At 44.4% G+C, this 144179-nt stretch overlaps 2 protein-coding genes and 1 non-coding gene across 4 annotated transcripts in view; 2 read left to right on the top strand and 1 right to left on the bottom strand.

Moving 5' to 3' along the window:
- Nucleotides 1–15587, bottom strand: part of gpr157 (G protein-coupled receptor 157) — a 161064-nt gene extending 145477 nt beyond the window's left edge. The window contains exon 1 of the mRNA XM_059638026.1: nucleotides 15487–15587. The gene's annotated coding sequence lies outside the window, so the exon portion shown is untranslated. The remainder of the gene's footprint in view (nucleotides 1–15486) is intronic.
- A 16907-nt stretch (nucleotides 15588–32494) lies between these two features.
- Nucleotides 32495–101234, top strand: h6pd (hexose-6-phosphate dehydrogenase (glucose 1-dehydrogenase)). 2 transcript variants are annotated; one of them, XM_048561481.2, is made up of 6 exons: nucleotides 32496–32542; nucleotides 32817–32988; nucleotides 52619–53279; nucleotides 66544–66661; nucleotides 90566–90835; nucleotides 97403–101234. In XM_048561481.2, exons 3-6 carry the CDS (start codon nucleotides 52650–52652, stop codon nucleotides 98764–98766), a joined length of 2382 nt encoding a protein of 793 aa, XP_048417438.1. In that variant the 5' UTR covers nucleotides 32496–32542; nucleotides 32817–32988; nucleotides 52619–52649; the 3' UTR covers nucleotides 98767–101234. The 2 variants fall into 2 exon arrangements, with proteins under 2 accessions (XP_048417437.1, XP_048417438.1); XM_048561480.2 differs by lacking the exon at nucleotides 32817–32988 and having other exon boundaries at nucleotides 32495–32542.
- A 20954-nt stretch (nucleotides 101235–122188) lies between these two features.
- Nucleotides 122189–144179, top strand: part of LOC125466759 (uncharacterized) — a 59108-nt gene continuing 37117 nt past the window's right edge. Inside the window, exon 1 of the transcript XR_009442752.1 lies at nucleotides 122189–122359. This is a non-coding gene — a transcript (uncharacterized LOC125466759). The remainder of the gene's footprint in view (nucleotides 122360–144179) is intronic.

Here is a 144179-nt window from a genome sequence, read left to right as displayed (position 1 = left end):
TATGTGAGGCGTTGCGTTTTGGCAAGACAAACTAGGGCACTTAATTGTAATGAACAAAGAGACCTAGGGGTGCGGGTACATAGTTCCTCGAAAGTGGCGTTGCAGGTAAAGAGGGTGAAGGCTGTGGTATTTGGCACACTTGCCTTCATTGGTCAGTGTACTGGCTATAGGAGTTGGGACGTTATGTTGCGGCTGTACAAGATATTGGTGAGGCCACATTTGGAATACTGCGTTCAATTCTAATCTCCCTGCTATAGGAAAGATGTTGTTAAACTTGAAGGGGTGAATAAAAGGTTAACGAGGAGTTGGTACTATACCAGCCACCCTTTGATGTCACTGGGACAAGATCCCTGAATTCCCCCTCTACAGCATTCCGTATGTTCTTACGGGGGACAGCAGCATCGCTCAACAACACCTTCTCTGGGGCCCCAGCCACTGATGATCACATCCTAGGAATACATATGGAAACATGATCATGGTTCTGTAGGCTTCTGCAATGAATATTACTAAGACCAAGGTAGTCCCCTAAAATCAATGCCGATGCAATCTAAGGAAGTGGCACTTAAAGTTGTCACTATCGTTGGCGAGAGGAAGACAAACAAATAAATCAGTGAGTTGCTTTCCCTGTCACTGCAGTTCTGTGAGCCCCAGAGCAATGTGCATATGACCTGAAGAGCAGGGACTACTGCATCACAATCCTTAAAAACAATGTTTCTGGTTGTTCTTTTGCATTCTTTGAGTGCGTGAGTGTTCACAATATGCTTTCAAATTGTAGAGGGGATACTGGAGACCGCTTGCGGGGGCAGAATTAAATAGGGCTATCAGAATGGCTAATCATTCAGAGCAATTGTGTTAGCACTGCATAGCTCCTGCAATTAATTCATCTTTCATACATTGCCATTTTCAGGAACTGCTCCATACTGGTTCCTATTAGAACACTGGAGTTTGCGTTTCAAAAAGAAAATCACCTCCATAGGACTGAGAACAGAAAAGAGAAGTAAAGTTTAACTTAATCGCCCCTCCTATTTCTCTGATTTTGTATATTTCCTGATTGTCACTTACTGCCTGCAATATTTGCTCTGACATTTTGTTGACAATCATCATAAAATTGTTGAATCCAAATGTAACGAGCACAGAATAGAAACCGTAAGAACTGCAGATGCTGTACATCAGAAGTAAAAGCAGAGATTGCTGGAAAAGCTCAGCAGCATCTGTGGAGAGAAATCAGAGTTATTTTCCAGGTCAAGTAATCCTTCCTCAGAACTGACGGTGGCTGGGAACATGTCGGTTTATATAGAGAAGATAGAGTGAAGTGAGGGGGGGGGGGGGGAACAGAGCACGAGAGACAGCGCGAGAGAACAACAGCAGGAGTGGATAATGATCTGGCTAGGAGGGTCAAAGACTGTTAAAGCAGACAGATGATTGGTTAGCCACTAACAACCATTTACTCTACATAAAAACCAACATTTTCCTTGGTACCATCTGTTCTGAGGAAGGGTCACCAGATCCAAAACTTTAACTTTGATTTCTCTCCACAGATGCTGCCAGACCTGCTGAGCTTTTCCAGCAACCGCTGTTTTGCTTGCTGCTTTTGTGGCTAATGAGCAGAGACTGGGGAATCTGCTAGCAAACATGTAAAACACAGTCTGCAGTTAACAAAGTCCATTTGATCCGGTTAACCCACACCAATCGGTATCTACACTAATAGCCTGCTTATCAATACTGTTTGGTTCCTTCCCCTTTATCTTCAAAAGTATATCAACTGCTGTTGTAATATCAGGATTTTAAAAAAACTTCTCAATCATCTACCCTCCCTCAGATGGAGATCTTTAAGAGAGAAAAATGTTCTTTACCATTCATTAACTTCCCTTTGGACCTGTGAATTTTTTTTCTGGAATAGAATCCCTACAATGGGGCCTGCTTCCACATTGAAGAACATCCTAGCCCTCTATCCTATCCCAGTAACCCTGCATTTCCCATGGCCCATCCACCTAGGCTGCACATCTTTGGAAAGTGGGAGGAAACCGGAGCACCTGGAGGAAACCCACACAGACAGTCACCCAAAGGTGGAATCAAACACAGGTCCCTGGGGCTGTGAGGCAGGAGGGCTGACCACTGAGCTACAGAACCGTCCACTTTCATACACGTGCTTTTCAATGAACAATTAAGTGAACAAGATATTTAGGCATGGGTTGCTAGTGCTTAAACTACCTACAAAACAAGTGGACAGTTGTCAGATTCAAAACTCAAGAGTAACAGTAACTCCACTGTGCCCAAGTCAACTAAGCTCATTCAGTGCAGCTCATCTTGCGTCTTGCAGATAGGAGGAAGCAAAATTCACATGAGACTTTATTACAATGCAGAAAGATTTAAAGATGCCCCACTGACAATTTCAACACTTAACGAAGGTCAACATCCCAGCATCGCGCACTCAGCTTGCAGGCCACAAGGGCAAATTCAATGAGAAAGGGCTTCAATTGTAAGGCAGATTTGAAATAATGCACCTCACAGCCAGAAAGCTGTGGGTTCAGGTCGCAGACGAAAAGAACCAAACAACAGACTGCAGCTGGCCTTCCAGTGCATTACTGAGGGAGCTTGACTGTGTGGGGAGGCGCTGTCTTTCAAACAATATGTGACACAGAGGTTCTGTCTCTTTCGAAGCTGCCACCATGTTGAAGTGATGTCCTCACCATTACTTATCTCCCAAATCACAACACAAAAGCTAAATGTTTGTGGGAGTTTGCCGTGCACATTTTGGGTGGCTGCAATTCCTACATAATAAAACAATGTACACTAGGTCGAAAACGCTTTAGCACACATGGTGGTAATGAAATGTACTACGCAAAGGGAGAGTCTTTTTCACATAATGGCTTTGAACTCCATGTAACTCCTCTCTACCTATCTTCTCCTCTATCCATCTTTGGCCTGCCTCCCCCTCTCTCCCTATTTATTCCAGAACCCTCAGCCCATCCCCCTCTCTGATGAAGGGTCTAGGCCCAAAACGTCAGCTTTTGTGCTCCTGAGATGCTGCTTGGCCTGCTGTGTTCATCCAGCTCCACACTTTGTTATCTTGGATTCTCCAGCATCTGCAGTTCCCATTATCTCTGATCACAGCTGTGAAACGTTTCTGGGAGTAGATTCAATTCTAATGCGTAGGGGCGAGGCCGTGGTGAAGTCACTAGCAAAATCAATAGAACCCCGGGTTAATGTTCTGGGGATGTCTGTTCAAATCCCATCACGGCAGGTGGCAAAATCTGAATTCAGGAATAAATAGAACAATAAATCCCAAAGCGGGCATTCGGGACATGATGTGCACAATGGTGAAATGGACCCAGTTCCCCACCGTTACAGTAATCTTCAAAATGAACACCATTTCTGAAGAAGGGTCCAGGCCCAAAACGTCAGCTTTCCTGCTCCTCTGATGCTGCTTGGCCTGATGTGTTCATCCAGCTCTATACTGTGTTACCTCAGATTCTCCAGCATCTGCAGTTCCTACTATCTCAGGAATAAAACACAGTGTGGTTTCTTTTTAAACAAAGCCAGCCGATAGTCATGAAAATCCATTTGGTTCATAAATGTTATTTGGAGAAGCAAATCTCCCTGAATCTGGACTATGCGTGACTCCAGGCCCATAGTAATGTTCGGTCTCCTAGCTGCCCTGTAGGCAATAAATGCTGGCCTACCCAGTGACCCCACATGCCATGAGTGAATAAAAAAAACAATTCTAAAGAGGAATTGAATAAATACTGAAAAAAGGAAACATTTTGAAAATTTCTGTAACTGTGGGGAACTGGGTCCATTTCAACATTGTGCACATCATGTCCTGAATGCCTCCTTTGGGGTTTACTGTTCTATTTATTTATCAATTGTCAGAAACTCATGCCTCAAGATTTCTGCTTCCTCACAACTGCGGCTTTCAAAAAACCCAAAAAGGATGCAGAACCTTCCAGCTCGAATTTTAATCGGTCGGCAAATTGGAGTTCAGAACAAGTGAAAACTGCCAACTGCTTCTCCATTTTCTTGCACCGACTTTTAAAACAACAAAAAAAAGGTAGAGATTTAAGTAGTTTCCTTCCAACTTATCACACTCCTGCAGTTTTTAGGTGTTCATTCAAAGAGCCAATGCATGCAGAATGGGTCAAATCTCTCCTCCTATATTGTATTCTTCTCTGCAGCCTGTTCAACTGAGTTGAAATTTTGCAGGGATGCCTTTTTATAGCAGCACCCCGGAACGTTATGTTAATAGAATGTGCTTGCTTAGTTAGATTTTGCCTGTGAGTCAGACGGGGACTCTGCTACATGCTAAAGTTTCGGTGCAGGTCTGCAGGAGTGCTACGAGATCATCTCAAAATTTACAACCACGTCTTGTCCACCTACTCAGCTGGAAGTCAAATACACAAACACACAAATTAGGAGCACAAGTAGCCCGTTCAATAAGATCACAACAGGATGGGCTGAATGGCCTCTTTCTGCACTGTAGAACTTCAGTGATTCAATGATCCAATTGTGGCCTCAACTCCACATTCCTATCTGTTTCCGATAACCTCCGACTCCCTACCTCAGTAACGTGGGATTTTATTTTGTAGCAGAGCAAAGACATCTTATTGGCTAACATTCTTCCCTCAACTTCACCCCCACCCCCAAAGGAAAAATAACCAGCCATTCAGCTAATGCTACACCCAAGATCACAGTGCAGTGCTTATCCACAAACTGAACGCTTTATTAATAATCATTATTAATAATAAGGGGTTAAGCCACAACAGAAACACAAGATGGAGATTTAGAGCATAGAACAATACAGCGCAGAACAGGCCCTTCGGTCCTCAATGTTGTGCCAACCTGTGCACTAATCTAAGCCCCTCCCCCTGCACTATCCCATCATTATCCATATGCTTATCCAAGGACTGTTTAAATGCCCCTCATGTAGCTGAGTTAACTACATTGGCAGGCAGGGCGTTCCATGCCCTTACCACTCTGAGTAAAGAAACTGCCCTGACATCTGTCTTAAATCTATCACCCCTCAATTTGTAGCTATGCCCCCTTGTACAAGCTGATGTCATCATCCTCTTCATCATCCACCCTATCTAATCCTCTGATCATCTTATATGTCTCTATTAAAACCCCTCTTCGCCTTCTTCTTTCCAATGAGAACAGACCCAAGTCCCTCAGCCTTTCTTCATAGGGCCTTTGCTCCAGACCAGGCAACATCCTGGTAAATCTCCTCTGCAACTTTTCCAATGCTTCCAATTCCTTCCTGTAACGGGACGACCAGGGCTGCACGCAATATTCCAAGTGAGGCCGCACTAGTGTTTTGTACAGTTGCAGCATGACATCACAGCGCCGGAACTCAATCCCTCTATCAATAAGACTGAACACACCATAAGCCTTCTTAACAGCACTATCAACCTGGGTGGCAACTTTCAGGGATCTATGTACATGGACACCAAGATCCCTCTGCACATCTACACTACCAAGAATCTTTCCATTGATCCGGTATTCTGCCTTCCTATTATTCCTCCCAAAGTGAATCACCTCACATTTATCCGTATTAAATGCCATTTGCGTCCTTTCAGCCCAATTCTGCAGTTTATCCAAGTCTCCCTGCAGCCTGCAACATTCTTCCACACTGTCCACTACTCCACCGACTTTAGTGTCATCTGCAAACTTACTAACCCATCCACCTATGCCTGCATCCAAGTCATTTATAAAAATGACAAACAGCAGTGGTCTTAAAACAGATCCTTGAGGCACACCACGAGTAATCGGACTCCAGGCTGAATATTTTCCATCAACCACCACTCGTTGCCTTCTTACAGAAGGCCAGTTTCTAATCCAAACTGCTAAAACTCCCTCAATCCCATGCCTCTGTATTTTCTCCAATAACCTACCATGTGGAACCTTATCAAAGGCTTTACTGAAGTCCATGTACACCATGTCAACTGCTATACCCTCATCCACATGCTTGGTCACCTTCTTCAAAAACCCAATGAGGTTTGAGAGACATGACCTCCCCTTGACGAATCCATGCTGACTATCTCCAATCAAATTGTTGCTTGCTAGATGATTATAAATCTTACAATCCTTTCCAAAAAACTTTTCCTGCAACAGACGTAAGGCTCACTGGTCTATAATTACCTGGGTCATGTCTATTGCCCTTCTTGAACAAGGGCACAACATCTGCAATCCTCCAGTCCTCTGGTACTAAACCAGTCGACAATGATGACTCAAAAATCAAGGCCAAAGGCTCTGCCATCTCCTCCCTAGCCTCCCAGAGAATCCTCAGTAAAATGCCATCCGGCCCAGGGGATTTATCTACCTTCACACCTTGTAGAATTGATAACACCTCCTCCTTACTAACCTCAATCCTTTCAATTCTAGAAGCCCGTAGTTCAGTCTTCTCCTCTACAATATTCTCCTTTTCCTGAGTGAAAACAGATGAGAAATCAAGATTTCAACACCTCCCCTTCACTATAGCCCACCCCAGCTTTGCTGAATGTTCACACTTCTATAAAGAAACACAGTGAGACCGTGCCTGCAGTTATGGTCTCCTCATTTTAAAAAGGAGGGCAGACTTAATTTGGCAGCAGCTCAGAAAAGGTTCACTTGGCCAATTCCTGGGATGGGAAGGGTTATCTTGAGAACGTGTTGGGCTGACACACAATGGAGTTTAGAAGAATAGGAGGTAATCTTACTGCAACACTTGAGGGCCACTGAAAGAACATTTCCTTTTATGGGGGAAATCTGAAACTGGGGATCACAGTCTTGAAACAAGAAATCTTGACAGAAATGAGGAGGAATTTATTCTCTTGGTCAGTCACTAATCTTTGGAGCTCTCTTCCACAGAAGCAGCAGAGGCCCAGTCATTGAGCATGCTCAGGCCGAGTTGGGCAGATTCTGGGTTGATAAGAGTTGATGCTTATTGGAGTTAAACTCAAAAAACAGACAGCCAGGATCCTACTGAATGGAACCCAAGGTAAAAAATGCAGCACACACTGTTACACAGGGAGGATATGTCACTTACAGAGGTTCATCACAATTCAAGAATGGAGAAAGCCAAACTGCAATTAAGAATTGACCAGGAGGGATGGTGTCAGTGGAAGATGAAGGCTAACTTTTAATTTCTGCACCTCAGTTGGTTTGAGGCCTCTGCAGACATGGGCAGGAATGGGCCCAGGCATAACTTCACTCTGCTAAGTCTAAAAAAGGCACATAATACTGTTCACAAAGCCGTCTTATACCAGATAGTGACCAGTTCCTCAAAAAAAATTAGATAAAGGGCAGTCCTATCCCCAAAACAAAAGAGAAAAAAACCCACTTACTTCCATAGTGATCTTGGTCTCGAAAGCTCCATATCTTCAAAATCCACATTGTATTGTGGGAGAAAATTAACGACATGTTAGTACTGAGCTACTCAGTCACAAATTGATTGTAATCTTTCCCAAAGAGGCCAGTAAAGTGGGTTAATCCCGCTGTTAATTACTGTACCTATCCTTGGCTGGGAATGAAGCCACAAGGAAGAATTTTATAACTAACGTGCACGTTCGCAAGTTTTCAACACAGAGTCAGTGCAAAGGAATACAAAGCAGGCTTTCTGTGACACAGGAGCTACCAGGAGCATTTCACAATGACTTCCTGAACAGATTTTGCAATAGCATCGCACCATATATAGGGCAGAACCTACCCATGGGTGGGCAATCTTATCGAGTTAGAGTGCCCTGTGGAGAAAAACAAATGTCATTTTTGTCCAGTTTCGGTGGGGGCGGGGGGGGGGGGGGGGGGGGGGAAGAGGTTGCATCATTCTCAACAGCTGACTTTATGGCATGGTGTTGAGATTCTGGGAGAAAGATGCCTCATTAAAAAGACTGATCCGTACTATTCTACATCTAGCAATTCCTGACGTTACTGTCTTGCAGCAAATAAATGTGGAATGATATTCCTGATTTCAGCCATAGCTGTTACTTTGAGACGAATAAAAGCTCCAAAAACTACCCAGAGTGAGCTAGTAATTGTATTACAGTAGAATTTGTTTCATAAACAATATTTACCCCAATGAAAATAGAACCTGAAGTGACACAAAAGCTATTCGAAAAGGAGATGTTTGAATTATTAATTCAATACGCACTCAACTTAAATGGGTTCGAGGCTGTGCTAAGGTGAGATGTTGGAAATGTGACAGGATGTAAACAGTAAACTGTTTAACTAGCAAATGCTGCCCGCTATTGTCTGCATGGTGTATCAGCCCAGTTTTGGAACGAATAGATGACTGCAGCACAGGTTAGCAGGGGACCTTTTCTCAAAAAAAAAATTGTGTCACTCTTCCTCTCTAACTGTCTCTGCTTGAATACCACTCTCTTTCACACCATTTTCTGTTGGTTTTCTAAGCTTCATGGTCTGATTCACTCTTTTTTTAAAAAGCACTTTTCTCCAAGTATTCCTTCTACAGAACTATTACAGTCTCTCTCCTCTCTAACACACACAAAAAAAAACAACTCTTGGTACGTCTCCCCGAGTTCAGGTGATTTTCAGAAGCAATGCAACATCCCTCTTGGGTGATGCAAAAGATCTCATGGTACTGTTCTGAAAAAAGGTAAGGAAGTTATCCCTGGTGTCCTCTCTAACCTTTACCACTAGACCAATGGTAGGAAAAGAAATGATCGTGACTATGTGCTCTTTAAGGCATTTTGCTGTACACAATTTGGCTGCCGCGTTCCCAATATTACAAAATGGCTATATTTAAAAAAACCTAGTTTGGTTCATGTTATGAAAGGTGCGATGTAAGTTACTTCTCTGCTCTATTTCTCCTCCATATGCATTTTTGTGTCCCCACCCCCTACGTCTCTTACAACGTCCCTTGCATATGTCTGTCTTAGTCTTTATTGGTTTCTCACTGCTCCACACTCTCTCTGCCGGTCTTGTTCTCCCTTTCTTCCTATAGATCTCACACTATTCATATTCTCTCTGATCCCACACAGAGTCAGACACGAGATAGATTTTACAATCTTTTATGGACAAAATAGAGAAAAACTGTAAATTGTAACAAAATACGCTTGTAACAGAACAAGGCCAGCAAAAACACACAATTTGTTGACTTTGCAAATTGTGTCCACAATGGAATTCATTAATCAGCGACCTTACACTTTATCCTGGACTTATCTCTGGGGTCAGACTGGTCTGTACTGACGCACATTCCAAACATTATAAATAATTTAAGAAAGTTTTCTTGAACACTTTCAACTTTTGTTGCTTATTTAATTTGGGGAGATGGTTCGGTCAATTTTGAAAGCTATCTTATATAGTCACCTTGTTCTGAACCGTACTGTACTTGTCCTTTAGATATCAAAGTACACCAGTGCTCTTGTCACATGCATGGAAATGGACTATTTCTTTGTCAGGATGCCCAGGCTGCAAAGCAAGCTTCCTAATATGTAACCTTAGACTAAAAGTATTATGTAAGTCCTTCACCTAACAAACAAGGGGGAACAGCAACAGCAGCGACCATTCACATCTTTGCTCATCAATGTTGCTGCATCACTGTCAAATGACTGGGCCCCTTTCTACATGCACTGAATACTCACATCCTTCCTTTGAGAGCGAAATCTGCAAAATGGGGTCATGCGGGAGACATGACTTCTCTGTACTAGCCATCAACGCTCCCACAGAGAAGCAAGGCGACAACCAAAATGGGATTGACCCTAGGAGGAGAGATTAAGCTGTCTTTAATTTGCTGGGATTTAGAAGAATGAGAGTTTATTGAATTGAAGCATATCACTTCATCTAAGTGTCTGGACAGGATAGATATGGAGGAAATGTTTTCACCAGCTGAAGGATTGAGGATACAACGTAGGTCTCTAAATTAAGAATCAGCTGTTAATTTGATTTGATTTAGGACTGAAATGAGGAACTTCTCCACCTACAGAATTGTTCATCTTCGCCATTCACCGTTCCCGAGCTGCGGAGACGCCAACTTGTAAAGTCAAGACGCATGTCAATAGATCTTTGGTCTCTGAAGGGATTAAAGGATATGGGAAAGTGGAGTTAAGGCAGAGGGTGAGTCATGATCTTGCTGAGTGGTGAAGGTTTGGTAGGGTCAAAAAGCCTACTCCTGATGCCAAACAAAAATAAAGCCAAATACTGCTGATGGTGGTAATCTGAAAGAAAAACAAAAAGACTGGTGAAACCAAGTGGATCTCGCAGCATCTGTCAAGTCAAAATTCAACCGCTCTGAACAGGAGTCACATCAGACTTAACATTAACATGGTTACTCTCTCCATAGATGCTGCGACATCTGCTGAGTTTCTCCAGCACTTTCTTGTCTTTATTTCAACTCCTGGTTCTGTTCCTTTTCGTCTAATGCTCTCACATCATATCAGTTTATCGTCCCCATTACAAATGAATCCATTGATGCTGGCCTCCAAATCTCCAACTCAGGAGGAGAAGTGGCACACTGACCTTTCCTGAATCTGTCAGGAAAGGTTCCAAGTGCTTTGCATATCACCACGGTAACTTCTTGCTGCTCGTTTTCATCGCCTTTGTAACTCTTACCTTATGATAGTCAGCATCACTGGCTGGTCCAACATTGATTGCCCTGCCCCAGAGGGCAGTTAAGAATAAACCACATTTCTCTGGATAGTCCAGACAAAGATGGCAGATTTGCTTCCCAAAAAGAGCTTCAGTGAGTCCAGAGATAATGGGAACTGCAGGTGCTGGAGAATCCAAGATAACAAAGTCTGAAGCTGGATGAACACAGCAGGCCAAGCAGCATCTCAGGAGCACAAAAGCTGATGTTTTGGGCCTAGACCCTTCAGAGAGCTCTCTGATGAAGGGTCTAGGCCCGAAACGTCAGCTTTTGTGCTCCCGAGATGCTACTTGGCCTGCTGTGTTCATCCAGCTTCAGACTTTGTTATTTCACTGAGTCCAATTGGTTACTGACAATCAGTACTGAATATGTGCCCAACAGACTAATTTTTCAATTCCAGATGTTATATCAGATTCAAAACTTCAAATCCCCACCATGCCAGATGATGAATCCACATCCCCTGATCGTTAGCCTGGGATTATTCATGATATGATCACTACACCAACACCTCCCCATATCTATCTTGCTCAAGTTAAATACACAGAGAAAATGAAAAGGTTTTGCCACAGCCATTTAGCTTACAGGGCTTCTGTTGCAAGTCAAAACTCAAGGCAAAACACACACCCTGACTATTTTCCACTGTATGTACAAAATGGGCCAGTTTTGACATCAGTCCAATTGCTCATCCTAACACAAGTAATGAAGTCCGTTTGCCGAGTCACATCACTGGAGTACTAGAACTCACCAATACAAACAGCCATATGTGGACGCCAGCACAGTATTACATTTCAAGGCTCCTGATCTGTGCCTACAACACTGCCTAGATCAGGTGGAGAGATTGTTTCACTCAGAGGGTAATGCACAAAACAGAACACCATCTTCAACAAACCCTTCCCTGCTTCCCAATGACAACCCCTTCCAAAGCTGAATATGGGAATTACAGTAACTTGGCAAGGCTTGCAATCCAGTCAGGTCTCCTTGAAAAGGGATTTACGCAGCGCCTTTAAGGATACAGTCGCATTGCACAAAATAATTGTCCTTATACTTAATTACATTCAGAACTAAAAGGTGGGCAACTGACTTCAAGTAATCTAATCTCAATTGAACAGACAGCACTCAACATATTTTCTACCACTGCATCTGCAAAACTGCAGCCCACTTACATCATTGAAACAGAGCATGCATGGTTTTTGAAGAAAAGAAAATGTATGATGTATCTGCCTTCCTTTCCTGTTTCTGCATTGTGGCTCCAAATTTGGGAATGCAAAACCCTGCACAGGCTCCTCTGCAGCATAAGCCAATGCTGCTTTGCAGTCAGATACCATGAACACGCACCTCCCTCCCTCCCCCCTCAGCCAGCTCTCGACTTTGCTGCATTTCCAAAGAAAAACTGTCAATGCAGCATGCAGTGGTGCTCCTGGTCACCATCCTCTTCCAGACTGCAGCACACACTTTCCTGTGACTCCTGATGTCCTGCAACATGTTAACCAAACAACTGAAAGCTTTCCTTGTGCACGTAATTTCTCCAATGAAATAGGTGTAAGCATTTGGAGAGATTCAGTTAATTGTCCAGAATTGCATGCACCTATTAATCACTTAATACTGGACCACGGCTGTGTGACAAAATACAATATTACAAAACAAATAGTATAAGTGTAGTGCACTCTCCCCCCTTCAAGGGATATTAACAAGGTATAACAAATTGAGGTCTTTCGGAAAGGTGCATGCTGAGGGTGTCAGTTACAGTAAATTCTGAGCTACACTTCCTTTTCATCATAAAGCTTTCTTGAAAAATAAAGGTCACACGGCATATTCAATCTGTCTCACCTTGTGCATGGTCTCTTCTCAGCGAGCCAAGTCTCTCACTACAACTTTACCAGGCGTTGCTGGCCCATTTAGGGAGCAGGCTGCTTTAGCAACAAATCAAAAAGCGCCACAAACATCGATATTCCACTGTCACAGATTACATCTGCTGGACGCTAGATTGCGGTATACACCCTGTATATTAACATCATAGGAGATCTAAGGTGGAGGATGACCTACTGTAGGCCAAAAGGTGACATGGCCACAGCACATGTTTGGGACCTACTTCTGCAGATGAAATCTATTACTTACAAAGGGGCACCTGTACTCTTCCAACCGTATTAAACGATTTACTAGCACATTAAACGTAAACTAAGGCAATTCATTGTATAAAGTGCAACATTGGCATGGATTTTAAAATAAATTTCAAAAATGGTTACCTTTTATTTTCCTTTATAAATCATTAATGCATTGAAAAAAATTGAGGAAGTGGAACTTCGCAGAGACTGATTCTAAAATGTTCATCTTTTGGATCTTGCTTTTAAGATCGGGCAGTTTATTTTTAAAAGTCACTGTCTTTTTTACCCGCTTGATTACAATAAGGATTGAGAATCATTTCCATTTGTTAGAATGTAAAAAGGTATCAATTGTTTTTATAAAAAGTGCTCAGCAAGGTCAAGGCTGCTTGAAGATCGGAAGCTCAAAGGCATCATCTTCATGCAGCATTACTGACCTTCCTTCGACACAACAATCATTTCCCATCACACAATTTTGAAAAAAATAGGACATAAATGTTTAAAATGTCTCTGGTTGCCACTCTTCACACTAACAAAACCAGTTCTTTTGTTTTTAGATGGATACCTGAAATGAAATGTCTCGATATAACAAATTGCAAATTGATCCCGAGTACCCCCTTACACTTTAAGTGGGCAAATTAGGATAAATTCCCCACACTTGATAGATTTCCATAATGACAGGGATTTTCTCTGCCTTCATTTTCCCCGGCTTTATAGACCTGCATCCAAGGATAATGCAGCGTGATTGCTCTGGTCAAGAACAGGCAGTGGGGTGGCCAAGGTGCAACTGCCTTCTCAGCTGTATTCCCCACCCCCCCCCCCACCGGGGAATTCCCCCTCTCCCCCCACAGCACTAAGAATTGCCACTCAATATCGAATGGTGTCACAAGGTCAACTTCAGAAAAGGAACCACATGACACTTGAGGCCACTTCTGCTGGAGGATGGGCTCGTTTTAAAACAGCAACATTGGCAACATTGAGATGCTCGACCCACCCTTTCTTCCAAACCATTTCAGCAACTCCTTTTCACAGTACAACAAAAATGCATTAAATTCTGTTGTCCTCCAAGACGTGCCATGATCCATTATGTTGAGAGTTTGGGAGTGGCAAGGTGCCACTGTGCCATCTGCTGCAGCACTCCAGCATTTAGACACAGTACCTCCAAAAAAAAAAGTACCAATCCAAGGTTAGTGATGGCACGAAGAATGCTGTGCACCCACAGACTAGCACAGCAACAAAACAGATCTCATCAACTTTACAGGTCTGGCAAGCCTTCCTCAGACCTGCTGCGTTAACTCTGACTTCTCTCCACAGATGCTGCCAGACCTGCTGAGCTTTTCCAACAACTTCTGTTTTTGTTTCTAATTTCCAGCATCTGCAGTTCTTTTGGTTTTTTTAAAAATCAGAGATCTTGTTCTGTTTAAGAGTCCCTCGACATCTCTAACATCCTGTGAAGATGTTGGACAGCAAAAATGCACTTCAAACCATCTGGGGTGGAGATGACCTATTTAATGTTGAAAAATAAATTTTGAATCTAGCATTTGAGAGTTTGGTAAAACCAAAGGGGGCCCTCTCTGCACAACCGCTGGAATACATGCTTTCCAGAGCGCAGTCACCCATTGACCACTTGAAAATATTGCAATATCTTTCACACCTACACTATGCTGATAACAGTTAATGTTCTCAATGCATTTGTAGACATTTTCTCCCTATATTCTCCACTGAAAAGTTATTTTTAAAATTGTAAAAAAGGTGGAAGACACACAACTGCACACGTTTGAAAGACACTAGAACACTGTGCAGAATTAACCAAGTAACTTTGACTCCGAACCTTGCTGGGGCTGTAAGTCCATAAATGGGGCTGGGTCTCAGAGTGGGCATTACACAAACGTGTCAAACCCACAGTAGGCATACATACTTCTAACTAAAGAGGCCATTGTCTGCTGTGACCCTGAGATGGTACAATACCCACCGTGACTTCTCTAAAGCCTTTATAGAGTATGACCATATGTGCACAGACATGCTGACACACACACACACACAAAGAATGGAAACTTTGTAACTTCAAAATACCCAGTTTACACAGAGCAACAAGAGGTCAACTCTGCACCAAAGCATTTAGAGCCATCCTTTTTACTTCATGTGCTGACATTAGAGATTGTTTAATCAATGGCAATTTAAAGAAAAGACTTTGCTCAAAATGCAAAATTAAGAAGCTCGATAATGGAGATCCACCTTCGAATCGATACTTGAGGTTTCCTTGAATCTGAAACTTTGTACATCGACAGGGGACCCTGATTAAGAAAAAAAACAAGGGCATCAGCCCCCAGTCCCTATTACAATCCCTACCTCAATTGTTCAGCTGAACACTCCGAAACAAACCCCTAAAATAGAAAGCGTACCAATCTTTGATTTTTAATGCTAGCTAATTGCATCGGAAGCTAAAACCGTGTTAAGGTTAAGCGAAACATCAGGGGCAGTGGGGAGGTTAAAAAAAACTGTTATAAATGGATTAAGAGGGCTGCGTTGCTGCAAAGTTGTACGTTGAATATAGCTGAAGGATTTTCGAGATGCAGTATTAACAACAGTTGAATATTATCGCAGATACCACTGCCAATGGCAAAATTTAACCCGAATATTACAAAGAACGAGTGACAACATTAAAAAAGAATTTTTAGAAAAGAATAATCTTACATGAACGTCTGCATACACACTGTACAAGTAGGGAATTGGTTTTCAGGCAGTGCGATCCTTTGAAGGTCATTTGCAATAAAAGCATTTTAAGGTGTCCCAGAGAATAACGGTACTTACACATTCCCCTTAAGGCATCTTCACCATGCGCAGCTTTCAGGCTAGATGTGACCAAATCTGCACAGTTACCGCCAGCTCAGGCAACAAGCGCTCTGCTAACTTTTCTCCTTCAGACCAGGGGAAGCAGGTCCCACTGTCTGCAATGACTGGAGCCCTACAATATCAACCAGCCTCTCTTAAAGGGGCGGGCCACCAGCGAGAGAGCTGGAGGTTGACTTTTATTTTTGGTTTGGCCGAAATAAAAAAAAAAGAAACGAGCTGCAACTATCACCACTGGAGGGCAGAGGTGCCCTCTACAGCTGGAGCAATTATAATAGTTAAAAAGGAACATGTCAAGGCAATAATGCTGCACTCTCCTGTTTATAACCAGGCTTAACTGCAGCATTTTGTCTCTTTTTTTGTCCAAACAGCAGCCGTTTAAGTTTGGCATTGGGAGCAGAAGAGAACTTTACCTTTAACAAGGTCCCTTCAGGTAAAATGTGTTGAGGGGAGGAGAAAAAACCCTGACGTTGAGCAGTCACTGGAGACCAGGAAGAGTCTTAAAATGAAAATTTGCACGAATCTTTTGTAAGAAAAAAAATCACTGATAAAGAGTCGACGCTGCAGAAATATATTAAACAGACCCGTTTAGTTACGGTGAGGAATAAAAGAGCAGAAGAGGAAGTTGCCTGTGGTAGGAGCTCTGTTGCAGTTTGCTGGCGGTGAGACAGCGAAAATCCAGTTGCTGCTGTGCGGACGCCTGAAGGAGAACGATTTCGCAGTATGACAGAACCTTTCCTCTATTCTAGCCCTCACACACAATTACACACGGCGTGGCGAGGGGATAAAAAGTTACATTCCACAAAGTACAATGCATTCTAATAGACACATACACATAGTCTTTCATTATAATCCTCTAAGTGAAGATTTTTACACATTATCAACTTCTGCTAAATTAAACCCGCAGTTTTCGTTTATTTTTGCACAACATACTTCTGAATTAAATGTTAAATGCAACACCTCTCCCACGTACCCCCCACAATAAGCATTAATTTTTGAACAGTTGCATGGATTGTTACTCAATTGTGAATGCTTACACTGCAATTCTTCCAGAACTGTTACCTTCGTGTTCCCAGTTCCTGTTGTTGGTGAGTGGATACATTGTGTGAACATGACAACAAGCCACAACCTCTTCATTATTGACACAGATTGGAGCTAGTTCCTGATGCCGTACCTGAACCAGAAAGGAGTACGTTCGCCTATTGGTAGCTGCGAAGTTTTTATTTGTTTTGGGGCCAGGAGTAAATACTTGAATGAAGCCTGAATTCCTTGCCGTTCAGTTAAAACATTCTCTCTTCCCAGTGTTCATTCATGTTGTCTCAACTACCAAACTCCAAATGAATCAATCAGATGTTGCCTTTTTTGTTTTCTTCCAGCTGCTGGGGCAAGTTGGGGCATGTCATGAAGTTTGAGCTGTGGGTGTGAGGAGGGAGGGAGCTTCATTTCGACTCAGGGTTGGATTGTTTGACCCCTCAGATATTGAGAGGAATGAGAATTTGATAAACTCGCTGCGGTGCCTTCTTCCCCCAAATATTTAAGTCTGATTTCACTCAGGAGGGGCAGTGATGTTCCTGAGAAGTAAGTGGAGAAAGTTTTGCTTCATTTGGGGGTTGGGGGCGGGCTTTATAAAGGAAGGAGGTGCAGGTTGCAGAGGAAGTAAATATCATTTGAACTCAATCATGCAGTGCAGAAGAGGCCGTTTGGCCCATGGAACCTGCACCTACCATGAGAAACACCTGACATTCAACCTGATCCCATTTACCAGCATCTGGGCCATTGCCTCGAATGTAATGATGCGTCAAAAGCTCATCCAAGTACATTGTGAATGATGAGCTACTGTGGGCTTTAGAACAAATTGCTTCACCTGGACACCATTAATTTTTACCCGTTGAGTCTAGTTTGAGGCCGGCTTTACCTTTTTGCCCAGTTCTGTACTGTTCTGGGTGACTGTCCACACCGGTGTTCATAGACCCGTGCGCATAGATGGTTATCTGACCAATTGGGTCAGTGTCCTTTCAGGTGCCCACCTCACCCACCCTTACTGCATAGCTCTACAAATTTCTCAATGTCATGTTTTTTTTAAACCTAGTGTGCACCCCCCCCCCCCTCCCAACCAACCAAAAACTAATGAACAGAGCTCTGTTTTGAACTTTCAGTCGCTACAATAAGCTGGTGGTCTGATTCCCCGTGGTCAGTGGCTCACACAGGAGCAATAGTTGAGGTGATGTAATCAGCTACAATGACCCTGAACCAGCCTCTGGCCCCTGCTGGGATAGTGCATTTAACATAATCAAACATCTCAAAGCTTGGGTCAGGAGGATTTGATCTTAGGTTGCAATGCCCAGCTCATTCTCACTGACAAGGCTGACACAATGGGCACTTTTGTGAAGTGATGGGTGCCTGGATTCTGTGACCTGTTGGCACCAGACTGATGAGGAAAGGAACAGAGAGTTTATTCAAACAGCTCCTTCCTGTCTCCTGATGTCTTGTGCCTGTGCCTGTCTATTGTGGATTTGAAATCCCTGATCATCTACTTGAGGCATGCCGTTTTAACAGAAGAACAATCTGCAGATCACATTCATGCCAGGTCTTAGACTTGGCAAATTGTGGTACAGGAATTCAATCCAGCTCAAAAAATAATATTGTGAGTGATCTCTGGAGTTTCATCAAATTTCCCTCATCCTCTAGTTTCAAACTTTGTGAGTATGCGCTGTTTGATTTTCAAATATATAAAATTAATGTGGTTGAGGTCTTTCCTTTTTGATACTGCGATGATCTGCTGACATAATTAAATTGCTATCCTAACATAGAAGTAAATTCTCCATGGTCCTACCAGATCATAGGGCTGCTCCCTCTCATCAGAGAGAGATAATGAGTGGTGAGATTAACCTGAGGGTCACTATGCCTCAAGGTGAGGGGGGAGCACAGGAAGGAGACTACTTCCTGGTAATCTCAGCCGGCAATGGGAATTGAATCCACACTGTTGGTATCACCTGTGCATTGCTAGGCGCTACAAAATACAAGTTGTTGTTGAAGCATTCAACTTCTGTGACAAGAGGAAGGTAGGGTCGCTGTTTCAGGTTTCAGATCACATGGCCGATCCAAAGGGTCATCAGACTTGAAACATAAAACCTGATCTAACTCTGACTGCAGACACTGCCTGACCTGCTAAATATTGCCAGCATTTTCTCATTTAATTCCAGTCAGTTCCACTGGGGAAAACCAGCCACTTTTGATATAACATTTAATTTGCGAGTGAAGCTTGTGGGCCAAAGCCCAATGTTTAACAAGAAAGCATTAGCAATTTGGGAGGTAGCATTGCTCTTCAGATTTAAGGCTGTTTGTTCACTGTGCACAAAAGTGAAACTTGTACTCTGTGAATCATAGAATCCCTACAGTGTGGAAACAGGCCCTTCAGCCCAAATCCACACTGACCCTCTCATAGCATTCTACCCAGACCCATCCCTCTATATCCCACCTAATGTACAAATCCCTGAACACTACAGGCAACGTAGCATGGCCAGTCCATCTAACCTGCACATCTTTGGACTGTGGGAGGAAACCCACACAGACAGAAGTGAGAATATGCAAACTCTGCACAGTCGCTCAAGGGTGGAATTGAACCCAGGTCCTAGGTGCTGTGAGGCAGCAATACTAACCACTGAGCCATCGTGCTGCCCTAAGGGCTTCAGGCAACTTTATTCTGCTTTCAATGTACTTTTCAGGTCATTACAGTTGTAGCATGATTTGTCGGTGCTTATATTTATATGAACAGTTGCATGGATTTATATGAAATATTTGTGGCCAGTATTGCAACATAACAGTCAGAATTGTTTAAGTCACACGAAGCATATTTAGAAATATTCTGAAGAACATACTGGATGCTGATTCATTAACTCAGTTTCATTCTCCACAGATGCTAGCAGACCTGCTGAGCTTTTCCAGCAACAAATATTTTGGTCCTGTTAGAATTCCTTCTGCTTATCCATTCCTTCTGCTGAACATTCATGTGTCTTAAAATGCTAAATAAACGATGTCATCAATTCAGAAGCGTTGATACTGTTTTTAATGAAAGCGTGTTTCTCTTTATATTTTAAATTCTTTGTCTGTACTGATCCATAGGAGTATTCAGCTGAATAAAACACACTGGGTCGAAAAAGAGGAAAATCAGTCACTGTTTCTTCTCTCTGTTAACAATTCCCATGCTTGCTGCTAATTACTGACCCGCAAATGTTTAATTTCACTGTCTTCCCACATTTTTCTTCCAAAATTATTCTTTCCTGTAAGGTATTTTGTACACTGTTAGCTGTCCTAGGTCTCAATAACGGAAGGTTACACTACTGACTGACCGCTGGACTTGATATCTGCAAGAGTCCTGATTTGTCATGAAAACTTAGACTCACTGGGCCTAAAATTCCAATCTCTTTCTTTGCCAAATGGCACAGCAGAATTATGATTTGCATGAGCATAAGCCTGAGGTCTTCATTTCCAAGCCATGTGGCATTGCATTATTTCCTTGGTCAGGGCATGAAGGGTCTAGGCCCGAAATGTCAGCTTTTGTGCTCCTGAGGTGCTGCTTGGCCTGCTGTGTTCATCCAGATTCACGTTCTTTTACAAACAGCGTTACACGATCACACCTGCTGCCTCCTTCTCCAACCTCCTCCAGCACTATAACCCTCTGAGATTTCTATGCTCTTCCGATTCTGTGCACTCTAAATGTGCGTCTGCAATTAATGGACCTACATTCAGTTGCCTAGTTGCTGGAGCCTGCTGTTCTCTCCCTCTCCCTCCCTATTTAAAAAGCTGCTTAAAAACCTAACTCTTTGATCAGGATGTTGTTCAGCTATCATAACACCTCATTATGTGGCTCACATCAGAATTTATTGGAATATTTTGTTATTAATTGCCCCGAGACACTTTACTGAATTAAAGATCATGGCTGATCAGCTGCAACTCCAAAGCCAACTTCCAGCCTCTTTCTGGAAAACTTTCACATCTTTCCTTAAATGTGCAAGGATTCTACTTCAAATACCTTTTCAGGAGCGCAGGTTCTGTAAAACTCAAGTTGTGAGGCATAATGGGCTGAAGTCTGATGTGGCTTGAGTCTAAATGTTCTTCAATCATAGACTAAAGCAAATTGATACTGCATGTTGTCTTTTGCCCCTCAGTTCACCAGTCTGCTTCGCCTGGTGGAGATTGGGCACTGGGAGCAGATATTTTCTAATCAGCCTAATCAAATGTGTTGTTACACGTCTCTTGAGGAGGTAAGACTTCAACCCAGGTCACCTAGCTCAGAGGTAGGGCCACTACCATGAGACCTGTCTTGCTGTGGATAAAGCAAATCTTTCAGTTGGGAGTAGCAGAAGTCACTATGTAAGGACCTTGGAAATTCTGCCAGAGCCTCCCCTGTGCTCATGCCTCACTGGTGAGAAGAGAATAATTGATGGATCAATCTCTCCATCACTGGAATTTATCAATTCAGTAAAGAATGGTTCAACCTCAGATTCCATCCCAAATTCTGGTTGCTGAAGGACTGGAATTTATCTTGGCTCCTGGGTTCTGTAACTGTGCCCATAGAAAATTTGGAGGTAAGTGCCAGATACTGGCTGCAGGAGTGTACCTCAGTAGTTTATACAAAAAGCAAAGTTCTGCAGATGCCGGAGATCTGAAATGAAAACAAATTGCTGGTGAAACTCAGCTGCTCCTGCAGCATCAGTGGAGGCAGAAACAGGGTTAGTGTTTCAACTCAAATATGACTCTTCCTCAGAATGGTGCAGAGGAGTTTCACCAGGATGTTGCCTGAATGGAACAGTTTAGCTATGAAGAGAGGCTTGATGAGCTTGGGTGGTTTTGTTTGGAGTTGAGAAATGGATGAGATCTGAGCAATGTATAAGATTATGAAGGGCGTGGACAGGGGTGACGGGGCTATTCCAAGAGTTGAAGGATCAGTCACAAGGGGCATAATATTAAGGGGAAGGGAAGGAAGTTCTGAGTGGATTTGAGGAAAGCTTTTCTCATTCAGAGAATGGTGGAATGTAGAATACACTGCCTGGGCAGGTAGTTCAGACAGGAAACCTCACAATCTTTAAATGGTTGCAGGGTTTGAGCTCTAGAGAGAGGCTAAATAAGCTGGAGCTATTTTCCTTTGGAGACCTTACAGAAATGTATAAAATCATGAGGGGCATGGATAGGGTGAATAGTCAAGGTCTTTCCCTCAGGTAGATGAGTCCAAAACTAGAGGGCATAGCATTAAAGTGAGAAAGGAAAGATTTAAAAGGGACCTAAGGGACAACTTCTTCACATAGAGTATGGTATGTGCAGGTAATGAGCTGCCAGAGGAAGTAGTGGAGGCTGGTACAATTACAACACTTAAAAGGCATCTGGATGGATACATGAATAGGAAGGGTTTAGGGGGATATGGGCCAAATGCTGGCAAATGGGACTAGATTAATTTAGGAAATCTGGTCAGCGTGGACAAGTTGAACTGAAGGGTCTGTTTCCGTGCTGTACATCTCTATGACTCTGTAACTTGATAAGTAAGTGGATGAGTACTTGAAATATCATTACATTCAAGGCTATGGGCCAAGTGCTGGAAATTGGGATTCGTGCAGATAGATTGGTGCAGCCCTCATTGGTTGAAGGGTCTCTTCCGTGCTACATGATTCTATGACTGAAGAGTTCTGGAAAGGTTGACAGAAGATGCTGCCTGGCCAGCTGAGTTTCACCAGCGATTTGTGGGTTGCAAGTTGGTGACCTCTGTGTAACCTTGCTCCAACAATTGCAGGAGGAGGCAAATGAATGCGAGATTAGTGCATGCATACCGATATGGGCAGTGAGAGCACACCATCTCTAGGCATAGCCTATTCAATGTCAGCTGCACACGTGTTAACAGATTTCCACAGATTGAGTCGGACTGGAGACTGGGAGGTAGCCAATCCAGATGAAGAATCCGGTCCGTACACATGCTTTAAGTAATGATCCTGGAACAATGGTGAGGTGACTGTTCACAGCAAATCCTCCTGTTGCAGTATCATTTTGCAGATAATGGAATTCAACCACAGAGCCAGAGAGCATTGGCCAAAGGTTAGTTTCATGATTATAACTGCAGCATGAGCCATGCTTGCATATGTTGCTGATGCAGTGTAAAAACACTAATTTAAGCATGAAGATTGTCTCTAAAGATGGTTTGCAGTACAGAATAGTACTGCACTGTCTTCTCAAATCTGGGAGTTGAGCTTGAAACCACAACCTTATTACTCAGAGGCACAAGTTCCACCAGTGAAGTTTTCCAATCGATTGCTCTCACTGATACGCATGGTCCAATGTAATTGCTCAGTGGGCTACAGTGAGTGTACAAACAGATAGACATCCCTCTGGAGTATAACTCTACAAATTTTGTTTCTTGATATACCTGCTGTGGTAATGCAGATTCCAGTTTATTAAACCCACTAAATATCAGTTCAGAATAAAATAGTTCTCTGTTAGAGGAAAACTGGGCAGCATATTCCTTCAGTGATAATGGGAACTGCAGATGCTGGAGAATCCAAGATAATGAAATGTGAGGCTGGATGAACACAGCAGGCCCAGCAGCATCTCAGGAGCACAAAAGCTGACGTTTCGGGCCTAGACCCTTCATCAGAGAGGGGGATGAGGTGAGGGTTCTGGAATAAATAGGGAGAGAGGGGGAGGCGGACCGAAGATGGAGAGAAAAGAAGATAGGTGGAGAGGAGAGTATAGGTGGGGAGGTAGGGAGGGGGTAGGTCAGTCCAGGGAAGACATACAGGTCAAGGAGGTGGGATGACGTTAGTAGGTAGGAGATGGAGGTGCGGCTTGGGGTGGGAGGAAGGGATGGGTGAGAGGAAGAACAGGTTAGGGAGGCACAGACAGGTTGGACTGGTTTTGATTAACTTTAGTGAGGAAGTATTATATAAAGAAACCAACCCAGAGAATGCGGGCGATACTCAGCAGCATCTGTGGAGAGAGAAACAGAGTTAACATTTTGAATCTAGAATGATTCTTCAGAACTCAAACCCAAGTGAGACCAAAATTTTCAGTCTGTTTCTGTCTCTGCAGATTCTGTCCAGCAAAACTTCTGAGATAGTGGGAACTGCAGATGCTGGAGAATTCCAAGATAATAAAATGTGAGGCTGGATGAACACAGCAGGCCAAGCAGCATCTCAGGAGCACAAAAGCTGATGTTTCGGGCCTAGACCCTTCATCAGAGAGGGGGATGGGGAGAGGGAACTGGAATAAATAGGGAGAGAGGGGGAGGCGGACCGAAGATGGAGAGTAAAGAAAATAGGTGGAGAGAGTATAGGTGGGGAGGTAGGGAGGGGATAGGTCAGTCCAGGGAAGACGGACAGGTCAAGGAGGTGGGATGAGGTTAGTAGGTAGCTGGGGGTGCGGCTTGGGGTGGGAGGAAGGGATGGGTGAGAGGAAGAACCGGTTAGGGAGGCAGAGACAGGTTGGACTGGTTTTGGATGCAGTGGGTGGGGGGGAAGAGCTGGGCTGGTTGTGTGGTGCAGTGGGGGGAGGGGACGAACTGGGCTGGTTTAGGGATGCAGTAGGGGAAGGGGAGATTTTGAAACTGGTGAAGTCCACATTGATACCATTAGGCTGCAGGGTTCCCAGGCGGAATATGAGTTGCTGTTCCTGCAACCTTCGGGTGGCATCATTGTGGCAGTGCAGGAGGCCCATGATGGACATGTCATCTAGAGAATGGGAGGGGGAGTGGAAATGGTTTGCGACTGGGAGGTGCAGTTGTTTGTTGCGAACTGAGCGGAGGTGTTCTGCAAAGCGGTCTCCAAGCCTCCGCTTGGTTTCCCCAATGTAGAGGAAGCCACACCGGGTACAATGGATGCAGTATACCACATTGGCAGATGTGCAGGTGAACCTCTGCTTAATGTGGAATGTCATCTTGGGGCCTGGGATAGGGGTGAGGGAGGAGGTGTGGGGGCAAGTGTAGCATTTCCTGCGGTTGCAGGGGAAGGTGCCGGGTGTGGTGGGGTTGGAGGGCAGTGTATAGCGAACAAGGGAGTCACGGAGAGAGTGGTCTCTCCGGAAAGCAGACAGGGGAGGGGATGGAAAAATGTCCTGGGTGGTGGGGTCGGATTGTAAATGGCGGAAGTGTCGGAGGGTGATGCGTTGTATCCGGAGGTTGGTAGGGTGGTGTGTGAGAACGAGGGGGATCCTCTTAGGGCGGTTGTGGCGGAGGCGGGGTGTGAGGGATGTGTGCGTCTCCCGTATTTCCCGCAACACATCCCTCACACCCCGCCCCCGCCACAACCGCCCTAAGAGGATCCCCCTCGTTCTCACACACCACCCTACCAACCTCCGGATACAACGCATTATCCTCCGACACTTCCGCCATTTACAATCCGACCCCACCACCCAAGACATTTTTCCATCCCCACCCCTGTCTGCTTTCCGGAGAGACCACTCTCTCCGTGACTCCCTTGTTCGCTCCACACTGCCCTCCAACCCCACCACACCCGGCACCTTCCCCTGCAACCGCAGGAAATGCTACACTTGCCCCCACACCTCCTCCCTCACCCCTATCCCAGGTCCCAAGATGACATTCCACATTAAGCAGAGGTTCACCTGCACATCTGCCAATGTGGTATACTGTATCCATTGTACCTGGTGCGGCTTCCTCTACATTGGGGAAACCAAGCGGAGGCTTGGAGACCGCTTTGCAGAACACCTCCGCTCAGTTTGCAACAAACAACTGCACCTCCCAGTCGCAAACCATTTCCACTCCCCCTCCCATTCTCTAGATGACATGTCCATCATGGGCCTACTGCACTGCCACAATGATGCCACCCGAAGGTTGCAGGAACAGCAACTCATATTCCGCCTGGGAACCCTGCAGCCTAATGGTATCAATATGGACTTCACCAGTTTCAAAATCTCCCCTTCCCCTACTGCATCCCTAAACCAGCCCAGTTCGCCCCCTCCCCCCACTGCACCACACAGCCAGCCCAGCTCTTCCCCCCCAGCCACTGCATCCCAAAACCAGTCCAACCTGTCTCTGCCTCCCTAACCGGTTCTTCCTCTCACCCATCCCTTCCTCCCACCCCAAGCCGCACCCCCATCTACCTACTAACCTCACCCCACCTCCTTGACCTGTCCGTCTTCCCTGGACTGACCTATCCCCTCCCTACCTCCCCACCTATACTCTCTCCACCTACCTTCTTTACTCTCCATCTTCGGTCCGCCTCTCCCTCTCTCCCTATTTATTCCAGTTCCCTGTCCCCATCCCCCTCTCTGATGAAGGGTCTAGGCCCGAAACGTCAGCTTTTGTGCTCCTGAGATGCTGCTTGGCCTGCTGTGTTCATCCAGCCTCACATTTTATTATCCAGCAAAACTTCTGGTTTTGTTTCAGATTTCCGGCATCCGCAGTAGTTTATTTTCATTTTGATATATAAAGTACAGTTATGAATGGGACAGCTATGAGATTTGTAACTGTGATATGTCTTATTAAATAGACACAAAAAGCCTTAAAAAAAGCTGCTTGAGATCACTTGACCTTTTAGAATTGTCAAGTTCCTGGTAGGATCCAAGTGGATTACAAACAGAGAAACCATGATATTGTACAGATCTTTGAAATTTCATGTGTGTTTCCACAGGGGTAAACAGAAGCACATTGACAGTGCTTCCTTGGGGTTGTGAATAGCTGTCTTCACCAAATCTGGAAAAATGAGAACCATCCAAATCAATGGCAGAAAGATTCAAAAATTGATCACCCAAACAAAGAGATAATGAATGGGTCTGTCACGTAATACAGAATCATGATGTGACACTATTCGGATAACACCCAGTTAAGGTTTCGATCTCTGTATGAGAGGCTATGCCAACCCATTTCTTCAGAACTCCCCAGGAAGTACACTGAGGGACATCCTCAGAGAGAGAGAGAGAGTTCTTCACCAAAAGCAGCAGAAGGAGATAGGCTTCCAGAAATCAACTACTCATTGTTGAAAGAGTTCAAGCAATCTGCAAGTGCTGGAGTTACACAATTAATGATGAACAATAAATCTTCTCTCTTCCCAAATGTCTGCTGTACCTACTGAGCCCACCTGTATAAGCAACGTCCAATGATTTAGCTACAGATCTATCATGACTGTAGAATTTGGGAACCCATTAGAATATTGAAGCAAATAACAGGCCTGCAACAATAATAGATTGATGTTTACTTCCAACTTCTTCAGGACCTACTGATAATCCTGGACATCTGTGCTTCTTTGTTCATAAACACATCTCCCTTTACTTTGTAACTTTCAGCAACAGTTGTGTGTCATTAGTAATAAACTGACCATTGATCTTGTTTAAACCCAAAGCAGCTTAAAACTACTAGTTATTCTTAAACAGGAACGCTGAGAAATCTGTAAGAGGGCCAAATGAGCAACACAAACTTGCAGACCGTTCCACAAAGGTGTCTGGTGTGTTCATTATATTGGCATTTTCACCAAAATTCATGAACGAGATAGTCTTTCTACCTTAAGAATTCATTGTCAAATTGATTGATTTTTGATATTTTACTAATGCCATTCAGCCACATTCAGAAAGGTGGGAATTCTGAGAGCTTACAAATCATGTGCCGCCCAGATCCAGTCCCCCACTAGTACTGTTACTTTTTCACTCCGTTCTCATTAATTTCAGCCTCCATACATTTTGTATAATTTATTTCTTTCTTATGTGACTTTCTTCTGATATTTACAGCTCTTGCAGACCTTAATATTATTTATCAGCTGTTCTGCCTGGGCAGTTGTACATCGAGTCGTATAGCAAGGAAATGGACACTTTGATCCAACTCGTTCTTGTTGAACAGATTTCCTAAATAAATCTAGTCCCATTTACCAGTATCTGGCCCATATCCCTCTAAACACTCCCTATTCATGTAACCATCCAGATGCCTTTTAAATGTTGTAATTGTACCAGGGCCCACCACTTCCTCTGGCAGCTTATTCCATACACACACACACACACACACACACACACACACACACACACACACACACACACACCCTCTGCATGAAAAGCTCGCTCCTTAGGTTTCTTTTAATTCTTTACCCGCTCATGTTAAACCAATGCCCTCTACTTTTGGACTCCCTGACTCTGGGCAAAAGGCTTTGGCTATTCACCCTACCCATAGCCCTCGTGATTTTAGAAACATCTATAATGTCACTTCTCAGCCTCTGACTCTCCAGGGAAAGTAGTCCCAGTCTATTCACCCTGTCCCTGTAACTCAAACCCTCCAATCCTGCAACCTCCTTGTAAATTTTTCCTGCAAAATACGAAACACTTCACAAATTTGCATGTCAAGTGTGCGAGCTATTTGTTTTAAAAGTAGCTCAAATTCAGAACTGTTCTGAAAAAAAGTACCTTCAACCCAAAACATTAACTCTGTGTTTCTCTTTCACATCAGGTGCTGACCAGTCCTGCTGAGAATTTCTAGTATTTTCTGTTTTTATTTTTTGTCTCTTTCTATTTTTTTCCAAAAAAATCAAAAACTTTATAGAAGCCCATTATGTAAAAGTTCAAACTGAATATGACATAATTATGGTACATGAGATGCCTGACCATACTAACAATTACAGCTTCTATTTACAATTTACTTTTCACGTCTCAGGGATTTTACAAAGCTCCAAGTTTTAGTGACTCCCTTAAAACGTACACCTGTTCTTTACTTTGTACCAGTCTGCAATACTTGGTCTTGGATGGCTCTTTGTCCTGGAAGACCAGCAAGATTTGAACAGAAGAAAAGAATCACTTCATAGAACACAGAACAGTACAGCACAGCACAGGCCCTTCAGCCCATGATGTTGTGCCAAACTTTTACCCTAATCCTAAGGTCTATCTAACCTCCACCCTACCTTATACTATCATCCATATGCCTATCTAATAGCTGCTTAAATGCCCCTAATGAGGCCGACTTCACTGCCCTCTCTAGCAATGCATTCCATGCCCCTACCACTCTCTGAGTAAAGAACCTACCTCTCACGTCACCTCCACTCACTTTAAACATCTGTTTTTACTCTGTACCTGTATCAGCAACATATCTGTTAGTACTGCAGCCAATTTATGAGTCAGCATTAGGTCCCCTCTCTAACATGTTAAGCTGACTCTTCATCCTAGTTACAACTTATTTTGAGAAATAATTTGTTTCCAATTCACAACCGATTTTTGTTTTTGTTACAGGTCCAGTAATGAACGATTTAAAATAATTTCCTGTACCTTTGGCTGAAACTAATTGTATTGACGTTAGCTTACACCCAAATCTTGAAATCACCCTTGACTATTCAAGAGTTAACACAGTGGTATTTACATTACTAAAGCAATTTGCCAACTCAAGGCAGTTGTAAACGTGTAAATCTGTGACAAACATTAATCGGATTGCTCCCTTTCGTTACCTAGAAGTGTAAATCTGCAAAGTGGCTCAACTCAATTTGGCTGGTTCTGAAGAGATTAGCTTTGATAATTTATCAAGGTATTACCATGGAAACTAAACAGCCTAATTTCTATTCCCTCAAGAACTGAATGAGTAACCTAAAATCTAATCATTTAAAGTTTGCACATTTAGGCTTGCAGCAATTTAAAGTCATTTTACACAGAATGCCAGACGTAATGTTCGATTTACCATATCAAATCACAACTTCCTGACAGTAGGTAATAATTAGTTAAATACTGTGTCAAGAAGTTCACTAATTGTACTTCCACCTGACACATCAAACACACTCACAAACTGCACTAACTTAATCATTAATCAGATGCAACAAAAGTAAACCTATTCTTCACAGATCGAATAATTGCAGAAAAATGTTTAGGTGCATCAGGTTTAGTGGCTGACTTTGTCCAGGTCAATCCGGGAGCTATAAAGAATGCCTTGTGTTTACATAACATCTTTCGCAATCATCAGATATCTCAAAGCACATTACAGACAATTTTTGGAAGTGCAGACACTGTCATAAGAAACACAGCAGCCAATATCCACATAGCAAGCTCTTACACACAGCAATGGGGCCATGACTATATAATCCATTTTTGTGATGTTGATTGGAGATAAGTATCAGCAACATGCTTGAAATCTGCAACACAAACAGAAAATACTGCAAACATTCAGGTGGTCTGACAGTTTCTGTGAAGAGAGAAACTAAGTTAACCTTTTCAGGTGAGTGACCCTTGATTAGAACACTACAAAAATGTTCAAAGCCTAATTCTGGATACAGCTCCATCAACATCTGGTCTGTCAGATTTTGGGATTTTGCCTGTCAAAACTAATTTTCTCCATGCATTAAATAAATTGCAGTCCTCAATATTGTCTGGCAAACACTTTTCACATTGTGTTATTTTTGCACGCTGATATCACATGTAAGTGGCACAACAATTATAAAAATTGTGGAAGTTTATATAATGGTGACAAGCTCTATAAATAAGAAACTTTTAAAAAATTTAAAGATCTTATTCTTTTCAAAGTGATACCTTTCCAGAAATCTCAGGAACATGTAGATTTCTCAGATTTAGTGCAGGAAACCTGCTTTGCTATTCCCTGGGTGCCGTTAATAACCAGAATTGGTTAACAACATCACCAGGAATTTGGAAGGTCCCTGTGATTGAATACAAAGCATAGATCAAATACAACCATATTTCACCCCTGCTCCAGAATAGTTCCAAATGGTTTAGTGCATTACCCATGGTTTTGCTTTATTGGCATTATTTCTGTAACTTTGTCTCTTTATCAGAGGTGTGGCCCTTCAGACAGTGACTTCCAGATTTACGCCATCCTCTGGGTGAAATATGTCTTCCTTAGATTTGGTTGAGCTGTCTCTGTGTGTGACATAAAAATGACTAGGGTGGGACAAGGTCTTCTTTCCCAGAGCCTATATAGAGTATAAAGCCTCCACGACTCACCATCCACATTTCAATGCAATTAGATGGTTGAGGTTATAGGACAGCATGTGTTACCCTGAATCTGTAGGCAGCAAGGAAGAAGCATTTTCTATATCTATTGTATGGGAATATATAGGACAGCACGGTGTCTCAGTGGTTAGCCTCACTGAGTTCACTTCCACCTTCCGGCAACTGTCTGTGTGGAGTCTGCATGTCCTTGCTGTTTCTATGTGGACCTCCTCTGGGTGCTCTGGTTTCCTTCCATAGTCCAAGGTTAGATTGGCCATGCTAAACTGCTGACAGTGTCCATAGGTGTGCAGGCTAGCTGGGTTAACCATGGGAAAAGCAGGGTTACAAAGATAAGGTGAGTCTGGGTGGGATGCTCTCTATGGGGTGGGTGTGGATGCAATGGGTTGAATGGTGTGCTCCCACATTGTCGGGATTCTATGATCCTGTACAATAGTAACTACACTTAATAACTACTTCATCAGATGTGAAGTGGTTCGGATCTTCCTAAAGCTGTGAGAGGTGCTATAAAAAAGCAAGTCTTCCTCTATAAGAAATTGGATTAAGTGAAAGCATTAAAACGTGCTATATATATATATATTGTTGGTCCTTGTCTCAGATTGCTTTGCTTGCATTTCAGTCCTGACAATCACAAGACAAAATGGTTCATGCTCCAAATTCTCTGAGTTTTGTAACAGCAAGCAGCGAAAATTTGGGTTGCTCATGGAAGGACCAAGGGGGAGGTACTAACTCAAGAAAATGCAACACTTTGTTTTATTTTGCTAAAGACAAAGGATCTTATGGCATTGATGCACAGAGATAGGACTTCATCCCATACATTTCCTGTTGGTGAGATATTGCTATGCACAAACTGGTGTGACATCAATGCTTGTGAAGAATTTTGGAGCACCTTGAGGATTTTTATCAGGGATTGAATAAGACCTTGTGTTGCAAGACTGGATGGGGTAGATTGCAGGGAGATTGCTTCCCCTGTCCTGGGGTTGAGAGGTGGGGGCTCTAGCAATAGGGGACACAAACTCAGAATATGAGGTAGGACTGAGATGAGGAGCAATTTCTTCACTTGGAGGATGGTGAATGCTTGCAATTTTCTCCCCACCTGTGAATACACAGTCATTGCGTATGTATCAAATCTTTCTGTTTAGAAATGGCATCCAGGCAAATCAGGATAGTGCTGGAAAATAGAGTTCAGGTAACAGGGTTTCCCAAAGCGGGAACTGAAAGAATGCAGATGCTGGACATTAGAATCATCTCAAAACATTAACTCTGATTTCTCTCCATAGCTGCTGCCAGACCCACTGAGCTTTTCCAGCAACATGTTTTTGCTCCCAGAGTGGGAGGTGGGACCCCAAGCCATTTAGTGCATTTAAGACAGAGATAGATAAGTTGTTCATTGGTAAGAGGTTCAAGGGTTATAGGAGAATGGGGTTGAGAAACATATTGGCCATGATTGAATGGTGGAGAGAGTCGATGGGCTGAATGGCCTAATTCTGCTCCTACACCTTATGGTCCAATGGAGTTGCAAACTAAGGTGTCCTGAGCTACTGTGAGGCTCTGACACGGGATCTAAGTCAGGCTCAAGGAGCCAAATAGCCTACTCCCCTCCTGGACCACTAGGTGAATTTTATTACGTTTCTAAAACTGTACACTGTTCCGACTATTTCTAATCTTGGGAAGAAAGACAGAGGAATGCTGAATTTATTCGGCTGGAATAAAGGAAACAGAATGTAGGAAAACGTGGAAGAGAGCCTCTAATTCTGAAGAAGACATGCCGTGTTCTTCTTTCTGACCACAGATGCTGCCAGACGTGCTGAGATTCCCCAGCAAGTTTCTGTTTCCATTTCTCAGCTCCAGAACCTGCTGTGTTTTCTATTTGAACCAGAGAATGTAACTGGGCCAGGCTACATCGCACAGAGGCTATTAGTATAAACACTGCACCCAATCGGCATGTGAAAGAGGAAAAGAAAACTTCCGACACATGGAATACTTCATCAAAGACAGGGAAACTATTTCCTCCTGATGGCCGGAAGCAGTCGTCAGATTATATTTAGTTGTTGCACCAATCTCAGGCGGTGCGGCGAGAATACGGAAGTGCGGGACTTGGCAGGTTCGTGCTAAATTTTTAGCTTTCATTCCAGCTCTCCCCCTGTGTTTTGGGAGGTCGGTTCTGTGGGATTGGGAGGCTGAGGCTTGCATGTTTTGACGCTAAAACGAGGTCTCAGCGCTAGCTGCAAATCAGATGAGAAACACTTCGAGTTCTTGCTGATGGAAACCAATAGGATTTTGGATACAAATTGTGAACAATTAGGACACTGTAGCCTCTTGCTGTGATCATCACTCATGTCCCGATTAAAGTCTAGCCCCTTGCACTTTTTTTACAGGATAGGGATGCCACTCAGATCAATGATGCACAGGTTTGAAACTGGAACAGAACGTCCCTAAAGCTTGCTTCCAGGGATGGGTAACAGAGAAGAGGTGTTTACCTTACAGGCGTGACCCTTTCAACAGAACAGGATACATCTGAAATGTTCAACGTGTCTTTTCTCTCTGTGGGTGTGTGAAAGCTTCCAGCATTGTCTATGTTTTAGCTTTGTCTTTTTACCAAAATTAATGCAGAAGGAACGGTGGCTCATGAGTCTGTTTTAAACACGTGGATGCGATTAAAATTGACAAGCTGTTCCCGATGCACTTTCAAAGAGTGAGCTTGTGTGATGTCCCTGTTAGTAAAGAGACTTTTTGACTGTCAAAACTCCTAAGCCCAGGATCCTATCAATCTCCTTGGTCACTACTTGTGAAGGGGAAGCGATGGCCTGGTGGTATTTTGGCTAGACTGTTAATCCAGAGACCCAGATAACATTCTGGAGATCCTGGATTCGAATCCCACCACAGCAGGTGGAATTTGAATTCAATAAATATCTGGAATGAAGAATCTCATAATGACTCCATGAATCCATTGCTGATTGTCAGAGAGGAAAAATACATCCGGTTCACAAATGTCCTTTAGGGAAGGGAAACAGCTAGCTTTCCCTGGTCTACATGTGACTGAAGACCCACAGCAATGTGGTTGACTCTCAGTTGTGCTGTCTAGCCAGTGACAGCCTCAGCCCATTAATGAATAATGTTCTGGCAGATCAGGAACTCTCCCACTCCTATCTGCCATTGCCAGATCGGAAGGTTGGGCTCTGTGGCTATAAATATCACCCACTGCAATGCAAGACCTCCCATCCCTGACTCACTAAGCCCCCTTGCTGAACTTCTCATCTGCATCATTTCACTTACCCAAAATACTCACTGGCTGCTGCAAACTCTAGCCTGAACACCTAGACCAGTGTGAGGACCTGGGCAAGAGGTCAAGGGAGTAATAATCAGACTCATTTCTGCATCAACATTGATGGTTCTCCTACACCTGCCCATTTGTCACCACCACACCCCTCAATTCTAATAACCCCTGTTATTGTCTGCAGCCACCCACCCCATCTCTCCCTTATTACCACCTTGCCAGGCAGCACCGGTCCCTTACCAATCAAATCAATTTCAGGATGCCCAAGTCAGTGTATCCCTTCCCCTCTCCAACTTCCATTGTGTCCATGGTTCATCCCCCTGTGCAATAGATTCAAGGCATCCATTAATAAATCCTGTCCCTGGTTTTACCTTCTGTTTCTCCCTCACCACCCCTTTTTATTGCTGACCATAAGTGAACAATAGTGAACATAAACCAGTCTTTCCACTCCATCATTATCTTTGGCCATTGTGTTCTCTGGATCACGTTCTCGAAGTTAGTTATGGGTATTAGTTATGGAAATAGTTATGGAAAACATGGAAGTGGTAGAGGAGTTAAGCAGATATTTTACACCAGTATGGTGGAAGACATTTAAAACATCCCATTAATGCTAAAGAATGCGGGGAGGAATTAAGAACCATTACCATCTCTAAAGAAGCAGCATTAGAGAAACTCATGGGGTTAAACGTAGATACGTCCGGTGGTCTTGATGGCTCTTATCCAGGGGTCCTAAAAGATGTGGCTACAGAGATTGTGGAGGGATTGCTTGTAATTTTCCAAAAAACCCTTGGATTCTAAGCGATTGACAGAGGATTGGAAAATTGCCAATGTGACACCTGTATTCAAAAAGGGATTAACTTGACATGTATTGGAAAAATGATGGAAGCAGTTATTCAGGCTATAATTGCAGAGCATTTGGAAAATCATAACTTAATCAAGCAGAGTCAGCATAGATTCATGAAAGGGAAATCTTATCTGACTAATTTATTAGAGTTTTTTGCTGAAATCTCAATTAGAATAGATCGACAACCAGTAGATGCATTTGTATTTGGAATTCTAGAACACATTGGACAAGGAACTTTGTGAAAGGTCAAGCCATGAGGTTCCATGGTGTTGGAGGTAGTATCTTGGCATGCATAGAGAATAGACTCATGGACAAGAAACAGCGGGCAGGTCTCCTTTTCAGGTTGGTGACCAGTAACCAGGAGGGTTCCACGGGGACTAGTGCTGGGACTGCAGCTGTTAACAATATGTATTAATGGCTTGGAGGGAGGAGGCAAATATACTGTAGTTAAATTTGCAGATGAAACATAAATAGGTGAAAAGGCAAATTGCAAATGAGATACAAACAGTTTACAAAGAGATGTTGATAGGTTCAGTCAGTGGGCAAAAAGCTGGCAAATGGACTTTGATATGGGAAACTGAGAAGTTGTTCATTTTGGAAGGAAGAGCAAAAGAGCAGAAAATTATGTTAAAGGGGAAAGCCTGCAGAAAGTTCGATGTAAAGCGACTTGGGGAGGGGTACTTGTGCACAAAATATATAATGCCAGCACACAGCTGAAACCAGGTAAACAGGAAGGCTGATGCAATATTGGCCCTTATTTCAACCGGGTTGGAGAACAAGAGTAGGGAAGACTCACTGCAACTGTACGGGATGCTGGTGAGACCACACCTGGAGTACAGTTTGATCACCTTCTTTAAGGAAAGATATCCCTTCATTGGAGGCAGTTCAGAGAGGGTTCACTAGGATGATCCCTTGCATTGGAGCGAATGTCTTATGAACAAAAGCTAAACAGGTTGGGACTTTACTGACTGGATTTCAGAAGAATGAGAGGATAGTCTCATTGAAATATACAGGATTCTAAAGGGCTTGACAGCGTAAATGCTGAGAGGATGTTTCATCTCTTGGGAAAGTCTACGATCAGTGAGCATATTCTCACAATAAAGGGGTGCCAATTTAAGACTGAGATGGGGAGGAATTTCTTCTCTCAGAGGGTTGAGTCTTTGCTGCAGAGAGCAGCGGGGGCAGAGACATTGTGTAAATTTAAGGCTGAGATAGATTCTAGATGAGTAGTGGAAAATGCAGGAAAGTGAAGGTGAGGAATATTGGATCAGCCATGATCGTATTGAAAGTTGGAGTAGGCTCAATGGCCTGCCCCTGTTTCTGTTTCTTATGGTCTAAACCATTCCTACTTTTAAGAGCCTCCCTGAAGCGCATCTCAGTTGTTCAATTGATCATCTCGTTATTTCGCAACTGTTCAGGCTCCGAGAAGCTTTTTGCAGTGCTCGCTGCAGGAATTATCATTACAAATTATAGTTATTACAAATAATTACAAATTACCCACAGATCATTTTCATTCTGGGACCCTGTATGCTGCTATTTTTGCAACTGCTCATACAAGTTTAAATTTACAAACACAGATATTACACGATATAAGTTTTATCTCTTGTTCACACACGGTGCATGCATTGATTTGATTGGCACACTTGGAGGAAGAGGAAATTATGATTTATAAATAAGTTTCAGAGACTGCAGACTTCGTTATTTTCTCTGCTGTAATATTTCCTCAAGTTTGCTTTTTCTTGGAGATGTTGCTGTGCTAAGATGCTTGCGTCATGTCATTGGGTAGTTTTCTTTTGAATGAATGATTTTATTGTCATGTATATCTTGATACAATGAAAAGTGGTTTGTTGCCACAATCCGGTGCCATTTTGAGCTGCAAAAAGAATACAAAGAATTTACTGAAATGAGAGTTCACCTTCTATTCAAACTGGGGACTCAGACATGGCTCCAGGGCTTCTGAAAGCTCTCGGGGAGGTGTTCTGGCCCTCAAGGAGACCTGCTCCAGGAAGAGCAACGATGATGCCAATGCCCCAGCAGACTCTGCCCCTGCTGCCTTCCATCATTACCAGTTGTCCCTGCTCTGGGCACTGCCGCAGCCACCAAGAGTATAACGTCTCGGTCTGCTGCCTCCAGGATTCCAGGTTCCGGTCATACCTCTGCCAGGAGTTCCCACTGCAGGCACTGCTGCCACCAAGAGCCCAAGCTCTGGGCACCTCTTGGGGTCCTGAGCTGCACCAATGATGCTGCAGCCCCCATCCCACTGACTCTATCCTGGCCTGAAAGATGAGGAAATAAAAGCAAAAGAAGATGAAAAGTACATAGCAAAAAGGAGTGTGTGGGTTCCGACAAACCTGAACTCTGTCTACTGTACCAGCGCTTTCTTCTCTACAGCCGACAGCTGTCACAGTGCAAAGTGTTACTGCATAATGCAAAGTCATGATTGCAAAGAATTGTCTTATCCCTTTTTGACATTAACTTTCAAGGGAGTTCTGAAGTTAACTTCAATCGACTCTCATTTGCACTTATAGAAGGGGGCATTCAGCTCCTGTTTTTGTTCGCTGTTGCCCTGCAAAATATACCCCTTAGGTGAGGATGGGATGACTGTGATGCCTCTTACAGTCAAATATCTTCTTTTGAATAAGACATTTGGACGAGGTGGCTGAGGAAGTCAGGACTTTCAGACTGTACCCTTTACCGTAGCCCCAGAAGGCTGCAGTCTCATTAAAAAGAGAGAGACGGAGAGAGAGACAACTGGTGGTGAGTTACCGCAGCTCAGGAAAGGGGCAAGGTTGAGAAAGTGAGCCCTTCAGGGTTACCTCAGCCGGTGCAGGAATTAAACCCACATTGTTGATGTCACGCTGCATCGCAAGCCAGCGATCCGGACAACTGAGCTAACCGAGCAGCCTAAGAGGGAAGTAATTTCCTAGAAACCTATCTTAAAAAAAAATTACACTCATCAGAAAATGGTGATCTGCCTCCTTGGGTTGTGACATAGGATCTGGGATGACTTCTTCCCGCTCCAGCTCAATGGGTTCTCAGGAGGCTGATCTGTAGTGTGTGGCAGAAAATGTTGATGTTTTGGCTTTAGGTGCATCAGCCCAGCAGTCCCACAGACAAAATATTGAAATGACTAATCGGTGTGCAGCCCTCCGCTGAGTTGTACAGGTCACAAGGCTTTTAGTTCAGCTTGTTGATGGTGCTGAGCTTGATGTTTTTGGAAAGAATGATGAGGAAGTTAGCATTGACCTCAATGGCGCCTGATTAAAATCAATCTCCCTGCACATTGGTCACTGAAGTCTCATCCCTGCGTCAGATAAATGTTGTTCATGAGTTTACCAAACATGAGGGAATATGATGATGCCATGTTCCCACCTCTTGTGTTTGTAACTCCTTTGAAATGACACGTTGGACCTGGATATTCCGAAGCAGACCTGAGGGGGAAAGGACTTGTATGTGTGCCATTGGGGGTTGGGAATAAGGGACAGATGGGGTAGGTGGCTGCAGACTATCGCAGAAGCTGGTTTCTCGTGTTAGAGTTGAAGGTCGGGGGTGACAAATGGTAGGTGTGGGAGGACTAAACGTTTTCATGCAGGAACAGAGAGCTGAAGGTGATTCTTAAAAGATTATTAGATGAGGACAATCAAGAATCTTCAAGCGGTTTTTTGGGAGCTCGTCTAGGATGCAGCATTGAGATGATTTGACATGAGGTGGTGTGTTCAGAATGATTTCTAGGCTGTGGAGGTGTGGTAAGAGTCAGGTAGTGTGTCAGTACATCCATGGGGAAGGATTTTAGGTGGAATTGGAGCTGCAGAAGCGGAGAAAACAATGACCTTACTGAGGAGAGAGATTTAAAAATCACGAGGGGTGTAGATAGGGTAATGGCAGATGTCTTTTCATTAGGATGGGGCACTTCAAGACTGGGCAACACATGTTTAAGGTGAGAGGAGAGAGCTTTCAAAAAGACATCGGGGCAAATTGTTTATTCAGGTTGTGGTTCGCATGTGGGATGATCTTCCAGAGGAAGTGGTGGATGTGGGTACAGTTACAACATTTAAAAGACACTTAAATAAATGCATGAATAGGAAAGGTTTCGAGGGGTCTGGGCCAGGAGCAGGCAGTTGGTACTAGTTTAGTTTGGTATGGACTGGTTAGACCAAAGTGTCTGTTTCAGTGCTGTATCACTATGACTCAGATCCAAGGTCCAATGTCTACTGTATCATTTATAGGAGCTGGATGTTAATGGCTGGGCCTGCAGAGCTTGTCCGTGTCTAATCGCCCTTGATCAGGTGGTGGAAACTGCCTCTTTGAACCTCTGTAGAGTATGTGGTTATAGGTACACAATGCTGTTCAGTAAGGAGTTCCAGCATCACAGATCATTGACAGTGAAGGAACAGTATTGTATTTCCTAGTCAGGACAATGAGTGGCCTGGAGGCCCCCTTGCAGATGGTGGGTCTCCCCCACATCAGCTGCTCCAGTCCATCTTGTTGGCAGTGGCTGTTGGTTTAGAAGATACTGTCTAAGGAATCTGTGCTGTTGGTGAAGGGAGTGAACATTTAAATTGGTGGGTACGGTGCCAGTCCTGCAGATTGCTCTGTTTTTGATGCTGTTGAGTGTCATGAGTGGTGTTGGAGCTACACCCATCCAGACAAGTGGTGTGTATTCCATCACACTCCTGACATGTGCGTTGTAGATGGTGGAGTGACAGTGGAGAGACAGGAACTGAGTTACTTGCTACAGGATGGCAGTGGTGGCCACCTGGCAATGAGGTATTTGTGGCTGTTTGTCAGTCTGAAAGGGACGACCTCACTGTCTCCACCTTACATTGGAGAAGGTCTGGTTTGTCCAGACTTTGATGTTGAATTGGAAATTGGAAAAGGTTACAATGGTTGTCAGGCTGATGAGACTTAATGGCAGGAGACGGAGAGTGCTGGAGGATTACTTTTCAGACTGGAGGCCTGTCACCAACAGGAACTGGTTTTGAGTTCTTAGAGATAATGGGCACTGCAGATGCTGGAGAATCCATGATAACAAAGTGTGGAGCTGGATGAACACAGCAGGCCAAGCAGCATCTTAGGAGCACAAAAGCTGAGCACACAAAGGCTTCTCTGATGAAGGGTCTAGGCCCGAAACATCAGCTTTTGTGCTCCTAAGATGCTGCTTGGCCTGTGTTCATCCAGCTCCACACTTTGTTATCTCTGGTTTTGAGTCCTCTTTTGTTTGTCATTTATATAAATGATTTGGATGTGAATATAGAAGACATGGTTAGTAAGTTTGCAGATGAGACCAGAATTGATGGCAGAATAGACAGTGAAAAGGGTTTTCTAAATGAGTCAATGGGCTGAAAATTGGCAGATGGATTTCATTCTGGAATAATGTGAGATATTGCATTTTGGTACAACAAACAAGGGTAGGGCTTACACAATTAATGGTAGGGCCTTGGGTAGTTTTGTAGAGCAGAGGGACCTGGGAGTGCAGGTACATAATTCTTTAAAGTCTGCATCACATATAGACGGGATGGTTAAAAAGGCATTTGGCATGCTTGCCTTCATTGCTAAATCCTTTCAGTGTCAGAGTTGGGATGGTATGCTGAGATAGTACAGGACGTTGGTGAGGCCTCTTCTGGAGTACTGTTAACAGTTCTGGTCATCTAGTTATACGAAGGATATTATCAAGCTGGAGAGGGTTCAGAAGAGATTAACCAGGATGTAGTTGGATATGGAAGGTTTGAGTTATAAGGAAAGGCTGGATAGACTGGGACAGTTTTCCCTGGAGTGTAGGAGGTTGAGAGGTGACCTGATGTAAGTTTATAAAATAATGAGGAGTATAGATACAGTTGACAATAGTTGCCTTTTCCCCAGGATAAGAGATTTCAAGACTAGGGGCACGTTTTAAAGTTAAGAAGAGAAAGATTTTAAAAAGACATGAGAAGAAATTCTTTGCAGAGAGGGTGATTTGTGTGTGAAATAAGCTTCCAGAGGAAGTGGTAGATGCTATAAAAGACATTTGGATAAGTACATGAACAGGAACGGTTGTAGGGATATGGGCCAGGAGCAGGTAGGTGGGACTAGTTTAGTTTGGGGTTATGGTCGGCATGGACTGGTTGGACTGAAGGGTCTGTTTCCCTGCTGTAAGACTCTGTGACTCTATGTAGGAAGAGATAAGAGCAAAGTGTCATCGATGTGGATGGGAATACTGAATCCCTGTCTTATCCAGCTGTTAATCTGCAGTCTTGTCTCACTTGTTGACATTTGCTTCATGTGCAGTTGTTCTTTTTTAATTTTCTGGCTGTGTTATTTGAACTTTGACTCGAGGTGTTGGTTCACAGAGAGGGATAAAGTCTGAGGTTGATTTGTACACTGGGAAGATCTGATGCTGCAGAAAAGCTGAGAACATAAGGGTGAACAATTGTGAGTTGTGCGGTTAAACACCCATGCTGCTGACAGACCTATTTATTGCTTTCTTTGAGACTGGAGAGTAAGTGTGCCATTTAATTTTATTTAGTCAAGTGAGTGCAAATTTTATTTTGGATGAAGGCTGACTGGCTCTACAAATCAAGAAAATGAAGTTGTGACAAATATCATATGCCAGTTTACTCAGTGATTTTCATGAAACAGTTGGGCTTGGTGCCAAATGTTTCACTTTGTGAAGTATTTTTGTTTGAAATTTGTGTTAGAATATTGAATTCATGTCCAGGATAATTAATGTTTATTCTTTTATTTCACTATATTTCGTCTTTCTCCATTATTGCAGCTTTCTGTCTCTTGTTCGGTTTGCTATGTGTTTTGACTGCACTCCACTTCTTGCGTCTTCTCTGTTGTCCTTTGTCTCTGCCCTTCCCCTTATGTCTTTCTCTCTCTTGCTCTTGTAGTGTATTTGCGTCTCTCCATTCATATTGCCTCTCTCTGTCCCTTGCTCACTTTCATTCTGAACATCTTTCTCTCAACCTCTCCCTCTTGCTCCTTTCTCCTTCCTTTCCTGTCATTTATTCTGCCTTTTTCACACCCCCCCCCCCCCCCCCCCCCCCCCCGTCCACCAGCAAACATTCCAGGTTTTTTCCTTTGGCCCTCCATTTCCCTCCACCCTATCCTTAGTCCGTCTTGCCTCTCCCATTCTGTTCCCTGTGCCGATGCCTTGCACCATTCCTATTGTCTCAATGCAATCAGCTGTAACGCCGTCATTCCTGCTCACCATCACACCTTTACTGCAGGAACTGGTAGCTCTCACTGACTGCTTCTGCTGATTGGCACAAAATTTGCGCGCGTTTGCCTGAATATAGACACTCTGAATTATTGAGATGAATTTTGGTGGCAGGTTCACCTCTTCCTTGGATGTGAGAGGCTTATCCAAGTTAGAATTATACATTTACTCCAAAAATTCCTTGCCCAGCTAAGAGTGTGAAGAAAAGCTGTTCAGTGGCTCCTGATTATATCCTCGTGCATCAGAACAGTTTCTGTGTTCTGGGTAGTTAAAGGGAGCAACTTTTCAACACAGAATCTCAGAATCCCCACAGTGTAGAAGCAGACCATTCAGCCCATTGAGTCCACACAGCATCCCACACAGACCCACCTACTATCCTGTCTCTAACCCTGCATTTCCCATGGCTAACCCACCTAGCCTGTCCATCCCTGAACACTATGGGTAATTTAGCATGGCCAATCCACCCCAACCTGTACATCTTTGGACTTTGGGAGGAAGCCCACACAGACACAGGGAGAAGGTGCAAACTCCGCAGCAACAGTCACCTGAGATTGGAAGTGAACCTGGGTCCCTGGCACTGTGCGATAGCAACACTAACCACTGAGCCAGCCTGCTGCCCTTTCAGGTTTGGCCTGTAAAACACTGGCTGAGGTTGCTGACTTGCTCGCTGAGCTAGCTTGTTTTTGTAAAAAAATACCATGCAACGACTGCCACAAGCATTACATGAGACAGACAGGAAGGAAACTAGCCATCAGAATACACGAATATCAGCTAGCAGCAAAATGACTCGACAAACTTTCCCTAATATCAGTACACTCAGACAATGAGGGCCATTAGTTTCACTGAGACAGTGTAGTAGCCCAAGCTAAACATAGACACACCCCGGAATTCCTAGAGGCATGGTTCTCCACCCGTAATGCAATCAACAAACGTATCCCCAAGTATAAACCCACACAGGTCAACACCGGAAATAACACTACTCACTATATCAGACCAGACAGTATCAATTTCAAGTGGAGTAGAATGACAGAGGCCTCACTGATGATGTTACCTCGCAGGGTGACGAAACGTTTGAATGAAAACAAGCCAGCTCGGTGAGCAAGTCAACAACCTCATCCACAACCCGAGCTACAAATCTTTTGCTAAAACACTGGGTGGATAAATTGGATCTGGGACAGCGATGAAAGAAAAATGCTTGTAAAACACTGGAGGATGCTTCGAAAATAACTTTCATACACCAGCACCTGGCAGGGCTGACAAAGCTTTTAGTACGAACCATCCAATTTGTCGTTTTTAAGTGTACAACAGTCTCACTATAAGAGAGCAACACGTTTTTATTCAGCATGTATAATGTATGAAGATGGCTAACCACCTTTCACAAGTGCATTATATATTACATAAAAGTTGACACAGAACCAAGGTAGGTGGTATAAGGAGGACTGATGTGTGGTCAGACCAGAAGTCTGTCAGACAAATTGGAAAAGGAGCAGGAATTAGAGAGAGACTCCTAGCATTTAGGGTTTCGCTGTCTGAAGACTTCTCTCCCTTAGTGGGGTGGAAGCAGATGGCGGATTTGCAAGAGTCCAGTTAATGGCACACAAGTGCCAAGGCTTGGGAGGTGGGTGCCTGTGGGTGCAAGAAATGACAATGGTGGAGAGGTTTGGGAGGTCACAGGGAAATATGCATTCCCTAAAACTGCCCGGACTTCAACTTTTCTACAAACCCTTCTTTCTTCTGAGCTTCCATGATGCTGCTTTCGACTGCCCTTTCGACATCCCAAATAACAATCCCTATCCGTTATTCCCATCTGGTTTGCAAAGAGAAACCACTGTACAGAGACACCACTTGGATCAGCTCACAGGTCTGTAGAAACCTTCAGTCCAGTCTTTGGAATGAGAGAAACAGAGATTGATTAATTTTAGTCCTTGTACTGAGCTTATTTCTACTGTAGTTATACAGTAGTGAAAGTGTTACATTTCAATGGAATCTGTTATGGACTAGACGAAAGCCCATCAAGATATATTAATAAGGTAGCCTAGACCCAAAGTTTTTCTTATTTAAAAGTAAGTGTGAGGTTTTGCATTTCAGATACAACTCGATTAGTCAAACTAGCGGATTTGAAGCAAAACACTTTATTCATGCACTATAGATAAAATACAAACAAAAGACAGAATTGGAATAACTTAACTCTATTGGAAAACTTAACAGAATAGTAGATTATTTAACTACTAAGCAGTAACTGTTCCAGTATAGTAATATCATATATACACCTCTGGATGAAGACAAATTCATAAAATTGATAGAATTGCATGTGAGACAATCAGCAGGAAGCGAACTTTAGCTTTTAGCAGTAACGGAGAGAGAGGGCAAAACAGCTTCCACATCCAGCTTCAACACACCTGCAGCTGCTAAAATGAAAAATGCTGGTTCTGCGGGAGCTTGACCCACCCATTCAGGCTGCTTTTATTGCTCCAACTTTTTAAAAAACCCAAGGACTCACAAGCAGTTTATTTTATTGGCTTTGAATAGACAAGTCAGCGCTTCTGTCTTAATACCTCTCTTCAAAATAAGACAGGACAAAATACATGTCGTAGCCAAGGGTGATACGGTGGCTCACTGGTTAGCTCTACTGCTGCCTCACAGCGCCAGGGACCCATATTCGATTCCAGCCTTGGGCAACTGTCTGTGCGGAGTTGGCACATTCTCCCTGTGTCTGCGTGGGTTTCTGCTGGGTGTTCCAGTTTCCTCCCACTGTCCAAAGATTTGCAAATTAGGTGGCTTGGTCATGCTAAATTGCCCATAGTGCTCAGGGGTGTAGGTGAGGTACATAGGCATGAGAATGGAGGGTTATAGGGATAGAGTAGGGGATGGGTCTGGAAGAGATGTTCCTCAGAGGGTTGATGTGGACTTGTTGGGTTGCATGGCCCGTTTCTGTGCTGTGGGGATTCTAAGTATTGTTGCATGCCCACTTTCACTTAACTCAAAGATGCAAGCTTTCGTACTAAATTTCCACTCACCTACATTAGTGTACCTACATTTAGTGTTCTTAGAGCAAGGCATCCTTTAGCATCTGATTTACCACTTGAATTTGTGCTCACATAATCTGTACAGAGCAAAGGAAGGGAGGCCATTCAGCCCATCAAAGTTGCACTGCTGTCGAATTACAGGTTGTATCTTAACTCCATTTACCTGTCTTGGTTCCTTTGCATTAATACACTTGCCTATCAAAAGTGGGCAAATTGAGTTAGACTGATTTAAAAACAACATTATGATGGAATTTTGTTCCTTTTCGTAAATGTGGTGTCAGTGATGCTGGAAAGGATGGGAAAAACAGTGATAATGAAAAAGTGATATTTTTGTCGTTGAGAAAGATTTTCCTGATTTTGCCCTCTAGCCTCAAATAATATTATCAGGATCTCATCACTCAGTGATAACCACCTTATTCTTTGCCTTTGCATCTGAATTAATCTCCAACTCCCCCTATTTATACACCACTTCCAGTTCTCCTGTCGTCTACTGAGACACAAAGCCCCAAATCCAAATGGATTGCTGGATGGCTGCAGCTCATTGAATATTTGCCCTGGCCATTGTGAAGCCTCTTCTTTGGAATGACATTCTCAGCGTTCCATCACCACCATTCTTCTGGACATTTCATCCACTCACACGAACTCTTATGGCTCTTAGCTAGCTCTCAACGCTGGAGTTACATTTCCACCTTCTTTGAAGCTGCCAGCCCCTGTCCATTTCACACCTGGTTTCTCAGAACAGCAGGTTTTCAGTGCTCAGTTACAGGCCTGCCAGCCTCTGTGCTTGTGTTGGTTTTCAGTGAAGAGAGAGAGGTCAGTCATTATCATTGACTGACCAGTCAATCCGTCGGTCAGGCAAGGAATGGATTTGACCCTGCGCTTCATCAGTGTTGAAAATGGAGATAGTGCCAGTTTTTTTTACACAGCAAATGTACTGCATGCGCGTCAGGGGAACAGTCTTTATTGAGGTGAAGGGGAATGACAGTTAGTTTGTGGATATCACCAAAGACAATTGATGGGCTGGTCCTGTTCCAGCCTTCAGCCATGACCGGTCACACTTGGTCCTACCAGAGACCACATCCTGGTGATCTTGTAGCCTGTGCTTTGGGTCAGGGTCAGTTTAGCAGCTCATATGGGAAGCATTCCAGGAATTATGGGTATATCTTCCCGGAGGCATCACTCTGGGCTCTGGGCCAATACTTTCTTGCAGTGTACCCGAATGGGGTGGTTGAGTAAGATGGAGGAGCAGTTTGTGTTGACCCCTGAGCAGGAGCAGTGGTGAATTATCCTCAAGTGAATGAGCAGAAAGTGCAGAGGGCAGGATTGGTGAATAATTTGGGAGGATGAGGTGGATGAGAGCTGAAAATTAAAAACAATGCTGGAAATCGCAGTGGGTCAGACAGCATCAATAGAGAGAGCAAGCTAATGTTTCGAATCCAGCTGACTCTTTATCAGAGCTGATGTGAAGTGTAGAGGGGACAGCATTTATGGTGGGGATGGGGTTTGGAGTGCTGCGGGAGGGACGTAGCCGACAAATCAGGTTAAATGATTGGAATTGAGAATAACAGACGATGGTGTGTCTCAAATTGCCAAACTGGAAATGACTGACAGTGCTGATGAGAACTGCAGGTGCTGGAGAATCCCAGATAACAAAGTGTGGGGCTGGATGAACACAGCAACCTAGGCCCGAAACATCAGCTTTTGTGCTCCTAATATGATGCCTGGCCTGCTGTGTTCATCCAGCTCCACACTTTGTTATCAAGGACTGACAGTGCCAACTGGAGTTGGGAGAGGGGAGAGAGGATGAGAGCTGTTAGGTGAACATGAAGCATGTGACAGTTAAAGCATGTGCCTGGGGTGGAGGTGTTTGTAGTGGCAGAGTTAGAGTGAGTTGTGGCCATGTGAGTGTCTCGGAGCAGAGAGAAGCTGGTGCTTATTATCCTGCGGATATCCTGCTACTAACCTTCTTTCTGCCCTGCTGGCTGTTTCTTATCACTCAGGGTACGTTCTGATCACTTAATCTGCTCTGTCAGCTGCCTGTCTCCCCCAGCCCTCACTGGGCTGCTCCCTAGGTCCAGAGTGGCTGGGCCTGATGGCGTGGCCTCCTTTTGCAATCTCAGGGAAAAGGAGGGGCCTCCTTTTTGCCACCTCGTCCACCAGCACCCCCAGGTCCCTGTCTGGAAAGCAACGAGCAAACTTCCTGGGTTATGTCTTTGGTGATAATGGTCAAGCCGGTTCCTGGCTCATAACATCTGAAGTGCTGTGCAGTCAGGCTTTAGTTATGTCTGCAGAGGCGGGTATGTCAGAAAGCCTACTGCGCTTGCCACATAAGTTCATGAGGGAGACTGCATGATTACTGAGATGGAGAATGGCAGATTGCTTGAGAAAAGTCATTTGCTCTAAGCTGTGTCAGACTGGACCAAGGCAATTAAATTCTGTCCTTTTACAGAACTGTTGTGGGCCTGCTGGATTCAAATATGGATGAAACATAATTTTTAAATCAATAGTTGTTGGTTTATTAGTAGCTTTACTATGGTGTTCCGAGTAGGGATGTGAAATGAATTTTAGCATTTGAGTATGAAAATGAGATGACCAGACACAGGGAGGGAGTAAAGTTTGGCATGAAGAGATCTCCATTACATTTCCAAGCTGTGCTATTCCCACTTTCCTGATATTCATTGAAATAAATAACATTTGTAGTTTGGTGAACACTTTCAGGGACAGAACCTGAATTGTATGATTCGCTCAGCAGAGCCAGCACGCCACATTTATATTTCAGCAACTTTGCTGGCATTTCCATAAATCTGTTCTTGAAAACCTGTTGAATGTTTTGGTGTATTTTCAGTTTGCTTGTGGGAGATGGTTTCACTGCATCAGGCCCCCAACGTACACCAGCCATTTTGGTGGTGAAGCTGGAAAGCAAATTCGGATTGAGATGTGAAATTGTGTGGGGCTTTGAGCAGGGATGTCCAAACTTTGATTGTCATAGGGTCACACAACATGGAAACAGGCCCTTCGGTCCAACCAGACCATGCCGACCATAATTCCAAGCTAAACTAGTCCCACCTGGCTGCTTTTGGCCCATTTCCCTCTAAACATTTCCTATTCATGTAATTATCCAAATGTTTTTTAAATGTTGTAACTGTACCCACCTCTACCACTTCCTCTTTTTTAAACATTTCTCCCTTTGCCTTAAAAACATGCCCCCTAATCGTGAAATCTCCCTTCCCAGGGAAAAGACACCTGCCAATCACCTTAGCTATCCCCCTCATTATTTTATAAACCCCATAAGGAAACCTCTCAATCTCCCTTGCTCCAATGAACAAAGCTCTAGCCAATCCAGCTATGTAAGATTGTGTTGTGATGCTTCAGAGAAAGGGTGGGAGCATGGCTAGGTGTAAAGTTTACATCTGTGCAACTTCTAAGTACAGTATCTCCATCTGCTAATATTGATCTCATCCACCCCAGAGCAATCAACAGCAAAACACATTTGTTATAAGTCTTCAAACTCACAATGTTCCAAAAGAATAAGTCGGGATATGTCCAACAGAATACAGGAGCATGAAAATAGAACTGACCTCCCTCGGCTTCAATAAGGAAGAAAAAGAAAGACTGGACAATTTTGTGTAGCGCCTTTCACAGCTTCACCCGTATTCCATTAACTACTTGTGAATTGTAAACACTGTTGTAATGTAAGAAATGCTGCAACCAATTTGCAAACTGCAAGCCCTCACAAACAACAATGTGGTAATGAAATAAAACAAAGAACTGCAGATTCTGGAAATGAGAAAAGAAATTCTGGAGAAGCCTAGCAAGTCCTGCAGCATCTGTGGAGAAGGGTCATTGGACTTGAAGTATTAACTCTGTTTCCCCTCTGTAAATGCTGCCAGACCTGCACAGTTTCTCCAGCACTTTCGGTTTACTTATAGGATAATTATGTTATTGTGATTTTGATTAAGGAGTAAACATTGACCAGGGCACCACTCTCAAAGCTGTGTGATGAGAGGCCAGAGAGCCCCCCCCTCCGCCACTTCCTTGTGACTTTACATTTCCTTCCAGAATGTCAATTTTTAAAGAATAAATTAACTTTGAATGAGGAAAGAAACCTTTCTATTTTGTCTCAGAGTTAGTAAGAACTGCAGATGCTGGAGAATCTGAGATAACAAGGCGTGGAGCTGGATGAACACAGCAGGTCAAGCAGCATCAGAGGAGCAGGAAAGCTTTAGGCCTGAAATGTCAGCCTTCCTGCTCCTCTGATGCTGCTTGGCCTGCTGTGTTCATCCAGCTCCACGCCTTGTTATCTCTTTATTTCTATTTAGTCTGTTCATTTCTCCCTTATGCAAGAGCTAGTGATACAGTTAGCTCCTGTTGTTCAATAATTCATTGCCGTTTTTCGAAGAATGGGTATTAGGTATTCGAATATGCATTATATCCAATAACAAAGGTTGTGATTTCAATTCTGGTTATGCAATGTTGAAATTACATGCATTTATTACATTCACTAATGAATATTACCGTGGGGAAATAATATTTCTACAATTAAGTGGCAAAACCTCAATGTTTGGTGCATGGGGAATTGGAGCAAGACTATAGATTAACACAATGTGTTAAACCTGGAAGTAAGGTGATGGGTTATGGAACAGCAGAAACTGTCTCACCCACTACCACATCAGAGAGGTGTAAGGAGATAAAAGGGTTCTTTCCTCATTCTAAATTGATTTCTTGAAAAGGAAGACTATTTTGGAAGAAAATGTCAGGGAACAGCCACTTATCTTTGGTTATGGGATGTGGAAGTAGATGAAGGATTAAACATGAAACAATTGATGGCAGAGCCAAGGGAACATAGAACAATACAGCGCAGAACAGGCCCTTCGGCCCTCGATGTTGCACTGACCTGTGAACTAATCTAAGCCCCTCCCCCTACACTATCCCATCATTATCCATATGCTTATCCAAGGACTGTTTAAATGCCTCTAATGTGGCTGAGTTAACTACATTGGCAGGCAGGGCGTTCCACGCCCTTACCACTCTCTGAGTAAACAACCTGCCTCTGACATCTGTCTTCAATCTATCACCCCTCAATTTGTCGCTATGCCACCTTGTACAAGCTGAAGTCATCCTCCTCGGAAAAAGACTCTCACTGTCACCCTATCTAACCCTCTGATCATCTTGTATGTCTCTATTAAATCCCCTCTTAGCCTCCTTCTCTCCAAAGAGAACAGACCCAAGTCCCTCAGCCTTTCTTCATCGGGCCTGCGCTCCAGACCAGGCAACATCCTGGTAAATCTCCTCTTCACCTTTTCCAATGCTTCCAATTCCTTCCCGTAATGGGGCGACCAGAACTGTACACAATATTCCAAATGAGGCCGCACTAGCGTTTTGTACAGTTGCAGCATGAAAGCATCAAAGAGGGAAAGATATGAGTAGTGATAGGAGCCAAATGGAAGGCAGTACATGGTGGGGTTAGGAACCACAATTTTAACCAGGTTTTGAAGGAGGAAAGTGTGTAACATTGGAAGTGGGGTCAGCATGGAAGGGATCCAGGGGCACTATATTTTTGTTGAATTTTCCACCCTGAAGGGGAGCTTGTTGGTGCTGAGTTCTTTCACCATTCCACACGTGCAACATCTGTCCTGTTAAAACGCACAACGGGGTGAGGAAAACATTGTAAAGTCAAGCCAAAGAGAAAGAAAGAGACTGTTGTAGAACAGAGAGAGAGAGAGATGAAAACAAAGATAGTGGAAGTGAGCAGGAGGAGGCCATGTTCTTTTATTTACAGAGCGAGAGCATGGGAGGGGTGATTTGCTTTGTATGCAGCATGCTTTATTGAAAACATGTGCTACTCCTCTAGGTGCTGCTGTGGTCTGTTTTCTCATTGACAAGTGTCACATTAAGACACACAAAGGGGACCTTGTGCCCTCCCCCTGGGAGGAGCTTGATGGTCGGACGCATTTAATTGGACAATGGGTGGGAAGTCCGTTACCTTCCTGACTCGCCTCTGATTGTTCTTGCTGCCCTGCGGAAGATTCCTTAATCAACCCAATTCAGCGATGTGCTGACATGCTTCAGGACCAAGTGGGACTTGAAACCAGTCCTCCCGGCTCAGAAGTATGGATGCTACCACAGTGTCACAAGAGCGCTTGCATGTTGCCCATGGGCTGGCCGAACCCGTCCTGTTGTTAAATGAGGATACCTTAATTTCCAATTAACTCACCCTGTCACAGGGTGTTGGATTGGCAGTGAGTAGAGTTTCACTGTACAGGGAGCCCAGCAAACAAACTTGGAGACAGGTGAAAGTTGGTGAGAACATTATTTATTCAAAGGCTGAGTGGCTGCTCGAATGACCTGCAAATACCTTGGGTGCATTGACTCTTGGCATCTCTCCAGTGGAAAGATGTCTCTTTAGTTTCTTGTTAAGGGCACTCAGCAGTGATACAGTGTGTTGAGTGTGTGCACTTTAATGAATGAATGCAGCCTGCCAGCTCTTTGCTTGGAAAGTTACAAAACCTCTGGGGGAAGCAGAGTAGTTATTCAAAGCTTCCAGCTCTTGTTTATCTCCAGTGGCTGGCCCCTGCCCTGACCGTCTATTAAAGTACTTGTAACCAGTTTGCTGAACAGAATCGTATGCCTCCCGGTGCCCTGGCTAATATTCGTTGCCGAATTCATCCCACAAAAACAGATTTGCTGGTCACTCATCTAATTTCCTGCTGAAGGGAACCAGGGTTCACAATGGCTGCCACACTTACACATATAACAACATTTTGAAAGTGAATGATTGTACTTGGACCATCAGACCATAAGAAATAGGTGTAGCTCATCTGGAGCCTGCTCTGCCAATCCAATAGGATCCAATATTCCTCACTTTCACTTTCCTGCCTGTTCTCCATTACCTCCTCTCCATTGTGGGTAGGAGATGGCCTAATGGTATTATCACTGGACTGTTAATCTGGAGACCCAGGTGTTGTTCTGGGGACCTGGGTTCAAATCCCATCATGACAGATGGTGGGGTTTGAATTTAGTAAAAGAAGTCTAGAATGAAGAATCTGATGATGACCATGAATCATTGTTGATTGTTGCAAAAGCCCATCTGGTTCACTAATGCCTTTTAGGGAAGGAAACTGCCATCCTTACCTGGTCCGGCCTACATGTGACTCCATACCCACAGCAATGTGGTTGAATCTTACCTGTCCCCTGGGCAGTTAGGGATGGGGAATAAATTGCCAGTGCAGCCAGAGATGGCCACATCGTGTGAATAAATAAAGAATTACCCTTGATTCCCGACTGGTCAAGTATCTGTCTGTTGTAGCACTTTTGGACAACCAAGATGGAGAAAATACGTTGCGTGGAATACAGACAGGACTAGAAATACTGTGTAGATCTATCAGCGTTTGTAGAGAGAGAGGGAGATAGAGTGAATGGCTCCTGTTGATTAAGACTGTTCTTTTGAATTGAAGGAAAGTTGAGATGTGAAGGGTTTGACACTTCTGGGGATGGGCAAAGAAACAATGAAAGGGAAGCTCGGGGATAGGGCAGAGAATGGGAATATTGAGCGATTGAGATGTTGTGGGTCTTATGGCAAAGAAGTAGTCATAGTTGTAGCAAATTGACCAAGCATTTGAGTATAAACAACAGAGTAGTACCTGCTGAACATTTCCAATGCTTCTGTTTCTCTCCATATTTCCAGCAGCCCCAGTATTTTATGTTTACTGGAGAAATGACATGCCATTTAAAGTTATTGAGTATTGTTGTCAGGTGTAGCCAATGATTAAAAAAAGCCATCTTTTTAATGTAAACTAGAACGATATGCCATTTACTTTTTGTCTCTATTTTCAAAGGTTCCTGAAGGATATCTAGCCTGTTACAACAATGATTTCTGCACAAGCTGCCTGTGTCCTGCTTCTCTGTGGATTGCCGCGTGTGCTTGGCACAGAATCCAAGTCCCACATTTCTGTTGTCTTAGTCGGGGCCACGGGGGACTTGGCCAAAAAGTACCTGTGGCAAGGTTTGTTTCAGTCGTATGCAGAGCAGCTTGGTGGTGCCCACAGCCTGAGCTTTTATGGGGGCACCCGCCTCAGCTCCTTGGAAGCTTCACCAGTAATGTACGAGATTCTGAAAGGCCTCTCCTGTTTGCCAAATGTGCCGTCAGTGAAATGCGTGCTGCTCAAGGATCAGTTTCTGAAGTTGACCCAGTACCACCAACTGGACACTCATGAAGACTACTCCGCTTTGAACAAGAAGATCGAGGAGACGCTGGCCCAAGAGGGGCTTCGGGAGGAAGGCCGCCTCTTCTATCTTTCTATTCCCGCTTTTGCCTATGCCGACGCCGCGACCAAGATTAATGCCACCTGTCGGCCGCGGGGAGGGTCCTGGTTGCGTGTTGTCCTGGAAAAGCCCTTTGGACATGACCTTCATTCTGCCCAGCGGCTGGCCGAAGAGCTGCAGAAGGTCCTCCGAGAGGAGGAGATGTACAGGATTGACCATTACCTGGGTAAACAGGTGAGTGCGGCTCCTACTATCAAACAAATCTCAGTAAACTGGTACAGCTGCTCGTGTTCTTCAAAATTGTACGTTTTTCTTTTGAGTGATTTGTGGAACACTACAGTACAGCAGCTGTGGTAGCGCAGTGGTAATATGACTGGACTTGCAGAGCTGGACAAATAATGCAGGGATGCAAGTTCAAATCCTATCACAGCAAAATAGCTAAATAAATCTTGAATGAAAGGTTAGCACCTGTATTGGGGACCATGCAAATTATTGGGTCATTGTGAAAAACAAATTAGTTCGCTCATGTTCTTTAGGGAGGAAATTGACCATCCTTCCCTAATCTGGCCCTATATGTGATCCCAAGTCCCAGAGTAATGTCACAGACTCTTAACGGCCCTCTGGAAATGCCTTACAAGCCATCCAAACTGCTGTCAAACTTGTAAGTTACAAGGACTGCAATGGTTCAAGAAGATAACTCTTCATCATTTTCTCACGTTCGATAAACTCAGGCCTTGCCAGCAGCATCGACAGCTCTTCAAACTTTCCTAATTGTGTGAGGTGGCATAATGAAGTGATGTTATCATTTTTTATCGTCATTATTTGTAGGTGGGTGCTGCCGGTGAGACAGACATTTGAACATAGAACATAGAACATTACAGCACAGTGCAGGCCCTTTGGCCCTCGGTGTTGTGCCGACCTGTCATACCGATCTCAAGCCCATCTAACCTACACTATTCCATGTACGTCCATATGCTTATCCAATCACGACTTAAATGTACCTAAAGTTGGCGAATCTACTACCGTTGCAAATTTGTAACCCATTCTAGATTAGTTTCCAATGACTTCAGAAGGCACTCCTGAATCAACCACATGGGAGCCATGTATGAACCAGGCTGGTTAAATATAACCTACTCTGAAAAGCTTCAGTCTTTTTAATTGCAATCGAACAATTTCACGGCCACTCTCATGAATGTCACATTTTTATTTCTAGATGTTTAAACTGAGTTCAAATTCTCAGCCTGACATTGATCTTGGTTGCATTGCCAGTGTAGACAAAAGCGGGAATAGAAAGGTAGAAAACTCATGTTTTCTGGATTGTTGTTATGTAACCACTAAGCTTACAGCAACCTTCCTTAATTATTATCAAAATAAGGAGAGAAATTTAATTCCCCAGAAGCTTCTCACTACTATATGGTGCGGAACTGCACACATCGGAAGATCTTTAATGAGAAAGTCTCTCACAGCCAGGACTGTGATGGCGATGCCATTATTGGCATCCCAATATTGAGCGACAGAACAAAATGAGCCAAGGTTTCTGCTGCTAACCATAGCGTAGTGTATGTTACTGAGAAGAGGGAGACGCACTGCAAAGGGACATCACTATACTTACCAGGTTTGGAAATGATGGACCTTGTAGAGAGTAGTTTGTCATTTCTTGCATTAACCACATAATTGTTGGTAGCCTCATAGTATCTGGCCTATCAAACTGTGCTCAGGGTACAGTAAAAGAGCTGAGAAATCTTTTAATCTTCAGTACAAGTGACATGTCTAGTTGTCCACCCAGTTTTCTTGTAGTGCGCAGGCATAGCATTTCTGTTTTATTCATGTGTAGAGTGTGGACATCTGGGCCAGCATTCATTGCCCGTCCCTAGTTGCCCTTGAGAAGGTGGTGGTGAGCTGTCTTTTTTAACTGCTGCAGGCCACATGTCGTAGATAGACTCAGAATGCCTTAAAGGGAGGGAATTCCAGGATTTTGACACCACAACAACAAAGGAACGGCGGCATATTTCCAAGTCAGGATGGTGAGTGGTTTGGAGGGGAACTTGGAGGAGGTGGTATTCCCTTGTATCTGCTGCCCTTGCCCTTCTAGTTGGAAGTGGTTGTGGGCTTGGAAAGTGCTGTCTAAGAATATTTGGTGAATTTCTGCAGATAGTACACGTTGCTGCTACTGAGCGTCGGGGGTGGAGGGAGTGGATGCTTGTGGATGTAGTGCTAATCCAGTGGGCTGCTTTGTTCCTGGATGGTGTCAGGCTTCTTGTGTGTTGTTGGGGCTGCACCCATCCAGGCAAGTGTGGAGTATTCCATCACACTCCTGACATATGCCCTGTAGATGGTGGACAGGCTCTGGCAGGGTCAGGACGTGAGTTACTGGCCGCAGCATTCTTAGCCTCGGACCTGCTCCTGCAGCCACTGTGTTTACGTGGTGAGTCCAGCTGTGTTTCAGGTCAATGGTAATCCCAGGATGTTGATAGTAGGGGTTCAGTGATAGCAACACCATTGAATGTCCAGGGGTGGTGGTTAGATTGGCTGTTATTGAAGATCTTCATTAGCTGGCATTTGTGTGGCATAAATGTTACTTGCCAATTGTCAGCCTAAGCCTGGATATTGTCCAAGTCTTGTTCCATTTGAACATGAACTGTGACAATATCGAGTCGTGCGTGGTGCTGAACATTGTGCAGTCATCAGTTAACATCCCCACTTCTGACCTTGTGATGGAGGGAAGGTCATTGATGAAGCAGCTGAAGTTGGTTGGACCTAGGACACTACCGTGAGGAGCTCCTGCAGAGATGTCCTGGAGCTGAGATGACTGATCTCCAACAACCACGACCGTCTTCCTAAGTGCCGGGTATGACTCTAACCAGCAGAGAGTTCGTCCCCTGACACCCACTGATTCCAGTTTTGCCAGGGCTCATTGATGCCACACTCGGTCGAACACAGCCTTGATATCAAGGGCTGTCACTCTCACCTCCCCTCTGGAATCCAGCTCTTTTGTCCATGCTTGAACCAAGGCTGTAATGAGGTCAGGAGCTGTGTGGCCCTGGTGGAACCCAAACTGGCGTCCCTGAGCAGGTTATTGCTGAGCAGGTGCTGCTTGATAGCACTGTCACTGACACCTTCCATCACTTTACTGATGATCCTGAGTAGACCAATGGGGTGGGAATTGACCGGGTTGGATTTGTTCTGCTTGTTGTGTACAGGACATATTTTGACAATCTTCCACGATGCTGGGTAGCTGCCAGTATTGTGCCTGCACTTGAAAAGCTTGGCTCGGGGTGCCGAAAACTCTGGAGCACAAGTCTTCAGTATTCTTGCTGGAATGTTGTCAGGGCCCATAGTACGGTGGCTCAGTGGTTAGTGCTGCTACCTCATAGAGCCAGGGACTTGGGTTCAAGTCCAGCTTTGATGACTATCTGTGTGGGATTTACACATTCTCCCTGTGTCTGCATGGGTTTCCTCAGTGTGCTCCAGTTTCCTCTGGGTGCTCCGGTTGCCTCCCACAGTCCAAAGATGTGCAGGTTAGGTGGATTGGCCATGCTAAATTGCCCGTAGTGTCCAGACATTTATAAGTTAGGTGGATTAGCCGTGGGAAATGCAGGGTACAGTGTTAGACTGGGTGGAATGCTCTTCAGGGAGATGATGTGGACTTGTTTGGCTGAGTGGCCTGTTTACACTGTGTAGGGATTCTAATCTAGTGCCTCCGACCATTTCTTAATATCACATGGAGTGAAACAAATTGGCTGAAGACTGGTATCTGTGATGCTGGGAACCGCTGGAGGAGGCCAAGATGGATCATCCATTCGGTACTTCTGGCTGAAGATTGCTGCAAATGCTTCAGCCTTATCTTTTGCACTGATGCGCTGGGCTCTTCCAACATAGAGGATGGGGATATTTGTGGAGCCTCCTTCTCCAGTAAGTTGTTTCAGTGTCCACCACCATTCACAACTGGATGTGGCAGGTTTTCAGAGCTTAGACCTGATCCGTTCGTTGTGGGATCACTTAGCTCTGTCTGTCACTTGCTGCTTACGTTGTTTGGCATGCAAGTAGTCCTGTTTGGTGGCTTCACCAGGTTGACACCTCATCTTCAGGTATTTCTGGTGCTGCTCCTGGCATGCCCTCCTGCACTCTTCATTGAACCAGGGTTGATCCCCTGGCTTGACAGTAATGGTTGAGTGGGGGATATGCCTGGCCATGGGGTTAAAGGCTGTGCTGGAATACAATTCTTCTGCTGTTGATGGCCGACAGCACCTTATGGATGCCCAGTTTTGTGCCCTTTAGGACAACCAGCTCAATTGATAGTATTGCTGCTGAGCCACTCTTGGAAGTGGACACCCAGAGAACATTTTGTGCCCTCGCCATCCTCAGTGCTTCCTCTAAGTGTTGTTCAACAGCGAGGAGTACTGATTCATCAGCTGAAGGAGGACGGTATATGGTAATCAGCAGGAAGTTTCCTTGCCCATGTTTAACCTGAAGCCATGAGACTTCACGGCGTTCAGGGTCATTCTTGAAGACTCCCAGAGCAACTCCCTCCCAACTGTATCCCACTGAGCCGTCTCCTTTGCTGGGTCTGTCCTGCCAGTGGGATAGGACATACCCAGGGATGGTGATGGTGGTGTCTAGGGCAGTGTCTGTAAGGTATGATTCTGTGAGTATGACTATGTCAGGCTGTTGCTTAACTAGTCTGTGAGACAGCTCTCCCAATTTCAGCACTAACCCCCAGATGTTAGTGAGAAGGACTTTGCACAGTCGACAGGACTGTTTCTGCGGTTGTCTTGGTTGATGTCAGGTTATCCATCCGGTTTCATTTCTTTGTTGAAATTTTGTAGTGACTGATACAACTGAGTGGTTTGCTAAGTTAGATCAGAAGGCAGTTGAGAGTCAGTCACATTGCTGTGGGTCTGGAGCCACATGTTGGGTAGATCAGGTGAGGATAGCAGATTTCCTTCCCTGAAGGACTTGAGTGAGCCTGACGGGCCTTCCTGACAATCAACAATAGTGCAAGTTCATCTGATGATTCTTAATTCCAAATATTTTTTACTGAATTTGAATTCCACCATCTGCTGTGGCAGGATTCGAATCTGGACCCCCAGAAGACTTCAGTTGAGTTTCTGGACCAATAGTCTGTCTATGGGATGTGATGATCATTTGTTGGGACTGAGTGATTCATTGGCTAATATGATATTCCTCGGTATAAAGTGACCATCCCAGCTTCTCTGAATGAAATGGAAAAGCCCTTCATTAATTCACAGAATTCTTACGGTACAGAATAGACCATTTAGCCCATCATGCCCACGCCAGCCTTTCAAATGAGTGTCATTACTTGGTGCCAATCTCCTGTTTGTCCCCATACCTTTGCACGCTATTTCTATCCAAGTAATCATCCAATGTCCTTTTGGATGCCTGGATTGAACCTGCTTCCACCACATTTCCAGGCAGTGCATTCCAGACCCTAATTACTTGCTGTGTGAAAATGTTTGTTTCTCACATCACTCTTGATTTGTTTGTACGTCACTTTAAATCTAAGCCATCTCATCCTTGTCCCTTTTATGAGCAGGAACAGTCTTCTCCCTGTCTACTCTATCCAGCCTGCTCAGGATTTTGAAAACCTCGATCAAATCCCCTCTTAACCAACAGTCCCAACTTCTTCAATCTGTCCTCATCACTGAAGTTTCTCATCCACGGAACCATTCTTATAAGGTGCTTCTGCCCTCCCTCCAATGCATTCGCATCCTTCCTATAATGTGCCCACAACAGTACATGGCCCTCCAGGTGAGCTCTAACAAGTGTCTTATACAAAGCTCAATATCGCCTCCCTGATCTTGTACTTTGTCCCCGTATTAATAAACCCAAGAGCTCTATATGCTTTATTAACTTTACATGGGACGGTGATAGCCTTGTGGTATAATCACTAGACTATTAATCCAGAGACCCAGGTAATGTTCTGAGGTCCTGGGTTCAAATCTTGCCATGGCAGATGGTAGGGTTTGAATTCAATAGAACAAAAGCTAAATTTTAAATTAACAGTCTAATCTTAAACACGAAACCACTATCGATTGTTGGAAACTCCCACCTGATTCATTAATGTCCTTTCGTGATGGAAACTGCTGTCCTTATCTGGACAGGCCTACATGTGACTCCAAATCTGTAGCGATGTGGTTGACTCTTAACTGCCCTCTGAGCTGTTAGGAATGGGCAATAAATACTGGGTTAGTCATCGATGCCCTTATTCCATGAGCGAATTAAAGTAAAAACTGCCGCCCTCACCCGTCCTGTTACCTTCATTGATCTGTGCATATCTATACCCAGTCTCCTGCAACCCATTCAAAACTGTGTCCTCTGTTGTTTGCTGTTTTTCAGTGTTCTTCCAATCAAAGTCTATTAGTTCACATTTTTCTGTCCCGAATTTCATCTGCCACCTATCCTCCCAGTCAGCCAACGTGTCACACTGTCCTCCTCATAGTTTACAATCCTTCCAAGATTCCTTTCCTGCAGTTGGATCTGACAATGGGGAACAGGTTTCCAGTGAGGAAATGAGACTCTAATGTTGGCATTGTCATTTGCTTTTGGGTGCCAGGGCCATATATATCTGAGCTACAATAAACAAGTACTTAATTCCAATTTAGGATCAGAGACACAAGATGCAAATAACAACATCTGACACATACTTCCTCCCCTTGTTCTGTTTTGTAAATGTGTACAAGTATGCGGAATAGGAACAGGAATAGGCCATTCAGCCCCTTGAGTCTGTGTTGCTATTCAGTATCATCATGGCTGATCTGATTGTGACCTCAACTCCATATTGTGCTTCCGCTGCCTTCTGAGGGAGACAGTTCCAAACTGAAATGTCATAACATTCAAGGGTTTGGGCCTTGAGCTGGAAAGTGGGACGAGTGAAGATTTCATGTAGCTTCGGGAGTACAAGCTTGATGGGCCAGGAGGCCCGTTTTGCATCATAAAATTTTATGACTCCCCACCTTCTGTGAGAAAGAAATTCTCCTCCTCTCTGTTCGAAACTGGTGACCTCTTTAATTTTTAAACTGTGACCTTTAGTTCTGGATTCTCCCACAAGAGGAAACATTACTTCCACATATACGCTGTTAAGCTCAGTCCGGCTTGTCTGTGTTTCAAGTGCTTTAATTGGGTTTTGGCCCAATGGAGTACAGTTGTTTCAGTGGATAGAGAGTCACCAACCATCTGCAGTAGACATACTCTTTGACATTGGGGAGTATCAGTTTCCATCTGTCCATAGGTTCAGTTCCATGGATTTTAATGGATTAGATGTTCAGCTGAACTTTTCCTTCTGTAAATACAGAATTCCGTTTCTAAGTAGGAGAATAAACTGGATCTTGATAATTAGAGGTCTGTAGGTTTGCTATCAGACACAGAGAAACTGTTAGATGGCATTGTTTAGCACACGATGGGACTCCCAGCTTAGTTTCAGAAACCCAGCTAGCTAACCTGACTGAATTCACTGAATCGTAGAAATTGTTATAGCACAGGAGGAGACCATTTGGCCCGTTGTCTGTACTAGCATGGATAGAGCTATCCAGCCTCTCCTACCTCCCAGCGCTTGCTCTGTAACCTCATAAGTTACAGCATCTCCAAAGCTTGTCCAAGTGTTATTGAAATAGGATGAGGGCTTCTGCCTTCACATCTTTGCAGCAGCCACACACTATTACACTGTTGAATTTAAAAAAAATTCTTCAGTTTTAATCCTCTAATCCTTTTACCAATTAATTTCAATCTATACCCGTTAGTTATTGGTTTCCCAGCTAAAGGAAATTGCTCCTTCTTAAGCTCTCTTCTTTTTTTATTTTCTCTTTCTTTCATATCTAGAAGTGCTCTTACACACAATTTCCATCACCACATCGCTCATAGTATCTAAACATCCCTCATAATTCCATGCACCTTGATTTCAAGAAGTTAAATTCTTTGCAGAAATAGAAACTAGAACTAAAAGTTGGCCATGTGGCCCTTTGAGGCCATGCTTCCATTCAATTCTATACCAATGCCATATTTCTGCTTAGATCCCATACCCCTTGTTGCCTTGATACAATGGGTAAAGGGATGGATGACTGTTGTCCTATTCATTGCTAAAAGGGACTCAATAAGGAACAGATTTGGATTCCTGTTAGATTCAGTCTTCTAGGTGGCATGGGTTTGTATCCCACCACTGCTGCGACTTGTGCTAAGGGGTGGCACGGTGGCTCAGTGGTTAGCGCTGCAGCTTCACAGCGCCAGGGACCCGGATTAGATCCCACCCTCGGGCAACTGCCTGAGTGGAGTTTGCACATTCTCCCTGTTTCCTCCGGGTGCTCCGGTTTCCTCCCACAGTCCAAAGGAGTGCAGGTTAGGTAAATTGTCCTTGCCAAATTGCCCATAATGTTCAGGGATGTGTAGATTAGGTGGGGGTTATAGGGGAATGGTTGTGGGTGGGATGCTTTACGAATCAGTGTGAACTTGGGCTGAAGGGCCTGTTTCCACACTGTAGGGGTTCAAAATGAGTGTATATAATGAATTAGAAGGACCGATATTTTGTTGGATGGGTAGTCAATTCAAGTGTCTGAACAGATAGTTAATTAGTTTTGGTTAAGCAAAGATATATAGGAATATAGGTCAAAGGCAGGTACATGGAGATAGGCCACAGATCAGCCGTGATCCCATTGAATGGTGGAACAGGCTCAAGGGGCTGAATGGCCTACTCCTGTTCCTGTGTCCTTAGAGGTTTGTTGTTCTTAAGAATGGCCTTCAAATTGATGCTGTTGCAGTTCATCGTGTTTGTTAACAATTTAAATGGGGCATTGATAGAAGCATTTTAACATGGTTGAATGCAGGAAAAAAATGCATAGGAGTTATTGATTTAAAAATCAATGAGTTACTGCCAATTTTAGACCACATGGGGGAAATAAACCTGTGTCTGGGTGATGTCCTTTAATGTGGACAAATACATCATTAGAGATTAGTGAAGCCTAGACACATTTACACTTTGGGAAGAAATAGACTTTAAAAGTAAGATGTCGAGAGATAGAGCTGGAAGTAATTATTGATCTGTTATTGCACTCAAACAATGTACAATGCCCATAGATAGGACAGATATTTGGTTTTAGGAGGCACTGAGAGGACTGCGATACAGTACTCTTAGAATATTCTGGTGTATCTGCACAGTGAAGATTATCTTTGGCCTTTGCACATGGTGAAGGATATTGAAGCTCCGAAAATGGTGGCTAGGAAGGCAACCGGAATAACACTTGAATCTTGGACCTGTGATTTATAAGGATAAGATACTAGAATTATTTCCAAACAAGAGCATCTGATGACAGGAAGTTCTAACAGAGAGAGGGAGCGGACTCTGCTTGGTTCTTGGAAGTGAATACGATTGAAGATGGTGGGATTCGAAAGACACCATCTCCACTAAAGGTAAAGTCACCACAGCCGAAGGCTGCTGTCTCATTAGAGAGAGAGAGAGAGAGAGAGAGAGAGAGAGAGAGAGAGAGAGAAAGAGAAGACTGGTGGTGATTTAATCTGAGGTTTACTACCCTCAGGTGAGGGGAGAGGTTGAGAAGGAGAATGCTTCACGGCAACCTCAGCTAACGCAGGAATTGAACCCATGCTGTTGGTGTCACGCTGCATGGTAAACCAGCCATCCAGCCAGGAACTAAGCAATGCACACAATCTGAATTACTCACCGGGGAGGAGCACATTTTCACAGAGTTTGAGGTTAGACTTCCTCAACATGTGGTCAGTATGGCATTCCTGCCATCCCTCAGTTGTGGAATGATGGGTATGAGTGATGGGCACGTTTACAGTTGGGCAGGATCAGTTGCTAGTCCCTGTGCCAGAGCCTGAGTGGATAACCTTTTGGAGGGCAGTGAGGAGTTTCCTGGATTGGTGGCAGGCCTGGGCTAAGGGGATGAGTCTCTTCTCCTTATCTTTGTTGCTCATATTGTTTCACAAATTGGCTTAATTGTGGCGGGGGCTAAACATGATTGTGGTGAAATCCCTGTTCCTTCCCAGTCATAGAGTTATACAGCACAGAGACAGACCCTTCGGTCCAACTCATCTACACTAACCAGATATCCCAATCTGACCCAGTCCCATTTGCCAGCATTTGGCCCATATCCCTCTAAACTCTTCCTATTCATGTACCCATCCGCATGACTTTTACAATTTGTAATTGTACCAGCCTCCACCACTTCCTCTGGCAGCTCATTCCATATACGCACTACTGTCTGCATGAAAAAGTTACCCCTCAACTCCTTTTTAATCTTTCCGCTCTCATCTTAAACTTAAGCCTTCTAGTTTTGAAATCCCCCACCCTGGGAAAAACGACCTTGGCTATTCGAGTCAGAGTCACAGAGACGTACAGCATGGAAACAGACCCTTCGGTCCATGCCAGCCAGATATCATAAATTAATCTGGGCCCATATCCCTGTAAACCCTTCCCATCCATATACCCATGCAGATGGCTTGTAAATGTTGTACCAGTCTCCATTGCTTCCTTTGGCAGTTCATTCCATGCCCACTCCACTTTCTGTGTGAAAACGTTGTCCCTTAGGTCCCTTTAAATCTTTCCCCTCTCACCTTAAACCTATGCCCCTAGTTTTGAACTCCCCCACCCTGTGGTAAAAACCTTGTCTGTTCACCCTATTCATGCCCTTCATGATTTTATAAACCTCTATAAGGTCACTCATCAGCCTCCGATGCTCCAGGGAAAATAGTCCCAGTCTATTCAGCCTCTCCCTATAGCTCACACCTGCCAAACCTGGCAACATCCTTGTAAATCTTCTCTCAACCCTTTCAAGTTTCACAACATGCTTCCTCTTAGCGGGGAGACCAGACTTACATGCACTATTCCAAAAGTGGCCTAACTAATGTCCTGTACAGCCACAACATGACCCCCCAACTCATATACTCAATGCACTGACCAATAGAGGAAACACCAAATGCCTTTTTCACTATCCTATCTACCTGAGACTCCATTTTCAAAGAACTATGAACATGCACTCCAAGATCACTTTGTTCGTCAACACTCCCCAGGACCTTACCATTAAATGTGTAAGCCCTGCCCTGATTTGCCTTTCCAAAATGCAGCACCTCGCATTTATCTAAATTAAACTTCTTCTGCCTGTCCTTGGCCCATTGGCCCATCTGATCAAATCCCGTGGTACTCTGAGGTAACTTTTTATCATTGTTCACTGCACCTACAATCTTGGTGTCATCTGCAAATTTATTAACTATTCCTCCTATGTTCATATCCAAGTAATTTATAAAAATGACAAACATCTGTGGACCCAGCACCAATGCTCGTGGCACACTGCTGGTCACAGGCCTCCAATCTGAGAAACAAACCTCACCACTTTTGTCTTCTACTTTCCAGCCAGTTCTGTATCCAAATGGCTAGTTCCCCCTGTATTCCATGTGATCTACCCATGCTGCTCAGTATACCATGAGGAACCTTGTCAAACAACTTACTGAAGTATAAATAGACCACATCCACTGCTCTGCCCTCATCGATCCTCTTCGGTACTTCAAAAAGCTCAATCAAGTTAGTGAGGTACAATTTCCCATGCGCAAAGCCACATTGATTATCCCTAATCAGTCCTTGCCTTTCCAAATACATGTAAATCCTGTCCTCCAAGATTCCCTCCAATAGCTTGTCCACCACTGAGGTCAGGCTCAAACCCTCCAACCTTGGCAACATCCTTGTAAATCTTTTCTGAACCCTTTCAAGTTCCATAACCTCCTTCTTATAGCAAGGAGACCAGAACTGTATGCAGTATTCCAAAGTTTTATGTTTCTTTTAGCAGTGTGTAATGAGAGATCTGATTTGAGAAAACATTTGATTAACCATTTCAAAATCTGGATGAAGACATGCTCAAGGTGTGTCTGAACAGCTGGCAAAGTGAAGTAAAACCAGACATTACAGTTTAATATGTATACCCTATAACCACAGTGGCTCAGAAGTCGTGTGCAATGCCTTCCAAACCAGTGATCCTTAAGATTCAGGAAAATTCTCAGTTCAATTATTTCAGACAGGACAGTTTTACCAAAGACTTAGTTTACAGGCTAGAACATTGTACAGTACAGCACAGAACCCAGCCCTATTGGCCTGCACCGACCATGATCCCATTCTAAACTAATCCTGGCTGTGTACACATGGCCTGATCCCTCTATTTCCTGCCTGTTCATGTGTCTGTCCAAATGCATTTTAAACATTGTTATTGTATCTGCTCCTGCCACCTCTCCTTAACGCCCTCTGTGTTAAAAAAACTTACCTCGGACATCTGCTGAAAACTTTGCCCCTCTCACCTTAAACCTAGTATTTAACTTTTTGTAATATTCAGTAATGGGATGAGAGCATCGCTGGCCAGGCAGCATTTATTTTCCGTCCCAAATTGCCCAGAGGACAGTTCAGAGTCAACCACATTGCTGTGGGTCTGGAGTCACATGTAAGCCAGACCAGGTAAGGATGGCAGCTTCCTTCCATAAAGGTGAACCAGATGGGTTTTTCTGACAATCGATTCATGGTTACCTTTAGATCCTTAATTCCAGATATTTTTATTGAATTCAAATTGTACCATCTGAATGGAATTTGAACCTGGGTCCCCAGAATGTTATGTGGGTCTCTGGATTAACAGTCCAACGATAATACCACCAGGCCATCGCCTCCCCCAGGCCATCTATCCTCCCTATCCATGCCTCTCATAACTTCATATATTTCCATCAGGTCACCTATCGGCCCCTGACACTCTAGTGAAAACAATCCAAGTTTGTTCACCCTCTCCTAATAGCTAATACAGCCCAATCCAGGCAATACCTTAGTAAACCTCATTTTCACCCTTTCCAAAGCTTCCAAATCCTTCCTATAGCATGGGGACGAGAACGGTACACAATACTCTAAATATGCCCTCAGTGAAGTTTTGTACAACTGTAGTGAGACTTGCCACCCCAAGATCCCTCTGTATACCAGTGCTCCTGAGGATGCTGCCAATTACAGCACACTTTGCTCTTGCATTTGACCTCTCAAAATGTGTCACCTCACTCTTGTCCAGATTAAACTCCATTTTGGTTCTTAACAATGATTCCACTAAGAACCCACACGTGTGACTGCTTACCTGCAGTATTTTAAAGATAAATTCCTCCACCGCGAACACTCGGGAGCAGCAGTGTGTACTATCTACAAGGTGCACTGCGGAAATTCACCAAGGCTTTATTGACAGCAGCTTCCAAACCCCCAAACTCTACCACCTGGCACAAGGGCCAACACAACCTGAAATTTCCCGTTCTTGTCAAACAGCATCCTTAATGCAGCTGTAGCACCATTCCTGCACTGCCACTGGATCAAAATCCTGGAGCTAAAAGCTAGTTTCCCCGTAGACCACATTGGGCAGAATGCCATGTATTGATTGAGTAACAGAAAGGTAGAATAGGAAGTGGGTGGAAGCTAGATGCCTCAATGTTTCTCTTCACGATCTTTTTCTCCAAATCATGGTTTCAGGCGATTGCCCATATTTTGCCATTCCGACATGACAATCAGCATTCCTTGGATCCCATTTGGAACCAGCATCACGTTGAAAGAGTGGAAATCGTCATGAAGGAGACTTTGGATTCTAAAGGTAAGGATAGTCTCTGTGCAGGAAATTATGCTGCCCCCGCAACATAGAGACATAGTGCTTTGTTAAGTGGAATTTTCAATGTCACCCCAAACATTTTTGGGACAGTTGTTTGAAAAATGAAGCTACTTAACCTGAATACTATAACAGCTCAATCTATTTCCTGCTGAATGCAGATCGGCAACACAAAATTGACCATCAGTTACTGATCTCATTCAGAGGTACTGGGTATACTGCTGGGACAAAGCTGAAGGAACTGTATGTTCTACGTCTGCCAGGGGATTTAACTGAGCTAATTGGGTAAAATTGTGGTTGACTCTTAATTGCCCTTTGCATAATTAGGGATGGGCAATAAATGCTGGCTTAGACAGCGATGCCCTCATCCTGTGAATGAATTCAGAAAAGGCCAGCTCTGGTCAGTTCAATGATTTCTAATTAATTCCAGAGTGGCGATGAAGTGGGTTTGGGGGTGGCCGGTGGGGTGCTTGTACAGACAACAGCACACTGTATAAAAAAACGTAGAATTTAATTTAATAGCACAGCAGTGTCTGGATTTCCTATTTTAGCTGTGCACGTACAGAGAAGAGCAATAATAGTTAATGCTGAGTTTCACCAATCAACCATGCTACACATTATGAACCCCAAGTGCAACTAGATGTTGTGATGAAAGTTGTGCAATACATATTGCACTCATTTTGAAAATTTGGATTCATTTAAAAAGAAATGCAGGTGGATGTGAAGGTTTTTGTTTAATGGTCAGCAAGTCAGTATGGAACAGTGAATCAAATCCATCCTTACCAGAAGGCATGTGACTACAGATTTTTGCGGGTTTAAGAAAAAGATATTTTGGATAGGAAGGGTAAACAAGTTACAACTAATAATTTTTTTTTCTGCTAAGTTCAGAAGAATCAGGACTGAGTTCAGAAGCAGGTTTTAGTTTCTCTTTGAGTACGAATTTGTTACTTCAGTTCAAGGGAAGCCAGTCACTTTAGCAGAAATGACTAGTTTGTGAAGTTTCCAAGTCCGGAAAGTTTGGTGAGAAATCCTGAAAATTATTAGAGTTGAGAGAATTTAGGCATTCACATTTATAAAGAAATCCGTAACACAATAAGAAACAGGAATTCAGCCCCTTGAGCCTGTTCCGTCACTCAGTAGGATCATGGCTGATCCAACATTTCTCTCGTCCACCTTGCTGCCGTTTTCCCCATAACCCTTGATACCTTGAATGACCAAGAATCTATCTCAGCCTTAAATATACATAAGGACCCACGGCTCTCAGTGGCAAGGAATTCCAAAGACTCAAACATGACAACAGATTCTGAAAAGAATCATTGTCTCCACAGTCCAGGGGCTAAACACTGGAGTTAAGTAGAAACCTAAAGAGTTGAGGAAAGGGTGAAACTTGTCTGGACTTCAGTCTCGGAAATGGATGTTTTCAGGAAATGAGTTGAAACTTTATGTTGAAGTTCATTTTAGGATCTTTCTGACTAAAATTTATTTACAGCTATAGCTTGGTTTCTTTTCTTTCTTTTGTGTAATTAACTTACATTTTGTTGTTGAAGACCACCCACAGCCTGTTATGAAGATGTTTCAGTGACCAATCACCACATTAACTAAATAAATTTAAACAACTACACGATCTATCAAACCAGGTATTATTTTGGGATCTGACTTGTCCAATTAGGCTATCAACTTTTTACTTATTCATGGGATATGGGTGTCACAGGCTGGGCCCAGCATTTATTGCCCCTTCAGAAGGTGATGGTGAGGTGCCGTCTTGAACTGCTGTAGGTTGACCCACAATGCCCATATGGAGGGAATTCCAGGATTTTGATCCAGTAACCGTGAAAGAACAACGATATGTTTCCAAGTCATGATGGTGAGTGGTTTGGAGGGGAACTTGCAGCTGACAGTGTTCCCATGTATCTGCTGTTTTGTCCTTCTAGATGGAAGTGGGCAAGAGCTTGGAATATGCTGTCAAAGGAGCCTTGGTGAGTTTCTGGGATCATATCCATGTGGATTCCCTGTGAGTTTCATGGGTAGAGATGCCAGGGATTGTTCACAGTGCGTAACATGAAATGGTTTAGCTACATTTAAAATCCTGGAGGGAATAACCAAGGCTCTGTTTGGTGGAATAGTGAAAAGTAGGTGTCAGGTCAGGGGCCACAAGTAATATTGAAATTTGTGTGAAATAGTTTAAAATTGTTTTCACTGATAACGGGACCTGAGTGTTGAGTGAAAATGAGAGCAGTTAATGAGTAGGTTAGGAGAAAAGCTTACAGTTAAAAGGTTATGAGAATATAATGCGTATTGAAACCTAGTGAAGCACAGTGTTTAACAGGGCATCAGAGAAATGTTTGAAGATGATTGTTAAGTAGCATAAGGAGAGCAAGATAGTATCAGAATACATAGTGGAGCTAATTCAGTCACAATGGCATCCTACTGTGTTGGAATTGCTGTGACAATATCTGGGACATTCTCACTCCATAGCTAAAGGCAGAATTATCTGACAGGCTTTAACTTCTTTACGTTCAGTGAAAGAAGTGATCCCAGCCCTCACGGTGAACTGCTGAGAGGATGATTGGAAAATGTCCATGTCAGGTGCATGTTCAGATTAATTCTGGCATAAAGAAATCAGAGCTTTCTGCCTTCATATTCTCCATCTTTTTGAAGCCTTCTGTCAACCCTTTGAATGTTTTCATTTCAACTCCCCATCAAATTTCTCACCTTGTCCCTCAAATAGAGCAAGCAACTTCACAGCAAATCTTGTATCCCTTGGGGTTTTCAAGGATACAACTGTCTAGAATTGTCAGCGTAGAAATAGGCCATTTAGCCCATCTCCAGCTCAACTCCAGCCCTGATTTCATCTATTCCCATCAGCAAATCAGGACCAGCCTTCTGCAGAGATAGTAGGAACTGTTCTGAGGAAGGGTCACCGGATCTGAAACGTTAGCTCTGTTTTCTCCTCCTCAGATGCTGTCAGACCGGCTGAGCTTTTCCAGCAACTTTGTTTTTGTTCCTGATTTACAGCATCCGCAGTCCTTTTGGTTTTTATTTAGTAGAAATTGCAGATGCTGGAGAATCTGAGATAATAAGGTGTCGAGCTGGACAAACCCAGCAGTCCATGCAGCATCGGAGGAGCAGGAAAGCTGATGTTTCGGGTCTGGACCCTTCTTCCAAAGGGCCCTGACCTGAAACATCAGCTTTCCAGCCTTCTGCATCAGGGTGACCCTCAGTTATAACTCACCACAGCAACACCAGGAGGATCTGAATGTTGAAAGAGCCGAACAGGCTTGAGGGGTGGTTTGCTGTGTTCCTACCCTGTGCCCCTGTGTTTATCCAGAGAATGGTTAGAATGCTGAGCTTGCCTTTACTTAGTGCATTTGGGGTGATCAGCAAAGATGTCCTTAGCAGGAAACTAGGTAAGGACATGATGGGGAAAGAAATTAACTGTTATTTTGAGTAGAATGCACTGGTGAAAATGCAAATATCACTATTCAGCCTGTCGAGTCTACACGAATCCTTCGAAAGTGCATCCCACCCACACCTACCACACCCCATCCCCATAACCCTGCATTTTCCATAGCTAATACAACTAACCTGCCCATCCCTAGGCACTACGGGGTGATTTAGCATGGCCAGCCTATCTAACCTGCACACCTCTGGACTGTGGGAGGAAACCCACACGGACATGGGGAGAATGTACAAACTCCACACAGACAGTCACCCGAGGGTACAACTGAACCCAAGTCCCTGGCACTGTGTGGTAGCAGTGCCACCGTGCTACCCTCGTTGGATTAGGTGAAGTTGGGTGAAGGAGAGCTTGTGACCAGTTTCTGTGCGGTGTGTCCTGTGCAGCCCTATGTGATAAGCCATTATTTGATTGAAGGCAGTTGCTTTGAACAGTCCGGCAGCAGACTGACCCATTGTGGGGAGGACTGGCATATCGGTAATGTCAGGAGTGACCCAGAATTCCCGGCTAATGTTCAACCAACTTGGGTTCAAATCCCATGGCAGGTGGTGAAACTGGAATTCAGAAACATCTGGAATTACAAGTTACTCTGATGCTTCACAAATTTGTAAAAAAACTATCTGTTTCATCGATGCCTTTCAGTGAAGGAGATTTCCCATCCTCTGGTGTACATATAGCTCTTGACCGACAGCAACATGGCACACGATGGAAGGAAACGGGATGGACCGCTGGCATTGACTATGGAACCAGACAACATGAAACCCAGCCCTGCCATCCCTACAAACTCCTTCTTGCCAATGTCATGCTAAAATGAGAAGAAGGAGTTATCAATGATCCAGACACCACCATCACTAAGGGAGGCAATGACCTAGTGGTATTATTGCTGGACTGTTAATCCATAAACCCAGATAATGCTCTGGGGACCAGGGTTCGAATCCCACCACAGCAGATGGTGGAATTTGAATTCAATAAAAATATCTGGAACAGAGAATCTAATGATGACCATGAATCCATCTGGTTCACTAATGTCCTTTAGGGAAGGAGACTGCCATCCTACAATGTGGTTGACTCTTAACGGCCCTCTGGGCAATTAGGGATGGGCAATAAATGTTGCCCCACATCCCATTAATGAATAAAGAAAAAGAAAAAAAAAACACCATTCTTGGGTATGTCCTGGCCCATGAAAAGTTGGAATCTAAGTTGAGCAGATAATATGGCAGGCTATTGGAATATTGGCCTTTATTTGCAAGGGGATAAGTGTATAAAAACTGCAAAGTCATGCTAAGGCATTAGTTAGACTATGCATGGAATACTGCGGAAAATTGTGCTCCCCTTGTCTGTGGAAAGATGTGATAACACTGGAGGTGACATTAGGGAAGGACAGTGGGCTAATACCAGGCACAGAGGGACTAACTTTCTGGGAGAGGTAGAGTAGGTTGGGCCTGTACTCTTTTTGGAGTTTGGAAGAATGACAGGAGACCTTATTGGAAAAATTCTCAGGGGGCCTGACAGGTTAGAGGGGGAGAGGATGTTCCCCTTTGTGGGAGAGTCTAAGATGAGCAGTAAGGGGTCACCCATTTACGACAGAGGTGAGCAGGAATTTTTTTCTCTGAGGACATCACAGAGGGATGGCGAGGTTGTGCTGTTAAATATATTCAAGGCTGAGATAGATTCCTCATCAGCAAGGGAACTGAGGGATACCATGTTAGAGCAGGAAGTGGAGTTGAGGATTATCAGATTAGCCATGATCTCATTGAATGACGGAGCACTCTCATTGGGCTGAATGGCCTCTTTCTGCTCCTGTGTCTTTGGGCATTGGTAAGAGCCGGAAAGCTGGGTTTTCTCTAAAGCAGAGAGCATCACTAGAATCTCAGTTATTAGTGCGGAGAGCCCAGGCAGGGGTCCTCTGATGGAGAAGTCACCTTCAAAAGGCAGATGCAGCCAACGCTGATGAACTGCAGTGGTTCCATCCAGTCCCTGCCTGTACTGTACTGTACTGCTTTAGTGGTGAACTATGCAGCCAGAGGTTGCAGGGCCTACTGGAGATTGCAATTTCTTTCCCACCCATCAACATGTTCAGACGGGTTATGAATCACTTCTGGAGCAGATGGGACTTGAACCAAGGCCTCCTGGTCCAGGAGTAGGGACACTACCGCTGTGCCACAAGATGGCTGCATTAACCCAGCACACAAAACTGCTTTTCAACTCTGATCCAAACCCGTAGCAGTGTGAAGGTCTAGGTACCAGTGGCCTGACATTATCTCCATAGCAGCTTTGAAATATGAAAATAAAAATATCAGCTCCTGTTATTCCATTCCGTATAATTTATGACCCGTAATGAGTAGGTATTGTTTCAAAACCTTCTGGGTCCCTGGAGTTTCAAGCCGCACTGAAAAATATTCCTAGTTCTGCCCTTGAAATTTAATGCAGGATAATCATGCTTCCCATTAAAACAGCTATTCAGGGATCAAGCTGTGTTCTGTTGTCTTATTTTAGGGGACACTTTGAATGCTCATAGTTTAGCCTTGCTGGCTCTATCAGTGCTGAGTCAGTCTCTCCACGTCTAATCACCAGGCACTAGTGAATCAGCAGTATTGATTAATTTAATTAGTCTTTCATGCATTGACTGAGGTACAAGGAAGGAACACAGGCTACAGATGTGAATTGGCAATGCACAAATACAGAGGCACAACATCAGCAGACCCCTTGCAGAGATGATGCTGTTTCATTCACCTGTCCTGTACAGCTTCCTGTCATTGAGTGTGATGTATAGACACCTCCGTTAATGCACACTTCCCAGAGTGCTATTTAATCCTGCAATTGACCATGCTTTAGAAGAGAATAAATGATTCTTTCCTTGAGAAGTCACCTGTTCTGAATCAGGGTGACCTCTATTTTTCTTTCCCAGAACACATTAATAAGTGAACGAGTGATACATCAGTGTTGGTCCAAAGTCACAACTTGTGAAACTGGGGCAGTAGATTCATTATTGCTGTGTGTGTGTTTGTGTGCGCGTGTGTTTGCGTGCGCGTGTGTTTGTGCGTGTTTGTGCATGTGTTTGTGTGTGTGTATGTGCATGTGTGTGCGTGTGCGTGTGTGTGTGTGTGTATATGCATGCGGAGAATATTCAATTTCTCTTTCTCAGTGCTGTGTTAACTGTGTTTATTTTCATCCAGTTTTTCTCCCCTCGCTGCTAACCTGGTGTGACTGAGAGAGTGAGCAGTTGGCCAGATAGCTTCCAGGGCTTGGTCAGACAGCAGGAAGCCCAGTTCCTTACAGGCTCATAGTCAACAAGATGCTCAATGTCTCTAAACCATCCACAGATGGGGAGTTATTGCTGGATTATTAATCCAGAGACCCAGGGAATGTTGGGGAACCTGAGTTTGAATCTCCGCCATGGCAGATGATGGAATTTGAATTCAGTAAAAAAAAATCTAGTATCAACAGTGTAATGATGACCTTGAATCTAGTGTCGATTGTCAGGAAAATCGCATCTGGTTCACTAATGTCTTTTAGGGAAGGAAACTGCCATCCTTACCTGGTCTGGCCTACATGTGACTCCAGACCCACAGCAATGTTGTTGACTCTTAACTACCATCTGGGCAATTAGGGATGGACAATAAATGCTGGTCCATCCAGAGACGCTCTCATCCAGTGAATGAATATTCAAAAAAAAACTGACACCTGCACGGATCTTGCTTCCTTTGGGTCAGTGCTCACTAGTTCAGCAGCTCCCTGCAGTGCCACCCCCTGAACCCGGGTTTTATCTCCTGCCACTTACAGAATTAAAACAGATTAAAGTTTGATTCGAAAGGGGCCACTTCATGAGTGCATCAGTTCCATGGGGAAGGTGACTCACATTGCCAAGACGTTCGGCCCTATTGGATAGAAGGGTGAAATCAGAACTATGAAATCTGTTTGGGCATGTGAGACTAAGATTGTTTTAGCTTGAAATTGAAAGGCATTTCAAGGTCTATAGCAGTATGGTTGAATATAATTTGGGTAGTGCCAGAATCTCTCAATGTTCAAACTGGAGCATTTTTTTTGGCAGAACACAGTTGGGGACATTATTCCTGCTTGTCACTTTGGCAATGATTTCTAATTATTGATGTTCGGAGGTGATTGATGCAAATGAAAAATTTCAGTTGGTGTGGCACTTCATCCATGGAAGAGGCGATTAGTGTTGTTTGTCTTATCTTTCTAAATGTTGTTCATCAACCTGCTGTTACATACCTCTGCAGCATGTGGGACTTAAACCTGGGCCTCTTGGTCCAGAAACGAATCTGCAGTATTGATTAATTTAATTAATCTTTCATGCATTGACTGAGGTACAAGGAAAGAACACAGGCTGTGGATATGAATTGGCAATGCACAAATGCAGAGGCACAACATCAGCAGACCCCATGCAGAGATGGTGCTGTTTCATTCACCTGTCCTGCACCACATGTCATCTGCTTCTATTCTGAGTTTGCAATCCAGTCAAGCAGACCATAACACTTTGTCAAGGGTCACCTCAACAAAGTTCCTGCTACATACATTGAAGAAAAACACCTTTACCTTTGACTTCTCTGGGTTGTGTCATTAATATCCTTTGTTGAAAGGGAGCTAGATTTGTCTGGGGCTCCTGGCACAGGTCACAGCGGTGGCATGTACCACTGAGTATGCTGTTTCTCTCAGAACACATTGTTAGGTGATGCATAAACAGATTTCCAATCCTCCTGAAACACTTTGAGTCTGCTCAGGCCAACATTTATTGCCCATCTCTAGTTGAGTAGTCAATCATGTTGGCATGGGTACTGAAGTCGCATGTATGCCAGAGGCAGGTAAGGAAGCAGTTTTCCTTTCCTTAAGGACTTCCTTAGTCAACTCAATGGTTTTTACACCAATCAGCAATGGTTTGGTGGTCGCCATTAAGCCTGTTCCCTATTCCAGATGTTATTGGATTTGAATCCCATGATCTGTCACGGTGGGATTTGGCCCAATAGGGCTTTGGGTTGCTATTCCAGTGATATGACCACTACTCCACTGCTTTCCCTCCGCACTCCACCAGGGAACATTATTTGTTTTCTCTTTCACACCAGACCTCTAGTGGGTGAGACGTATGAATGGTGGCTGGTTAATACCAGGAGCAGAAGGGCAACCCTGGGCCAAACTCTTACTGTGCGTGAGGTGAACCAACGGACCGGTCAGTCAATTGTTTTGCCAGGGTGTTGGGAAGTTTTTGGGGAGTAGCATCAATCACCGTTGGGAATTCTGTTTACAGGCAGAGGGCGATTACACTTTTCATACCATTTCCCAATACAAGGTTCATACATTTTGCTGCCATTTCATGTGTCCAATTACCTGGATATGCGAAAATGCAGCAGGTTCCAATTAGGAAGTTTCTGTGGACATTGAAGTCTTATGCCGAAGTGTCCAATCTTTGAGCTTATCAGTACAATTTGAGCAAACTAGAAGGATTCTGCTCCTCTTCTGTCCTCTCCAGTTTCCTGTCTACACTCAAGCTGTCTGATTCACTTGGTGCTCCACCTGCAGCCCATTGAAGGAAGTCCTTCAAATTGACACAGTCTCCTGGAGCTCACCATTGTCACAGAGAGTTTTGGTGTTGAGAACGGGCAGGCAGTGTCACCACAGGTTACCATCACACATTTAGGGAGGCTATGGCCTAGTGGTATTATCACTGGACTCTTAATCTAGAGACCCACATAATGTTCTGGGGACCTGGGTTCGAATCCTGCCGTGGCAGATCGTGGAATTTGAATTTAATAAAATACCTGGAATTAAGAATCTAATGGTGACCGTGAATCCATTGCCAATTGATGGGAAAAACCCATCTGGTTCACTAATGTCCTTTAGGGAAGGAAACTGCCATCCTTACCTGGTCTGGTCTACATGTGACTCCAGACCAACAGCAATGTGGTTGACTCGCAATTAGAGATGGGCAATAAATGTTGGTCGAGCTAGTGATGCCCTCATCCCATGAATGAATAAAGAAAAAAAAACATCATCTGTAAAAGGGGTAAATTATTTAGACTAGCTCAGGTTATTTTGTGGCCAAGTACCCAGAGCTGGTGTTGCCAACATTTCATTTCTTTCTTACTGTTTGGATGAATCATCTATTGGATAAATTGGATAGATTGTTCATAAATTGTGTGGTTATTCTGTAATCTCATGGGAACAAGGAAACTGTCTTTAAAACAGAGTCCAGTTCTGGGAAGAAATGTTACAGAATGGCAAACTGTGACATGGTTGGGTTTTTTTTAGTTGCATAGAATTAAGTGCTGTAATCTTACAAACACACACACCATTCATGTAGTGATTGTATTCACTGCTCTGTAATTAGAAAGTCTTTTTGAGAATCATTTCAGCAGAAGTTCTGCAAGAACATTTCAGAAGTTTATGTGCTGATACAGACAGAACCTTTTTCCCTAGAGTTGAAATGTCTAATATTAAGGGGTATGCATTTACGATGAGAGGGGGAAAGCTCAAAGGAAAGGTGAGGAGCAAGTCTTTTTACACAGAGAGTAGTTGGAGCCTGCAAAGCGCTGCCAGGGGTGGTGGTGTGTTTAAAGGACTTATAGATAAGCACTTGCATTTACAAGGAACGGAGGGATATGGACCACAGGTGATTTGTTGACATTGTGGGCCAAAGGGTCTGTTCCTGCACTGCACTGTTCTATGTCTCCCCTTCCCCCACTGCATCCCTAAACCAGCCCAGTTCATCCCCTCCCCCCACTGCACCACACAACCAGCCCAGCTCTTCCCCCCCACCCACTGCATCCCAAAACCAGTCCAACCTGTCTCTGCCTCCCTAACCGGTTCTTCCTCTCACCCATCCCTTCCTCCCACCCCAAGCCGCACCCCCAGCTACCTACTAACCTCATCCCACCTCCTTGACCTGTCCGTCTTCCCTGGACTGACCTATCCCCTCCCTACCTCCCCACCTACACCCTCTCCACCTATCTTCTTTACTCTCCATCTTCGGTCCGCCTCCCCCTCTCTCCCTATTTATTCCAGTTCCCTCCCCCCATCCCCCTCTCTGATGAAGGGTCTAGGCCCGAAACGTCAGCTTTTGTGCTCCTGAGATGCTGCTTGGCCTGCTGTGTTCATCCAGCCTTACATTTTATTATCTTGGAATCTCCAGCATCTGCAGTTCCCATTATCACTGTTCTATGTTCAATGTTTTGTGATTAACCACTTTCCATTTCTGTGGAGTCTGTTCAGTGTTCCCCTCTCATTGCTCACTTTTGTGAATAACTCCCTCGTCATGACTGTAACTTGCCGATTAGTTACGGTTGTAGCAACAGGTATCTGGTGTGAGACAGAAATATTGTATCTCCCGTGTGATCAGGACGATTGTTTTGCTGGTGGATCTATTTTCTCTGTACCAAACACATGAGGTGAAGTGCCAGATCAGAATAGACATAGGCTTGCCTGTGGGTAATGCTTGTTTGCAGTGAAAGCAATAAAATAGGTTGGGAGTGAACCAGAAACATACAGGTGTGTTTATTCAATGGGCCTGTTTGGCACATCCTGCTGACATTTCTTTGGCACAATATGTAACACTGCGACGTAGCTTGTATTGAAATACTGTTGGCAGGAGATACAATTGTGGATGAAAGTGGCACTGAGGCTTTTTGGTTCTTTCTCCCCATTATTAGATGAAGGTTTGCTGTGTAATGTTTCATGAAGCTCCTTCCTTTTCCAACGGATTAGTCAAAACTGGTTGAAACTGAGAAACCGATGGTCCTACAGCAGGAGATGGAGGGCAGTGTTTCTTCAGCCTGTGGGCCCCATATCGAAGGAAGGATGTGCTGGTGTTGGAGGAAATTTACAAGAATGATCCTGGGGCTGAAGAGCTTGTCGTATGAGGAGCAGTTTAGGACTCTGGATCTGCACTTGTTGGAGTTTAGAAGGATGAGGGGGAACCTGATTGAAACTTACAGAATACTGAGAGGTCTGGATAAAGTGCACATAGAGTAGATATTTCCATGAGTAGGTGAGATTAGCACTTGAGGGCACAGCCTCAGAGCAAAGGGATGACCTTATAGAACTGAGATGAGGAGGAATTTCTTCAGCCAGAAGGTGGTGAATCTGTGCAACTCTTTGCTGCAGAGGGCTGTGTAGGCCAATCATTGAGTGTACTCAGTACAGAAATAGATAGGTTCTTGATTAATAAAGGAATCACAGGTTACAAGGAGAAGGCAGGAGAATGGGTTTGAGAATCTCATCAGGCACAGTTGATTGGCAGAGCAGACTGGATGGGCCAAATGACCTAATTCTGCTCCTATATTTTATGGTCTCATGGTTCATGATGGATGTGGATTCCAAAAGCACCAGCTGGCCCCTGGTATCTGCACTAGATATCCAATGTTCACCTGCAAACGTTGAAGTGCTTGCGTGCGTTGAACTGGGATTATGTTCTATCCCAAACCTATCCCCGTCCAATGTCCATGCTTCCAGTAGTGATGGAAAGCAGTGACAATGCCAGTTCTCCCAGCCTGAACCTACAAGCGTAGAGGCTAATTGTGACTTCCCTATTATTGCCTTAGCTGAGATCTTTGCCGTTAGCACCCATCAGGATTTGAGAGTAGGATGTTTCCTGCTGTGTGGATCACTGGATAAGCTGAAGAAGCTATCAGTGGAGCCTTTTGCTGTTTGTTACTAGAAGGAAGTTGGCCCAGCCAACTTACTGCCCTATTACTGACCAACTGCTCAAAACAAAAACTACGAGGGATGGTGCAGGAGGAAGCACCACAGGAGATGTTGAAGGATTCATGCTGAGGGGAGAGATGGTGGCAATCTCACAGGATGAGTAGTCTATAGAGACCTAGGCTGGTGCTGTGGATACACAGTTCATATCCCACCATGGGAACTTAAAACCTAACTAATAAATCTGGACTTGAAAGTTTGTCTCAGTAGTAATAACGATAGCAGCGATCATTGATTGTGTAAAAAATCCACCCAAATCATTAATACCTTTCAGGGAAGGAAATCTGCAGGTGGCTCCAGACCCACAGTAAGGTGGTCGATTCTTAATTGCCCTCTGAGATGACCCAGCAAGTTACTTAGTGCCAGGGCAATTAGGGATGGGCAACAAATGCCGGCCTTCCCAGCAACATATTGCTCAATCCTTTGAGTATGAGAGTTGGGAAGTCACGGTGAGGTTCTACAGGACATTGTATTCCATAAGTGGCATCACCAGTGTCCAGTTCTGGTCAGCTAGTCATTGGAAGGATATCATTAACCTGGAGAGGGTTCAGAAGAGATTTACCAGGATGTTGCCGGGTATGGAAAGTTTAAGTTATAAGGAGAGGCTGGACAGGCTGGGACATTTTTCACTGGAGTGTTGGAGGCTGAGAGGCGATTTGGTAGAAGTTTATAAAATAATGACAGGTATTGATAGACTTAATGGTAGTTGTCGTTTCTCTAAGATGGAGGATTTCAAGACCAGGGGACACATTTTTACGGTGAGAAGAGAGAGATTTGAAAAAGACAGGAGGGACAAATTTTTTACGCAGAGTGTGGTCCGGATGTGGAATGAACTTCCTGAGGAAGTAGTGGATTGTGGGTACAATTACAACATTTATAAGACATTTGGATAAGTACATGAAAAGGAAAGGTTTGGAGGGATATGGCCCAGGAGCAGGCAGGTGAGACTAGTTTAGTTTGGCATTATAGCTGGCATGGAATGGATGGGCCGAAGAGTCTGTTTCTGTGCTGTATGACTCGATAATACCTCTATTGCATGAAAGAATAAAGGCAAAAGAGGCATGTGGAACAAAATGTTTTAATTGAATTCCACTTGCAAATTGAAAACATTATGCTGCTGAGAAAAGGCAATATTTTCCAATTTTCAAAGGAAACTTTCTTGTTTTGAATTTCTCTCCCATAATAAGTTGAGCCTGGTGAAATTAGTTGAAGAGCGTAGCCTCGGTGAGGTTACATTGCAAACACAAATGGTGGATCGAAAACAAAGGGACTTTTGAGGGCTCTAGGTCGACGGTGAATCAGTGTGTCTTTTGTGGTTTGCCACACTCTGAACTTGCAACTGTGACTTTCTCAAGGTGAACTGCGCCCTGTGTAACAATGTTTGAAAATCTGGGACAAGATAAACGCCAGCAAAGGGAGAAGATTAGTAAGAGGGTAGAGCCGTGGATGTTAAATTCTGACCCCATACAAAATTCTTATCAAATGTCAATTAGACATCTGAGTTTTGTAAAGAAAATAATTCAGGCTTAGCACTGGTGGAATTGGACTCAGTGCTTCTGGCTTGAATAGGAGTTGGAAGTCGATCAGAGTTTGTGCAGCTTCTTGATGCATCGCTACAGTGATTTGCACTGTTTCTGGAACCATCAGGTAGGAATATTAGTGAACTAAGCATTGGTGTCCCACATGGTTGAAATGCTTCCCAGAACTTTATTGAAGCTCACAATTTGACCCTTTGGGGCAACTAAAGTAGAACAAAGCTGTAGGTATTTTTGAAACTTTAGCCCAATGAGAATCGACACCTGTGCTTGGTTTTCATTGGGCAAGGATATTAAAGATGGCAGAGCCAAGCCGGCTGGATGGAAAAAAGATGAACATCACTTGGCTCTAGGAATTGGCCAAGTTCACAAGTGTCCTAAACCCTGTAACAGCTCTTTTAAAGCTTTTTTCCATCATTTTCACAAAGATTTTGGATCTAAAAGTTACTGTCAGGATCTGATGGTGTCCTCTTTGATTCAGCCACAATTTTAATTGAACTGTGGAAGAGACTTAAGGGCTGAATGGCTTTCTCCTGCTGCTTTATCACAAAAGATAGCTATCAAAATGGGGAGGGGAATCAAAGAAGGGACCATCCATTTCCTTATACTAATCTTTAGATCCAACACCTTCGTAAAAATGATGGATAGAGGTCTGCAGTCAAAAATTATAAGTTTGGAGACACCTCTTACTCATAATGTGTCCAGTTCACTTGATCTCAAAGGGTCAGTTAACACCTTCGGTCAATTCAATAAGATTGCCACAATCTGATGGGTGTGAACTACATGCAAACAGTGCCATTCTCTAGATTTTATGAGCACTTATGGTTCACGGGGGCAAGAACTGATGGAAATTGCAGTGGATATGAGAATGTCTTTATTGTGCACTGTTTGTCCAAATGAACTGCTGACTGTGTAGGACATGGTTCATCGAACTGCTGTAAAAACATATTATCCAGAGCTAAGACTTCCCATGAATTCTGTTCAATTCTCCCAAGTGAATTATTTTCACTGCTGACTTAAATGAAGTCCTCTTTGTTTGACTGGATTACATCCATTACGCTATTTAACACCCAGACCTCACTGTCACTTTCTGTATAACCTTCACAGTTTCCCAACACAAATTCTGGTGCCCTCATTGTTGAAGACATTTAACTTTCCAGAAAGTGTTCCCACTGCAGGGCACGGCCTAACAAATTGCCTGGTAGCCTTCAATGCTGAGCCCTTCATAAAGACATTCATTCCTGTGGGAAATGGGTTCTTCACTTAAATGTGCCATCACAGGGCCATGTGGAAGAGATTTTCTTCGCATTCAGGACGCAGCAGTACATTGTGTCCTCTGACAGGCTTTCCTTTTAAAGCTTTTCTTGGAGAAGTATTGATTTATGCTGGGAAGTTGTTCTATAAATACAATCGCTGCTACATCTTGCAGATCGAGCTTTAAAGTTACCAGACTTGGCTGGGGATTGCAGCGTTTCCTGTGAGCAAATCTCACCGTGTGCAATCTTTGCTTCTCAGAGGCACAACCTTGACATTATCTGCAGAATCCTGGCCTAACAATGAATAAGCTTGCGTGGAGCTGCCAGCCACAGCTTACAGAGGGATTTTGCCTCCTCATCGGTTTTGCAGGAATGTTGGAAATGTCAAAATGCAACCATTGCCTTGCAGAATAAATCACTTGCGATGAAATCAACCAAACACAGGTTGTAGCACAGAGCGGAACATTCAGCCCCTTGAGCTTATGCCGAGTCCAGCCAGTCCTGCCCTTCCTCTGTGGACCAGCGGCTTTCTTTCACTTTCAGTGCTTGGTTAATTTCTTGTACGTTGCTTTAATTAAATCTGCTTTCATCAGTCTTTCAAACAGTGCCCATCAGATCAGAACCACCTGCTATGTCAAAACATTTTTTTGTCATATTGCCTTGGGTTCTTTTTTGCCAGTCACCTCAAATCTGTGTTGGGGCCCTATTGCCCCGATTCTGTCCCTATTCCTATTCTGTCTAGATCCCTCCTGATTTTGAGCCTTCTGTCAAAAGTCCTCCCAGCCTTCTCTGAGGACAGCTGCTCCAGCAGAAACAGAAATTGCTGGAGAAATTCAGCAGATCTGGCCACATTTCTGGAGAGAGAAATAGAGTTAATGTTTTGAGCCCCGTGATCCCTCTTCAGAAAGTTCTTAACTTGAAGGCGTTGTCACCTCTGGATTACTGGCATTGTCCATTGTCCATATGGCTTAGAAGGGGTGGACGCTGGGAAGTTGTTTCCGTTAGGCAGGGAGACTAGGACCCGTGGGCACAGCCTTCGAATTAGAGGGGGTAAATTTAAAACGGAAATGAGGAGACATTTCTTCAGCCAGAGAGAGGTGGGCTTGTGGAATTCATTGCCCCGGATGCAGTGGAGGCCGGGACGTTAGATGCCTTCATGGCAGAGATCGACACATTCTTGATCTCACAAGGAACCAAGGGCTACAGGGAGAGAGCAGGGAAGTGGAGTTGAAATGCCCATCAGCCATGATTTAAATGGTGGAGTGGACTTGATGGGCCAAATGGCCTTACCTCCACTCCTATGTCTTATGGTCTGTCATGTGACTGAATCAGCGAATTTTTATTTGTTGACCAACTGGCCCCTGGTAACCTTAAAGCTCGATCTGCAAGATGTAGCAGCGATTGTATGGGAGCAGGAAGGAGCAGGATGTCTGGATTTGCTTTCCCTACTCAGCAGCTGCTGTGCCCATCTGTACAATGTTGTGCCCCGAAGCATAATATGGCTTTGATGGGCATCATATTGTCAGTTCAGGCTATCAGTAACATCCTGCTTCTGGTCATTTATGTCAATACTGCTGCTGTGCTTCAAGCAGACCTTCAGAGTGTCTCTGAAGTACATGTTTATTATTTATTCACAGGATGTAGGCATTGCTGGCCATACCAGCATTAATTGTCCAGAGGGAAGTTAAGAGTCAACCACATTGCTGTGGGTCTGCAGTCACATATAGGCCAGACCAGGTAAGGATGGCAGATTTCCTTCCCTGGTTTTTACAACAATTGACAGTGGTTAGGGCAGTAGCCATTAGACCAGCTCTTCCTTCCAGGTATTTACTGAATTCAAATTTCTCCATTTGCCACAGTGGGATTCAAACCCATGTCCCCAAAACATTAGTGTCGGGTACCAAATTGCTGACCTTGCGATATTGTCGCAACACCATCTCTTCACCTGGAATTGGGGCATTTGAGAATATAAGACCTGGTGACCGCGGCAGTGTTTAGCTGTTTGGACCCAAGGTGTGGACCATTTCAGGCAATCTTATATGGCCCACTTGTGGGTTTCATTGGAACTTTAATTCAGTGATTCATCTGAAGGAGTGTGCCTTTGGAGCTGTGGGACACCCTCAGTACTGGATGTGAGTTTGCTTGCTGAGCTGGAAGGTTCGTTTTCAGACGTTTCGTCACCATTCCAGGTAACATCATCAGTGAGCCTCCAGCGAAGCGCTGGTGTTATGTCCCGCTTTCAATTTATCTGTTTAGGTTTCCTTGGGTTGGTGACGAAAAATGAACCTTCCAGCTCAGCGAGCAAACTCATATCCAGAACCTCAACCTGAGCTACAAATCTTCTCAAAACCCTCAGTACTGCACTGAACATAGGAATCAGAAGCAGGAACAGGCCTCTGGCACTTGGGCCTGTGATACCATTCAATACGAACACAGTGTCAGTGCAGGTTTCCATTCTGGATTGGCTCTGAAACTCACAGCCTCCTGAGGCTTGCTAGTTTCAGCTCAACTCGTTGCCACATCTGTTGGTTTTCACTTCCTGCTCTATATTTCTTCCAACTGCGAGGAAAACAATTTCTTTCAACCATTGCTTTCCCCACCTCACAAGTAAATGATTTGGTTACCCTATTCCAATAAGTGAACATTTCCTGTGTGTCTTTTAGAGGTTAATGGTTTTGACCTTACCTCAATAAATATTCCCCTGTAAGTATCCTGTTACTAAATTAATCATTTCATAAATAATCCTGTATCACTAAGCACCAATAAATTGTTTGAATCATACTTTGGAATGTTAATCAAATGCAATTTATTGTCATGAATTATTCTACCCTATCCTTCTGAGCAAATTAATGCTATAAATATTCCCCTAATAAATTACTAAATTACAATAATCTTTACACATCCAAAGGACTGGGATTAACTAGGACAATTTCAACTTCTCATCACAAAGATAAATCGCTCAGAGAATCTTTGGATTGCAGACTAAAAACCTAAAACTAAATTGGATCCTAGACTCATACAATAATCTTTCTTTCTTGAATTACACTTTGTTTGTTCCAAACCTTTTGACCAGTTTATACAGTTATATTCTGACTGTAATGCTGGTGTTAAAACAAGACAGACTTTCATTTATGTAACACCTATATGATCTCAAGATGTTTCACAATACTTTGCAACTGGTGCAGTCCCTCTTGTGATTTGGAAATACAGCAGCCAGTTTGCGGGGTGCACTATAAGAACATTTGGAAAGTGGTTCTTGTGGTGATGTGGTAATGTCCCTTCCTCTGGTTGACAGGTCCCACCTCGGGAGTTAATATGCCTGGAAGGTTTATCATAAAGCAGCCCAGTTCATTGGTCGTCATTCTGCCAATCCTTCCGATACAGCCGCAGTGTGTAATAAGAGAGGGTTAGTCTTTTGGTCTGTCCAAAATGTGTGAAGGATGAAGCACTGCAGCCTCCCTGCACTGACACACTGCGTGTGCAATATTCCCTCGAAGCTGTGTAAACCGCTGGCAAGTTCCGAGCGGTGTGGTGATACAGAAACCGCTGCTGCTGGGTAGACTATGCAGGTCCATCTGACACTAACACAGATCCCAGGGGATATTGTGCCTGTTGTTCTTGCAATTAACACACACATCAAGCCAGAGGCATTGTTGTTTTAACAACAACTGTCTACCCCAGCCCACACTCTCTCACTCACACTGTGTCACACTGTCATACCCTCATACCCTCACACTCGCAATGTCTCACACTCTCAAACTCTCACACTCTCATATCCTCACACTGTCTCACTCTCACACTCTGTCACTCACAGTGTCACTCTTTCATTCACATGCTGTCATACTGTCTTACTCTCACACTCTCGCTCTCTTGCATTCTCGCGTTCTCGCACTCACTTATTCTTCCATTCACATGCTCTTATACTGTCTCGCACTCTCGCACTCTCACTCTTTCACTCACACACCCTCATACTGTCTCACGCTCTCACTCTCTCAGCTTGTCCCTCTCTCAGCTTGTCCCTCTGTCCCTCTGTCTCACACTCACACTCACATTCATTCTTTCATTCACATGCTCTCATACTGTCTCACTCTCGCACTCTCACTCTTTCATTCGCACAGCCTTATACTGTCTCACACTCTCACACTCTGTCACTCTCACTCTTTCATTCACATGCTCTCATACTGCCTCTCTCTCTCACTTTCGCACTCTCACTTTCACTCTTGCTCTCATGCTGTCTCACACTGTCACATTCTCGCACTCTCGCTCACGCTCTCGCTCGCTCTCTCGCACTCTCTTGCACTCTTGCTCACTCTCTCTCTCACTCTCTGTCACTCTCGCTCACTCTTTTACTCACGCTGTTGTAGTGTCTCACTCTGTCACTCTCCCAGTCTCTCACTTACACTTTCTCACTCTCTCACACTTTCTCACTCTCACTCTCTCCCTCTCACACTCTCACTCTATTGCATTCTTGCACCCTCGCGCACTCACTCTTTCACTCACGCACTCTCATACTGTCTCACACTCTCTCTCTCACACTCCTCACATGCTCTGTCACTCTCATTCTCTCACACTCTCATTCTCACTCTCTCACTCACATTCTCACTCTTTCATCTCTCACAATCTCATTCTCACACTCTCACATTCTCACACTTTCATACTGGCTCACACTGTCTCACTCTCACACTCATTCACTCACACTCTCTCTCACAGACACACACAGACACATGCACACACACAGACACACGCACACACACAGAGACACACACACACACACAGATACAGACACACGCACACACACAGATACACACGCACACACACACACACACACACACAGATACACACAGACACAGACACACGCACACACACAGAGACACAGACACACGCACACACACACACACACACACACACACACACACACAGATACACACGCACACACACACACTTGTATTTACCGTCTCAAATACAGACACATAATGTCACTTTGTTTGTGGTGATGCTGGTTGAGGGATGGACAGTGCACCAAGGCCCTTAGCTGTGATTTAAAGTGTCCCGTCATCTTTAATAACCACTGGGAGTTGTAGCCTGAGCCTGGCTTTAACTTCTCACCTGAAAGGATGGTACCCCCAACAGTGCAGCACTCCATCAGGGCTGGTGTTGCCGTGTCAGCTGGCCTTACTGTGGAGGGAAACATTATCTCTTTTCATGGATATGTTGTAAGTGCAGCCCAGATGTAGAATCAGCGATTGATGTGGGAGTCACTTTCAAAGTGACATCAGGCCCAGCACAATCTGTTGGTTTAGTGCTGATGTGAGACGCTACCCAGCCGAGTTGTCGAATATGTACGCTATCACATTCCTCTGGTGCAATGTGAAGTGACCTTTCTCAGTTATGATTTTTCTTCATTCCTTCGTGGGATGTGCACGTCACTGGCTGGTCCGGCATTTATTGCCTGTCCCTAATTGCCCTGGAGTGACTGGATGGTTTGCTGGGCCGTTTCGGAGGGCAGTTAAGAGTCCGCCACATTGCTGTGGGTCTGGAGTCACATGTAGGCCAGACCGGGTAACGAGGGTGGATTTCCTTCCCTGCAGGATGTTAACGAAGGAGGTGGATTTTACTGACAATCAATGATAGTTTTGGGGCCAACGTCACTGAGACGAGCTTTCAGCTGAATATTTTATTAACGGTATTTAAATTCCACCAGCCACCAGAAACCGTGCTTCTACAGCATTAGTCTGGGCCCCTGCATTACCAGGGACATTATACAATAAGTAACTCACCTTTCCACAATTCCACTCGTATCTGAACAACTTGATGTAGACTCTCAACCAATCACATGGAAGCTTTCACTCGTGAGTGGTACAGATCTTTGTAGATCCTTGTCTATGATTAGTTCACACCACCCCCCCCTTCGCTGAAAGTGAGAGCTTGCAGTCTAAACGCTGGTAGCCCTCTCCCATGTTGTAGAATGAGGGGATCTAGCTCCTGGTCCATCATCATACCAGGAAACCCATTTCAGCCGCTGCCTTTCTAGGGCTAGCTGTCTCTCAGCGGGTCACACACTTTTCTCTGGGTCTGAAAGATGTAGTTTCAAGTCCAGCTGTAACTTTACAAAATCAGCTTCAAGGCTGACACTTCAGGGTAACAGTGAGGGAGTGCTGCACTTTAGAAGGTACTGTCTTTCTGATGGGATGTTAAAGTGAGGACATAACCCTCAGGTGGAAACCAAAGGATATCAAAGTGTCTCAGCCATTACTAACCCCCTCACTGTGCCCCACGACAAAAAAACCATAAAATCTTTACAGTGAGGAAGCAGGCCATTCAGCCCATCAAGTCCACACCAAGCCTCCAAACAGCATCCCACCTGTACCCACTCCATCCCTGAGGATCTGCATTTCTTACGGCTAATCTATCTAACAGGGACATCCCTGGACATGATGGACAATTTAGCATGGCCAATCCACACTAACCTGCACAGCTTCGGACTGTGGGAGGAGCCCAGAGCGCCAGGAGAAAACCCACACAGACACAGGGAGAATGTGCAAACTCCACACAGACAGCCGTCCGAGGGTGGAATTGAACCTGGGTCCCTGGCACTGCGAGGCAGCAGTGCTAACCTCTGAGCCACTGTGTCACCCAGTGTTGATATTATCACATTACTTACTGGTTGTTACAACAGTGATTCCATTTTGGAAGTGCTTCCTTGGGAATAATGTGCTCTGAGTGTTACTGTGATGGCAAAAGTTATCATAGATATTGGCATCTTTTTTCATGTAGCTGGCATATTAAGCAGTGATATACTAACGGGTTCGAGGGCTCTGTGGCGCAGTGCGATCTTTACGCCAGGGTTCAAGTCCCACCTGCCTCAGAGATACATTATACCAGGTCTGAGCAGGTTGGTTGATAAAGCAGTAAATGTAATTACGGGGAGTATTGAAGAGCAGAAAGTAGAAAGTAGAGAAATTTTTTTCATTATTTGCCAGTTGCCCACCTTGAATTTGGAATTAGCTTTATTGTCACATGAACTCACATAATTACAGTGAAAAGTTTACAAGTTGCCACTTATGGTGCCATCCTAGATACCAAGGTACCTAGCTATAGACTCTTAAGTACAAGTTACATCCTGTGATGTAACTCTGTCAGTTCAGTAAAAGATGGCATTGCAGAAATTCCCAGCTAAGTTTTTTAGTCTATTACCAAGGGTTTCAGATGAGCATGTTGTTAGCTGTGCATTGACATTACAAAACAGGGAGGAGGTGATAGTTTGATCACAAAGTGTGAAGCTGGATGAACACAGCAGGCCAAGCAGCTTCTGAGGAGCACAAAAGCTGACGTTTCGGGCCTAGACTCTTCATTAGAGAGGGGGATGGGGAGAGGGTTCTGGAATAAATAGGGAGAGAGGGGAGGCAGACCGAAGATGGAGAGAAAAGAAGATAGGTGGAGAGGAGAGTATAGGTCGGGAGGTAGGGAGGGGATAGGTCAGTCCAGGGACAAGAGAATTGCAGTGGAAGAGGGATACCCTCCTCCCTCCGGACCAACCTCAGCGTATCTCTCTCCCACTGCAATTCTCCTGTCCCTGGACTGACCTACCTCCCCACCTATACTCTCCTCTCCACCTATCTTCTTTTCTCTCCATCTTCGGTCTGCCTCCCCTCTCTCCCTATTTATTCCACAACCCTCACCCCATCCCCCCCTCTGATGAAGGGTCTAGGCCCGAAACGTCAGCTTTTGTGCTCCTGAGATGCTGCTTGGCCTGCTGTGTTCATCCAGCTTCACACTTTGTTATCTTGGATTCTCCAGTATCTGCAGTTCCCATTATCACTGATACAATTTTAACCTCACTGCAAAGCCTCTTTGAGGGATGCCTAACCTGAAGAAGTTACCCTCCTCCCACCGTACCAACCTCAGCGTAACTTCTTCAGGTTAGGCATCCCTCAAAGAGGCTTTGCAGTGAGGTTAAAATTGTATCAGTGATAATGGGAACTGCAGATGCTGGAGAATCCAAGATAATAAAGTGTGAAGCTGGATGAACACAGCAGGTCAAGCAGCATCTGAGGAGCACAAAAGCTGATGTTTCGGGCCTAGACCCTTCATCAGAGAGGGGGATGGGGAGTTTGTGTTTTGTTGCCTAAACTCTCTTGAGGGGGACCATGTTTATAAATGGGTAACTACAAAAATGGTAGAAAGCGAGCAATTAAATCATTAACGCTGTTCTGTACATGAACATCATCGATGGTAGGACGACCCAAGTGTTGTCACCGGAAGGGTCACCGGACCCAAAACGTTAACTCTGTTTTCTCCTTCACGGATGCTGCCAGACCTGCTGAGCTTTTCTAGCAACTTTGTGTTTGTTCCTGATCTACAGCATCTGCAGTTCTTTCTGTTTTTATTACGGATGTAGGGTAGGTCATTTCAGATTGAGATGAGGAGGAATTTCTTTACCCAAGAATAGCGAACCTGTGGAATTGTCTGCCACAGAAAGCAGTTGAGGCCAAAACATTGAGTGTTTTTAAGAAGGAGTTAGATATAGTTCTTAGGGCTAAAGGGATCAATGGGTTTAGGGGGAGAAAGCGGGGACAAGGTGCTGAGTTGGGAGACCAGCCATCATCATGTTGAAAGATGGACTAGGCTCGAAGGATCTAAGTTTCGTGGTTTCAAGCTTTCAATTGAGAGATCTTCCAGTTAAATAACTCCTAACTTAGACTGTTTCAAAGATCCAGCATGGGTACAAGAGGCCAAATGGCCTCCTTCAGAGCTCCAGGTTCCTCCTGATTCTCAATGAACTGTCAAGCTGCTGTCCGAGCGGATTTTCCTAACTTGCCTGACAGTTGGGACAATCCACAAAACTCCTGATGATTAAAAGCCAGGGGATTCTCATTGGAAATTTTGCCGTCTAATTCAGGATCATTCATGTCTAACTTTGCTCTGCCCTTAGGTCGCACGAGTTTTTATGAGCAGTACGGTGTCATTTGCGACGTTATTCAGAACCACCTGACGGAAATTCTGACCTTTGTTGCCATGGAGACCCCAGCAAACATCAGCGACTCAGAGGAGATCCACAGAAACAAAATGAAGGTGTACGCCAGCTTGGAGAGATTGGAGAAACGGAGCGCAGTCACCGGCCAGTATCAAGCGTACATCTCCGAGGTCAGGCAGGAACTCCGGAAGCCAGCTGAATATATCAGCACTGTGCCAACATTCGCTGGTGGGTGTATTCTTCACTGAGCACAAACTTCTCCCACCCCTTTCCCAATGCCTGGTGTGGCCTTTACCAGCTCTCCTGCTGGTTACCTTGGCATGCTGTTGCCCATTAGGGTACAGGTCACGCACACATTCCACCCATAGCTTCCACACTCCGACCACAATACTGCTGTGGGTGATGTCCTTATGGCCAGCTGCACCCATCATCAATCTTGACAGAAAGAGCCACGTCTGCAGTGTATGGGTGAAATCACCATCGTCCTCCAGGGCTCTCTGCAGATGGTGGTGAGTTTAACCTGAGGGTTACCACAGCTCAGGGAAGGGGAAGAGTTTCGGAAGGACACTCCTTCATTGTAACTTTAGTTGGGGCAGGATTTGAACCCACACTATTGGGGTCACTTTGCATTGTAAGCTGTCCGTCCAGCCAATTGAGCTAACTGAAGTGGGGCTTAGAGATGCACGTGTAAAGAGGGCCAGCAATCTCTCGGAATCAAAGACAATAGGAGCAGGAGTTGGCCATTCAGCCCATCAGAATCGCTCAGGCATTCAATATTGTTGTGGCTGATCCTCTGTCTCTCTGTAACAAATTGCTGGGTCTGTGCCAACAACCCGACTCCATCTCCCATACCAACCCTCACCCTGTCTCTACCCCCCACTGCACCCCAGCCCCCTCTCTCACCCCTGCCCTGACTCCCTCTCTCTTCCCCCACACCGCTACCCCCTGTCTCCCTCCACACCGCTACCCCCTGTCTCCCCCCACATCCTGACGCCCCCTTCTCCCCCACATCTTGACTCTCTCTCTCTCTTCCCCACACCACTACTCCCTCTCCCCCACCACACCCCGACCCCGTCTCTTCTCCCCACCACACCCCGACCCCCTCTCTCCACCTACACGCCGACTCTCTCTCTCTCACTCCCACACGCCTAACACCTCTTTCACCCCCGCACCTTACTCCGTCTTTCTGCCAGACCCCAAGTCCCTCACCCCCACCACACCCTGACCTCCTGTCTCCCTCACACACCCTGATCCCCTTCTTTCGCCACCACACCCTGACTCCCTGTCCCACCACACCTGACCCCCTTTCTCTGCCCCACACCCTGATACTCCCTCTCCCCTGACTCCCTCTCCCCCCACACCCTGACTCCCTCTCCCCCCACACCCTGACTCCCTCTCCCCCCACACCCTGACTCCCTCTCCCCCCACACCCTGACTCCCTCTCCCCCCACACCCTGACTCCCTCTCCCCCCACACCCTGACTCCCTCTCCTCCACACCCTGACTCCCTCTCCCCCAACACCCTGACTCCCTCTCCTGCACCACGCCCAATCCCTTCTCTCTCCCCTACACCCTGACTCCCTCTCCCCCACCACACCCTAACTCTCTCTGTCTCTCTCTCTCTGTGTCTCTGTCTCTGTCTCTCTCTCTCTCTCTCTCTCTCTCTCTCTCTCTCTCTCTCTCTCTCTCTCTCTCTCTTTCTGTCTCCCTCTCTCTCTCTCTCTCTCTCTCTGTGTCTCTCTCTCTCTCTCTCTCTCTCTCTCTCTCTCTCTCTCTCTCTCTCTCTCTCTCTCTCTGTCTCTGTCTCTCTCCTCGCCACACCCTAAGTCCTTCTCTCCCCCCACAACCCAATACCCTCTTCCCCCTCCATGCCCTGACTCACCCCACTCACATCCCTGAATCCCCCTCCCCACACTGATTCCCTCTTCCCCCCAGACCCCAACCCCCTCACCCCCACCACACCCTGACCCCCTGTCTCCCCACATCCTGACTCCCCCCCCCTCCCCCACACCCCAACTCCCTCCCCACCAACACCCTGACCCCCTGTCTCCCTCCCACACCCTGACTCCCCCTCTCTCCCCCCACATCCTGACTACCTTCTCTCCCCTACACCCCAACTCCCTCACCCCCACCAACACCGTCTGTCCCTCTGACCCCATTCCTGAAAACCCTTGAAGTGATTTACCCTAAAGTAGAAGCGATGAACTACTTTAGTTTCCCCTGAGCCGATACTTAAATGCACTGGGTAACACAGTCAGTTTAAATCTCGATCTGCAGCCCCTCTTTAAAATGCGCGCAGGGAGAATGAAAGCGTGTGTAGACATCCGTCCAGCGGGCCACCAGAGAGACTGAAGCATGGGAGCATGATTTCTCTGCTTCCAGCACTGACCCTGCTCAGCAAGGGGACAATGTTCTCAGGTCATTCCTATCAGTCTGGTGCACTGGGTGTGGGCGTGACATGCAACCACACTCAGCTCTAGAAATGAATCCGTATAAAAGTGGGGGAAAAAATTGCTCCAATCTGTTCTGCAGGATCATTTGTGAAATCTGTTTACTTCAGAATGAGCTCACTGGCTACTGTATCTGTAATGTAAATCCTTAATGACTGAGAGCCTAGGTCCTATGGGGGCAGGCATATTGTGTGATTGGAAATCAATCCTTTATGTATCTGGGATGGATAATTTGGAAGTTATGCTGCTTCTCCTTAACCAGAATTATATAAGAACACTGCTATTCCGGAAAAACATTCTTTTGTTTGGAGTTGAGGGCCCCCTTATTGCAAGTTCACCCTTTCATCTGAACATTGCTGAGATGATTTTAAATGACTCCATTGGCTGGGAAAGCAGTTATTGGCTTGATGGTTTTTATGAGATTTGCCGAAATGGGACCAGATTATTGGAGAGAGGTAATTGCAACGTTTCCAGAGGAGGGCTGCATTTTTCCAACTTGTGAGTTGTTGCCGCGTGCGGTGTTTTCCAGAACTGATGTCCGATAATAAAAAAAGAGGGTTAGTTTAGTGGAGACTGGGCAGCGGCTTCGGAGCTTGAGGGGGAGCTCAGATCGGAAGGAAGCAAAACTGGTCACAAGACAGAGACATTACACAGCAAAATTAGAAAATAGATGAAGTTAAGGATGAAGGATCAAAAAAGATTAGAATGGAAGTCAGGGGCACTGTGTCTCAATGCACACAGCATTCACAGCAAGATAATGAATTCAGAATGACAGAATTGCTGCAGAACAGGAGGAGGCCATTCTGCCCATCATGTTTGTCCCAGCTGTCTGAACAAGCATCATGAACTATGGCCTGTCCTAGCTACACATGATTGTCTAATGCATTTTTGGAAGTCTTGTTTGTCTACTGCCTATCATTCCAGACCGGAACCACTCACTGAATGCGAAGTTTATTTCTTACATTTGATTTTACTTCTTTTGAAAATCATGTTTTAAATCTGTGCCCTCAGCTTCTTGATCCTTTTTGCGAGCAAGAGCAGTTTCTTCCTTTCTGATCTGTCCAGGCCTTTCACTGCTTTGAAAATTCCAATCATATCCCAATTTGCCTTCAGCCACCACCATCTTCATAGCTGAAGTTTCTCATCCCTGTGCAAAGACCACATCTTTTTATTCTTCTTTATTTCAGAGTGGAGAAGGTAGGAGATCTCCTTTAAATCAAAGATTGTGGAAAGAGTTGCTGTATTCTTTTCAACAAGTTACTGGAACGGACTATGCATTTGTGTTTACACTGTTGCTTTGTTCAAGCAGAGGAGGGAGATGTTTCAGATGCTGAAGTGCCATGGGGCTGTGCACAGTGCAATCTTCACCCAGCGACAGATTCCTGATTGAGTTGTGGACACCAGGAGTCAACGGCATTCTGATTGGCTCCTGAGCAGATGGTCAGCTTGTGTATGAGCAAGACAGAGGCGGAAGGTCTCCAAACGGCAAGAAAAAACATCTCTCTCCCCCCCCACTCTCATTTTTTCTCTGCCATTCTCTCTCCCTCTCTCTCTCACTCACTCTCTCTCTCTCTTCCCCCACCCCCATTCTTTGTCTGCCATTCTCTCTCTCTCTCCCCCTCTCTCTCATTCTTCCTCTGCAATTCACTCTCTCTCTCTCTCTCTCTCTGTCTCTTCCTCTCCTTCTCATTCTTTCTATGACGTTCTCTTTCTCCGTCTCTCTCTCTCATTCTTTCTCTGCAATTCACTCTCTCTGTCTCTCTCTTCCTCTTCCTCTCATTCTTTCTCTGACATTCTCTGTCTGTCTGTCCGTCTCTCTCACTCATTCTTTCTCTGCCATTCTCTTTCTGTCTCTCTGTCTCTCTCTCTCACTCTTTCTCTTCATTCTTTCTCGGCTACCTTCTCTGTTTCCCACCCTCCTCTCTCTCTCTCTCTCTCTCTCTCTCTCTCTCTCTCTCTCCCCCACTTTTTCACTCCCGGTCCCCGTCTTTCTCGCTCTCAATCTGCAGCGAGGTAACCAAAAACTGAAAGATAACTAATTATTCTCTCCCACCATTTGCTGGATATTGTTGCCTCTAACCAGTGACTGAGAAACTAAACAATTAGGCTGTCACCTGCCCTGTTTCTTTAGCAAAGAGCTGGAAGGAATTTGAAATGAGGGAGTTGGAGGAAGCTAAAAGGGCAGCTGACGGAATCCTGTGGTGCTTCTGGACTGTGCTTCCCCGGCTTTGCTGCTTTCATCTGTAACATTGATGTTTGTTTGTCTGTGTCTGTCTGTATCTGTGGTGTAGGGGTTTAGGAGGAGGATGGAGCTTAAGCGTTTTCAGGGTAGTGATCTCTCACAGTGGCGTGCCATGGGGAATCAGCGTAGGGCACAATTATTTACAGCTATTTACATAAAATACTTATATACAAGTCTCTTGGATGGGGAAAGTGAATGTACTACTGCTACATTTGCAGATGACCTAAAAATAGGGGAGAGGCAAGGAGTGAGGATAAGACGGAAAGTCTGGGGAGTGATATATACAGGTTAAGTGATTGGGCAAAAACTTAGCAGATAGAATGTAATGCGAGGTTATACACTTTGGCAGGAAGAACAGAGGAGCTAAATAGTACTTAATCGGCGAAAGCTACAGCAGAGATCAATTTGGGAGACCATGTCCATGACTCACAAAGAGTGAGTTTCCAAATTCAGTCAGTAATAAGGAAAGCGAATGGAATGTTGGCCTTTATTTCAAAGGGAATGGAGTATAATAGTAGGGAGATTTTACTAAAACAGTGCAAGGCAACAGAAAGACCACAGCTGGAATACTGTGAGCAGTTTTTGGGGCCCCTTATCTAAGGGAAGGTAACACTGGCATTGGAAGCAGTCCAGAGGAGGTTCGCTATGCTGGTACCAGGTATGAAGGGACTGTCTTTGAGGAGACATTGAATAAACTGGGCCTGTACTCATTGGAATATAGGAAAAGGAGAAGCTGCATTAGGATGCAGGACTCTTAGGGAATTAACAGTATAGATCTGGAAAGGTTGTTTCCCCTTGTGGGAGAGTTTACAACCAGTCGGTATAATCTCAGAATAAAGGATCGCCCATTTAAATCAGACCATTGTCTAATCTGCTTGCTCAGGTGGAGGCAAAGAGGGCTTGGAGCTATTCCCACTGTCCTGGGTCAATAGCTGTTCCTCAGTTAACTTCAAAACACCAGCTTATCTGACCATTATCATATTGCTGCAGGCAGGACCTTGCTGCTTCGAGCAGGTGGTTAGTGTTTGGTTGGATTGGCGGAAGATTATATGTTCAGTCATTGACTGGTGAAGTCTGCTCCTTCTCTGAGATTTTCAGTGTGTTTTAACTTTGTGCTTCGGCTGTTTAGTTTAATGGGCAGCTTCAAGGCTGATATAGATAGAGTTTTGATCTGCCTGGGAATCAAGGAGTGGGTGGGCAGGTAGAGTTGAGGTAGAAGATCGGTCACAATCATTCTCTTATTCATTCCTGAGATGTGGGCATCACTGGCTAGGTCAGTATTTATTAGGCTGCTAGTGAGCTGCCTTCTTGTAATGTGGATGAGGATCGGGAATTCCAGGATTTTGATCCACTGGCACTGAAGAGATATTTCCAAGTCAGGATGGTGAGCGGCTTGGAGGGGAACTTGCAAGGGGTGGTGTTCCCATGTATCTGCTGCCCTTGACCTTGATGATGGAGGTTCAGTAGGTGCTGTTGAAGGAGAGTTGGTGGACACCTGCAGTGCACCTTATGGATGGTACATACTGCTGCTACTTAGTGTCAATGGTGGAGGAAATGAATGTTAAACAAATGGATGTGGTGCCAATCAAGTAGGATGCTTTGTCCGGTGTGGTGCCAAGCTTCTTGAGTATTGTTGGAACGGTGCTCATCCAGGGCAAGTGGGGAGTATTCCGTCACATTCCTGACTTGTGCCTTGTAGGCTCTGGTGAATCAGGAGGTGAGTTATCCGCTGCAGGATTCCCAATCCCTGACCCGCTGCTGTAGGATTTACACAGCTACTTCAGTTGGTAAAGACACAGGTGTTGATAGTGACAGTTTCAGCAATGATAATGCCATTGATATCAGGCTGGAGGGGCAGAATGGCCTACTCCCATTCCTGTTTCTTACGGTATGCCAGTTGACTGATGCATTTCCTGTGTTGTCAAAATAATTAATTGGCTGTAAACGGCTTAGGATGTTGTGTGGTCATTGAAAGGTGTTGTACATACGCCTTCTTTCAGGTTGAAGTTTAGGATCAACCACTCAGTGTGCGGTGTTACTTATTCTCACAGACGTCACTCATCATCAGTACATATTAACACTGCCGATGTTCTGTCTGTTTCAGGTGTAGTGATGTTCCTGGATAGCCCTCAGTGGGATAATGTGCCTTTTATACTGACTGCTGGAAAAGCTCTGGATGAAAGAGTTGGTTACGCTCGAATTCTGTTCAAAAACAAAGCCTTCTGCCTCCAAAATGAGTCCACAAGAAAAGCTGGATTCAATCAATGCAGGCAGAGACAAATAATCTTTTATGTTGGCCACGGAGACTTGAATTTTCCAGCTATATTGGTGAGTAAAAACCTCTTCAAACCAGTGATCAATGCATCAAGCTGGAAACAAGTGACGGAATTTCCCGATGTCCAGATGTTTGGAATTCCCTTATCGGATTATTACATCTACACTCCCGTGATGCAGAAGGATGCTTACGCAGTATTAATACCTCAAATTTTCCAGGCCAAGAGGGACTCTTTCATCAATACCGAGGATCTTTTGGCATCTTGGAAAGTCTGGACGCCCTTACTGAAAGAGCATTCCAACGTGAGCCCACGTCTTTATCCAGGAGGGGCCCAAAACGGAGATCTATTGGACTTCACAGTAGAGGGGAGGGTGGTATCTTTCAGTAGGTCAGACCCTGTGCAGATCATTTCGGAGAGTCCTAGCCTTCAAACTGTGAGTGACTACAAGGCTATAACCTCGGCTTTCCGAGGGAACACCTTGGTGTCTGCAGGCACAGAGGACCTGATCATGACGTTGGCCTCCCACCTGCACCAGAAAGCCCAGGACGCTGTGCAAGAGCGTGGGATCTTCCACCTTGCCGTTTCAGGGGGCTCGAGCCCGACTGACTTGTTCAGGAGGTTGGCCGTGCACCACTATACGTTCCCTTGGAAACGCACCCACTTTTGGATGGTGGATGAGCGGTGCGTCCCATTCGATGACCCCAAATCGAACTTCAGGAGCTTGCATGACAACCTGCTGAAGTACTTCAGGATCCCTTATGTCAACATCCACCCAATGCCCGTTCGCATGAACCAACGGCTGTGTGTCGAGGACGACCGTGGCGCAGATCTCTACGCCAATGAGATTGAAATGCTGGTCAATAGGACAAGCTTTGATTTTGTTTTGCTGGGGGTGGGCACTGATGGCCACACTGCCTCACTGTTTCCCAGCAGCCAGGCTCTAACCCATGAGGGAAACCTGGTTCTGTTTACAGAAAGCCTGGCCAAACCCCATCAACGGATGACCCTTTCTCTAAGTGCAATCAACAAGGCCAGGCATATCGCTGTCTTAATAACAGGGAAGATCAAGCACCCGCTAGTGGCGAGGATAAGCAAGGAGGTAGAGAAATCAGAGAAATGGCCCATTACAATGGTTCACCCATCAGGTGGTGAACTCATTTGGTTTATTGACCATGACGCACTCTTTGGCTGATCAAGTTTCATCACAGTTAACATCTTCACCGCCTGCCAGTTCAGAACTTTGAATGTAGCGAATTCACTGAAGTCACTCTGTTGAAGAATTGATATTTTCATTTTTACTATGGGATATGGGCTGTTAATTCTGGGTGTGACTATCAAAGCAGCAAACATTTTTAGAAAATTTTAACAAGCAATAAGTACATCAGGGTACGTTTTAATTCATTTCTACAGTTATAAAGAACCCACTCCATTTCATTCTGAATATTTTAACCGATCTGTTTGGACGTATGCCGGGAGCAGGTAGGTCTTGAACCCAGGCCTCCTGGCTCAGTGGTCGGGACACTACCGCTGAGCCACAAGCAGTCTTTCATTTCATTCTGTTGATTGTAACTGAATGAGACTTGGATGTGTTCTATAGCTAGACTGGTAATTCACTTCATTAGATCCCTACCTCCAGGTGGAGAAACCAAACAGCTCTCCTGTTATTAGGTAATTAATCCACAATCTTTTGTACATTTTTAGAAATAGTGACACCTCTGAGTGTATGAATGATTGGTTGAAATATTGAGTGGTCATGTCACAGACAACTGTGCGGATAGCTTTCTGGTGTCAATGCCGTGTAAGAAATGATGATTCATCTCCAAACCAGCTGGTCACAAACAGCCTCCCAGATCTATAGGCATGTATTTTCCCTGAACGTCAGCCAAGTGTCTTTTTACTCAGGTATCCTTTTCGAAAAGAAGACAGGGGCATTAACCACAGAGACTGTGCCACAGAGTGAGAAGAAGCATATAAACATATGTTGCAAAATACAGGGGCTATTTGGAATTTTCTTTCTTCCCCAAATGTGGTGCTTGTAGCAGAACCTTCGCTGAGGTCCTGCTAGTCTCACTAAAAGTGCAAACTTAATTTACATGGCCTTAGCAAACCTCACTGTCACGGATTACATCTTCAACACAGGAAAATATTTTAGTGGTGAGGAAGGCACCTTCCTTTGGTGAAGAAAATTTCTGGATACCAGCTCTGGTTTTGTCATTGGAGGTTCCAGCTGTAATTCTGACTAACATGGAGACAGAGTGTTGGAGCCCAGAAAGACATTTAGTGAAGGATAGAACTGGAGCTAATCTGTACACACTTTCACATCCATCTGCAGACCAGCTCATTATGACCATATACCTAAATCAACAACAGTTTTTCAGACTGCGACTAAAGGGATGTAAGTGTCAAAGTCCACAAGCTGCATACATACAATTAAACATCATCACTATAGGGTTAACATTGAGCCTTGTGATAAGGGGAGGTTTAGGTGGGAATGTAGAATAATCAGAATGGCAATGATCTTCTTGAATGGTAGAACAAACTCAATAGGCTGAGTGCCCTACGTCTCCGGATATGTGTGTGTATGTATGTGTGCCACAGACTTTGTATTTAACTTTTTACAGTTATGATTCCCTCATGTGATGTGTGCATCGGTGGCAAGGCTCAAGCATTAACACAGGGCTTGAAACACCAGTGGAATGAAACTTGCTGCCTGAACATTGTATTTTTGCACTGAATGTTAAAGAGGCACTGAACTGCCAGTTTGTGAATAATTGTGGGAGGCCAACAGATCACTTCCCTTTACCACACTGTATGAAGAACCCAGCCAACAGATATTTCTCCAAAAGGGAGTTATTTAGAAATTGCCCATTTTGGTAACAGTTTTAAGTTAATTTTGAATTGTCAGCCTTTTTTCTTCATGATACAAGGTCCTTTCTTCTTAAGTTGTTCCCAGTTAACTTTAATCCTGGAATATTCACTAATTGTGATACAGTGTACACAATGAGATGATTTGTGGCTTTGCCTCAGTTCAAAGTGCCTCTCTTTTTGAAGATCCCTGAATTGTGAAGTTCAAGATGTTCCCACATGCTTGACTTTCTAATGTTGCATTGTACAAGCTTGTGTTTCTTAGAGCCTAACTTAACTGCTGCATTTACTTGTATAACACTCTGCACTTCAATGTTTAATAATGTGTAGGAAATGCTTTAGGATGTCACAGATTTTTTAAAAAAAATCAGTATTTATATAGCACCTTACGCTGTCTCAGGCTATCCTCATGTGCTTTACATCAAATGGAGCACTTCGAAAAGTTAGACATGTATTGTATGATACATGGTAGCCAATTGTGAGAGCTTGCTGTGTACAAGCAGTAATGTGACAATGTTTGGATAATCTGCTTTGTGATGATGGTTCAGGGATGAGCATTGGCCTGGGGCACTGGAAATCGAGCCACAGTCTTTGAGCCCCACCGTGGAGGAACAGTCAAAGGTTTAATTTGAGTGTCAGTGTGGATTGTGTACTCTTGTCTTTGAACTATCAATCTTGTAATTCAGAGGCGAGAGTTAATACTTAACTACAGCTGACTGGGAAACTAAACACAAACATGTTCCTGAGATAACACGGGGTGAAGCTGCATGAACACGGCAGGCCAAGCAACACCAGAGGAGCAGGAAAGTTGATGTTTTGGGTCGAGACCCTTCCCTCATTTCTGAAGAAGGGTCTTGACCCGAAACATCAAGCTTTCCTGCTCCTCTGATGCTGCTTGCCCTGCTGTGTTCATCCAGCTTCACACCGTGTTATTCTCAGATTCTCCAGCATCGGCCATTCCTACTATCTCACAAGCATATTCCTGTCATCATTTTGTGGCAACTATCCATTCACACATTTTGAATAAACAATTTGAAGCTGTGGATTTTTAAAGGATTTTAGTTCACTCAGTCCATAAAGTGTACTGCATTTCCTGTTCAACTCTCTGCAATTCTGTGATCTTTCCCATGTACTTGTGAAAAAATTACCTTGGTTGTATACTTTTAAGATTAACAAGAAGATTGACAGCTTGTTGCACTGATGCTGTTGTTATTGTTCTGTCCTAATGTTGTAATGAAGTGTGACTTTGCTTAAATTTGTCAGCTGGGACCTGGTATGAGATAAAACCAGGAAAAGCTGGCCTGACTTTACTAAAAGAAATCTCAATTGAATCCCTCCTCATTTTCTGAGTTTCAGGCGATACTTCTGGTCCTTACGGTGGCTCAGTGGTTAACACTGCTGCCTCACAGCGCCAGGGACCTGGGTTCAGTTCCACCCTCGGGCGACTGTCTGTGTGGAGTTTGCACTGTGTCTGTGTGGGTTTCCTCCGAGTGCTCTGGTTTCCTCCCACAGTCCAAAGATGTGCAGGGTACGATGGATTGACCAGGCTAAATTGCCCCATAGTACCCAAGGATGTGCAGGCTAGGTGGGTTCGCCATTGGAAATGTGGAATTACAAGAGTGGGCTGAGGTGGCTGGGTCTTGGTGGGATGCTCGTAGAAGGGTCCAGTGCAGATTTAATGGGCCAAATGGCATCTTTGTGTAATATAGGGATCCTATGACTCTATGTGCAGCATTATAGGTGTCGCTGCACAAGTGTGGGTAAGGGGTGTGTACTGAGGTCCCAAATGGGGTAGCTTGGCAGGGGAGGGGCTTGGCCTTGCCATGAACCAGTTTAGTGAGGATCAATCTCACCCAAAGCCTGCCATTCAACAGATGGCATTTGTCAGAAGGACCTTGTGGGTGACCGTCCGTGTTTCTCACTGTTTGGTCTGAAGGTCCTCGTCAGGAAGGTAGCTTCAGTGTGGGCAGTAGATGAGTTAAACTCTATGCTGCTCACTCGCTATCCACATATTTGTGGGCTTTTCTCAATTGGCAGATGTGTGAGGCTGTGATGTGCTGGAGGCCAGGGACAGTGTATGGAGTAAAGGGTTCCGGCTTTTGTGCACATTGTTGCATTCAGCTGCGTGCTAACACAATATACGGTGACGTTTGGCAGATGGGTGCACAGTACTGAGCTGTGGAGTATGAAAGGGCAGATGCAGAGGTCTAGAATGTTGCCATATAGATCCAACAATGAGGCTGCTTCATCTGCTTCCTTCCAATGTACCTGGAAGGACAGCGTCCTCCCTACATCCATTCCCAAAATGCCGGGTTGGGATTATATTTTAGGCTGTGATTGTCCATGGTGATAAAATTCTTCACTGGCACTATTATTGTAGATGTAGAATCCAGTGGATAGGATTTTGGAGAGATTCAATGTGAGATACCATCAACTTCGTAACATCTTTGTTAGGGATGTGGTCCAGGGCCAGAATGATGTATCTCTGAGAATGCCTATATGAACAAACCGCTGCCAGGGAGCAGCAGCTGCAATTATAGATTCTTCCCATGTTGCATTCCCAGCTTGATTCCCAGTTGACAGCTTATTAGGTATTAGCACTAAGTGGAGATGCGCTGCCTATGAAGAACCTAACAGCACTGCCTCGATATTTTCTAGTGGCTAACCATTATTGGTGGTGCTCATAGAGACTAAAGGACTGTTCTCAATGAACGGGACCTTTTGGAAGTGAAAGAGCCATCATTCCAAAAGGAGAAAATGTAAGAAATCATTCTCAAAGAGGTGATCATAACAGAAACCCAGTCTGCTCCCATAAGGACTGGTTGTACAGTCTTGGGATCCTGCATTTGGTGCCTACAAATAATTTTAGGGTTACTGGGGACTGTGTTTTCTGTTCAGAGATTTTGTGCAAAAGCTACTGTACTTATTGTCCCATTGAAAAGCAATTATCATAAATGATGAGTTAAACTCTGTGGGTCTATTTTTGAGCAAACGTTTTTAATTGAGACATGGTTATCTGTGAAAATGTATGTCTTTCTTTGGGCGTTTCTAAGTGTTTTCAGAATTTCCCTACGGATTTGTTTGTACACTGGCTAAGAATTTGTACATTTGTTTCCACCAACAATCATGACAGAGTAAAGATTGAACAACAGTTTTATTTTTAACGCAGTTCGATTAATTTTTGGCGTGTTTTTCAAAGTGGGGGAAATGTCTGCTTCTGAAAGAAGGAAGATTTTTTTCCAATTACTGCACACTCACTGACAGGATTCAATAGAACATTATCTATCAGCCCCAGTCATAATAACCTTCGCAAATTGGGACTGTGAGACTGCCTATTAATAGTAACATGAATAGGAACATGTGCTACATGCTAATAAGAAATGAGCTCCTGTTCCTGCATTTAACAACCAGTTTGGTACATTGTTTAGTGCCCATTGACTCCCTGAAATATTGACCTGCCCTGTCTCTGTTCAGCTCTTGATAGACCTGCTGTGCATTCTCAGCATCTTCTGCCTCTGTTTTACACGTGAAGCAGCATTAATTACGTTACGCTCTTTACCAGGTACCCCTCTTCCTAAAGTCCAATCATGCTTTAGAGTGGGACTCCCCGTTCGTGGGGACTGGCCCCAAGATCTGACTGCAGTTGTGCTCTTGCATTGGCAAACAACGGCGCACCCCCCACCCCCAGTCCATTTTTAACCAGCCCCCACGTCATCCTGCTCTCTCGGCTCTCACTGAGGGATTGCAAACATTTCCAGACCTCAAAACGGGGTCACAGTGGGAAAAATTTGGGAAGCACTACTTTAGGGTCTTAACAAATGTGTTGAATTTCAATGCTGAAGATTGCAGCAAATGTACAAGATCCCAATGTGTGAGTCTGTGCCATCTCATCACTATAAATAATTAAAAACCTTTGTTTCACTATGGTTTCGTTCAACAATATAAGTTGGGTATAAGCTGCTGCCATTTGGTTTCTCTTATTTTCTCTTCTAGACAACAACATTTTGCATTTATATAACACCTTTAATTCAATAAGCTTTCCCAAGGCTAAACAGAGGCAAGTTTTCAAACAAAATATTATGCCATTCCACATAAGATTATATGAATGCAGATGAACCAAAAGTTTGGTAAAATTCTAAGTTTTGTAGGAGGGAGTGTTTCTGTGTTGGAGAGCTGGCAGGAAGAGAATTACAGAATTTTGGGGCCTAGGCAGCTGAAGGCAAGGCATCAGCAATTGAATAATTAAAATCAGATGTTCAAGAGGCCGGAATTAGATAAGGCCTGATATCTTGGAGGGTTGTAGGGAGTGCTTGTGTGGAAGTGTCCCTACCTCTGAGTCAGGAGGCTCCAAAGGTGTGTAATAACATTTCTGAACAGGTTGGTTAGAAACCAAGGCAAAAGTAGAGTACTTGTGGCACAGTGGTAGTGTCCCTACCTATGGGCTAGGAGACCCAGATTCAAGTGCCATCTGTTCCAAAGGTGTGTAATAAGATAAACCAAATGTGACTAGAAAAGTTGCTGAGGGTCGAGCTGTGGATGTGGTGTACATGGGCTTCAGTAAGGCATTTGATAAGGTTCCCCATGGTAGGCTCATTCAGAGGGTCAGGAGGAATGGGATACAGGGGAACTTAGCTGCTTGGATACAGAATTGGCTGGCCAACAGAAGGCAGCGAGTGGTAGTAGAAGGAAAATATTCTGCCTGGAAGTCAGTGGTGAGTGGGGTTCCACAGAGCTCTGTCCTTGGGCCTCTACTGTTTGTAATTTTTATTAATGAGTTGGATGAGGGGATTGAAGGATGGGTCAGCAAGTTTGCAGATGACACAAAGGTTGGAGGTGTCGTTGACAGTATAGAGGGCTGTTGTAGGCTGCAGCGGGACATTGACAGGATGCAGAGATGGGCTGAGAGGTGGCAGATGGAGTTCAACCTGGATAAATGCGAGGTGATGCATTTTGGAAGGTCGAATTTGAAAGCTGAGTACAGGATTAAGGATAGGATCCTTGGCAGCGTGGAGGAACAGAGGGATCTTGGTGTGCAGATACATAGATCCCTTAAAATGGCCACCCAAGTGGACAGGGTTGTTAAGAAAGCATATGGTGTTTTGGCTTTCATTAACAGGGGGATTGAGTTTAAGAGTCATGAGATCTTGTTGCAGCTCTATAAAACTTTGGTTAGACCGCACTTGGAATACTGCGTCCAGTTCTGGTTGCCCTATTATAGGAAAGATGTGGAGACTTTGGAGAGGGTTCAGAGGAGGTTTACCAGGATGCTGCCTGGACTGGAGGGCTTATGAAGAGAGGTTGACTGAGCTCGGACTTTTTCCATTGGAGTAAAGGAGGGGGAGAGGGGACCTAACTGAGGTATACAGGATAATGAGAGGCATAGATAGAGTTGACAGCCAGAGACTATTTCCCAGGGCAGAAATGGCTAACACGAGGGGTCATAGTTTTAAGCAGGTTGGTGGAAAGTATAGAGGGGATGTCAGAGGCAGGTTCTTTACGCAGAGAGTTGTGAGAGCATGGAATGCGTTGCCAGCAGCAGTTGTGGAAGCAAGGTCATTGGGGTCATTTAAGGGACTGCTGGACATGCATATGGTCACAGAAATTTGAGGGTGCATACATGAGGATCAATGGTCGGCACAACATCGTGGGCTGAAGGGCTTGTTCTGTGCTGTACTGTTCTATGTTCTATGTTCTAAATAAAAACCAAAAGAACTGAGGATGCTGTAAATCAGGAACAAAAACAAAGTTGCTGGAAAAGCTCAGCAGATCGGGAAGCATCTGTGAAGGAGAAAACAGAGTGAACGTTTTGGGTCCAGTGACCCTTCCGCAGAACTGATGGTGGCTGGAAAACCGTCAGTTTATGTGCAGAAAATAGGAAGGTGGGTGGGGCAGGGAGTAAAGGATAAGATAGAGTCCAAAGAGAGAGAAAGACAGTTGGACAGACAAAGGAGTTACTAACGATCGGGCTGGGAGGGTGAACAGTTGTTAAAGCAGACTGTTGGTGACTAACAACAGGGAATGTGTAGTGGCAGGCTATGTGGTAACAAGGCCTGATGTGTGGGGTGGGGGGCTGGGACATGGGAGAGTTTAGGCCCTAAAAGTATTGAGCTCAATATTGAGTCCGAAAGGCTGTAGGGTCCCCAAGTGGAAAGTGAGGTGTTGTTCCTCCAGCTTGCGTTGGGCTTCACTGGAACACTGCAGCCAATTGGAGACGGAGATGTTGGCCAGGGAGCAGGGTGGTGTGTTAAAGTGGCAGGCAACAGGTGGTTCAGGATCTGTTTTGCGAGTGGAATGCAAAGTGAATTCTGCGAAGCGAACGCCAAGTCTACGCTTCCTTTCCCCAATGTAGAGGAGACCACATTGTGAGCAGCAAATGCAGTAGACTAGATTCTGGGAAGTGCGGGTGAAGTGTTGCTTCATCTGGAAGGTATGTTTGGGCCCTTGGATACTGGGGAGGGAGGAGGTAAATGGGCAGGTGTTGCACCTTCACCAGTTACAGGGGAAGGTACCGTGGGGCTGTGGGGAGGTGTTGGGGGTGAAGGATGTATGGAGCAGGGTGTCCCGGAGGGAACGGTCCTTGCAGAAGGTGAACAAGGGAGGGGAGGGGAATATGTGGCTGGTGGTGGCATCTTGCTGGAGCCGATGGAAATGGCGTCTGATCTTCTGGATGTGGATGCTGGTGAGAAGGTAGGTGATGATAAGGGGAACCCTATCACTGTTGCGGGAGCGAAGAGAAGGGGTGAGGGCAGAAGTGCGGGAGATGGGTTGGACCTGGTTGAGGGCCCTGTTGACAACGGAGCTGGGGAATCCTCGGTCGTGGAAGAAGGTGGGCATTTTGGAGGCTACCTTGTCAAAGTTGGCCTCATCAGAACATATGTGACAGAGACAGGGAAACTGAGAGGATGGGGTGGAGTCTTTACAGGAAGTTGGGTGTGAGGATGTATAGTCCAGGTAGCTGTGGGAGTCGGTGGGTTTGTAATGGATATTAGTGGCCAGTCTATCCCCAGAAATGGAAACAGAAATGTTGAATAAGGGAAGCGAGGAGGGAGAGATAGACCAGGTGAAAGTGAGGGCAGGGTGGAAATTGGAGGCCAAATTGATGACATTTTCCAATTCCAGATGAGCAAGAGAAGCAACACCAATGATGTCATTGATGTATCGGAGAAAGAGTTGTGGGTGGGGTCTGGAATAGGACTGGAGCAAGGAATGTCCCACGTACCCCACGAAGAGACAGGCATAACTACAGCCCATGTGTGTGTGTGTGTGTGTGTGTGTGTGTGTGTGTGTGTGTGTGTGTGTGTGTGTGTGTGTGTGTGTGTGTGTGTGTGTGTGTGTGTGTGTGTAATAATGTGACTGAACCAGTTGATTAGAAAATATCCAGAGGGTCGTAGCACCAGAGAAGAGTTAGTGCTAAGAAGAGATTTAAAAACAAGGGGGAAATTCTAAAAATTGGTGAGAGACAAACAGTGTCTCTTTGGGACCCAGCCTGACGAAATTGGTAGCTGAGATTCACTGGATTGTTTTCAGCTGGTGAGACCTGAGATCGGTCTCAACACTCATGGATGCAAAACACTCCAATGGCCCCAATAGGGGAATTTTTTTTATTGCTACTGTCATAGAATCCCTACAGTACAGAAACAGGCCATTCAGCCCAACACCGACCCTCCAAAGACCATCCCACTCAGACCCATCCCCATCCCATCACTGTAACCCTGCATTTCCCATGACTAATCCAACCACTCTGCACATCCCCTGAACACTGTAGCAATCCACCTAACTTGCACATCTGTGGACTGTGGCAGGAAACCAGAACATCCAGCAGAAACCCACACAGACACAGGCAGAACATGCAAACCTCACACAGACGGTCGCCCGAGGGTGGAATTGAACTCAGGTCCCTGGTGCCACGAGGCAGCAGCGCTAACCACTGAGCCACCCTTCAGTGGTGTGAACACTGGGAAAGGGAACTCCCTTTAGCTAATTTCGTCCCATTTGCCAGCATTTGGCCTATTCCCCTCTAAACCCTTCCTATTCACATACCCAGTCTGATGCCTTTTATATGTTGTAATTGTACCAGCCTCCAGCACTTCCTCTGACAGCTACACACATCACCCTCTGCGAGAAAAGGTTGCCCCTTACGTCCCTTTTAAATCTTTCCCCTTTCCCCTTAAACCTCTGCCCTCTAGTTTTGGTCTTCCCTACCCTGGGAAAAAAAGCCTTGGCTATTCACCTTATCCATGCTCCTCATGGCTTTATAAACCTTTTAAAATCCATCCCTCAGCCTCTGACATGCCAAGGCCTGAGGTGTAGCATTTTATCCCGGGACATTTCTGCAGAATTCCTAAGGGGAGTGTAGAAGGCTTACCTATCTTCAGCTTCATCACTGACCTTCCTTCAATTATAAGGTCAAAAGTGAAGATGATTACACAAGGTTCAGCACTTTTAACGGAGGCATTCAGAAGGGCATTGGATGATTATTTGGATAAAAATAATTGCAAAAGTACGGGGAGAAAGCAGGAAATTGGCTCTGGTTAATAATGCTCATTTGAAGAGGCCTTTCAAGCACAATGGGCTGAATGGCCTCCTTCTGTACTATAACAATTGAGTGACTCTATTCATGCCTCATCAGATATTCCAACCATCTGTGCCCACATGCAGCAAGCCCTGGATGATAGCCAGGTTTGGAGTGGTAAGATAACGTAGTGTGGAGCTGGATGAACACAGCAGGCCAAGCAGCATCTTAGGAGCAGGAAAGCTGACGTTTCAGGCCTAGACCCTTCTTCAGAGACAAGTTATATCTGTGTTACGCAATTATTTTTTAAAATTTCTTTATCCATTCACAGGATGAGGGTGTCACTGACCAGGCAGCATTTGTTGCCCATCCCTTATTGCCCACAGGGCAGTTAAGAGTCAACCACATTGCTGTGGGTCTGGAGTCACATGTAGGCCCGAGCAGGTGGGTTTTTCCTGACAATTGACAGTCATCAGCAGATTCTTAATTCCGGATATCTTATTGAATTCAAATTCCACCATCTGCTGTGGCGGGATTTGAACCCGGGTCCCTGGAATGTTATCTGGGTCTCTGGATTAACAGTCCAGCATTAATACCATTAAGGCCATCACCTCCCCCTTATCTCCAACAAAAGATATTGAACCATTGTCACTTGACATTCAGTGGCATTATCGTCACAGAATCATCTACTATCAACAGCCTGGGGGTTATCATTGATCAGAACCTGGACCAGCCACATAAATACTCTTTGACATTCAGTGGTGAGTAATTTGCGCCCTGACCTCAAAGTCTATCCACCATTTACAAAGTACAAGTCAGGAGTGAGTTGGAGTACTTTCCTGTTGCCTGAATGTGCTGGGGCATTTCATAAGCCAGTTTAGGATCTGTAACGTAGCTGTGGGTCTGGGGTCACATGGAGGCCAGACTAGGTAAGGATGGCGGATCTCCGTCCATAAAGGGCATGTATGAAGCAAATGGGCTTTTGCAACAGTTAGTGGTTACATGGCCACCATTCGGCTTGATTTTCTTTTGGTCCAGACTTTTAGTGAGTTCAAATGTCAACATCTGCCACAGTTGGAAATGAGCGAAGGCCTTTGATTACAAGTCCAGTGAGATCACTGCCATGCTATCACCCCTTCAATCCCCAAGCATTATTCCTTCCATTATTAAAAATTATACTCACTCTCAGCACGACAAACATCCACCACACACTTCATGTTGCTGATCTTTCTAGTGTATCAGTGTTCCTTCCTCTTTTGACCACATATTACAATTGGAATATTTTCTAAATGATCTTCAAATGTAAGTTACAGTAAAGATGGAGGGAAGATAGTAGATTCTAGTGAAACTCTGTGTCACACTCATGATTTTCATATTGACTTACACTTACGCTCGGAGTCCACACCAACCCTCTGAACGGCGCATTTCCCATAGTCAATCCACCCTAACCTGCACTCCTTTGGACTGTGGGAGGAAACCCACGTAGACATGGGGAGGATGTGCAAACTCCACACAGACAGTCGCCCGAGGGTGGAATCGAACCCGGGTCCCTGGCACTGTGAGGCAGCAGTGCTACCCCACCTCATGAAAGAATTTTTAATTCTCTCGAGGATGTTATGTCCTGCAAGTGAGTATCTGCTCCAAAGCAACAGTGAAGAGCCACTTGGAACCAATACCCTACTGCCTCAGACCGTTGCCCCTTCAGAAAGCAGGAGTGACTGTACAAAACTACAAATTCTTTTTACTAATGCTCTTTGAGATGGTTTCGCTACATTAAAGGTGCTATGTAAATGCAAATGGTTATGATTTGGAGATATGAACAAGTTTCATTTTTCTTGCTTGCCCGAAGTTTCTTGCTGGGACCTCAGGCAGGAACCTGTCCATCACTGGGAATCTGGGTGGTCACATTGGTCTGGGTCCTTGGTTTGGAAGAAATCACATCTGAGCTCAATGCTGTTCTCTCAAAGCACGGCAGATTCACTTTCCAGCAACAGCCACAGGATAACAGTCAGGGTCAGGAACCATATTGCCCTTCCTAATACAGGGAGCAAAAACAGCTGTGGAAGCTGCAAACTCAGTGTTTTCAAAAGAGATAACATTAACTATGTAAATCCCTGCACAGATATTGAGTTTATCCAGAACTTCCAGGCTTATTTATAAAGGCAAAATACTATGGATGCTGGAATTGTAAACAAACGGAAAATTTTGGAGAAACTCAGCAGGTCTGGCAGCATCTGTGCAGAGCGAAACGGAATTAATGCTAATGTAGGTTGAGTAAAAACGTGCAAACATTAGATCCATGCTAATGGCAGCTGGTAAAGGCAGAGGGTATTCCTGGTTAGCAATATAAGAGGAAATTGATACCTTCCCCATCATTAGCCAGAGCTTCAGCTTTCAAAAGGTGAAATCACATTAGAGAGAGGTGGTGGTTTAATCTGACAGTCACTATCAAGGAGGTGGGACTTTCGTGGTCACATCAACCAGTGCAGGAAATTGAACCCAAACTGTTGGTATTACCCTGCATTACATGCCAGCCAGCTGAGCTAACCTATGTCCTCCAGACTACAATAATACAACAGCCACCTTGGGTGCCTCAGTGACTTGTAATTCTGGTGTTGTACTAGTATATGCCAGGAGGTGGCAGTGTGTCCACATTAATGTGAAAGAGCTGTGCCCAGGAGTGGAGGCAACAGCCAACTTCTTTTATTGGACAGAATATTATAATATTCATGAGAATCAAGTCAAACAGCAAGTGCAATATTTGCATTATGACTGCAGCCTTCTATCTGAAATTGTGATCATTGACCCTGTAATGTTAATATGAATATATTTTTGTGAGTTTTTCAGCTGTGAGCATGCTATAATTTATTTAAATATTGCTATATTACATTGAATATAAACCATGAGAGGGAACATAGGTTTAAAACATGAAGTATTTCTTATTATAAAAATCAAAATCTGAGGGACTCTTACACTTTGGAGAGGGCAGAATAATACGTCATTCAGAATTAAAATCTCATACTTGTTGGCAACCAGAATAGAAAAGAGAAATGGTTTGAAATATTGGAAATTACAGGCTGCAACTTGGAGAGAGAAATTAAATTAATGTTTCCGGTCAAAGACCCTTCCTCGGAGATGGATGTGCAGAGAGTATGTACCATTGTCATAGCCAAAAGAGATCAATTTTTGTTTGAAAATTAGGAAATGGTTAACCAATAAAATGGTAACTGTTGAATTAGTTTAGCATTTTTAATGTCACTGATAAAGGAAATTAGAAGAGCAGTGCAGGTTAAGTGACTGGGTTGAAGGCTTGGCTCTTCAAACTAGTCTAGAAATATCAGTGGGTCTCCTTTATCTGTAAGTTTAAAAAATGCATTCACAGGATATTGTTGTCACTTGCCACAATAAAATTTACTATCCCATCCCTAACTGCCTGGAGGCAGCCACACTGCAGGTGGGTCTGAATTCACATGTAGGCCAGGCAAGGTAAAGTTGTCAGATTTCCTTCCCTAAAGAGCATTGATGAACCAGATGGATTTTCCCAATAATCAGCAACAGTTTCACAGTCATCATTAGACTCTTAATCCCAGATACATTTTGTAATTGAATCCAAATTCTACCTTGATGAGATTTCAACCCAAGTTCTTGTATTAATAGCCTAGTCATAATACCACCAGACCATCACTTCCCTGCAATGTGAGTAATGCCAATGAGTTGTTTACAAATTAAAAATAAAGATATTGATATAAAAATTAGTTTAATACATACTACAACAAAAGCTAAAAGCATCAATCATTAAATATTGAAGCAAACTGATGGTTTAATAGATATTGAGATTTGAAAGCCTCATTAAGTAATGCTTGAACACAAAGGAAGTCACCCACAGAAGATGGTTATCCATAACTGTCACTAGTGCATTGCTTTTCATAATCGCCAATAGGCATTTGAGGTTGATATATGATTGTTACCCACTGTGTAACAATTCTTGAAATTACAGCCTTATTAACACAAGACACAATTAATCATCAGAACTGGTTTTAAATCTAACTTAAAGAGTAAATTCACATTCTAGCAGTATTTACAAATTGACTCGGACAATGTCAATGCTTCCCCTAATGAACAGTGAGCTGTCTGATCGAATCCCATCCTCCTGTTGTTTCTCCATGCAGGTATCTGTTAATGGACTTCCAAGTTCAAATTTCTGGTTCCTGAGTTCACTGCCTGTAAGGGTGGCAGAAATTGATCATAATAATTTGCAATTCAGAATTGGATAAATACTTGAAAGAGAACACTTGCTGGGACTAATTGGATAGCTCTTTCAAAGGTCCAGTATTAAATGATATTAAATGCCTCTCTCGATCACTCTTTACAGATATCTATTCAATATTATTCTAAGACTGACTAAACCAAAGAGTCTTCTTGGTTAGAACAGTCCTTCGCGACCTTTTCCCCACCCTGACTCCATTTTGAGGCTTGAAAATTATCACGACTTCTCAGCATGTGAGTGAGGGGCTAGCAGAGTGGGACCAAGGCTTGGAGTAACTTTGTGCGAGCCCCAGGGCAGTCACTACTATTTTGGATCTCACAATGTTAGCTTATAGCCCCATTTGGGGTGTTGACACCCCCCCCCCCTCCATTATGGGAAGCCCTGGATTAAAGCATTAATAAGGCATTATTGCCCATCACATGCTACAGAAGTGCCCACACATCTATGTGAATGGAATGTTGGCCTTTACTTCAAAGGGAATGGGCTACAACAGGAGAGTGGTTTTGTTCAAAAAATGCAAGGCACTGGTCTGACCACAGCTGGAATACTGAGAACAGTTCTGGGCCCTTTATCTAAGGAAAGATACACTGGCATTAGAGGCTGATACCAGGCATGGAGGGACTGTCTTATGAGGAGATGTTGACTAGATTTGGTCTGTACTGACTGGAATTGAGAAGAATGTGAGGTGGATCATATTGAAACATGCGAGGTAGGGGCTTGGTAAGGTAGATGTGGAAAGGTTGGTTCCCTCTGTTGGCGAGTCTAGTACCAAAGCGAATAATCTCAGAATAAAAGACACCCATTTAAGACAGGGATAAGGAGGAATTTCATCTCTCAGAGGGTTGTAAATCTGTTGAATTCTTTACCACAGAGGGCTGTTGAGATTGGGTCTTTAAGTACATTCAAGGCTAAGACAGACAGATTTTTAATTGGTGAAGGAATTGAGAGGCACATGGTAAAGACAGGAAAATGGACTTAAGGACTATCAGATCAGCCATTATCTCATTGAATAGTAGAGCAGACTTGATGGGCTGAATGGCTTGCTTCTGCTCCTAAATCTTATGTCCTGTGCACTCCGCTCTGGATAAAAATAAACGACACACATCTAGACTAATATTACAACCAGAAAATGTATTCTTAATCTGAAGGCTTTCTGGTCTGTGCCTTGAAAGGGAAAGATTACTCCTGTGCATGATCTGCAGCAAAACTCATAAACATGTTTACGATTTCAGTGTGAGTGGAAAATCTCAAGCTGGAAAGCTGTGTGTCTGTGTAATAATTTTAACCAGGAGGCGGCACTGTGATTTAACAGTTGCTGCCCATTTCGTAGAGGTTGCTTTTCATTGCATTACTGCCATCTCTTTGATTGCATAGAGCACATTAAATATATATATACATTTAGAGAGTGAATTCCAACAGTATGGAAACAGGCCCTTCAGCCCAACAAGTTCACACTCACCCTCACAGCATCCCACCCCAACCCATCCCCTTATAAGCTAATCTACACATCCCTGAACACTATGGGACAATTTAGCATGACCCATCCACCCAGCCTACATGTTTTTGGACTATAAAGGAAACCCATGCAGACATGGGCAGAACATGCCAACTCCACAGGTAGTTGTCCAAGGGTGGGATTGAACCCAGGTCCCTGGTGCTGTGAGGTAGCAGTGCTAGCCACTGAGCCACTGCACCACCCCATTTTGATTCCCCCCCCCCAACCATGTAAGGGAAACAACCTTTGCTATTCACCTTAACTATGACTCTCAAACCTCCGTTGAGGTCACCCCTCAACCTCTACGCTCCAGTGAAAAATGTCCCAGCCTATTTTTATAACTCAAACGCTTCATTCCCTGCAAGATGCTGGACAATCTTTTCAGAACTCACCCCAGTTTAATAATATCCTTCCTATAACAGGGTGACAAGAACTTCACTCACCAATATCTTGTACAACCTCAACACGACACCCCAACTCTTGTACTCAAAGGTCTCATCATTGAAGGCAAGCATGCTAAATGAATTCTTTAACCACCCTACCTTGCTGTGATGCAACTTTCAAAGAATTATGTACCTGAACCCCTAGGTCTCTCTATTCTACAAGACTACCTAGGGTTCTACCATTAATTGGACAAGTCCTGCTTGTTTGTTTTACCAAAATGCAATAGCTTGGCATTTATCCAAAATAAGCTCCACCTGCCACTCCTCAGCCCATGTCTATACATAATGTGACAATTGGGAAACAGCAAACAGTCACATAATTACTACCGTTCCCTCCATTTCAGGATTTGGGATGAAAATATTAATGCAAATATCCTCTAGTGACTTTAACAGCTGTGAAAATGCTGTGTTTGCTCATCATGTAACATTATGCTGCGAGTGTATACATTAGAAACTGGAGGGCAGGCAACCAATTATAAAAATAAGTTATTACTTGTCAGGACAATAAAAATGGAAAAACAGTGTGCAACAAACTGTGCTCAATCTGTGCTCAAAGGATCGTGAAGAAGGTTATCTCAGAGTACACTGGGACCTTGATCAGATGGGCTGAGGAGCGACAGAGGAGAGTTTAATTTAGACAAATGTGAGACGTTGCATTTCGGAAAAGCATATCAGGGCATGACTTATGCACTTAACAGTGTGTCCCTGGGGAGTGTTGCCGAACAAAGACAGTTTGGGGCGCAGATTCATTGTACATTGAAAGTTGAATCGCAGCTAGACAGGATGGTGAAGAAGGCATTTGGCACACTTGCCTTTATTGGTCAGTGCATTGAATATAGATTTGGAAAACTGCATTCAATTCTGGTCCCCTCACTATAGAAAAGATATTGCTAAACTTGGAAGGGTTCAGAAAAGTTTCACAAGGATCCTGCCAGGGTTGGAGGGTTTGAGCTGTAGGGAGAGGCTGAACAGATTGAGACTATTTTCCCTGGAGCATCAGAGGCTGAGGGGTGACCTTATAGATGTTTATAAAATCATGAGGGGCATGGATAGGGTGAATAGCCAAACGTTATCCCCAGGGTGGGGGAGTCCAAAACTAGAGGGCATACGGTTAAGGTGAGAGGGGGAAGATTTAAAAGGGACCTAAGGGGGAACTCTTCCACATAGAAGGTGGTGCGTGTATAGAACAAGCTGCCGGAGGAAGTGGTGGACGCGCGTACAATTACAACGTTTAAACGGCAAATGAATAGAGATCTAATCGGCATGGGCAAGTCTGGCCGAAAGGCCTGTTTTCCATGCTATGTACCTCTATAACTCTAAACTAGCTCAAACCCAAATCAGTGACGATGGGAACTGCAGATGCTGGAGAATCCAAGATAACAAAGTGTGGAGCTGGATGAACACAGCAGGCCAAGCAGCATCTCAGGAGCACAAAAGCTGACGTTTCGGGCCAAGACCTTTCATCAGACAGCTCTCTGCTTTTTGCGCTGTTGAGATGCTGCTTGGCCTGCTGTGTTCATCCAGCTCCACACTTTGTTATCTCAAACCCAAATCAGGTCTGGTTTGATCTTGATTGTAGCTTCATTGTCACATGTGCTCAAGTACAGGAGTACAGGAATGCAGTGAAAAGTGTGCAATGTCGCCGCACAGCGCACCATCTTAAGTATGAAAGTAACTAGATACAAAACTAGGAATATGTACTTCAATTATTACTGAGTCTGGGATTTATGGTATCTGAGGAAAAATAACAAAGAAATTGAGGACTTGATGTTCTTGCAAAGTTTAACAAGGTTTGTGCAATCTTGTGAAGAAAAAATGGAAACATTTGGGCAATGGTTTTGATTGTTAATTGTTATGACGTAAGAGGAAAGGACAAGTCTGAAACTGACTGAGTATTAAATGTTAATAATTGCTTGTATAATCCAAATGAATAATGTTTAGATTTGAACAGTGACTGTTTGGAGCAAGAAACATGTAAGTACGTAAAGCTTGCCAGGTTAGGCAACATCTTTGGAGAGAAACAGTTTGGTGTTTAGGTCAACGATCCTTTCTCAGTTACTGGTAGGACCTTGCTTGTTAGTAAATGTTCTCCTTGCCTGTGCTGGCTAGTTCTTTGTGAGGTTGAAAGGCAGGCTGTACCACAGGTGAATGGAGTGTCACATTCCAAGCAGGGCCCTGTGCTTATTGTAATCCTAACCGGATACCCAGAATGGAATAAGACGGGCCTTTTGTGTGAAATTATGACCCTGTTTAAAGACAGGAACCTGAACATCATTCTGCTGTGATTAAAGTCCCTAAGATGCATGTCTCATGCACCTAACTGTTGGAGACTTGTATTCATTCTTCTGCTGTACTTAGTCAATGTCAGCACATTAACTCGTTCCCCAGCTTTCTTAAAAATGGCACCCGTTATAAAGCAGTGACAGGTAGCTCTTTCCTCAACGGTGGTCAGCCCTCAAGCTGAAGCAGTGAATATTAACATTGTACGTCAGTGTTGGGATTACAGCAATCAAGCTGTTTAATGATCATGGACCTCCTGCTTTTCAATTTCATCAAATTCTCCGGTAGTTGACCTGAAAATGATTCATTTCCTCCCTTTCATCTTTCATGTTGCTTCCACAGGCAGCATCTGATGGCCATTGTTAACTGTCCTTGAGACGGGCCAAGAATCCTTCGTTTGTCTGTAGGTCTGGAGTCTCACAACAGCCAGAACAGATAAGGAAGGCCGCGTTCCTTTCCCTACAAAGCTGTGGTGAACCAAAGTGCCATTTTGTGATCATTGCAGCAATAGGCTAGTGGTATTGTCACCAGATTATTCATCCAGAGTTATGTCTGGGGACTCGGGTTTGAAGCCGGTCTTGGCAGATGGTGGAATTTGAATTCCATAAAAAATCTGGAATTATGATTCTAGTGATGATCATGGAACTGTTGTAGGGAAGACCGACCTGGCTTACTAACATCCTTTAAGGAAGGTGACTATTGTCTTTTCCTCGTATGGCCTACATGTGACTCCTGGCCCATAGCATTGTGTTTGACTCTGAAATTGAAGATGGGTAATAAATGCCATAACGGGTAATGCCTATATCTTGTGAATGAATAAAAATACCTGGAATCAGCTTTATATTAATTGGAACCGAATGACGGCCACAGTGGGACCCTTCAGGGTCCAGGCCCGAAACGTCAGCTTTTGTGCTCCTGAGATGCTGCTTGGCCTGCCGTGTTCATCCAGCCTCACATTTTATTGTCGTGGAATTATTTTAACTAGGCAATTATTATCTTTTTCAATGCATCTCTGAGGACAATCTCAGATTTAAAAGTTACAATTGACATGGTGTTCTTCACAGTCAAATCTCCTCCATAGAATCCCCTGAATGTTTGTATGCTTAGATCAGAGATTCCACATTCACTTGTAAGGAATTCTGTACCTTAGCGATTTTAGGTTTCCCTGCCTCCTAGTTAGCTGAAAATTCCTTTGTTGGCAGGTTTTAAAACTGTTTCTTCAGTTTTGCAGCCTCTTCTCCTTGTTCTTCCCTCTTTCAGCCTCCCAACCTCTCCCCTTGCAGATGCCCTCTCTCTCCTTTCCACTTCCATCCTCTTTCCCTGCCTTGCTGCCTCCCCATCTTTCTCTTCCAACCACCACCCCGATAATTTCTCTCTCACTTTTCTAATGCAAACCCCGACCCCTGTAGCCTGCAGACCCCTCTGTCCTCCCACGTGACCGACCAACTCACATCACAGTTGGGCTGTTGTACTTGGAGTGTCATAGTGTGGATTATAGGGGGTTATTCACATTGTATTATGGAAAGAATTTTTGAGAGCGTGCTATTCACATCTGACAGTATGAAATGGTGGTGTTGCTCTTGGAGTATTATGTTAGGGATTTAGGAGAGACCTTGTGCTCAATATCTTATAGTAGCGATCAAGGGGGAGTTGTGCCAGGTATTGCGTGGTATGGAACGTGTGGGGTATTGTGCTCAGTGTAGTGTGGTCAGGATTGGGTATGTGTTATGGTATTAAGGTAGGGATTGGGAGGGAGGGGTGGTGTATTTGGGGTGGTACAGTAGCGGTACACTGGCTGGGAAGTGCTGCCGAGCGGAGTTAGATGAATTACGGTAGGGATTGGGGGGCGGTGTATTCAGGGTGGTACGGTAGCGGTATACTGGTTGGGAGGCATTGCCGAGTGGAGTTAGATGAATTATGGTAGGGATTGGAGGGGCGGTGTATTCGGGGTGGTACAGTAGCGGTACACTGGCTGGGAGGCGCTGCCGAGTGGTGTTAGATGAATTACAGTAGGGATCGGTGGGGCGCTTTATTTGGAGCAGTACGGTAGTGGTACACTGGCTGGGAGGCGCTGCCGAGCGGAGTTAGATGAATTACGGTAGGGATTGGTGGGGCGGTGTATTCAGGGTGATACGGTAGCGGTACTCTGGCTGGGAGGCGCTGCCGAGCGGAGTTAGATGAATTACGGTAGGGATTAGTGGGGCTGTGTATTCAGGGCGATATGGTAGCGGTACTCTGGCTGGGAGGCGCTGCCGAGCGGAGTTAGATGAATTACGGTAGGGATTGGTGGGGCGGTGTATTCAGGGTGATACGGTAGCGGTACTCTGGCTGGGAGGCGCTGCCGAGCGGAGTTAGATGAATTACGGTAGGGATTGGTGGGGCTGTGTATTCAGGGCGATACGGTAGCGGTACTCTGGCTAGGAGGCGCTGCCGAGCGGAGTTAGATGAATTATGGTAGGGATTGGTGGGGCGGTGTATTCGGGGTGATACGGTAGCGGTACTCTGGCTGGGAGGCGCTGCCGAGCGGAGTTAGATGAATTACGGTAGGGATTGGTGGGGCGGTGTATTCGGGGTGATACGGTAGCGGTACTCTGGCTGGGAGGCGCTGCCGAGCGGAGTTAGATGAATTACGGTAGGGATTGGTGGGGCGGTGTATTCGGCGTGATACGGTAGCGGTACTCTGGCTGGGAGGCGCTGCCGAGCGGAGTTAGATGAATTACGGTAGGGATTGGTGGGGCTGTGTATTCGGGGTGATACGGTAGCGGTACTCTGGCTGGGAGGCGCTGCCGAGCGGAGTTAGATGAATTACGGTAGGGATTGGTGGGGCGGTGTATTCGGGGTGATACGGTAGCGGTACTCTGGCTGGGAGGCGCTGCCGAGCGGAGTTCGATGAATTACGGTAGGGATTGGTGGGGCGGTGTATTCGGGGTGGTACGGTAGCGGTACTCTGGCTGGGAGGCGCTGCCGAGCGGAGTTAGATGAATTACGGTAGGGATTGGTGGGGCGGTGTATTTGGGGTGGTACGGTAGCGGTACTCTGGCTGGGAGGCGCTGCCGAGCGGAGTTAGATGAATTACGGTAGGGATTGGTGGGGCGGTGTATTCGGGGTGGTACGGTAGCGGTACTCTGGCTGGGAGGCGCTGCCGAGCGGAGTTAGATGAATTACGGTAGGGATTGGTGGGGCGGTGTATTCGGGGTGGTACGGTAGCGGTACTCTGGCTGGGAGGCGCTGCCGAGCGGAGTTAGATGAATTACGGTAGGGATTGGTGGGGCGGTGTATTCGGGGTGGTACGGTAGCGGTACTCTGGCTGGGAGGCGCTGCCGAGCGGAGTTAGATGAATTACGGTAGGGATTGGTGGGGCGGTGTATTCGGGGTGATACGGTAGCGGTACTCTGGCTGGGAGGCGCTGCCGAGCGGAGTTAGATGAATTACGGTAGGGATTGGTGGGGCGGTGTATTCGGGGTGGTACGGTAGCGGTACTCTGGCTGGGAGGCGCTGCCGAGCGGAGTTAGATGAATTACGGTAGGGATTGGTGGGGCGGTGTATTCGGGGTGGTACGGTAGCGGTACTCTGGCTGGGAGGCGCTGCCGAGCGGAGTTAGATGAATTACGGTAGGGATTGGTGGGGCGGTGTATTCGGGGTGGTACGGTAGCGGTACTCTGGCTGGGAGGCGCTGCCGAGCGGAGTTAGATGAATTACGGTAGGGATTGGTGGGGCGGTGTATTCGGGGTGGTACGGTAGCGGTACTCTGGCTGGGAGGCGCTGCCGAGCGGAGTTAGATGAATTACGGTAGGGATTGGTGGGGCGGTGTATTCGGGGTGGTACGGTAGCGGTACTCTGGCTGGGAGGCGCTGCCGAGCGGAGTTAGATGAATTACGGTAGGGATTGGTGGGGCGGTGTATTCGGGGTGGTACGGTAGCGGTACTCTGGCTGGGAGGCGCTGCCGAGCGGAGTTAGATGAATTACGGTAGGGATTGGTGGGGCGGTGTATTCGGGGTGATACGGTAGCGGTACTCTGGCTGGGAGGCGCTGCCGAGCGGAGTTAGATGAATTACGGTAGGGATTGGTGGGGCGGTGTATTCGGGGTGGTACGGTAGCGGTACTCTGGCTGGGAGGCGCTGCCGAGCGGAGTTAGATGAATTACGGTAGGGATTGGTGGGGCGGTGTATTCGGGGTGGTACGGTAGCGGTACTCTGGCTGGGAGGCGCTGCCGAGCGGAGTTAGATGAATTACGGTAGGGATTGGTGGGGCGGTGTATTCGGGGTGGTACGGTAGCGGTACTCTGGCTGGGAGGCGCTGCCGAGCGGAGTTAGATGAATTACGGTAGGGATTGGTGGGGCGGTGTATTCGGGGTGGTACGGTAGCGGTACTCTGGCTGGGAGGCGCTGCCGAGCGGAGTTAGATGAATTACGGTAGGGATTGGTGGGGCGGTGTATTCGGGGTGGTACGGTAGCGGTACTCTGGCTGGGAGGCGCTGCCGAGCGGAGTTAGATGAATTACGGTAGGGATTGGTGGGGCGGTGTATTCGGGGTGGTACGGTAGCGGTACTCTGGCTGGGAGGCGCTGCCGAGCGGAGTTAGATGAATTACGGTAGGGATTGGTGGGGCGGTGTATTCGGGGTGGTACGGTAGCGGTACTCTGGCTGGGAGGCGCTGCCGAGCGGAGTTAGATGAATTACGGTAGGGATTGGTGGGGCGGTGTATTCGGGGTGGTACGGTAGCGGTACTCTGGCTGGGAGGCGCTGCCGAGCGGAGTTCGATGAAGGCGGATAAAAGCTGGAGAGAGAGTGTGTGGGGGGCAGGGGGAGGACAGTTTGTCGCCATAACTGTTAGTTGTCATCGGGGCTTTGCCACCGAGGGGGATACTTTGAGGGTGAGTGAAGAATAAGAACGGAGAAGAGCTGCAGGCAATTGCAACATCGAGGTAACCATTTCTGTAAATGTATCTCTTCAGGCTGCAACATTGTGACATTCTCGTCGCGGCGTTTGTCAAGTTCGTGCCTACAAAATCTTCCACTCCGCAGCTTCCCCCTTCTCAGTAGCAATAATAATTCTCTCCCAAATGCAGTTTGCACATATTCTTCCCAACTCGGGAAGCTTTTGGCGATGAGCGTGTCTTTTTTTTTCCCCCGCCACCCCACACATATTTTTGCGTTCTATTCCCTTAGCCTTTTTTTCAAAAGCTTCCATTAAACTTGTATTAAGTTTTTGTTTGCTTTTTCTTTCAGTTAAATGTTTTAATGTGAACCCGAGCCAACTTCAGTGTAAAGATAGCTGAACTTGTGACCCGCAATATCGGAGGCGAGCCGTCTTCTTGCTTTTTATGGGGACGCTGAGCAAATGCATTGTGTGTGTGTGTGTGTGTGAGAGGGATCTGTGGTGGTTTATTTTAGTCACCTGGCAACCGTCTGCCTGCCCAGTGGAAAAGCACTTTTCCTTTCGAAAGTCTTCTCTGTCTCTGTCCCTTGTTTGCAGTCGGTTCTGGGTCTCGTTTGCCTGTGAGACCAGCTTTAGTCTTGCCCATCCATGCAATCCCTTCACATTCTGCACCTCCCCAACTCTTTTCCTCGTTTAACGTGTAGTCACTACTCTTCCACTCAAACCCTCCTCACTGCAGTTTTTTTTTGCAGCTGTTTTGTCTTCCAAACATGTAAAATCTATCTCCCTGCAGCTTCTAAGGCGTATGTTTTTATCCTTGCTGTACAGTTGATCTGTATTTTTGGCAAATATTCCGGAGCTTGGATCGCCTTAAGTGCTTCTAAAAATAGTACGACTGTTGAGGACCAAGGGGAGAGCGGAAAGAATGTGGGAAGGCCTTCAGAGTTGATAGCCCTTTATCTGTTGATGGACGTTAAGGGATGTGAAAATATTTCAGCCTGCCGCATCTAGACAGGCTTGATTTGGTTGAAATAAATGCTCTGTGTGGGTTTTTAATTGCTTCGTTTCTTTGGCACAGCTTACCTCGCAGGAGTAAAGAGTTTTGAAGATGAGTGAACTATGCAGTCGCTTTCAGGCTCATTAGGATGGGTGGTTATGGTAGAAAGTGCTGCTTGCTAACGACGTGTTGGATTTGCTCTTGGGTGAATGCATGTGATGCTGGCATGTACATTACAGATCTATTGTACTCGCTGCTTTTATTAGCAGCAGATTTGTCATGCTTGAATCATTGGCACTGGTTCACTTACTGCTGCTAAGCGATGGCCAACTTGCACAACACGTAAGAGGGAATAATTTGTTACTTTAAAACACCACTTGTTGCATTTGTCTAGTACATCCCAGATCATGTTTGGTTTTTAAAAGCATACTTCACAAGAATGACAGTCCCCAGATCTGTTGCGATAGTCTAATTAGATGGTAAATCATCTTTGTTCTTTGTTACAGTTGCAGTATGATGTAGTTTATGATTATGATTAAGCCAGAAATTCTTAAATGGCTGTTAACCAGCAGAAATGTTACACTCCAGTTTTTTTAATTAAATGATGCATTCCTTGGAAGGTCAAAATTCCTGCAGGAAGGTTCTCGGATTTTAGATACTTGGGAATTTTTTTCATGCAATCTGGTCATTGCTGACCATACACTGTCTGGCACCAGCTTCTGAGTTATCGGAAATGTGATTCACCTTTCTTTGTTTGTGGGAAGTAGCTGTCGTTGATATGGTCAATATTTGTTACCTATCCCAAATTGCCCTTGAACTGAAGTGGCTTCCCACTTCATGTTGGAGGGTAGTTGAGTTGACTGCCAACTTACAGTAGTTAGTGGAGGTTATGTGAGCCTGGCCAGGAAAGACTGGCAGATTTCCTTTTGAAGTACCAGATGGTGTTTTAGTTTTATTTTTGAAGAACAATCCATGATCGTTTCATTGTTGCCATCACAGTTTTTAGCTTTTTAAGTGACAGATTGGTGCAGTGTTGGAACTCCTCCAGCTGCTGTATCCTGTATTTGCTTTGGGAGGTAAAAAGCCTTTACAGGGGTATGACATTTGAGTATAAATGTTGACACCTACCTGTTTATGTTTTAAGTATGGAGGATTGAGTTCTTAGTTCTGTCTACACAACTTCTTGAAGACCATGTCTTTGTTCATAGAATGTTGGGTTGCTGGATGGGCTAGCATCTGTTGTCTTGCCTTGCTGTCCAGAGGGCAGCTAAGAGGCAACAACATTGCTGTTAGGCTGGAGTCTTACATAAGCCAGACCAAGTATGAATGGTAATTCCTTTAGTTAAAGGGTACTAGTTTTCCAGTTAAGCTTCTACTGCCATTAACAATGGTTACCTGACAGGAGAAAGAGCTAACCTAATGGCAGAAAGTGATTGAAGATCACTATCTGCTGTAGCAGAATTCAAACCCATTTCCCTCGCCCTGTCCAAGGGCTTCAGTCTGAAATGTTGACTTACCTGATGGTGATTTACTGTTTTGCTTCCCAGCCTTACACCTATAGACTTCCCAGAACATTAGTCTGGGATTCTGGATCACTATTCCAGTCAGTAACCACAATCTCTGCCTCTCCAGTCTATAAACTCACTAGACATGATGTATGGAGGGTCCTGCAAATCCTCGCTTGTGTACAGAATTTGGATTCCTTCATGTGAATGACTCATTGACCTCTTGTGTCTTGAAGCTGTGAGAATTGTTTAGTGGTGCTAGCTCACTGTGGTCAACCTGCTTTTGGAAATTTGGAGACAGTGCTAGGTGAAACCAGCTGCAGTCATTTGTCTTGACAGTGGATCACAAAATTGGCCTCAAGATTGGACACCAGTAGGAAACAACTGTCCAAAATGATCTGGCTTTTCTATGTCCACAAGTTACTTGGTGGTTGGGGGGGTGGGGGCTAGAACAATTTCCTTTGAAGAGGATGCATAGATTGAGCAGTGAAATAGACAAGGGGTTTGGAGGAAATTGAGTGCAGGCTTGTCCCTTTGCAGGTGTTCGGGATTCCTTGCCTCCTTGCAGTACTGGAACTTTTAAAGCATTCTAATATCAGGAATTGGTAAATAACAATATTGCATGGCTGAAATAACCACTGCAGTTGTTGCTGTATCTTCTGGCAGGAGATCCAAATTCTGTGCATGGATAAGGATTTGCATGACCCTCATACATGGCATCTGGAGGGTTTATCAAAGGCCTCTGCATTGATCCTTAGGACTTGTGGCTTATTGTGCTTAAGTTCTTCCAAGTTCTATTGACCCCCCCATGAACTGATTCTTCTGTATTTAATGTTCCATCTTAAATTGTGGCTCTTCAACCTTTAACACATTACTTCCCAAACTTTCTTCAGCATTGTACCATGTCAAGGTTTAAAAATTGTGACCCCTGAGTTGGCAATGGGGTCAGGTGAGAGTGGGTGGGACACCTTTTTAGAGGGAACATGATGTTTAAGCTCTGTGGGAACTCCATGGCAATCATTGTTTCAGATCTCATGGGTCCAAAAATCTGACTGCTCAAGTTCCCTTGGGATGCCAACCCAACTCTGGGAAGCCCTTTTTTGTAATATTTTAGGTAGTTCTAGTCCACTACATTTTAATGTATAGCAGTTTGTTAAGTCACGTAAACAATGCAACAAGCTACTTGTATCTCTTTGAAAGAATTTGGTTCGAATTAGCTGAAACCAAGGCAAAAATACTCTATGCCAAATATGGAGTCTTTCACGTGCCCCCAGCTGCGTAATTGGATGTGTAGCAAAGCAGTCTGCTACACTGGATTTGTGAAGAAATGAGTAATAGATTCTGTTGTAGATCATAACTCATGTTATCATTTATACAAACAAAAATGATGCACATGGAAATCAAGATCAAGTGCTTTTACTTCATTACTGAATGATAGTGGTAGTGTTGGGTGTGTCAGTATTTGCCTCAAGTGTAGCCTCAATGCATCGCTTGGGAATTGGCACATGCTGCTGTAACTCTGACTGTTTCATATATATCCAGCCTTTAATGACCTTGGGGAAATCCCAAATGCTCAGCTCAAATGCCGAGCAATGCTCAGCATCATTCACAACTCCTCAGATACAGGAACAGGCTATATTCAACAAGATCTGCATCATAGCCAGGATTGGGCTGATAAGTGGCAACGTGTATCTGTGCCACCAGCCTAATACAGCCTCTTATTAGAAATGATCTAACCACTGCCCCTTGACACTGTGTTACCAGCACTGAATGTGTCACAGTAGACAATAGAAATGTCTATTGACATAGACATATAGACAGTAGAAATAGTCACTATCAGCATCCTGGGGATTATCACTATAGCAAATAACTCACTGCCTGACTTCCCTAAAGCCTGTCCACTGTCTACAAGGTACCAGCCAGGAATGGGCTGAATACTCTCCACTTGCCTGGATGGGTGCTGTTCTGACAAAATGCTTAAAAGCTTGACACCATTCCAGGAAAAAACAACCGGCTTGACTGGCACCACACCCACCAGCATCCATTCCCTCCATCACTGATTCTCTGGAGCAGCAATGCCTGCAAGATGCACTGCAGAAAGTCACCAGAGATCCTTAGATAGCAGTATTGAGTTGAAGGCATGTGGAGCAGTCTGCTAGAAGGCAAGAATAGGAAGCAAAATGGCAAGTCTTCAGTTGAATAAGTGAAACATCTACTTGGAGCTAAGGAGAATTGGAGTCCAATCCAGATGGCAGTCTTCTTTGTCTGGCGATAAATTTTGGTTTTTACAGCATTTCTGGATTCATTTTAAACTCTTTTTGGAAATGGACAAAAACTAGAACAGTTTTGAGGAGATAAAATATTAAATTTGACTACTACCCTTCATGTGAAAGGCAGTGTACCATGTGCCTACTGAGGAAGGAATTGTCAAGGGGCATACTGCCACCATCTACCATCCTGACTCAAACATCTCACTGACCTTCAGTGTTGCTGTATCAGAGCCCTTCATCCCTAACAGCATTGTAGGCCTCCCAACAGCAGATGGACTGCAGTGGTTCGGTAAGGCGATGGCCTAGTGGTATATCACTGGACTGTTAATCCAGATACCAGATAACATGCAAATTGTGGCATTTGAATTCAATTTTATAAAATATCTGGAATTAAGAATCTAATGGCTGAAGCAAACCATTGTGGATTATCAGGAAAAACCCATCTGGTTCACTAATGCCCTTTTTAGGGAAGGAAACTGCCATCCTCACCTGATCTGGTCTACGTGTGACTCCAGACCCACAGCAATATGGTTGACTTTGAACTAGCCCGCTGGGTAAGTAAGGATCAACAATAAATACTGCCTAGCCAGTAACACCCCAACCCCGTTAAATAAAAGGGCTGCTTGCCAAACACCCCCATATATCTTCTCAAAGGTAGCAAGGGACGGATGCAACCAGTAATGCCTGCATCACATGAATTGGGAAAGGTTGGTTGATGGAGAGGGTAGAAAAAGTAATTTTGGACTTCTTGGCGAGGGAATAAATAACTGTAAATCATTAATTTGCTTCTAAAATTAGTTCTGCCTTCTAGAATTTATTTTACCTGTCTTTGTGAATTAAAAACCATGAACTCTTCATCTGTCTGTATGGCATTTTGTAGTGCCAGAGAAGGTTCAAACGAAAAAATCCAGAGGAACTGGATGCTGCCAATTGGAAACAAAAACACGGAAGTTGTTTGAAAAGCAGAATAGCTCCGAGGAAGGGCCACTGGACCTGAAATGTTAACAATGATATATCTTCACAGATGCTCAGACCCCCAGAGCTCTTCCAGAAATTTGTTTGGGTTAAAATGAAAGCCAGCCTGTAGATTGCATCTGATTTTTCTGGTACATGTTGGTGAGAAACATGCAGGTAATCAGTTTAGTTGAGTCTGACTGGTGAGAATCAGTGCTGCTGCTGCTAATTCCCTGCTTTTGGTGTCAATAACTTCAAGTTGCTGCCTTTGGGAATGTGGGATTTTGTTTTCAGTAGGAGCAGGGGGAGAGCCCCTCTTTCCCTCCCTCTCCCGGTATGCAGTGACCATGACCTCATTTGCAGAGCTCATTGAGGTTTGGGCTGCTGTTGGGAGTAGGGGCAAATGTATTTTCACAGCACACTACAACATCTGTGCTGTCTAGAGGTTTGACTCAAATGTTATGCCTGCATATTTGGATAAGGCAAGTAACTTTGTTTTTGTTTCCATGGTGATAATCAAGCATTGTCATGCATCTGAAGCTTTAATATTCTAAAAACTCCAGTACATATGTGTACTATGTAAAAGGTGAGGCAGCTTAACCTTTATGTATTGCCTAGATACTGAGCTCAAAGATGGAGAATGATTTGGCTTGTTTACTGGGAGAGTAAACGGTAAACTTCATCTGGAATAGTGTTGAAAATGACCCTTCAGAACGAGCTGATTGGATTAAAACCTGTTGCAGGTTTCTGTGATAGACTGCATGAATGATGAAAACGTTGACACCAGCTTGTCCCTCCAAGGGACACAAGTGAGATAGAAGAAGACAGTAGAAAGCAGCCAGAACTCTAATTTAGCCTTGGCAAATTTTTATGCTGGGAGCTGGCAGCTTTGAAAAGGCACAAGCAAGACTTCTGGGTGAGCTGGTCATTTTATGTCACCACTGTAAATGAAACTGTATCAATTCCATACCCTAGTAATGAGCCTGTGTGATTAGCTTGACACAGCCATTTTTAATGTCTGGCAATACTAGCTTAAAGGTCAGATCCGATCAGGTGTCTTGGCACAAGCAAGCTAACAAATTTTTGGCTTTGGTCCCTTCAGCTAAAAAGACGTACGTCACTAGACTTGTGGTTTAGATGCCTGCAAATGACTAGCATCATTTGATCGCATGTTAATGAAGCAAGGTTTGAGGAATGCATGCTTTCATGAGATGTGGTTTCTGTTGAGCAGTAATGCTGTCCTGATGCAGGAGGGAAGAGGATTTTAAGTTACCAGGGTGTTGCTCTGCAAGGGTGTCTGTGTTCCTTGGCTGCACAAAACTATTGGGCAATTATGTGAATGTAATTGACTCTGCGGTACTCCAGTATAATGGCTTATGGTATTATTCGTGCAATTGATGTAAATCTCCTTAGTCACTTGAGTACAGCAGTAGAAATTCCTTTTCCCAAAAAAAGATTTTCTTAAAACAAAACTAAAAAATTTGGTTGATGGTTTTAAGATTTAAACTTTTTTTAGAACTTCTGGATAAATTTCTGGGTGCCTTGTGTTTCAATCTTGCTGTTTTGATTGACTCTGACTTTGCTTCTCATGAAAAGCCCTTAGCTGGGACTTTGTGCATTGGCCAACATTCAACATGGACCAGATGTTCTGCTCTGCTCCCAGCTGTACTTGAAGTGATGGAATAGATTCCATATCACTTGAACTGTGCGGTATATGGGTGGGTTTATTGCAGTGAAATGCAAATGTCATAATTTTTCTTTTCATTCATGGGATGAGGGCTGTCGCTGGCCAAGCAGCACCTACTGCCCAGAGGGCAATTCAGAGACAACGACATTGCTGTCAGTCTGGAGTCATATGTCGGCTAGACCAGGTAAGGATGGCAGTTTCCTTTCCACAGGACATGAGTGAGCCAGATGCAATTGGCAATGGATTTGTGGTCATCATTTTAGATTCTTAATTCCAGATATTTCATTGAATTGAAATCCCATCATCTACCATAGTGGGATTTGAATCCAGGACCCCAGGGTGTTACCTGGGTCTCAAGATTAACAGTCCAGTGACTTAATAACCAAAGAGCATTACCTCCCTGGTCTGATTCATCTCGCAGCCAGCAAGCGTCACAGAGGGTTCAAGGTTTTGCATACTTTATGGTGATAAAATGTGCTACTTGTATCCAATGTTGCACCAAGATCCTTGATGTTTTTCCACAGCCGCCCTCCTTTTGAAGGTTGCAATTGTGCAGTGCTGCTCCTACTACCAATGAGCAAAAGGTTCAGTAACTAATATTTCTATTGACCTACGTCCACAAATCCAGTGGGATGACCAGTGGCAATGAAGTCTCTAATGCATTCCATGTACTTTGTGGGAGTACATCCACCCCCACCCCTGCAATAGTTGGGATGCGGGATGCAGGAAGCAGACTTGGGCCCATTCAGCATTCCCAGGACAATGCCAGCAAACCTCTTCTTGCAAGCAAAACACAAAGCCAGAAGCTAATTTTGCAGAATGCAAAAAGTAGCAAGCTTGGGCAAAGCTTACAATCTGGATCAGGAAAGAAAGCCCAGGACTATAGAACTGGAGTAACAAAGCTCACGCCAAGGAAGTTGCACTGTTGTCAAATAATTCATTTAGTGTCTTGAGACCAATCTGAGAATGGCTGAGTGGGTGGTGAGAGTATTGTGGTTAGCGAAGCTTCTGATTGAACATGGGTCCTATGGGAGTCTGGCATGTGGGGGTGCATAGCTTGTGGCTTGTCGATGACATCTTTTAAAATGTTTGGCCGTTCTGTGTTTGTTTACTAGCTCATTCCTCTGTCCTAAGTCTCATCTCACTTAGCGAAGTTTTTTGATTTGAAAATAAATAAACTTTCATCGCTGTTGCTTTTTAGTCTGTTATGAATCTGTTGAATAAGTCAGCTACTTCATTTAGAAGCTGCTGGTCCTTCTGGTGATTGGTGGTTTGTTTTCTTTAAATTTTAGCCCTTGTTTTAAATTATTTCTTTCAATCATGTTGAAATCAGATGCAGAGAGTTTGGCATCATTCAGAACAAATGGAAGGTACCACTGAGCCTTGCTGAAATGTGTTGCTAATGCAAAGAGGCTTTTAAGCAGTTCCTGATATTTTAATGTTTAAGAGCATCATCTTGGAGAATGGGACATTGTGCTATGAGAGATTGAAATGTGTTGGTTTTTTTTAAAAGGCATGGTGTTTACATCTTTTTTTTACTGAGAACATCAAGGACAATGTATTCTGGCTTGTATAAAAGCTTAATGTTTATCTTGGCTTTGTTTCCTTTTTCAGTACTGCTTCTTGAAAGATGCTGCATTATGCCCTCTGAAATAGAGGATTCAGTTCCACTCCTGCTTAACTGGTGAGGACAGCCTGACCAATGCTCATTGAGCAGCAGTGTCTGAACTGTTGAAATGTGGTGTTTGGGATGATGTTTTAATTGCCTCACTATTGCACTCTGCCTCTGGCATGTGGTCCTTTTGCCTTGTGTGAACAGTTAGAAAGGTGTTGTCCTCTAGAACAAACTTCTACTTTCAGTGATAACAGGAACTGCAGATGCTGGAGAATCTGAGATAACAGTGTGAGGCTGGATGAACACAGCAGGCCAAGCAGTGTCTTAGGAGCACAAGCGTTGATGTTTTGGGCCTAGACCCTTCATCAGAAAAGCTTTTCTGATGAACGGTCAAGGCCCAAAACGTCAGCACTTGTGCTCCTAAGACACTGCTTGGCCTGCTGTGTTCATCCAGCCCCACACTTTGCAGATGCTGGAGAATCTGAAATAACATTTTATTGTATAATGTGATTAGGTACCAGACATCACAAGATAAGGTCCACCCTATCAAGATCACTCCATTGGGGAGGAGTTAAACTGTTTTGTTTGTGAACATTCTTGATGTTAAGTGTAGCTAAAGTAGCAGTGCAACTCTCTTCTAAACCTGATGTCTTAGGAGGCCACGTACCTTGGCTATAATGTGTATTGCTATTAAGTAATATGCAAACTTTCTGCTGATAAGACAGGGCCTGCCTTCTGACTAGCCTATCAATAGGTGAGACCTGGTAAGGATAAGGGCAGGATTGACATCCCCATTCTGTTCCTGCCCAAATCAATTCGTTTCATTTTTTTTGAAGGGAGGGGTGTTGTGAGTTTAAAGATTATTAATCTCTTCATGATCACTGAATTACCACAGCAGTAAGATTCCAGGTTTTAAGTTCCTCTTGCCTGCTGCAGCACTTGTCCCCGCGCCCCAGAGTAATAATGGGGCCTCCTGAATAACTTGCCTGCACAGGGACCTAGACACACTGTCCTCTGGAAGGTTGTGTGACCTGCTGTAGTAAAAGGAAGAATCCTTTGTGTAACTCCCTGTAACCAGGATGACTTTACTTTTCTAAATTCAAGTTTTTTTTTTTGCGAAAATGATTCTAGTTTTACTACAACTGGGTGGGAACAGTTTTCCAGCTTCTATATTTTTGGTGCAGCTGTTATTTAATCTTCTGAGAATTAGAACAAATTGTCATCAAACAGCTACTGCGTGATGTTTGTAACCTGGACACTATTAAATCCTGCTGTCAAGATAGGAAAGTTCCACAACTAACAAAGTGTGGAGCTGGATGAACACAGCAGGCCAAGCAGCATCTCGGGAGCACAAAAGGTGACATTTCGGGCCTAGACCGTTCATCAGAGAATTCATACTTCCCGAAATTCGGAGCCCAAGCAAAAGATGCTGGTGGGTCAGGGCCGGGAAACTTGACTGTCTTTCTATGTGTGTAGTGAATGAACACTTAATTTTAAATGAAAATAACCACATCCTCCTGGAGTAACCATTTTCAGATAAGAATCTGCTGCCTTCTTACTCTTTGCAAGAGTTCATTTGTTTCTTACTGTGCTTTTTTTTTAGAAAGAGCAGTTTGATAAGTGTCATGGTTCAAATAGGGATGACTTGACTCGAGGCTATGAAGAAACGTGATCCTAGTGTGTGTTTGCTGGCATTTAAAACAGGAAGCAATGTTTTGAAAATTTAATCCTCCTTTAATGGACTTATTGGGCAATGCAGTTCTGAAAATGGTGAGGTTTCTTCTCATGCCATTTGTCATTGATAGCACCTAAGCTGTTGCCAGATAGGTCAGTAATTACTGACCTATCTGGCAATGAGCTGCTGCTGCTTAGTGAAGTACGCACACTTGAGCTCTACTGTTAATAGTTTTATCAATGGGCAGTCACTCAAGTGATTGCTACCATTACGCTTCCTATTAACTTGAACCATTGAAATTTTGGCTTGGTTTTGATAGCTTCATGTTCTATTCATTCAAATATCTCCAGTACATTGAATTCAAAACTGTTCACTATATCACTTATTAAATTCCATGGTTTCCTTAGTGTGGAAAGAGGCCCTTCAGCCCAACTGGTCCATGCTGACCCCCAGTCATCTCATCCATTCCTATCTAATCTACACATCCCTGAAGACTATATGGCCAATCTACCTAGCCTGCATAGCTTTGGACTGTGGGAGGAAGCTGGAGCACCTGGAGGAAACCCACGCAGATGCAAGGAGTGTGCAAACTCCACCCGACAGCTGCCCGAGGACGGAATCGAACCCAGGTCCCTACCACTGAGCCACCATGCTGTTGTTTAAAAATAACATTGCTGGGCCCAGTTTGCCATCAAATTCATGTCAGTGCATCTCTCTGAAGCTATCTCTGTTCCACCCCTCCTGGGATGGTGATTCCCACATTGGAAGATCTGGTTCTTACTTTGCTTAGCATCTCTGTCACCTGGTGACACAGCTTTTCAGGTGGCTTATGGGCAGGAAGGTGCCAGCAGGAATCATGGCGTGAACACGTGGGAACCTGATTTTCGTTTCAGAAGCACAATTGTAATGCCACTGAAGGCACTTTGTACAGTGCCTGAGTTCTCAGCTGACTTCACAGTGCACCACGTACTTGGCTGTGAGTCCTCACAGGAGGAAATGAGAATTTCAATATTGGCTGATGCAATTTCCTCATCTGACTCTGCTTTTTTTATTATTGACTGCCCTTTTTTTAAATGTGCATTTTTTTGGGAGAATGCAATTCTGGCTGTTTCCATGTTTTTGAAGTACAGCTATAAGCTGGCCACAAGCTATCCTTTTGTTAGGTTGTACTATCAAAACAATAAAACAGCAGTTTAGCCATTCATCTATTTTGAGATGTAAACAGCTGCTTCAAGCTGAGCAGAGAGTTGTGGGTCAGCGTTCATGCCTGCCCAGAAAGTGGTGAAATTGAAGCTGGCAGGCCATACTTGAGAATGACCAAGCAATAAGTCATTGCACTAAGAGTAAAGATTGTTTCACTTGCCTGTATGTCACAATTATTATGCAACTAACCTAAAATTGCAGTTGTAAAACATCTGTCTTGCACAAGAGCTCTCTCTTGCTTGCTTCCCCCCCCCCCCCCCCCAACTGTGTTTTAATCCACTTCCCTGAAAATTGTGTAATGCAATTTGCATAACTTGCCATCACCATTTGGAAATGGTGAGGTTTGAGCTGAACTAACATTCTCTGCAAGGACTGGTTTCATAATATTTTTTAGACTGACTTAATGGGAATGGTTGTGTAAACTTTTGGTTGAATCACAGAATAAAGCCCACTGGGAGTGTCTTTGTGCAATGTTTGATCATCACTTGGTGACTGGCCAGTTTGGTAGCTGGTTTTTGCTTAGATTGGATTAATCTGTAAGATCTGCCTCTTTATTAAATGCCTTTTTAAAAATCTGTATGGACTGCAAAAAGAGGAACTTCATAAAAGCAGGAATTCACCATGATGACTGCATAACTCCTAATCTAAACATCCACAGGATGAGAGTGCAGGCTTGGCAGCATTTATTGCTCCATCCCTAATTGCCCAGAAGGCAGTTCAGAGTCAATCACATTGTTGTGGGACTGGAGTCACGTGTAAACCAGACCAGGCAAAGATGGCAATTTCTTTCCGTAAAGTACATGAGTGAACCAGGTGAGGTTTTCCCCAACAATCAGTGGTTCATGTTCATTGTTAGACTCTCCTCTTGAATTTGGTTCCTTTCCGCCATCTGTGGCTGTATTCAAACCTGGATCTCTGAATTAATGGGTCAGTGATTATCATACGCTATATGGTCACCTTTTTTGTTCACAGCAACGACTTAGATACCTGCTGTGAAGTTTGCATGAAGCCGAAACCACACCAGGAAACCATAAGCAGACAGTTGGGAGCCCAGAGCTTGTTAACAAGTGAAGCTGCGTTTCCAACTCCAACCTGCATAGAGGGTGGGGGTGGAAGGAAAGGTGCTGATCATTTTGGGATTGGGCTGAGAGGGTTGTGAAACTTAGGAATGCAGTAACTGTGCAATCAACTGTATTTACAGCTGGGCTGGAAAAGTTTTTTTTTGCAGTGTCTCAATCAGCTGTGAGGAGGGGCCAGGAGACTTGAAGCTCAGGGTCAGCTTTTGATCCTGAATGGTGGACGAGCCTCAAGCCAAATAGTCTGCTCCTGATTCCTGTTCTTGTGTTCTTCTTTATCTCAGCACTCTACAGCCTTCTGGACTCCACTGAATTCAACCTTTTAAAATAAAAGATAAAAGCAGAGGGTAGCAAAGTTTGTGTTTTTTTTCCCCTGGGATGTTTTCCTTCACCTCGCGTTCAGATGGGATTCAGTTTTTTTTTCTCCATCTGGACCCAACACTTTAGTACTTGTTCTGCAATTAACTGTTACCACTCTACCTCTTTTTTTCATTTTTTTAAAATATGCTTTCTGTACCCAAAGTGTTTTTGTTTCTTGATAATCTTTCTCCTGCTGTACCCCCCCCCCCCCCCCCCCCGCCTGTTCTGTTACTGACCCATTTCACTTTCTCTCTTTCCACCCCTCATCTCTCTCTGGTGCAATGACTCCTATTTCAATGCTGATCTCTTCTGATGGGGAGCACTGTTTGTCCCAAACTTGTGGTTTTTCCACACCTGTGGTTATTTAAATTTTGGATTTTTGTTGAAAAACTCATGGCTGCAGCGAAACTCTGGACTGTGTTGTCAAAATGTCACGTTTTAAAAACATCAATGAGCTATTGAAAAGAATTTTAATGATTAAAGCTTTTAAGTGTTCTGACCACTTAGTTTTTTTACCTTTTCCTCCACCCCCAACTTTTTAAATTGAATGGTATATCGTGCATTTGTTTGCATTGGCAAGATTGCATTTTGAAGTATGGAGTTTGGCACTACAGGGAAATAGGATCAAAGATGGCAAGCAACTTTTGAGTGTTCAACCTTGGACCTCTTTACACTGGCACGTGCTGTGTGGCAGGACAGGGGTTTGTGCTAATGTTTTGGGCAGCAAATGAGCAGACGGATAGCAGAGAATAAGTATGGTAAAAGGGCAAAGCATGACTGGGATCTGATTAATTGCCCCAGGACAAACAGCACAGGTTCTTAGCATGAGTTGTAATCAGCAGCTTAAGTAGCATTCAATGATGTGCTATTAATCAAATTGTGACTTTTTTAAAAATCATGAATGGAATTTAAGTTACTTAGCCTAAGATAAAATGACATTAATATGACCTGTATTTGTAGGCTGATTTTATCTGTTAAACTAATCTGTCCCTGTTTCTTTTTTTTTGAAATCCACCTATCTGTAAGATGACTTAATTTATTTCCCCAATCTCTGGTTAATGGGCTGAGACTTTCAGAGAATCATAGCTTCCCTACAGCATTGAAGCAGGCTGTTCAGCCCACTGAGTATATGTACTGACCATTTGGAGCATCTCACCCAAGTCCAACCCATCCCTGTGACCCTGCATTTCCCGTGGCTAATCCACATGGCGTACACCTCTTTGGACTGTGGAAGAAAACCCACGCAGATGTGGGGAGTTGCTCTCTCGCGCTCTGGCAGTGCCAGCGACCTTTTGTGTGCTTTGCACTTTATGACCATGGTGACACAAAAGCTTAAAGTGACAACGGGTTTATGCTTATCTGGTGGTCAAGAGAGAAACACTTAATACTGGTGTGTAGGAGAGGTTTGAATTAGAGGATGGGAATTATTCAACGAGTAGCCACTTTAAATCGATGGAGCCCAAGAGTCCAAAGCTGTTTAGTTGAATTTCTTTTTGAAGTGTGAAAATGGCTGCCTGACCAAAAGTTAGTTTTAGGCAGTTTCTTCAGTTTTCATGAATCCCCTTGAAGGTCTCAGGATTTTTGCTGAATATAACTTCTGATTTCAGTTTTTATTGAAATGAGTTTTTCCTATTTGCAGAGATCACCAATACAAAGTGTTGATTGCTTTTTGTTTTTAAGCCAAAAGTGGTGGTTTTTTTCCTACGTGGGTTGGAGTTGAATCTTTTCTTCATCAGGTAGATGTTACATGGAGCATTGACCTCCATTGCAGATGTGATTTTTAAAAACTTTTATATTGTTTAAAAGGCACTTATGACTCCCAGGGGCTGAACCTGACCCCTCCTGGAAAAATGGGTTAGCATTGCAAACAGTGGCTTATGTTGCAGATAACCAACTCCCTTTTTAACGCTCATCTTGGAGGTTAAGCCAAAGTTCCTTAACCCATCTATAAGATGGGCCTAATTTTAATAATTTCTCTTTCTTGGAGACCACTTTGTCTCTGACAGCAACTTCTTTTATAAGAGATGCCAATGCAGAGGAAGTGTCCTCTGACAAAATGAAGGATGGACAGACTTGAATCTGAGAAGACTGAAATTCATCAAGTCTGTTTCTCAATTCTGGGAGAAAAATTCCTGCTCTGTGGGTGGAATCACCTTTTTGTGTGTTTTTTAAGTTAATTGCCACAGTTGTGTGTTTTTTTTGAGCAATTTCTGACTATATGGTGGGACTGTCCTTGTGACTGTGTAATACAGAAAGACTTGAAACCCAAGGTATTTTTTTAAAAATAGATTCCCCGCCCCACCCCCATCTCACCTCTGAAGGATGAGATGTGACACTGCACAGTCCCTTAACTGAGCTGGCGTTCAAGTATTGCCATCAGTTCAGCTGGGCAATGTCATCCTTGTGACATGAGGATGAACAGTGCATGTTGCATGTAGCTGATTTTTTTTTTAAAAAGAAGCTTTTGTTACGCAGTAGATGACTTTGTGCAGCAGTAAATCTTTCTCTGAGGTGGAAGTATTTGTATGTGTACACTCCCAACAGTGTTAATTTGAAGCAAAAACATTGTTACTTTCAGACTGCTACATTTAGTATCTTTATTTATTGTTAAAATAGTCTGGGATTTTTCTGCAGTCAGTTGACAATGTGACTTTTTTTTGAGTCACTTTTCTACCAGCATCCTCCTGCACGCGTCATGTATTTATTCCCAGCAATAGCAAAAGAAGGGATGTATAGTTCCATGTCAAGCTGCTGAATGGCTTGCAGATGGTGGCATTCCCATGTACTGATAGCAGTTGTAGGTTTGGAAGATGATGCAAGGAAGTCTTCATGAATTTCAGCAGTGCATCCTGTAAATGGTATGCTTGCTGAGAGTCATCAAAAATGCACGTGGTGTCAGTATTTTGTGTTGGGTTACTTTATGGCTGCACCCATCCACATAAGTGGGACGTATTCCTTCACACGCCAGGTTTTTTTTTGTAAATGGTGGACCAGATTGGCATCAGCAGGGGAGCTACCTGCAGCAGGACTCTTGGCTTGGCATGTTGTCTTAGCTGTAGTACTTGTATAGCTCTTCCAGTATCTGGTTGTGAATGATGTTAAACATGACACCACCATACGTCATCTCTCTCCATCCTTGGGATGGTTGGAAGGTGAAACAACTGAACCACTATTCTTAGCTTTGCTGTCAGGATGTGCCCATTTTCGTAAGGCATGCAATCATAGCATCGCTACAGTGTGGAAGCAGGTCATTTTGGCCCATCAAGTCCCACACTGAGATCATCCCGCTTGGATCTCTTCTTTTTCTTCTACTCCCCACCCCATCCCTGCACTTGAAGGCTATTGCATCTAGCCTGCATGTCCCTGGGCACTATGGGTAGTTTAGCGTAGCCAATGCACCGAATGCACCTGTCTTTTTGAACCACAGGAGGAAGTCACGCAGACATGGGGAGAACGTGCAAACTCCACTCAGTTGCCTGAGGCTGGAATCGTACCTGAATCCCTGGTGCTGAGGCAGCAGTGCTATCCACTGAGCCGCCCTTCGATGATCTGAACAAACCTGTTCCTTCTGACTAAACCATTCTAGACGTGCAACTGTTCACAGCAAAAGTCAAAGATCTTGCTAGATTCTTAGATAATATTGCATCAGATTACTCCTTTTGTAATTCCTAAGCGTTTATCAACTGGAAATAAAATGTGCAAAGGGCTTTTTTGTTTCCTTTTTTGAAGGAAGGAGAAAATGAAGGCTTAGAACTTTATTTTTCCTTTGCATAGTATGTTTCTTGGGAACCTTTTGCTACAGAAGTTGTGCAAGACAAGATGTTGGTAGCTGAGTTTTAAATTTCATGAATTTGATGGAGGTTAGGTAAATGTTTGGTTACCCTTGTCCTTTTTTATTGAAGATGAGCTGAAGAGGCGTGGTAATGTCACTGGACTTGTATTCTAGAGTCCCAGACTAATGTTCTGGGTCAGAGTTTAAATCTCCACTCATGGCAGATGGTGTTTTTTAAAATCAGTAAAAAATTTGCAATTTTAAAAAACCAGGTACATACCCATCTAATTTCACTGATACCCTCTTAGCAAGGAAATGATTTTTGCCTTTGCCTGGTCTCCAGAAGGAACTGATCACAGCACTTGGCTCTTAACTACCCACTGAAATTGCATTCAGAAGCAGTTGGGAAGAGCAATGAATGCTGACCAAACCCACATGCCTTGAATGACTTTCTTTTTTTTTCCTCAGCTTTTCATTTTGTCTGGTGATTCTTTGTTTTTTAAATGTTGCAAAAACATGCAGTCTCTGGTGAAGAGAAACTGTAGTTGGAGAATGAAGGGTTGAAATTGGAGGCTGGGAGTGGCCTGAGACAGTGGCTGGATTGGAGTTTGAGGTCAGGATTATGAAACTGTGATGTGGACCACAGATGTCTTCAGACTTGCTGAGAAGTCTGATCTCCATCCTTGGATGAGCCACAACCAGTGACAGTAAGGAAGCAGTGGGCTGCTTTTGAGCAGCTGCCATCAGCATGGTGTCAGTTTTATCACTGAATGTGAATGTTGCTGTTGCTTGTAGACCAGTCTTAGTTTATTGCCAAACTCTCTTGCGCAATGGAGAAAGGAACAGAAGGTGCATGTTAATAAAATGTGAGGCTGGATGAACACAGCAGGCCAAGCAGCATCTCAGGAGCACAAAAGCTGACGTTTCGGGCCTAGACCCTTCATCAGAGATGTTCATGGGATTCAGGGTGAACAGGGATAGAAGAGTTTACAGACATTTCAAATGAAATGTCGTCATCTTCTGAATTGGAAATACTTTTCATGATTCTCCCCAGCATGAACATCCTGATTGATTGATTGGGAACATGACTGATTTTCAGCTATATTTATGTACTGTGGCTACAAGAGCCAGGTAGAAGCTGGACGCTTGGTGAGTAACTGGAGTTGTTCCCTTAACCCGAGGTGGCACCTCTATCTGTAAAGCACAACTTGGATAATAAGTTGAATAATTTTGCCTTTTACTTTCTTTTAAAAAAAAAAATTAGCTCTGATAAATATTGAGTTTAACACTTCTTTTTATTTCTGGCCAGAGCAGCATGATTGATTTAGTCTGAATGCACACTGGCACTAGAAGTAAGTGGATTGATTCCTTTCCTACTCAGCAATCCTTTTTGCTAGGCACAATGAAGCTGGAATTTTAAAAAGGAGTCCTCTTGCTAATTTAATAACTTATTGCAGTCTGGGGCTTATTTAAATCTCTCTGCCCTGCATGTGCCAGGTTCCTTTAAGTAACCAGGAAATAACTAATTTGCTGTGATCCAAGCCACTCCAAACAAAGATTAGGCTGCATGTTTTTAAAAAAAAATACATGCAGTTACCCTTTGGAAAAATAATCGGCCTAAGTTTGCGAAAATAGCCTGCACAATGTTATCTGACCAGTGTATCTGGCCAACTAGCAGTCAAAACCCGAAAAAGAAAATCTTGTCACTCTCTGTAAAGACGACTTTGCACAGGTGTCAGTGCTGGGATTTTTTCCCCTGGATCAAATATGGCTGGTGGAATTATTTTACCTGGAGACCATGGCAGTAAATTTTGGACCCCTGCTTCCTTTTTTTTTCGTTCAAAAAGCCTTGAGTTGCAGTGTTTTGTAGGAACTTTCTACCTGTGTTTGTGGTCGCTAGTGGGTTCTCAACTCTAACTTTGACTTCTCTCGAGATCCTATTGAGTCAGTGTCTCAGGTCCAGCAGCTTATGTTCTCTTACAAATGCTGTGTCCTTTCCTGCTGCAGATTGTGTTCCTTACAAAAAGTGCAGGATGTGTCCAGTCAGTGTCCTAAATTAGTCTTTTGGCCAACATCACTTTTAACTGTGCCACCTATAAGGTGCACTTCAGCAATACTCTTAAGGTTGGCATCTTCACTTTGGCGTTTGGGGCGGGGGGATGGTGGGGAGAGCAGAAAACAAGGCCAGAAGTTCACTGTAGCAGCACTGTCGATTGCTGTTCTGTTCCTTTTTTGTTCTGTTGTCACTTGGAAGTACTGTCACTACACGGATTACATTATATGCAGGAGGGCTGATCCTGCCAGCAACACCACCTACATCTCCCATATTCTGTTGCATTTATTTTCCCATTTTTATTTCTTTTCCTTGATCACCCAAAAAGGCAGGAAGTATAGGGCCTGGGAGGGGCCAATCTCTGGATAGCTCCCAGAAATTTATAGTGCTGTTTGTAAAGGTTTGATGGGCTTGCAGCTAAATATGATTAGGTGGGGGCAAATGAAATGTCACGGTAACGGGCAGCCGAAGGAATGGGTTTGAGACCATTCCTGTTTTCCACTGAATAACTTGAGCCGCTCCACTATATTCCAGGTGAAGTCAAATCTGATTTGAATTCCAAACTACTCCCACTTTCCTGTCTTAAATCCGTTAATCTCAAATCACTTAATGCTTTTTAAAACTTTGCCTCAGCCTTAAATATGTTTGACTGAGCCTTGATAACCCTCTGGTAAAGAATTTCACAGATTTGCTACTTTCGGCAGAAATTTCTCCTTGTCTTTACTGCGTTACTCCTGAGATTATGCCTTGTGCCTTGACTGGGGTTTGACTGAGTAGATGAGAATGATTTATCCCTTGCAGGTAAATGTTTGCTTTCAAGAACATTGCCACTAGTTCTTCTGGGCTCCAATAAGTACAAACTGAAAGAACCACTGATGTGTGAATCAGGAGCACTTGCTGCTCTGAGGAGAGGTCACTGGACCTGAAACTTTCACTGTTTCTTTCCTTTTACAGATGCTGTCAGACCTGCTGAGCGTTTCCAGCAACCGTTTTTGTTCTAATAAGTATGGGCTCAACCTCTTCTCATAAAACAATCCCTCCGTTCCCTGGATCAGCCAAGTGAACCTTCTCTGGATGTCCTCAGATGGCAATATTCCCCTTGGATAAGGGGCCCAGAAGTGTGTGTGTGTGTGTCTCCTTCCCCTGTTGCGCCGCAGGGTAGCATTGTGCGTGCCATCCCCATTGCTTTCGGCCACCGGATGCTAACTAGCTTTTTGCACTCTGATCGCTCTCTTACACACACTCTCCCTCCAACAACCTGTGTATCTCACGGCAGACCATCAAACATACTACTAGCCTTCCTCTTTTTATTTGTCAGCTGCACAGTTGACTAATGTATATTCACTTCAGCCATGTGAGTTGAGTTAGTTAGAAAAATAACTGGTCCCTGTATTGCCTCACTCCCACCAGTGACGGACCACTGTTCTGAAAATGTGCTGTTTGTCGTCTTCTGTTCGTTTGGCCAATCTTCCACATATGCTTTCTTTTTAAAGAAAAGCTTCTCTTTCTTTCCCCAAATTCATGGGCTCTCTTTCTCACTAAATAGCTTTTTCTGCCATACCTATCAAATGACATCTGTATTTACAAATGTATTACATGTATCACACCCCCCCCCGCCCAATCTATCCTTGTGTTAACCTTTAAAACTAGTAAATTCAGGCATGATTTTCACTTCATGAAGTCATTCTGACTCTCCTTTGATTTATGTTCATGCATTCCTAAATACACTATTGCATCTGATGGAATCTAACATTTATTCCCAGTGACAGCTGGTGAGTTAACCGGCCTGTAGTTGCCTGTACTGCTTGCAGAACAAAGACTTTCACTGTACTCAAGTATGTGACTGATAAATCAAGAAACAATATAGTCTTCCACCCTTTTTATTGACTTTAAGACTTCCAGAATCTAAAGGATTCTTGAATCTCTACTATTTTAAGGTCTTTTGTTTTTACTTCAGTGTACCTCCAATTTTTGATTTGGTTGTTAATGACATTTAAAGATAGGAGTTCAGTAGTTTATAGCTAAATCCTGCATGTATTGCAGGTTATAAATATCCTCCTCCCAAAAATAATGCTTTGTTGGCTCTAAGACAACTTGACGGCTAATGGTCTTTTAGAGACTGTCACCTGACTTAACCTGTGATTTAGCTTTTCGTGTCCTAGAGTGGCTCAGCAGGTTTTAATGCAGAACCTGCTGCAAAAATAATTGGGGACAGGCAGTAAATAATTGAGCAGTCAACAGTGCAGGAATCTGTACGAGGCTGACTGCAGTTATGACATTTCCTACCGGTGGGCTTTGGTAAGGAAGTCCATAAGACTTCGGATCAGATAAAATTACAGTTTTATTTCTCAGGAAGGGGAAACCTACTTTGCTTCACACAAGGCAACTTTAATCAGCAGTTACTTGCACGCTGACACACTGTTGGGACTCTCGGAATGTCCTGCAAGCAGGCACTTTAGACCCTGAACAGCAAGTATGAATCAGTATGAGGGTTGGTCACTTGGATGACATGATGGAGTGTGTCTGTTACATTCTGTGTCCTGTGGAGCGTCATCCTGTCAACATGAAGCTTTCCATTTCAGGATTTGGATTACGTGGATTGTAGTCGGTTCTCTGGGTGTGGTTTGAGTGTACGTGAGTTGCTTTGTGACAATCTTTGTATGCTTTGCTTATTCACAAAGATTCTTTTCATTGTGTCA

This window comes from Stegostoma tigrinum, chromosome 28 (genome assembly GCF_030684315.1).
Source record: "Stegostoma tigrinum isolate sSteTig4 chromosome 28, sSteTig4.hap1, whole genome shotgun sequence".
Lineage (NCBI taxonomy): Eukaryota > Metazoa > Chordata > Chondrichthyes > Orectolobiformes > Stegostomatidae > Stegostoma > Stegostoma tigrinum.
The sequence above is the reverse complement of the archived record's forward strand: the minus strand, read 5'-3'. Positions and strand labels throughout refer to the sequence as shown.

What these genes read in the sequence shown, in the direction of transcription:
- h6pd (XM_048561480.2), top strand. Translation starts at nt 52,650, where the DNA reads ATGATTTCTGCACAAGCTGCCTGTGTCCTGCTTCTCTGTGGATTGCCG. An exon ending in ACCATTACCTGGGTAAACAG is followed by an intron (nt 53,280 to 66,543) that starts GTGAGTGCGGCT and finishes TCATGGTTTCAG; the next exon opens with GCGATTGCCCATATTTTGCC. An exon ending in GGAGACTTTGGATTCTAAAG is followed by an intron (nt 66,662 to 90,565) that starts GTAAGGATAGTC and finishes CTCTGCCCTTAG; the next exon opens with GTCGCACGAGTTTTTATGAG.